The following is a 144,179-nucleotide window of genomic DNA, read 5'->3' as shown; positions in this document are numbered from 1 at the left end:
TGAGTCCCTTATACATACAGGAAGGAAAAAACATTCACAACTTGTAAGTGCTTTTCACTCCCATGAAATTGCTTACTTGACCCCCTCTCCTACTCGTCACAGTGAGCTCTATTACTTCTGACTTCTTTTCTCTTCAGCCTCAGCCTCCAGGCTTCACTTCCTACATTTTTACATCCCACACCTACCAAGCTTTATTAATTCACAAGACTTCTTCCCTACTTGAAATACTATGATTCAGAAGCAATTTTAAAATACACATCCTTTTGATTCTTCTCATTCACAAACTTGAGTCAATTGATAGAGAAAGTTTAGATTATAACAAGGATCACTCGACTTAGTCATATTTACTATGAAAGAAATCATCAAATCATTAACTATCAGTTTTTATCAGACTTTGTAACTGCCAGGTGGTACCACAACATCTAAGATGTGGAAGTCTTCTAGCTTATGTCATATACTTTTCAAACATTGCCAGGGCAAAGCACTTAGGGCAAGGTCATTTCTACCATTCTAGTTCTAAGAGCATGGGATTTCAAGAAGACTTATTATAATCTACAAAGTGAAAAATTTTTAATTTTTAATTATTACATATTTTCATAGATATTAGACACTGCTCCATTATAAACAGCACTGGAAGATCAGATTAGTTGTTTCATACATTACTATCAAATATTTTTCTTGTTTGTGATCATGAATGAGAGTTAAACTCTGATTTAGGAAGTATTAAGACAAAGCTTTTCTGCTAAAAGTCCAGAGTCTAATAGATATATATCATACACTGTACTTTGGAAAGTACTTGTTTTATGAAGAGAAGTTATCTGTCTTTATTTTTTTTTTAATTTTTTTTTCAACGTTTTTTATTTATTTTTGGGACAGAGAGAGACAGAGCATGAACGGGGGAGGGGCAGAGAGAGAGGGAGACACAGAATCGGAAACAGGCTCCAGGCTCCGAGCCATCAGCCCAGAGCCTGACGCGGGGCTCGAACTCACGGACCGCGAGATCGTGACCTGGCTGAAGTCGGACGCTTAACCGACTGCGCCACCCAGGCGCCCCAATATCTGTCTTTAAATGTAAGTACTTGGAATACACTAATTCATTTAATATAAATAAGTAGGTGGACTTTTTTTTTAACTTCAGGTATATAAATTGAATTGAATATCATCCGTGTTTCATGACACACTCTCATCACTGATCCATGCCTAGTTCCTTTTACTTAGTGAAATATTTTTTAAAAATACTACTATACCCATTACTCTTGGAGGCATTTTTCCCCCTTACATAAAAAGCACAGCCTCCCTGTATTTTATTTTTACAATAAATTCATTTTACAATTCTTTTAATTGTAAAGTGTTATTGTAATCATTTTAAATTCTTGTGGTACCTTTGGTAATCTTGTCTCAGTCACCCAGACATTTACAAACAAACTCTACTCATACAAACATGCAGCATGTTTAAAGTTCTGAAGAAACATAATCCATTTAACTATATAGAGTCATATTTTGACAACTTAATTTCTACCCTTTCCAAAAACATGAGAGCAAGCATGAGCGGAATGGGTGACAAAATCCAGTAAGTCACAAACCCCAAGACACTTCTATTCAATTCCTGGTTATAGTTAACCTGGTAGGAAAAACAAATCATCCATCTATCCATCCTGTTTCTATTTCTGTTGTAATAAAAGAGAGGAATAGGTAGGTGGGAATAAAACTATGGATGGTGGCTTTATTTTAGTTTAGAAAAGCCAATCGATATAGGATTATACAATATCCCTAGAGGACTTACCCCAGAGATAACCCAGGGACCTCAACGCATGAGCTCTGTCTGGTTTGAGCTGGACATTCTACCAACTTCCAACTAACTGGTCACCTAAAACCCAACTAGCATTTAGGTCCATAGATATGAATCGGTATTGGCTTGGCTATAGAAGTGTTTTACATTTCAACAGAGCTAACAAGTGAATTAAAACTACATACTTTTTAAGTAATTCTCTACTGAACAGAAACAAAACTGGACTAAGTACAATAACTGATAATGCGAATGAATGTTTAATTTTTCAATTATTTTCTAACTTGTTATGATATAGAAACTTACTTCAGAAAGAAAGCACACTAAATGGAAATTGAAATCTCAGTCATATATAAACGAAATTCATTTTAAATCTTAATTTCTGTGCAAGACATAGAGCCCTAACAAGGAGATCTTAACAGGCATCATCAACTGAAGCTTTCGAGAAGCATAATACAGTATCAAGGCATGATACAGTCTGGGTTCACTAGACCAAAGAAGCAGATTCGACATGTTAGTAATGGCGGCAAATGATTACCACTTCCTTGACACACTCTACCCTACATGAAATGAAATCACACATTTCAGGGGCGCCTGGGTGGCTCAGTCGGTTGGGCGTCCGACTTCGGCTCAGGTCCTGATCTCACGGTCCATGAGTTCGAGCCCTGCATCGGGCTCTGTGCTGACAGCTCAGAGCCTGGAGCCTGTTTCAGATTCTGTGTCTCCCTCTCTCTCTGACCCTCCCCTGTTCATGCTCTGTCTCTCTCTGTCTCACAAATAAATAAACGTTAAAGAAAAAATTTAAAAAAAAAGAAAAGAAATCACACATTTCAGGCCCAAGTAAAGTGGCCTTTATACGCACAGACATCATCGGCAAGTACTTTAAGAATACTGTCTGGTCCCGATGACACAAACAGTCATAAGAGAATTTAAAACGCAAAGAATCTTGTATGTTTTAGACATATGGATTATGTGTACACAAAGGCCAATTAAAGAGACCTCTCCAAACAATCTTCAGAGCAAACAGAAGCTATTTCTTAAGCTTATGATGTATTGCATTACAACACATAGTTTTCAAAGTTTTAGAATTTTCCAGGTAACTACTATAAAGTATACTTTTTAACAATAGCAGATGGAACATATTGTATCCATTTCCAAGCTAAGGCAATTTGGACAAAAAGAAATTAAGGCACATTACACTAAGCCAAGTGAATGAATGACAATACTGTAGCTAACCTAGTCAGACAGAACATTGAAAGAGAATCCAGTTCACTATTTATACACTTGGCTGTGGAGGTGTGGCGGGAAGAGAGTTTCGTTTCAGAAAAATATTTGGTAGTTTTTGTTCAGTCACATTAAAAACATTAGAAAACCACCACTAAAACAAACTGGACTCAAATTCAACACAATAGCCTGTGTTTTTCAACCAGTAATCAACACCAAGATATAGCCTTGGTTACTAAACCCTTTGGTTTACTAAAATCCTGGAAAGAAATCATAATTACCCCATCTGGGAACATGGCCTTTAAGGCATGAGTACTTTAGATAGAACAGTCAATTTCTAATCCCATTTCTCCTACTGATTTTTAAATTCATTGGAAGAGAAAAAAGTAAATAAATGCTTTCACGGATAGATTTCCATCAGGTTGCTTAAGTCAATAAGTTTTAAATCAAGTTATTGAATTTAATAGAAAGTATATAGTAATAGTCTATATCAAAGTTCAACATTTTTAAGTTGATTGTTATTAAGTGTGAGAGTGCCTGGGTGGCTCAGTCGGTTAAGCATCTGACTTCAGGTCAGGTCATGATCTCGCGATTTGTGGGTTTGAGCCCTGCATCGGGCTCTGTGCTGACAGCTCAGAGCCTGGAGCCTGCTTTGGATTCTGTGTTTCCCCCTCTCTCTGACCCTCCCCTGCTTGCTTGCTCTCTCTCTCTCTCTCTCCCTCAAAAATAAACAAACATTAAAAAAAGGTTAAGTGTGGTGGGTTCCAGCTATACAGAAGTGTGCTGGGTTTCAGCAATTCCACTCTGAGGCATTTACATAAGTGATATGAAGACATACCCATACAAAGATTTGTCCAAGAATGTAGCAGCTTCATTTACAATGGCTAAAACTGGAAATAACCCAAATAGCCATCAATAGAAAGAAGCAATAAACCAAAATGGAGTAATTCATAGAATGGAATAAGGCCCAGCAGTAAAAAGAAATAAGCTATTGAACATTCAACAATATGGATGAAACCGATGGAAATTAGACTGAGCTAAAGAAGCCAGACACAAAAGAGTGCCTGCTATATGACTCTGTTTTATGAAGCTCTAGAAAATGCAGAATTGATCTATAAAAATAATTAGAACAGTAGTTGTCTTGGGGTGCCTGGGTGGTGCAGTTAGTTAAGCGTCTGACTCTTGGTTTTGGCTCAGGTCATGATCTCCTGATTCATGGATTTGAGCCCCTCTAGGGCTCTGCACTGAGGGTGTGGAATCTGCTTGGAATTCTCTCCCTCTCCCTCTCTCTCTCCCACTCTCCCCACTCGTATTCTCTAAATAAATAAGCAAACAAACAAAAAAAGAACAGTAATTGTCTCTGGATAAGGGGCAGGGATTGCCTGGGAGGTGGGCAGGAGGGAACTTTCTATGGTGATGTCAAGGTTCTATATCTTCACAGGGGTGATGATGGTTACATGGGCCTATCCATATACCAAAAATACAAAATAGTACAGTTAAGGTATGTACATTTCAATGTATGTACATCCCCCCCCCCAAAAAAAAATCCCACATAGTGGAAATGGGTGGAGGTGTGGGTGAAACAATAACAGCAGAATTCAATCACTGTTAAAGCTAGGAGACAGGTATGGGCTTTTTTTTAATGCTAGTCTGTTTACTTTCTATATATTTAACATTTTCCAAAATAAAAAAAAAGGCTAGAAATATATATCAGTGAAATGTACAATCAAAATTTTATACCATGAAAATATATCTCTCAAGAAGCTTTTTCTGTATGCAGAAGACATTTATAAAAATTCACAGAGGTGCCCTGTGTCTGTGCTTCACGTGGAGAATTTGAAATGGAGCTCATTATTTTCTCCAGCTCACCTCGTCCCCACCCCCAGCATGTCTCCCATCTAATGGACCATCAGAGTGAATATGATATGGTTTCTCAGCTACCACCAGCCCCCAAATTAATTCTCCACTGGTCTCTCAAATATTTATTTCTAACAAATACTGGTGCAGATGGAGAAATTCGAGCGGCTGCATACACTGGAGAAAACAATGGATGTGACAGACCTCGACCTCAGTCTTTATTCTCACTACTCTCTGAAGATGGTGTTTCAGAAGTCAATGAGAAAATGAAAATTCAGGTTTTTTACATCCTGATTATTTCAATCTCATATTCAACTTCTTTAACCTTACTTCCTAATTTCTCAGCAACACAAAGAGACATAAATTTTCAGAATAACAAAATCCAGAGAATACTAATCAAGGACAATGCTTAATTTCTCTATTATGGACTGACAAGGCTCAGTCATATACCAGTCACTAACTATGCCTTATTAGATTTCCAAATGTTGCCTGTAACAAGTTCTATAGTCCCAAGAATCAGAAGCACCAGAGGCAAAGAATAAACTCAAGCTCAATCACAGCTATATAAAGGTATATAAATACCCTCCTAGGTCATAAGAGGATTATAAGTGCACTTGGGTAAAGAATCTTGAGTCCTCTTATTATGTCTTGTCAAGTATTAGTATCAAACAGTTCTCTATGGTCAGAATAAGATAAACACTGAAATTAGCTAAAGATCTAAATTTCATAACCTCTACTTACAAATATTTCTACCTAACATTCCTTTATTTTTACATATCCCCTGCTAAATTCCAGTGAAGAATTTCACAAGGAAATTAAATAGCAAAACACTCAAAAGATCCTTGATGCCAGCATTTTTGTTTATTCATTCATTCATTCATTCATTCATTCATTTAACAAATTTATCTATGCCTGTGGGCAACAGATGCTCTTCCAGGTACTAGAAACGTGTATAATAATTTAATAGCAAACAAAACAAGGTTGATGCCCTCACAGAACTTATGTTCTAGTAAGAGGAGGCAAGCTTATAAGAAGAAGGGTTGAGGGTAATAAGTGCACGGAGAAGGATCAATACAACAGGGCATGCAGATTACTACTTAATATAGCTGGTTAGGAAAGGCTTCTTTGTTACAGCGATGTGCAGCAAACCTGAGGAATGTGAAGTTCCAGAATTCCGGGCAGAGAAAATGGCAAGTGCAAAGGCCCTATCCCAGAGTGGCACTTGGAAAATGAAGAAACAGAGAGCCGGTGTGGCTACAGTGGAGTGAGTGAGGGTCAGAGATGTGAGAGATAGGAGGGGGAGGGGCACCGAGAGGATCTAAGCCTTCCTGGGCCATTTTCAGGGTCTGGGCATCTAGTGTGAAAGAGATGGGAAGCCACTGGAGCACTGTGAGCAGAAAACAGTCCTATTTAATGTTTTTAAAAAGATCAGGAGTTGCGAGAGGAGAACAGGCAGTAGCGGAACAAAGGTTGAAACAGGAAGACCAGTTCGATCCAGAGATCACAACGCGCTCAGAGGAATATTTTAACTCATTTGTTTTTTGGTTGTATTTCGTTATACTCAATATTCCAGTAACTAAAACTGCAATCAACTGGACTGCTCTCGTTTGCCACTGGCTTTGGGGAGTTAGTTTTTGAGGGAAAAGCAAAAGTTAAAAGAGACTACTTTTCAGGCTCTCATTTGACCTACTAGTGATTCCTTTATTTCAATGGACCTAACAATAGGTAAGTAAGACAAAAACTGCTAGTTTGCAAAATAACCTTTTTCAAAAATATTTTCAAAAATATCAGGAAACAGATTTTAATTTGCAGCTACACACAAAAGTTCTCATATTATTGCAGTTTTTCATAACCTTTATCACAACATATATCATAGTAGTCAAAACCCCTTTAACTAATTAATATTCCTGAAATAAATATATAATTTCAATAAATATATCGAAATAAAAATACGTGTCAAACCACGGAGTCCATCAACGCTTTCTCAGAATTCTGTTTTGTGGTTAGTTTGTGAAATGACCCTCATAATGAAGACAAGCTCTCAACTGTGCTTCTACGTCTAATTTCTGTAAGTTTAGCAAACAGCATGTTTAACAGCCTCGCCCAAACCCTGTTGGTGGCACTTTCAGTTATAAAAAGCTAGGTAGGAAAACCATCATACAATGCATACCCTTCAGGACTTCTAGCCACGCTTGAGTGTTATTAATTGGTTTAAGAGGGTGTGAGAAACACAAGCTTTCCTGCACACTTCGGTGATTTCATCCTATGTTCCCAGCACTCTGATAAATTAAATCATCCTGTCTGTCATGAATCGCAGCTGGCATGCCTGAGTATTGCTCTTTGATGATGAGCAAGCAGTACAAAATAAGATGCTGATTCCACTCTTCAAAATCTCATTTTCAGCATTTCATAGGTTACCAAGCAGGATTTTAAAAACAAAAACAAATGTCAAAATACGGTTCACTTTGGTTTTGTGGGAACCTAGGCCCACTTGCCAAAAATATCGATAGCTTTTTTCCTTTCTAAATAGCAGGCAGCATCTACAGCAGGGAAGAGCACTGGGGTGGGGGGTGGGGAGAGGCTATTAAAATGGATAATCCAGCTTTCTGTTTACCCATCGAGCTTTAATGGGGGGAAACCAGCCAGGAACTGAGGGATTGTTAGAGCCACACAAACTAGAGTGCATTTCCTCACCCTCATGAAGAGTGTCAAGAATCTGCCTCCTTAAGTTCCACTAACAAGTAAGGAGATTCCCCTCTCTGGAGGCAGGCTTTGCTGTAATCACATCACTACTGACTTATCGTATCGTTCCACCTCCCCTTTACCCTTTTCCTTCAACTACAAACTCCTATTCCATTTTGTTTTATTTCATCCTAGTATATTGAAGGCATTCTTGCAAACTGACTTAAACCATTCCTGGGCTAAGAAGAGACAGAAATAATAAAATAAATCAAGATTTCTTTCTCCAGATCTAAATTTAAATAAACCAGGCGGGGCGAGATGATGAAAAGCCGTGTGGGTGTCTATTGCAAGATTTTCCCGTCTCTAGGAAAGAAAAGAATAAAGAACAGAATGCTAAATGGATTTGGGAACGGAGTGTGTGTGTGTGTGTGTGTGTGTGTGCGCGCGCGCGCGTGCAGTCATTCTCAGGGCAAAAGGAAGAATTCAGGAAGAAGGAAGAGAAAAGAAAAAAATCAATCGAGGCAGTCATTCACCCCTACCCCCTCCCGACCCCTCCCCACCCTACTGCAGTGCTCTGCGCTTCCCAGAAAGCTCAGCACCCCAAAGGGCAGTTTCCCGAAACCGGAGCACAGCTCGAGTCCTGGACAGACAGTCTGGGGAGATCGGGGAGGTGGGGATGGGTAGGGACAAGCGATTGGAAGTGAGCCGGCCACGGGAGAAGCGAGGAGGCCAGCGACGCCAGCTGAGATCCCCCGCGGCGATGGAAAGGCAGGGCCGGGCTACCGGGACCTACCTGGAACAGTGAGGGTGGAGGATGCCCCCGGCACCTCTGGCCTCTCCTCCTCAGCCTCCTCCCGCTGCCTTTGCTGCTGCTGCTGCTGGATGAGGCTGAGGTCGGATCGGCCGAGCTCGGCTCGAGCGGCCGCGGGGACCAGCCGCGCCTTCAGCAGCACCGCGGCCAGGCCGAGCAGCAGGGTACAAGAGACGCGCCGGCTGAGCCTCGCCATGGCCGAGAGCCAGAGGGCAGCGGCGGCATATTGCGGGGCTCCCGGCGGCGACGGACGCCAGGGCTGCGGGCTCCAGCGGCGCCCGCTCGCTCGCTCCCGCTCGCGCGGTCTGCCTCGCACGCCCTCGCCGGGAGGAGGAGGCCTGGGAGGCGGAGGGGACGGGGGTGGAGGAGGAGGGGAAGTTAGCATCCTCGCGCACGTGATGCGCAGGGCGGGGCGAGCCGGGAGCCGGCGGCCGCGGCTCAGCTGTCACCGGCGGCGGAGCAGCTCGGAGGGCCGGGGCCGCGCGCAGCGCTGGGGTTCGGGGCCGGGCGGCGGCCTCCGAGGGGAAAGGAGCGAGAAGAGCCTTTCTGGGGGCTGGTCGGCCTTCAGATCCTCCAGCCTTACGGAAACACCGGGGAATTTTGCAGAAATGGGAATAAAATTGCCCCCACCTGGACCCGAAGTAGAGGAAAAGGTGGTGTATTGATTACTCTCCTAAAACACTTAACGCAGCACCCACCCATCAATTAGCCAGGATCTGTGGCCATTCGGGCTTTGCCGCATCACAGCCATCATTGGTTATCCAACACTTAAACTACAGTTCTACCAATTTTAACTGAACTTCCTCTTTCTGCTCAAGTGGGAATTTCTTTCTTTATTACAAAATATTCCTGATTACATTTTGTGTGATTGTAGCCTACACTTCTCGCTTACTAAAAAAACATTTATTAAATAAATGCACACTAGGTGCTTACTATGTGTCAGCATTCACTCAGGTGCTTGAAATAAGCAAGATACAGTCTTCCTTGCATTCTAAGGTTCGCTACCTGTTAGGGCAGGGGAAAACACAAGCAAATTATAATCCAAGGTGGTGGTTACCACTGGAGACGGACGTGCAGAAGGCTGCGCTGAGTTTGGAAGAAATTAACTATGTGGTATATGGAAGTCGGCTATGAAACACCAGAGGACCTGGGGTTTTAAGAAGAATAAGAGTTCCATACGTAGATGGGTACAACCAGGAAGTCTTAAAAACAACGGGGCAGAGGCGCCTGGGTGGCTCAGTCTGTTAAGTGTTGGGCTTCGGGTCAGGTCTTGATCTCATGGCTTGTGAGTCTGAGACCCCACCCGGCTCTGTGCTGACAGCTCAGAACCTGGAGCCTGCTTCGGATTCTGTGTCTCCCTCACTCTCTGCCTCTCCCCCGTTCATGCTCTGTCTCTCAAAAATAAATAAACGTTAAAAAAATTTTTTTTAATGGAGCACCATCTACGTGTGTGAAGCCCAGAGATGTGTAATAGTACCATGTGTTTGGAAATTTGAGCAATGATTGTGACAGAGTGGCAGTGTTTTAGATTAAAAAGGAGAGTGAAGATCAGGTCATTAAAAAAAATAATAGCAGACACCTCTATAATATTTACTGTGTCCACGCACTGTTTAAGCATTTCATATGTGCTAACTCCTGTAATAACCCTCCAGATGTACATAAGGACATTGACATACACTGCAAGTGATTAGGAAGTAGTGAAAGAAATTAATCAGGGAAGGGACTTGACACCAGTCTACCTAGCAGGGTCACTTTGGTATCAGTGTGAAAGTAGGATTACTGAAGGATAGATTGAAGGAAAAGAGGCCAGTTCAGAGGTGTTTCCAAAAGCCGGTGAGGAGATGCAGAAGTCTTGTGACACTGGAAGGGAGAGGAAAGGCATGGGAGATTCAGTTCTTAGGGCTAGAATCAACAGAGATAGTTGATTGGGTGGGGAAGGGAGATATGTTCAGTATGACACCCAGATTGTCAGACTGAGGATCTTGAGTGGCTGCTTATGTCATCATCAAGATTGACTGGTAATATAGGCTACAGAATAGATGATAGGCTGTGTGTTCAGCTGTAGTCTCTTTGCATTTGGAGATCTCCTAATATAATACAAATGTTATCTGATCGTGACATCATATCATTTTCCATCATAGTTGATTCAGCTGTTTTGGTTGATTGGATGTCCCTTTCCACCCTCACCATTTTTATGTGTCTTCCTCCTAATGTTTCCAACTTCCTGGAAAAAAAAAAACAAACTCCTTGGTAGTGGAAAATTATTCTTTGCCCAAGGGCATGAAAATAATACCTGTTTAACCACAAAGATAATAATAATAATAATAATAATAGGCATGTTATATATATTATCTCACTGTATCTTTAGAGCAATCCTACGAATTAGTTTTCATTATCCTGTTTATCAAATGGAAACACTGAAGATCAGAGAGGCTACTTACCGTCTTGCTCAAGGCTGTACTAATAATATGTGACTTTGTCTTTCTGCACTTTTTGAAGCTACATGAGCTGTTTAGTGATTTCTAGACAAAAATAAACTATGTGAGCTATGTAAGTTTTGGAAAACAGATGTCAAAGTGAGGTCCCTCACATTAAACACTATTGTTCCATCCCTGCTTTGCCCTGCCTGTGTGAGCAGGAGCTACTGGTGGGGGGCAGGGTGGGGGATGGAATGCAGGGAGCCTTTATCAGCCTCATCAAGCCGTTTTTGTTGCATTTTCTTCCAAGTTACCTCTGCTCCTGGAGAGAGGAAAGGAGAAAATGGAAACGGCTCCAAAAACCTGACTGGCAGATCAGAAGGGAAGGAAGACTGCCAGGATTTCTGTCCTCTGCCTTATGGTGGCCAGATCTTCTTTAATATGTTAAAAGCTGACCTTCCAGAGGCAAAGCCACTGATTTCATGGCCCCAGTAGAGGGTGGACATCAAATCCTTCAATACTGTGGAGTGTTTAAAGAAAAGCTTTGCCTATCAAGATGGTTCTTAGAGGACTTTTTAAATGTTCCAATACTCATATAGTTTATGCCTAATTTCTGCGCAATATACAAAAACCATATTATCTCATGCGATCAGGGCTAGTATTTAGTGAATCAAAAAAAGTTGGTGAAGAGACAAATCAATAGATCTTAAATATGTTTTAAACTGTTTGTTTTATCTTAAAATAAGTAAATGTACATTTATTTACCACTCTTTTGATATAGGGCCAAGATATTTTTTAAGTATCTAACCACAACCTAGGGTTTGAAGTCATAAACCACAATTATAATGAACCTCTATGATTTGCAGTTTGAGTTTAAGTGGAAGGAGCTCTTAAAGACTCCTGACAAGCAAGCTGAGTGCCAATTCGTTCTATTTAATTTTTTCCCAATTTTTTACAATTTTTTCACCTACTTCGTGTTAAACTTTGTTTTCATAGAGAAATACACTTTGCTCAAATTTATATTTCATCCATTCCTTAAAATACATAGCAAAAATAAGTTTCAGAAAAGACATAACTGAATTTTTGGCACACACGCAGAAAGCAAAACCAAGCAGACTTTCCGGAAGGTGAATCCTGCTAACTCCATGTGGGTTACTTGTCAGTCAGTGTGTTTTACAGAGGAATGGAAGCTGCCAACTGATGTAGGAAGTTATTTTCAAGTTCATAATCTAGGATACTGTTCATGCTTGATACAATGGAACTATTAGTGTTAGAAATTCTTCATTTTTATTTAAAAAAAATACTGCCAGAGCCATCAAAAAGCAAATTATACTACCATACATATATTATATAACTTTTCACTGCCTAAGATCTACTGGTACCTCCCAATTGCTCTTAGCATAAAGTCCATAATCCCTAATAGACTTACAAAGCCATTTACAATCTATCCTCTGACTACCTAGGCTCATCTCTGAATATTTGCTACATAAACACACTTTGCTAGGCACATGTGCATACACACACAGACACACACACACGCACACACACACACAGAGCGTGTACAGAGAGAGACAGATAGCACCAGCGAAGAGACAAAGCATTTCTTTTACTCCCCGAAATTAGACTTATTTGAGTTGCCCCTAGACCTTCACATGTTGATTTCTTCTGCCTGGAACTCTAGTCCTTCACATCTTTAATTGGTAAGCTCCCATAGGGCCCAAAAGGTTAGTTTAGATATTCCTTCCTCCAGAATACATTTCCTAACACCCTTAGCTTTGATTAGGTGCCCTCATATGAGCTTTCACATCACCTCATATTTCCCCTTAGAATTCTATTATTTAAAATGGATTGCTCCTAAGAAGAATAGGGTTAGATTCCTGTGAGTCTCTGGTTCACATTTTTATCAACTGATCAATGCATAACTTGTTTTATGTGTGTCTTTGTTTAAAGACACCTTATTTATTACATTTTGTTAGTTCATTAACATTGAGCTCACAGCCAATAATACTATAACTCATGCCTGAAAGAAGTTTTTCTAACACATGTACTTTCTCTGTAAGAAACATCACAGCCTTCTTGGGCTTAGGAACACTAGACAGCACTTCAGCACTGTAATTAAGGGCCATTTTAAACAACAGAATAAATAATGGAAAGTACAAAACTGAAAAAAAAATTGGCACTGAGTAGACCACCAAAAGGACACTTATTATGAGAGCAGAAGGAAGAAGGAAGAGCATCACCTTGCTTGACTTCAGCTGGGAATGTGAATGCTGTGTAACTCAAATTTTTCACTGATCTGCACATTTCCGTGAATAACCATGAAAGTACTGATTTGGGGGCGACAAATACATTTCAGCAAACAGGCAAATTCAGAAATATGGAATCATGAATGAGGAGGAACTACTCCTGTGTGTGTGTAATCTATATAATACATTTCTTTTGGTGTAAGTAAGAAAGATTGGATAAAAGAAATTATAGGGAAGTCAAATGATTCTGAAAAAAAGATGAATGCTATCAAGAATTAAGAAAGAATCTGCCCCTGCAGTCCCAGAATCCAGGCATGCCCTAATGCAAGGCTAGCCCCCTATATACCAGGCCAACACCTTCAGACTCAGCGTCCAGTCTAGCTCCTATGGCCCCAAACTCCAGGCCTGCTCCACTGCCTGAATGGCCCCTATGGCCCCAGTCTCTAGGCCCACCACAGCACTAGACCAGCACCCATGCACCCAGGCTCAAGTGGACTCTGTGTCCAGGACTTCCTCCTCGATTCAGGCACCACGCTTGCCTCCATCAACATCCATCAACATCCAGAAATCAGTTGTGATACACCACAGTAACAAAATGAAGGATAAAAGTTTAATAGTTTAAAAGTTCTCAATAGTTTCAGAAAAAGCATTTGACAAAACTTAACACCCTTTCATGATAAAAAACATTCTCAACAAATCAGGTTGAAGAAATGTACCTCAACATGAAGGCAGATATGACAAGACCACAGCTAACATCATGCTCAATAGTGAAAACTGAGGAGCACCGGGGTGGCTCAGTCAGTGGAGCATCCGACTTCGGCTCAGGTCATGACCTCACAGTTTGTGGGTTTCGAGCTCTGCTTTAGGCTCTGTGCTGACAGCTCAGAGCCTGGAGCCTGCTTCAGATTCTATGTCTCCATCTCTCTCTGCCCCTCCCCAGCTCATGCTCTCGCTCGCGCTCTCTCTCTCTCTCTCTCAAAAGTAAATAAACTTAAAAAAATCTTTTTTAAAAAGAGTGAAAACTGAAAGCTTTTCCTCCAAGATCAGGAAAAAAACAAAGATTCCCACTGTTACCACTTTTAATAAATATAGTACTAGAAGTTCTAGCCAAAGCAAATAGAGAAGAAAAAGAAATAAAAAGCATCGAAGCCATAGAGTAAGAAGTAAAATTGCAGATGACGTGATCTTATATATAGAAAATCCTTAAGACTCCATCAAACCTATTAGGACTATTAACAAATTTAGTAAGGTTGTAGGATACTAAATTAACATACAAAAATCAGTTGCATTTCTATACACTAATAATGCACGATTCAAAAAAGAAATTAAGAAAACAATTCCCTTTACAATAGCATCAAAAACAAAAGCAAACAAAAAAACCTTAGGAATAAATTTAACCAAGGAGGTGAAAGACCTGTACACTGAAAACTGTAAAACACTGATAAATTAAGACACAGAATTAATGAATAGAAATCCCTTGTTCATGAATTGAAAAAATAATATTGTTAAAATGTCCAACTCCCTATAGCCATCTATAATTCAATGCAATACCTATCAAAATTCTAGTGGCATTTTTCACAGAAATAGAAAAAATAAGACAACATAAATAAAAGGCATCCAAATTGGCAAGGAGGAGGTCAAACTTTCACTGTTAGCAGATGACATGCTACTCTATGTGGAAAACCCAAAAGACTCCATCAAAAAATTGTAGAATTGATCCATGATTTCAGTGAAATAGCAGGATATAAATCAATGTACAGAAATCGGTCACATTTCTATACACCAATAATGAAGCAGCAGAAAGAGAAATCAAGGAATCGATCCCATTTACAATTGCACCAAAAACCATGAAATACCTCGGAATAAACCTAAACAAAGAGGTGAAAAATCTATATGCTGAAAACCATAGGAACCTTATGACAAAAATTGAAAACGACACAAAAAAAATGGAAAAAAACAATCCATGTTCATGGATTGAAAGAACAAATATTAAAATGTTGATACCGCCCAAAGCAATCTACATATCCAATGCAACTCCTATCAAAATAACACCAGTATTCTTCACAGAGCTAGAACAAACAATCCTAAAATCTGTATGGAACCAGAAAAGACCCTGAATAGCCAAAGCAATCCTGAAAAGGAAAACCAAAGCTGGAGGCATCACAATTCAAACTTCAAGCTTTATTAAAAGTTATAATCATCAAGACAATATGGTACTGGCACAAAAACAGAAACATAGGTCAATGGAACAGAATAATGAACCCAGAAATGAACCCACATGTATATGGTCAACCTGATCTTTGACAAAGAAGGAAAGAATATCCAATGGAAAAAAGACAGACTCTTTAGCAAATGGTGTTGGGAAAACTGGACAGTGACATGCAGAAGAATGAATCTGGACCCTTTCTTATTCCATACATAAAAATAAACCCAAAATGGATGAAAGACCTAAATATAAGACAAGAAACCATCAACATCCTAGAGGAGAACACAGGCAACAACCTCTTTGACCTTGGCCACAACAACTTCTTACTTGACATGTCTCCGGAGGCAAGGGAAACAAAAGCAAAAATGAACTATTGGGACCTCATCAAGATAAAAAGCTTCTGCTCAGCACCATCATTAGGAGCAGAAAAGAGTGAGACTACATCATTCGTAAAAGCTTCTGCACAACAAAGGAAACAACCAACAGAGACAACCTATGGAAAGGGAGCAAATATTTACAAACCATACATCTTATAAGGAATTTAAGCAACTCAATTGCAAGAAAACAAATAAACCAATTTTAAAATCGGCAAGTAGAATAGAGAGCCCAGGAATAAACCCATGCAAAAACTATTTATGACAAAGAGGCAAGAATATACAATGGGGAAATGACAGTCTCTTCAATAAATGGTGCTGGGAGAACTGAACAGCCACATGCAAAAGGAATGAAACAACTACTATTTTACACCAAATACAAAAAATAACTCAAAATGGATTAAAGGCCTGAGGAGAAGCTGGCTGGCTCAGTAGGCGAAGCATACAACTCCTGACCTCGGGGCTGTGAGTTCAAGCCCCACATTGGGTGTAGAGATTCCTTAAAAATAAAATCTAAAATAAAAAAAAAAAAATGGATTAAAAACATGAGTGGAAGATTTAAGCTATAAACTTTTAGAAGAAAACATAAGCAATAAACTCCTTGACATCCACCTGGACAGTGAGTTTTTATTTTTATTTATTTTTCTCTAGAATTTTTTACTTTTGTATATTTGCCTGATTATTAATTTCCCATAATAGACTCTTAAAGACAGTGAGTTCTTAGATCAGACTCTAAAAGCAAAGGCGACAAAAGCAAAAACAAAGAAGTGCAACTACATCAAATTAAAGAGCATCAGCAAAACAAAGGAAACCATCAGCAAGATGAAAAGGCAAGCCAGCGCATCTGGGCGGCTCAGTCAGTTAAGTGTCCGACTTCAGCTCAGGTCACGATGTCACTGTTTGGTTTGTGGGTTCCAGCCCCGCATGGGGCTCTGGGTTGACAGCTCAGAACCTGGAGCTTGGAGCCTGCTTCAGATTCTCTGTCTCCCTCTCTGTCTCTCTCTCTGCCCCTCCCCTGCTTGTGCTCTGTCTCCTTCTCTCAAAAATAAATAAACATTAAAAAAATTTTTTTTCAAAAAAAAATGAAAAGACAATCCATGGAATGGGAGAACATATTTGTAAATAATATATCTGACAAGAGGTTAATATCCAAAATATATAAAGAACTCACACAACTGGACAATCTGATTAAAAACTGGGCAAAGGACTTTGGTGGGCATCTGATTGGTTCAGTCAGTTAACCATTCAACTTTTGGTTTTGACTAAGGTCATGACCTCATAATTCATGAGATTGAGCCCCAAGTCTGGCTCCGTGCTGAGAGCATGGAACCTATTTGGGATTCTCTCTCCCCCTCTCTCTCTGCCCCTCTCTCTCTCTGCCCCTCTCTGTTCATGCTCCCTTTCTCTCTCTCTAAATAGCTAAGCTTATTTTTTAAATAAACTTTTTTAAAAAATTGGGCACAGGATCTGAAATAGACATTTTTCCAAAGAAGACATGCCAATGGTCAACAGACACATGAAAAGATGCTCAACATCACTCATCATCAGGGAAATGCAAATCAAAACCACAATGAGATACCACCTCACTCACACCTGTTACAATGACCAGAATCCAAAAACAAGAAATAACAAATGTCGATGAAGATGTGGAGAAAAGGGAACACTTGAGTCCTGTGGTGGGAATGTAACTCTCCAGCAAGGAAAACAGTATGGAGGTTCTTCAAATAATAAAAAATATAAATTCCATACAATTTAACAATTCTTCTTCTGGATATTTATCCAAAGAAAATGAGTAAACTAATTTAAAAAGATATCTGTACTCCCATGTTCTTTGAAGCGATTTTTTAAATAGCTAAGATATAAAAACAACATAAGTGTCCTTCAGTGGATGAATGGACAAAGAAAATGTGTTACACAGACACACACACACACACACACACACACACACACTGGAATACTATTTAGCCGCAAAAAAGAATGAAATCTTGCCATTAGTGACAACATGGATGGAATTGAGGGCATTATGCTAAATGAAATAAGTCACACAGAGAAAAAAAATACCTATGATCTCATTTATATGTGAAATTAAACAACAACAATAACAACAAACCAAGCTCAGATACAGAGAATGGATCGGTGGTTTGCCAGAGGCAGGGAGTGGAGGATGGTAGAAATAGGCAAAGGGTGTCAAAAGTTATAAACCTCCAGTTATAAAATAAATAAGATACAATGTGTAGCATGGTAACTAATATGAAATGCTGTATTGTATATTTAAAAGTTGCTGAAGAGACCTTAAAAGTCCTTAAAATATATATATTATGTAAGTAAAATATATATATTTATGTAAGTAAAATATATAATATTTATGTAAATTATATATATATATATATATATATAGTAACTGTGTATGGTGACAGAAGTTAACTAGACTTAGTGTGATGATCATTTTGCAATATATACAAATATCCAATCATTATATTTTACACCTGAAACTAATATAATGTTAAATGTTAATTACACCATAATTAAAAAAATATATTTTTGAATGTTTATTTATTTTTGAGAGAGAGACAGAGAGAGAGAAGGGCAGAGAGGGAGACACAGAATCTGAAGCAGGCTCCAGGCTCTGAAGTGTCAGCACAGATGACTTCTTTGTAGAAATTGACACACTGATTCTAAAATTCATATGAAATTGCATGGGACCGCATATAGCCAAAACAATCTTGAAAAATAAGAACAAAGTAGATGGCCCTCACTGGTATCCCAGCTGGTTACTTCTCTGTAGAAAGCACAGATTTGGCCACAGCTAAGGGTTTGCATAAACTTAATGGGATACTTCTCCAGGAGCCACACTTGCAAAACGTTTTAAACTAAACTATGCCACTTATGGGAAATAACCAGATAATAGCCCTGAGTACTCCCTTTTTTGAGGGGGGAGGGCTGACTCCAGATGTTGATTTTGGCAAGTTGTATGTATATGGTTGACTGTCAACATCTGCCCCTCCTGTTGAGGAGGCAAGGTGGTTTTGGACCAGGCAGGCAGGTGTGACTAAGGGTTTTGGTTTTATGGAATTCACAGATGAACTGGAACAGAAGCAAACCCTGATAGAATGCCAGGGAGCAGTGAGACTGGGGTCTAAACCAGTGCTTTTGAGCATGGCAATGGCTAAAGTGAGCCATATGAAGCCAGTGGAATATAATCAGATGTGTCTTCATAGCTACAGCCAGTGTTACTAGCAGTACCAGAATTACCATGCCTAGTGGAGCTATGACCAGAGAACACAGGCAGCAACAGCTATAGTTACTCCCAATATGGCTACACCCAGAGCACCACACAGACCTATGAAGAAGTTGGAGATAGTGCACTGAATGATCCCTCGCCATAGCTGGATGTGACTAAGGCCAACAAGGAGTTCATGGAGCAGAGGAAGGAGCTGTATGATGCACTAATGAACTGTCACTGGCAACCTCTGTACATGGTGTCTTCAGAGACCCCCCCCCCACGCATGACACAGCCAAGACAAAGGAATAGCCAGAATGAACTATGTGAGGGAGAAGACAGAATATTTTGCTTATTTTTTTTTTCTTCCAAGGTTTTATTTAAGTTCAAGTTAGTTAACATATAGTGTAGTACTGGTTTCAGGAGCAGAATTTAGTGATTCATCACTTATATATAACACCCAGTGCTCATCCCAACAAGTGCCCTTCTTAATGCCCATCACCCATTTTAGCCCCCATCCACCTCCTCTCCAGCAACCCTCAGTTTGTTCTCTGTAGTTATGAGTCTCTCATGGCTTGCCTTCCTCTCTGTTTTTATCTTATTTTAATTTTCCTTCCCTTCCCCTATGTTCATGTCTTGTGTTTCTTAAATTCCACATAGGAGTGAAATCATATGGTATTTGTCTTTCTCTGACTTATTTCATTTAGCATAATGCACTCTAGTTCCATCCACATCACTGTAAAAGGCAAGATTTCATTGTTTTTGATGGCTGAGTTATATATATATATATATATATATATATATATATATATATATGAACATTTGGGCTCTTTCCATAATTTGGCTGTTGTTAATAGTGTGGCTATATACGTTAGGGTGTATATGCCCCTTCAAATCAGTATTTTTGTATCCTTTAGATAAATGCCTACTAGTACAATTGCTGGATCATAGGGTAGTTCTAGTTTCAACTTTCTGAGGAACCTCCATATTGTTTTTCCAGAGTGGCTGTACCAGTTTGCATTTCTATCAACATTGTAAGAGTGTTCCCCTTTCTTCTCATCCTCACCAACATCTGTTGTTTCCTGAGTTGTTAATTTTAGTCATTCTGATGGGTGTGAAATGGTATCTCATTGTGGTTTTGATTTGTATTTCCCTGATATTGAGTGAAGTTGAGCATTTTTTCATATGTCTGTTGGCCTTTTGTATGTTTGCTTTGGAGAAATGTCTGTTTATGCCTTCTGTCCATTTCTTCTTAACTGGATTATTTTTTTGGTGTTGAGTTTGAGAAGTTCTTTATAAATTCTGGATACTAACCCCTTATCTGATATGTCATTTACAAATATCTTCTCCTGTTCCCTAAGGTGTTTTTTAGTTTTGTTGATTGTTTCCTTTGCTGTGCAGAAGCTTTTTATTTTGATGAAGTCCCAATAGTTCATGTTTGCTTGTGTTTACTAGACGTGTCTAGTAAGAAGTTGCTACAGCCAAGGTCGAATAAGTTGTTTCTGTGTTCTCCTCTAGGAATTTTGATGGTTTCCTGTCTCACATTTCAGTGTTTCCTCCATTTTAAGTTTATTTTTGTGTATGTTGTAAAAAAGTGGTTCAGTTTCATTTCTCTGCATGTCGCCATCCAGTTTTCCCAACACCATTTATTGAAGAGACTTTTTTCCATTGGATATTCTTTCCTGCTTTGTCAAAGATTAGTTGTAGATGTGGATTCATTTCTGGGTTTTCCATTCTGTTCCATTATTCTATGTGACTGTTTTTGTGTCAGTACCAAACTGTCTCAATGACTATAGACTTTTAAAATAGTTTGAAGTCTGGAAGACTACAGGTTTGCTGTTCTTTTTCAAGGTTGCTTTGGCTATTCAGGGTCTTTTCTGGTTCCATACAAATTTTAGAATTGTTTGTCCTAGCTCTGTGAAGAATGCTGGTGATATTTTGATAGGGATTGCATTAAACGTGTAGGTTGCTTTGGGTGGTATAGACATTTTAACAATATTTGTTCTTCCAATCCATGAGCATAGAATGTCTTTCCTTTTCTTTGTGTCATCTTCAATTTCCTTCATAAGTGTTCTACAGTTTTCAGAATACAGATCTTTTACTTCTTTGGTTAGGTTTATTCCTAGGTATCTTATGGTTTTTGGTGCAATTATAAATGGGATTAATTCCTTGATTCAGAAAGAATCCTTGGGTACCTGGGTGGCTCAGTCAGTTAAGCATCCGACTCTTGGTTTCAGCTCAGGTCATGATCTCACAGTTCATGAGTTTGAGACCTACATCTGGCTCTATGCTGACAGCACGGAGCCTGCTTGAGATTCTGTTTCTCTCTCTGCTCCTCTCTTGCTCACTTATGCATGTGATCTCTCTCTCTCTCTCTCAAAATAAATAAATAAACTTTTAAAAATTTTTAGTTAAAAAAGACAGAATCCCTTTTAAACAAATTATTGCAAGAACTTTTACTTTTGGAAATACGATTTTTAAGATTTAGTAATCGACTATTTCCTTATATTATGAATATTCCTGCAATACTGCTGTCTTCATTTGACGGTGAACCATTTCATTTGAGTTTTAAAACCAAGGGACCAACTGTTGAAGAGGGCTGAACAAGGTTAACATTTGTATTTCTTTGAACAAAAATCATTTACTCAGGTAGGTCTATCCACACTCCTGGAGATAAGGACAGTTTGGGATTATTAACCAAAGCGGATCATATGATTCAAACAGTTACTAAATCCCAGTTTTAGAGGTCTCCTTAGGTAACATGCATGTAAGTCACTGAGATTATAGTCAGAATATGTAGATTACCTGCTGTAGGTCAAAGAGTGGGCAATTTCATCTATGGAATTTCAGGTAACCCTCTCCACCCACAAGTTTTCCCAAGTCTGGTGGCTAGGTAGAAGAGAATTCATTAGCCATTCTAGCTGGGATGGCCCAATGTGTAGTAGGAAGTGATGGAGCCAGATAAATATAGACCAAAGTCTTAAGATATGGAGTTTGTTAAAAGACCGGGTCCAGATTTTCAAAAGCCTGCATTGTTTTAGGGGCAAACCTGTTGAAGAGCATTACCGGGCCATCTATGTGAAAGCGCTCCAACCTTGACCTTAATTATATAAATTCCATTAAATAGGTACACATTTTTAAAAAAGAGAACCCAGGAAACTAGGACTTTATGGTTTGGAAAATTCTTAACATATCTAGATTGCAAAAGATGCAAAAATTAAGAGATTCACTGTCAAAAGAGTTTGCAGTAAGGAGAACACAGAGATTGTGCAAACTTCTGCTAGTATCTCAGAAAGTTTTCTTTGAAGAGATTAAGCATGTGACTCATTGATCCCCTCAAACATCTCAAAAGTAGCCAAAAATAGAGATAGGATCATTCAGCGAAGATATGTAGAGTAGCATCTGGTATGATGGAGTGAGTCTTCTTGATGTACACAGGAGATCCACAAGGTTCTTGAAAATTTTACATCAGCAGAAGCACTGCCAGATTTGTCTAAAAGGGCTGAAGTTCAGAGTGAAAAAACATATGGGGCCCACAAAGTGTTCCCAGAAGAAATAGGCTGATAACAATACAGTACTCAGCTGCAAACATGTGCTACATTTCATGGTGGTGGTTGGAGGGTGGGGCAGGGGATGGTAAGGACCACTCAGGGTGTTGGGGCCATGAGCCACAGAGAATTATTCACAGACTTTGAAACCAAATGGAGTTTCCCAGCTGGATTTTTAAGTTGCTTGGGACCAGTGACTTCTTGTTTTTCCTTCTACTTTTTTTCTTTTTTGAACCAAAATATCTCTGTTAGATGCTTGTTCCACCATGATATGTTGGAAACAGATAACTTTATTTCCTTAGTTTCACAGGCCCACACATAGGGAGAAATTGTATCCCAGGATGGACCATAACTCAAGCCTCATTCATACCTAATTTAGATGATTTAGATGACAAGATTCCGGACATTCAGGCTAATGAGATTAAGGAGGGATTGGGGACTTTGAGTTGCTGCTGTGCCAGTTTGGCTTTGGGTGACTTTGAGATGGGTTTAATGTATTTTGCATGTGAGACTGAAGTAAATCTTTGAGGCCAGAGGTGGACTGTTGTACACATAATGCAGCACTCCTCCCCACCACCCACGAAAGATGTCCGTGGCCTAATCCTTGGATGCTGTGTATATATTACCCTTCATGGCAGAAGGGCTTCACAGTAATTTAAAGCTAATTTATTGTCTAGGGCATGATAAAGGATTGATGTTCATCCAATGACCAAGATTGCATAGACCAATGAGAGGATACGGAGTGGGTAGGGTGAAGAACTAGATTTGGAAAATTAGAGGTGAGAAGAAGAGACCGTCTCTCCCATGGTGTGCAAACCAGATTCACAGGTCTGTTATTGAACCACTGCTATACTGCATGCAGCTGCTTTACGGTTCTCTTGAGAGACTAGGACTGTCCAATGGGAATAAGGTGAATTTAGTTACTGCTATGTCATGTCTGTTACTAGGAGTCACTGAGTACCTGTGAGATGATTGAGAAAAAAGGTTCATTTTTTGCTAGTAATTTAACACGACTTGGTGGTGAAATGCTTGGCTTTGGTTCAGGGGTAAAGTCAAAATCAAAAAGTCAAAGCCAAAATTGGTATTACTACAAAGTAGGAAATTTGCATATTCTTTAATAAACTCTTCCCTTTCGTTCCCTCACTAAAGTACACTGAGAAGTTCAAACTCATTTACTTGTCTTCTAATTAGGTGATAATATCTCTGAATTTTGAAGGTGTTTGTGTCACTTTTAATCTCAAAAACAACTTTGCACTGTTCAAAGATGAGAAAATTTATAAACCATCAACTTTTTATCTCTCGTGGGAAATTTAACACGTGTCCTACACAAGATCGAGAATAATTTCTATTACCCAGGTGGAGACCATAATTCTCCAAATTAAGTACTAATAATTATATACAGCATTTAGTACTTTTTATGAATAACTTTGTAGTAACTAATTAATATTCTAACTACAAAATTGGCTAAAAAGTAATCCCTAAAGATTCCATTTTGATACCCTAATTTCTGAGAACTGGAACAGAACTTTGAAAGAAATTAGGGTTTTGTTTTGTTTTTTTAGTAACATGAAGGTAAATTACTGAGTAAAGCTCAAGTCCAAAATCTAAATGCTCCTTTTATTAAAACAACACCAATATATATTTGTTACTTTTCAGGAAATAGGGCTGATAAGGGAAGTGAAGCAGGGTGCAAAAGGAAATCGAACCATATAACTCTCTAGGCAATTCAGAACAGTTGAGAAAGTGAATAAAAATATTACTTGGAAAAATATTGGTGTCGCACCAGCTAATGTGCAGGCATCTCAGCCTATTCACTAGATAGTAACAAATCTATTTATAAATGGTGACTAGTAATCTAGGCATTGTGGCACAGCAGAAAGCATAGGGAACTAGGAGTTTGAATATATAAACTGTAGCCCCAATCCTGCCAGTAAAAATTTGGACATGAAATCAACTCTGGGCATCGTTAACAGTACAAAAGGGTGAGGTAAACCCACTCCAACTTGTGATTTTTAGCTGACCATGATGCACATAGTGTTTTTTTGTGATTGTACTGTTTGGGGTTCATTGAGCTTCCAGACTGTAGGTTGCTACATTTCATCAAATTTAGCAGCTTTTTGGTTTCAAGTTAGTCTACCCCATTTGCTCTCCTGACTCCTTTTCTTTTATGCCTAGATTGACTCATGGATCAGGAAGGCTATTTATTTTGTAATCCCTCCTCCCACCCACTGTCCACCTGCAGTGCTTCAGTTTAGATGAATCCTATTCATCTCCAAATTCAAGGAGTCTTTCTTCTCTTTTGTCCACTTTTAATCCCCCTGATTAAAAAATCCCCCTGGGGGCGCCTGGGTGGCTCAGTCGGTTGAGCGGCCGACTTCGGCTCAGGTCACGATCTCGCGGTCCGTGAGTTCAAGCCCCGCATCAGGCTCTGGGCTGATGGCTCAGAGCCTGGAGCCTGCTTCCGATTCTGTGTCTCCCTCTCTCTCTGACCCTCCCCCGTTCATGCTCTGTCTCTCTCTGTCTCAAAAATAAATAAATGTTAAAAAAAAAAAAAAAATTAAAAAAAAAAAAAATCCCCCTGAAATTCTGATTTCAGATATTGCATTTTTTAGTCCTAAGATTTCCACTTGAATCTCTCTTGTTAATTTCCAAATGTATTTTGAAATGCCCATAAACTTTCACGTTTTTCTAGAGTCTTTAACATATTTTTTATAGTTATTTAGTCACGTCTGCTAAACTGTTTGTGGGTCTCTTTCTACCGACCCATTTTTTTTTCCTTCAAACCATGGGTACATTTTCCTTTCTTCTCATTTACACACACATGTGACATTGCAGATAAGACATGGCAGTCTTTATAGGTTATCTTCCTCTCAAAGAAACTGCCTAAATGAGCAAATAACTCACAAGTGAGTCACCTCAAATTTGTGGAAGCTTGATTTTTATGCTTTGTTAGGGTCGGCCATTGGCTTTGCTCTTCCTCCTAGGGCCAATTAATCAATCTTGGGATGTAGTATTTATTCCTAAGGCATAGGAGTTTTCAATGAAAAGAATGGGTGTTTCAAAGCTCCTGTCACTGGGTAAGACATGAACTCCAATCTTGTTTCTCCTACAGCAGACAGAGCTAAAATAACTGTGTAGCTCTTTCAACCTTTTGTTTGTTGTTTCCTTTTGGGCTCCTTGGAGTTTCACTAGAGCAGGGTCAGAGTCAGGGTCGGAAAAGGATTTGAAGTGTGGCTCCTTCTTTTCCTGGATTTCCCCCTGCACCTTTTAGCCATGATGGCAATACCATAATTGCAGGAAATGAGAGGGCCCTTTTCTGCTTGCATTCTATCCACACAACAGAAAGTAACTTCCAGGAAAAAGGTGGTTCCCCACTTTAAGAGTCAAATCCCCTTCACTTTCTGCCAGCATTTGGTAACTTCAGTGTTTTCAAAAAGTTTTTTTTTTTTTTCCTTTTTCCTTTGTTCATCGTTTACCATTGTTATCTGATAAAAGCCACCCTGCCATTATTGGAATTTGAAACCCATTTTAAATGTTCAATGTCTATGATTCTGTGATCTGTAATAGGTGTCTTTTAACATTCAGTTCCTTTTGCTCTTTTGTGTTACTTTTCTTCAAATAAATAGCACTCTTATAGAATTCAGACTTTTAGAGATGTACCTCTTTGACGTCATCTTTTTAGTGCATTATTACTGGCTTATGTGATTAAAAAACAAAACATCACAGAAGGAAAATATAAAGTCCATACACAAAAGTGGCACCATATGCTCAAGTTTATTGAACAGACACAAGTTACACATTGGAAACTAAGCAGAACACTGTACCAGTTTTCACTAACTCAAATCAAGTCAGCAAATGACAAATTTTAGAAGACGCTCATTTTATGTCTCACCCAATGTGGGTGATCATAAGAGAAGCTTAACAAAGAAAATTACATTCTATGTTATTAGATAGCAAGTTAATTTGATATACATAGCTTCCAAGTTACTTTGAGATATTTCAAAGAATTTCAAAACTAGTAGGGAATAGTTCATGCCCAGCTTGAAATAAAATGTAGAATGTACCTTTTAGGGGTAAATAACTTCATTTGTATATCCATAGCAGAATCACTCCTTCCTACTAATCAAAAAATTACTAAGTCTCTATTTAGATTAGGTTCACTAAATTAACAATGACTCTGAAATTATCTAGGTTTGGTTACATTGTTATATTGCACTTGAGATCAATAATTCAAAAATCCAGGACTTGGTACCTCTCCCAAGAAGTTCATTATCTATCAGAAATTACAATGAAATATACGCATATACGCATGCTACATGTCCATAGGTTCATTGTTCAACCTAGCCTACCAACAAGTTAAAAGGGATACTCTCCAAAAACCAGAGCATTAAGTTATTTCATTGGCCATTTTTGATCCTTTATTCAATTTCTGAATTTTACATTTTTTAATTTACCAAACTACCCCATATACACACTACCTAAGAGCACTTACAAAGTGGCATTAAGATCGGCAATGGTCCTACACACATATTCCAAGAATGACTTATTCTTCTCCAAGCCTGGTGTTACACTCTGCAACACAGAAATCTCTATCAACTTACAGATCGTTTGCTTTATAAAAAGCAGCTGAGGAATTACATACTGTACTTTTGCCACTTACATCTCTCTTAGGGTCATCATTAACCATCAAAAATCGTCCACAGTTCTCTTAAGGAAGCCATTATAATAAGTATAGTCTCTTTTCCTAACACTTTAATTTTCTCTTTATATGAAGTATTGATGAGAATTTACTATGAAGTAGTAGTTTCATAACACAGGTAAAATTGTGGCACTAATGTTTTAATTGTTTTACACTTCAGAATTATTAAGAAATGTATCAGAATTATTACCATAATGATTCAGCACAAGAGAAAGGGAAAGGGGAAAAAAGGAAAGGGGAAAAGAAAAAAGGAAAGAATGTCCCCCACGCAAAATGTTTCTCAAAGTATCAGTTCTAAAATAAATGCCTAAATAAGAAATCAACAACAGTATCAATATTTCTCACCAATATGAAATGCTTTAAATATCCTCTACCTCACTCATGTTTTTAAAAACTGATCAGATTATAAAAAATTTACACTCAAGATGGAAATCACAAACATAGCAGTATTTAAAATGCTTGCAAATTAAAACAGCTTTCATAGAACTATTGTTTGACACTTTAACCAAATACATTCACATGCTGCTTTAGGGTAAAAAGAATCCCAACATTTTCCCAAACATTTTCCTCGAAGAGTAAGCTTCCAAATTATACTTCTACCGTATGTTTGTAAAGATATACACTTTCATTTTTTAAAATACTATTGCTTAAAACTACAATTCATAAAGGGAATTTAAAACATCATACTTCCAACAACAACATCCTTCAAGCTCCCATACAAGATTATACCTTGAGAAAGAGGCCATAAAAGGAACAGAATGTGCAAAAGTAAACAGTAACATTTTTTTTTTTTTAAGAGTGAATTTCTATCCAACATATACTTTCAGGGATGACTATTATAAGGTGGGAAAACAGGTAAAGTGAAAGTTGTCACAGACCAACTTAGTGCCTGGTGGCAGACCCTAGGATAAAAATATTTTTTTTCTTAAAAAACTTTAGACTTACTGGCAATAAAAATACTTACTGAATATGACTATGACCTTTTAAGCTACTAATGAAATCTATACTACAAAACCTATTAATTTTGAAATTCATTAAAGCTAAATACAGGGTCTTGTCATGTTCTAACATATATAACTCACGTACCTCTGTTTTATGAATATATTCTGGCTTAGCCACTTGTGTAGGGAATTGAACACGAGATAGGGCAAAGTAAACCTCAATTGTATTTAAAGCATAGAAAAATATTCAATTATTTAAGGGAAATATTTATCATTGCCTAATGAAGACAGCAGTTAAAAACTTATTAAACTCACAATTTCTAAAGCACAACATGATGTAATTGCACAAAAATAGGTAAAATTAAGAGTCATTCCCAGACCTTGAGGAACTGTGAATAAATCACATATTCCTCTAGAAGAAATCATCACCCTAGAGGCATATAAAACTATAACATGCCACCTGTGCAGCTTTTATATAAAAATTCCTAGAAAAGTAATTTATGTTAATAAAACTACAAAAGTTTTAAAAGGCTCCCAATAATTTGAATTGCTTATAAAAGTAACTTTTAGAAGTCATTTCGATAGCGGAGACTGCTTTTACCCGTGATACCTTGCTTACATAAGGTAGTATCCACAGGAGTAGAATCATGCTGTTGCTAAAAGCAAACTAGTAAGCTACTTTAAGAATTTCAACTCCAAGCATTTCTCACGGGGTTGGGAGTTTAGATGCAGGTTCCTGCAAACTGTAAAAATCCCTCATTAATCTCAACCTATTCTTAGTAACAGTTTGGGAAATATAAGGAAAAATACATATATAGGAAGAAAATAAATTAATCCCAACTAAAAATTCTTGCTCTAAAAGCGTACCATTAATAAGTAACTCTACCAGAGAACTACAAACAGAATCTTATAATTTAAATGCTTTCTTTTGTTGTTGTATTGTAAATATCCAGGCATATACATTGGAACACATGTACTTTGGAAAGGATTCCCAACTGCATATGGCTTTAAGCATCATAAGATCAGGGACAATTAAACTATTACACAAAAGAGGCATTTTTGATTATAAACTTTTTAGTACAGATTGGCTTAAAGGATCTGAAATAGAACCTAAACTTCAACAAATTCAAATGTACTGAAATGGACTGTGGAATAAAACAAAAATAAAAATGTAATAGCATCTACCCAACTGTCGTATTAAAATACTATACTTTTGCTATTCCAGGAAAGAATTTTGATGGATCTGCTTTTTTTTTATTAAAGTTTATCATGTAGGTTTAATATTTTAAAATCCAAGTTCATGCAGTTATAAAGTTAGAAGCTTAAAAACTCAACTGTAGTGTAATGTATATTAACATTAAGTTCCTGCACAAAAGATGTGGATCCGAAGGTCCAAATATGGATTGCTTTGAAACAACAAAAACAACAACAAACAAAACCCAACATACAAAATCAGAAACAGTAATTGTAGGAGGTACTATTTTGTATAAAGTGGTAACTCAGGCACTACCTGTCTTATGTACACAGAAGAAGAACTATCACTTGAAATTTTATTATTTAAATACCTAAAAAACACAAGTCAGTGGATGTGCATTAAATGTATGTCTGAACTTAATTATTAGAAAAAGGTTGACAAATATTGCTCTTGTTTTGTGGTTAATACCAACAGGCACCATCAGCAGTACAGTCTTGGAATTTTATTCCTTGTGAAGGAAACTGAAACCTATGATGAAGGTGGTAATTCTCATGGGTCAGGATGTAGCATAACTTAAAAATCACAGTTAAGTTTCTGAGTTTCCTTCACCATTTTCATGAGGTTGAAGCTGTTCCCTTTCTTGCTCTTCCTGAGGTGGCCGGACACGTTTAAAAAAGCCCATCTGTCAGTTGAGGAAAAACTAACATTACTGCCACATCAGTGAAGAATATTACAAGTATTCTGAGTGACTATATTATCACCAAGAAAACTTAAATGGCACATCGTACAACTTCCTTAAGATATGCGGTGCTCCTCTCAACAATAGCCAAATTATGGAAAGAGCCTAAATGTCCATCAACTGATGAATGGATAAAGAAATTGTGGTTTATATACACAATGGAGTACTACGTGGCAATGAGAAAGAATGAAATATGGCTTTTTGTAGCAACATGGATGGAACTTGAGAGTGTTATGCTAAGTGAAATAAGTCATACAGAGAAAGACAGATACCATATGTTTTCACTCTTATGTGGATCCTGAGAAACTTAACAGAAACCCATGGGGGAGGGGAAGGGGAAAAAAAAAAAAAAAGCGGTTAGAGTGGGAGAGAGCCAAAGCATAAGAGACTCTTAAAAACTGAGAACAAACTGAGGGTTGATGGGGAGTGGGAGGGAGGGGAGGGTGGGTGATGGGTATTGAGGAGGGCACCTTTTGGGATGAGCACTGGGTGTTGTATGGAAACCAATTTGACAATAAATTTCATATATTGAAAAAAAAAAAAAAAAGATATGCGGTGCTCCTTATGTATCATTAAAGTTCCTTCTCTATTCTTCCTTCTTTCCCTTCTCCCTTGCCCTTTTCTTCTGCTTCTCCCCGCTCCTGCTCTTCCTAAGTCCATTACTTACCCTGTACATTACAAACACCAAAACAGCCAGCAACAGCAATCCTGCTAACACTGCTAAAATGATCACCCACACAGGCACGGGCATGGGTGCGGGCTGAATGCCCCACGTGATGTTAGTGGTAACCTGGTGGGGGCAAAAAGGTTTTGAGTTTTAAAAATAATTCACCGAATCATTCAACAAATGTCTAAATGCCTACTACATTTTGTTTTAATGATACTCACATTATTTTCTTTTGTTGTATATGATAATTTGTGATTGATTACATATTTGGTATCAATAGCATGCACATACACACATAAAATTCCCAACAACAGGTTAACTTCAGAAGTGATAAAGTGATTTTTAAATAGTTAAATCCATCTTTGATATATTAGTCCCATTTTTAATCCTTAAATTAAAGATCTTTCTAATCTTTAGCCTTCACCTATTATAGTTAATTTCCGACTTTCTAACTTTGTGGGGAAAAATTCCCCAAATTTCCACCCATGAGATTTGTATAAGCTAAGAATCTCTTACACAGGACAAGATGCTAAAGTAAAAGGTCGACCTTTAATGTTCTGGGGTGAGGGAGTAAAATAATATTTAACTAGGTTATAGACCTATCAACCAACTTTTAAATCACCAAAACAGTGAAGGTGCCAATATTTAAAATAAGATAAAAAATATCTATGGCATTGGACTGGGTGCACTTAATTGCATTTCCCCAAATTGATGACTTACTAATGTGGAGTTGAAGATATCCTCAATTGGAAGGTTCTTATAAGGAAACTCAATGACATTAAAAGAAGCAGATGACTTCAGAGAGTATGAATGATTCTGGTTTTCTTTCTGTATGGAAATAACAATGAAATGATTTCCTAGATGGGAGGCCTTTTTCATGTCTTTGAGAAAATGGATAAACTGGCTGAATGCTGCATCTGTCCACTTACATTCATAAAGGTCTCAGTCCACAGCAGGGACTTTACATACAGGATTGCACTCTTTCCTCTGTCTAGTCGTCCAACCTGGCAGACAATCTTCAAGCACTCAGCAATTCCACAGCCCTGCCAAAACAAATTCTTTACTTATAAAAAAATGCCTATCATTTCTTCAGCATATGAAAATTGGACATTTTAGTTGTTTTATGTGAAAGCCAAAGAGATAATCCAGATTCTTTTGCATTATAAGAAAAATGTTTAAAATGCATAGGCTAATAGTGGAGTCTATGAATGCTTTTGCTAAAGGGGTTGGTTTACAGGACACCTGGGTGGCTTCGTCAGTTAAGCGACCAACTCTTGATTTCAGCTCAGGTCATGATCTCATGGTTTGTGAGTCTAAGCCCTGCATCGGTTTCTGCGCTGACAGCATGGAGCCTGCTTGGGATTCTCCCTCTCCCTCTCTGTCTGTTCCTCCCCTGCTCCTTCTCAAAAATAAATAACAAACAAACAAACACAAACAAACAAACAAATACAGGGGTTGGTTTTAATGCAATGTGGCATAAAAGGATAAGACCTACAATATTATTAAAATATATATTTTTTATGGCTAGTATTCAACATCCTTTAGGTAAAACCAGAGCATGATCATTTTAGTAAGACATGAAAATCAGATTAACAATACACCTGTAGAAAAGAAAAAGAAACGGAATGAATCTTGAGCAGCTATTCCACGTTTCTGCTACATTCAGTGTTTTTATCAGTAACTTGAAGGTAGGCAGTCAAAGATAGCAAATATTCACCACCTTCCATGTGCTGGTCAAATTGCATTAGACATGTCACACGCATAGTCACAACGCTACCCAGCAAGTGAACTTGCAGTCTATGACAAGGAATAGCTTCTTTGATCTGAGGAAGGACATCCGTGAAAAGCCTGTAACTCACATCACACTTAATGGGGAAAGAACAAATGCTTTCCCCTTAAGGTGACAAATAAGACAACAATGCCCACTCATTGACACTTTTATGAAAGTTGTTCAGAAGGTTCTAGCCAGTATAATTAAGCAAGAAAACAATCAAATAAAAGGCATCCAAATTGGAAAAAAAGAAGTAAACCTCTCTCTTTTCAAGATGACAGGATCTTGTATACAGAAAACACTAAAGAATCGACAATAAAATGATTATAGCTAATAAACAAGTACAGAAAAAGAACAGAATACAAGATTGACAATTAAGTTGCATTTCTATATACCAGTAATGAAAAATCTTAAAATGAAATGAAGAGAACAATTTTATTCAAAAGACCACCCCGAAAGAATAGAATACACAAAAGTAATTTAACCAGGAAAGTGCAACACTTAAACACTTACAAGTACAAAGTATTTTGAAAGAAATTAAACATTTAACTAAATGGAAAGATATCTCATGTCCAAGAACTGAGAGACTTAATATTATTAACATGGCAATACTCCTATATTGATACAGATCCAATAAAATTGCTATCAAAATTCCAACTACCTTTTCTGTAGAAATCATCAAACTGATCTTAAAATTCATATGAAATTATAGAGGACCCTACATAGCTAAAACAATCTTCAAAAAGAAGAAACTGTTGGAGGGCTCACACTTCCAATTTCAAAACTTACTGAAGAGCTATAATAAACAATTTGGTACCGGCATAAGAATATGTATACAGACCAATATTAAGAGTCGAGAGTATAAAATTTAGAAAACCAAAAAACTTAGGTGTAAATTTTCAGGATGTCAGGTTTGGCAATGGTTTCTTGACTGTGACAGCAAAAGTACAGGTAATAAAAGAAGAAAGACTTGACAAATCTGAACTTCTTCAAATTTGAATACTTTTCACATCACAGGGATACTATCAAGAAAGTGAAAAGACAACTAACAGAACGAGAAAATATGTGCAATAACAGCTCTGAAAAGGGAAGTATCCTGAATATATAACGAACTCTTCATGACCTAACAACAAAGGCAAACAACCCAATTTAAAAATGGGCAAAGGATTTGAATAGACATCTCTCGAAAGAAGATATACAACAGAAAAGATGCTTGACATCATTAGTGATTATTGGGAAGTACAAATAAAACCATGATGAGATACCACTTCACATTGACAAGGATGACCATAAATAAAAAAAATAAAAAAAAAAATTAAGGCAATAGTAAGTGATGGCAAACGTGGAGAAGTTGAAAAATTCATATGTTGCTGGTTGGGAATGTAAAATGGCACAACGACTTTGGAAAAGTTTGGTAGTTTCTGAAAAGTTAAACAGAGTCCCCGTATGACCCAGTAATGGCATCTCTAGATTTACTCCCAAGAGAACTAAAAATATATGTTCACACAAAAATGTGTACAAGAATGTGCACAATGGCACTATTCAAAATAAACAAAAGGTAGAAATAATCTAAATGTTCATCAACTAATGAGGAAACAAACAAAATGCCCTATACCCATAGAACGGAGTATTATTCAGGCATAAAAAATGACTGAAGTATTACTGCATGCTGTACCATGGCGAACCTTAAAAACATTATGCTGAGTCAAAGAAGCCAGACACCAAGGCCACATATTTTATGACTGTCCAGAACAGACAAATCTTTAGACACACAAAGCAGATTAGTGGTTTCCAGAGACTGATAGCAGGGAAGAATACGTAGTGACTGTATAATGGGTACAGTATTTCTTTCTGAAAGTGATGAAAATATTCTGGAATTAGATAATGGTGGTGGTTGCACAATGTTGTGAGTATACCAAAAATCACTCCGTTGCATACTTTAAAATGGTTAAAATGGTGACTTTTATGTAAGTTTTATCATAAAGTTTTTTAATGTCGTTCTGTAGGGAGGATAGAACACACAGGATCAAAAGTAGGGTGGGGGTTAAAAGTAATTTCTATTTCACATGGGTTGGTCAGGGAAGTCTTGTCATAATCTGACATTTAAAGACATAGAAGGAGATGGGGAAATAAGCCACAGGGAAATCTGGACAAGGAGCATTCCAGGAAGATGGGAGAACAATTTTCAAAGCTTGGATGTAGAAACATACTTGGGGATGTCTATTCAATGAAAAGCAAGGTAGCAAAAACAGGAGGTAGAGAATAAGGAGAGGAAATGCAAATAGCAAGGTAGAAGGGCCTACATTTTGTTGGGCCTAAAGGCTTTGCATGCTCAGGCTTCCTCTCTGACTTAGCTGGGAAGGCACTGGAGTAACATGACCTGATCTCCATTTAAAAGGATCACTATGGCTCCTGTGTGGCTAACTGTAGTGGGGGAAAAGGCAGAAATATGGAGTCCAGCTAGAGGTTTGGCAACAGTCCACGTGAGACACAAAGGTGGCCTGGGTGAGGCTGTGGCAGAGGTAAAGTTGCTGAGAAAGGACCAAATTCAGGGTCTTTTGATAACAGATACTGAAAGAATTTGCTGATACCCAGGATGTGAGGTGTCCAGGTTTGGGACAAAGAAGGGAGTTGACACACTGTAGAAAGAGTAGAGTTGGGAAAACATTCTTAGAATTAAGTTTAAGATTCTTACTAAATATTTAAGAGAAATTCCAGTAGGCAGTTAGATAATGGAGCTTGGAGTTCAATGCATAGGATCAGCTTTGAAATGTAAATCAAAGTCATCCAGAGATAGTATTTATAGCCACGAGAGTGAATAACATCTCTCGTATAGCACTATCTGATTCGAACTTCCTACGATGATAGAAATGAGCAGTAATGGACATATCTCTACGTCCCAAAGTAGAGTAAAATGTGGCTGATGTCTATAATATTAGACAGCACAGATCTAATCAATGAATACATGCAGAGCAGACAAGAAATCTGAGGTGTAAGCCCTGGAATACTCTACAGAGGTAAAGGTCTGGAAACAGAGATTAGGAAGTAGCCAGTTGATGTAGGTGAAGTACTAAAAGAGCAGAGTCCTAGAAGAGAATGAGGAGTGTTCCACAAAGGAGGAAGTGATAAATTATGCCAAAAGCCACTGAACAGTTGAGGCAGATGAGAACTAAGAACTATGGAATTTGCTGATGTAAAAGTAACTGGTGTTCGCTATTGAACATAAACACTATACAAGGTTCTCTGCTAGTGGATGGTTTGAAGATCTGTTAAACTTCAAAAATTTAAATGATTAGCCCTTTATAACCTTATAGTCATTATACTGGCTGACTCAACAAAAGTTAATCATAGAGCTAATTATTCTTGTAATATATTTTTGTTGATGCCTCCTGGGTTCTTCTTCCAATATTGCATGAAAGCCTCCAAGATCAGGATGAGGTCAAGAAGGAGGTCAGTTAAAGGAGTAAGCCAGAAAAATAAGCTGGAACATGAAATATTTTTATTAGCAATTTATAAAGATAGATCATTTGAAGAAACTCTGGTGTTAATTTGAATAGGAACATGGAAAGTAAGAGGAGTGAATAGTATAAAAATATATGTAGTTCTTCCAAGCACAGCTGTTGTTATTTTTGAAATGTTCTTTGGCATCAGTTCTATAATCACATATTTTTAAATGTTTAAAGTGCTTGTTGTTGAAATGGCGCTTACCAAAGTGTGAACATCTCCTTCACTGAGGGTGAGATCCCGCTTAGTGATGAGATGGTTCCGGTCACCTTGCCCAGCAATTGTGTCATTCTTTTCAGTTTGTGAACTTGAGATCTAGAGTTACAGAGAAACTGGTGGTACATAATATTGGAAAACATTCTGCACTGACATTTTGGCATAAACTGCTACATGTGATTAAAACATGATGACTAAAAATGTGGCATGACAAATTCACCACTTAATATATGGTGGAAAGTAAGCACAAAGAATAAAGATCAGAGATTCCTTAATATGTGGGAAAACGTTATCTCCACCGAGCAGTGATTTTCTCCCTTGCACAGCTAGAGGGGAAACTGATAAGACACATGGAAACAGCCTGAAATGTCACGGTACATATCTGTGATAAGTGTCAATCATGAGTATATATTTTTTTGTTCTGTTTTCTAGTTAAGAAAAGAGCCAGGGTAAGTAAAATGTTAGATCTTTCTCCAAAGACAAAAATTTCAACAACAAAACACCCCTGACACAATATTGTATGTGGATAAACCACAGTGCAATGGAACCACAGTCAAATTAGGTCACTACATAAACAGATGACTCATTAGGACTTCACAGAGGAATGAATCAATCCTTTCTCATTATACAAATAAACAATTTAATCCTTAGTATACTGGTTATGAGGTAAATTATTTCTGTGGAGTAGGTGTGTGTATTAAAATGGTTGTTTTATTTCATGCATTTCTTTCACAGATTTAGAAAGGAAAGCTTTAAATATCATCATAATAAAGAGTTGCTATTAAGCACATTACCTTAATTCTCAAAGGGTTGATCTCCATATCTGAAGTACAGTTCATAGGTCCATCAATATCGTATTGAAGGATGTATAACAGAGTGTTATTGTTATATTTGTAAGGCCACTGAAGATTTAGCATTGCCTTGCTGAATGAACTTGGACCATTGTTTCTCAGCTAATGGGGAAAAGAAAATGTAAATACTTTGAGCAAAAATCAATTCCATAATCCCCCTCCTACATCAACCTTAGGAATCATTAGTGATAGGATTTGAATAACGGCAGAGTTTCCAGTTATTCTGACGTTACAACATGATCATTCGAGGCAAAGGAGATCAAACTCAACATTTACCTCTAGTGTAGTGCAGTATGTGTCAGAATGAAAATATAAACAAAAGAGGAACGTATGGAAAAGTTTTTGATGAAAGATGGCATAGAAAATCTTGATGATCTGCTACAGGCACTTTCAATTTTTAGGTAGAGCTGCAAACCGTCCATATGCAAATACTCAGCAATGACCTAACGGCTGTTATTCAAGTAGAAAATAATTGGTTTTGGACAACAATTTGTATGAAGTGCATTCTTTAATCACTTGAAGCTACTTGTCTTAAAAAGAGGAACTTCTGAATAGGGAACAAATTCAAATAAATCTCTGGTACATCCTTAAACTATGCAGAGTTTACATAAACACTAAACAAACTTGTTTTGTTTTGTTTTAACAAGTAGCCTATCTGTTCTTCTCTTTAAAGGCTCTCCACCAGGTATCAGTTAAAGTCAACAACCGCAAACCTCATAGATGTGCTGAACAACTGGCCCAACATCTTCTTCAGTCTCCGGGTTCTCCTTATGCTCCCAGTTTGGAATTGGAAGAAAGATATGATCGGGACTTGAGACTCTAAACAATGACCAAAGAAAACCTACCATGAATACCAAAATGATATGGTCAGTTCATTTTCAAAAGTACCCTGTATCCACATGAATAAAATCAGAATCAACAAAATATATATATTTAAAAGGAAGAAAAAGCTGTATGTATGTGAACACGCACATCCACCTACCCATAAACTTCTCTGTATTGAATCTAATGTAACAGGTGTATTGATAAGTCAATCTGCATGCAAGTTCAATACACTTATTTTGTGCCTGCTGTTGCCATGTCTGATTTATTTCCAGAGGGTTACCAAGTAAATATTTGGAGCTTTGGAACAATACAGCTAGGTCCTTCTTTCTACAGAAGCTCCAGCTCTAGTAAAAGTATCATGAAATATGAGTGCTACTCCCCAAAAGAAGTTACTGGGCCTACTAGTTGCTTTTTAAAAGTAACTGCATTTTAAAGCAGTTTAGGGGCACCTGGGTGGCTAAGTCGCTTAAGTGTCTGACTTCAGCTCAGGTCATGATCCCACAGTTTGGGGGTTTGAGCCCCGCATAGGGCTCTGTGCTGAGAGCTCAGAGCCGGGAGCCTTCTTCAGATTCTGTGTCTCTCACTCTCTCTGCCCCTCCCCTGCTGTGCTCTGTCTCTCTCTCTCTCTCAAAAAATAAATAAACATAAAAAAAATTTAAGGCAGTTTAAATCTCGTAAGAATGTGACACTCAACTTGGTAATCATACTGACCCTCTTATCTCAACAGCAGCTAAGACAGCGAGGTCAACCTTGTAAGATACAACTGGGCTTACTTTGTCAAAGAGATTGGAGCTGAAAAAGAAAAAATATAGATATATTTAGGCCTGAACTGAGCATAATTTTCATCTAAGACATACAGGGGCAAACGCAGTGAAACTAAAAATGAACAAATTAAAAGTAAGAAAGAAAAAAACGTACAAAAATAATTTTCATTAGCATTTAATTCCAAAAAGATGATCAAATTTTACTTCTTTTACTTTTGTTTCACAAGCTCAAAACTAACAAAATTATTCTTGTGATAGGAATATTTATTTAAAAAATGGTATAGTCAAGTACTGGAATTTTAGCCAGTTTTATTCCATAACATTTAGAATATCTTACATAACATATTTATGACAAAGAATATTTCCTCAATGGTTAATATGAACTGAAAACAAGTTGTTTTCATACCTTTGGATTTGTAAATCAAATTTCACGGAAGTATCCATCTCTGATTGCTGGTGTACATTGAAACGAAGACCAGCTAGGAGCTGGAGGGGGAGGAAGGGATAGTAACGTTAATCAAAACAATGTCTCATCAGTGAAATTTAAATTCCAATGTCCAAATCAACGAGTTTTTCTAAAATAGGGTTTTTCTGAGCTTATAATAAAACTGAAAGTACTCTAACAAAGATAATTAAATCTGATCTTCTATTAAACCTTTTATTTCATATACATGGGCCAATCCACAAAGGAGCCTATTAAACAATTATTAACATAATTCTATCTCCTCATAATACCTGATATTAACTTCATAAAAATGCCAAAGTAAATATCTGTTGATTCAATGAAAATACACTGATTTGGTGACAGGAAGTTAACAACTGAACTTGTAATGGATCAGGAAGCAAGAAGTGAATTGGTTTTAAAGAGCAAGAAAACCTGGCCACCAAAGGCATGAGGGGCGGGGCCGGACCCAGAATTTCCCCACCTCTCGCACAACTCCATTGCAACCATTATCCTAAGTTTCGCAGGGGAGAAGCTGTTACCTTAAAGAAAACAACGGAGCTAATAAGGTAAGAGAAAGCAGACTTCTTAGGGAATCATTTATCATACATAAAAACAAGACTGGGGGACTTCCATCAAGCTGCCTTTCACCTTACAAAGCCTGACGCTGGCCACCTGAAATAACCTGAACTTATCCACACTGCATGAGCTGTGAGTGAGAAGGCCAGAGAGAGTGAGAACATAGAAAAATAAACACAGAAAGCACAGAAATAAACATAGAAAAATAAGCAAAGAAAAATAAAAAGCATTTCACTTGTTAAACATCATTATATACATGTGGAAAAATGCAACTCAGGGTACTTTGTTCGAGGCGTCTTCCCTAAGAGACCATATATTTAGAAATAATAATGACTTTTAACGTTAAATATTCTTAAAGAAATGTGGAACTTTTATTGAAATATATTTGACATATAACATTGTGTAAATGTAAGGTGTACAACATGTTGACTTGATACATTTATAAACTGTAATATGATTGCCACTGTAGCTATAGTTAGCATCTCTCCATGTCCCATAATTCCCATTCCTACTTTATGGTTATAAGGATCTAGTCTCTTAGCAAGATTGATGATTATAATCCAATATTGGGTTTTTTTTTTTTTTAATGTTTATTTATTTTTGAGAAAGAGAGTGAGTGCACGAGTTGGGGAGGGACAGAGAGAGGGAGACAGAGGACTGGAAGCAAGCTCTGCACTGACAGCAGAGAGCCCCATGCGGGGCTCGAACTCATGAACCTGCAAGATGAAGACCTGAGCCAAAGTTGGACACTTAACTGACTGAGCCACCCAGCATTGTTTATACAATATTGTTTATATTCGCTATGCTGTGCATTAGATCTCTAAGACTTATTTACCACTAGTTGCAAGTCTGTACCCTTATACAACATCTCTCCTGTTAGATGTTGTTTAAGGATAAATATGGAATATGTAGCCCCATATTATCACAGATCTTCAAATTACCAAAGTCTTCGTGCTATTAAAGTAAATCCTATTGAAAAAGTAACATGAAATACATTCCCATTTTCCTTTGATACTAGGAATTCTACAAGACACATTTTTGTTTACTTTTTAAATTTTTTTTTTCAACGTTTTTTATTTATTTTTGGGACAGAGAGAGACAGAGCATGAACGGGGGAGGGGCAGAGAGAGAGGGAGACACAGAATCGGAAACAGGCTCCAGGCTCTGAGCCATCAGCCCAGAGCCCGACGCGGGGCTCGAACTCACGGACCGCGAGATCGTGACCTGGCTGAAGTCGGACGCTTAACCGACTGCGCCACCCAGGCGCCCCTGTTTACTTTTTAGAGCATTTGGGAAGCGACCCATTGAGCGCATCTTTTCAAGCTCCTGGGCTCCCTTCTCTACCACCTCAAGGGGAGCCTGATCCAACACTAAGGGCCTCTTTGATTCTATTCAGTTCAAAGATATAGGCTTCCAAATTCATGAGATAATTCTATCTCATGTAATAATGACAGTCTTAGTATTTGTCAGAGTAGTTCTAAAGATTCGTTAGGTTATGGGGGCGCCTGAGTGGCTCAGTCGGTTAAGCATCTGACTTCAGCTCAAGTCATGATCTGACAGTTCATGAGTTCGAGCCCCGCATCGGGCTCTGGGCTGACAGCTCAGAGCCTGGAGCCTGCTTCAGATTTTGTGTCTCCCTCTGTCTGCCCCTCTGTTGCTTGCACTCTGTCTCTCGCATGGTCTCAAAAATAAATAAACATTAAAAAAAAAAAAAATTAAAGATCCGTTAGGTTAAAATACCAGAGTTACAATTTGAGTCCTTAGTTATTAACCCATGTTCTCATCCGTTTAGCAAACTGAAGGCACTGTAAACACGGCTTACTGACTACAGTGTAGCAGCACAATCCATTATTTTATTATCTTGCTCAAAACCCGACAAAACTCTGCTAATCATTACATTCTAAATCAAAACCCATTTAAAGATATTCTGAAATATTTATTAAAAATGTACTATGAACAAACCCATAGAAAATTTTGCTATTTTCTTTACAGGAAAATAAAATCCATTTAGCTAAATCATCTTACTTGAGTTCCAGCCTTCATTGGGTTTCCAAGGTCACATACCACCTGGCGGGTTTGGTTTTCTGTTTTAAATGCACAGGAAAGTCTAGCTAAGGCCTTTGATAGGTCAAAGAAAAAAAAAAAAAGATTGGAAAGATTATAAATTAGTGACCAAAACAAACAACAAAAAAAGCAGAAGCCATAGACTATGGAGTTCCTAGATGACATCATACAATTGGATAGTTAAGTTTCTTGTTTCAAAAATATATCCATTTGAGCAAATGGGGGGTGGGTATTGTGTACAATTGCCACAGATGCATGTAAAGATGTTTCTGAAGGATCCGTAGAGGATTTAGATACATAACCTTATTATCCCTAGCAAATTATTTGATGATACTTTATCTATCTGACCTTGTTTCAGGCCTTTCGCTAGCAATTCTAAAAATGTCCTATCAGTGCCTTATGCAAAGTACTGGGCTTGAAAGGAATTATGTAAGACAGGCACTCTATTGCCTAGCAATGTAGCCTTAAGTAGAATGGCTAAGCTCGCACTACACTAAATAGGAGAGTAACTTATTAATGTTAATGAGACCTATGAGTGCATTTCGATTTTTAAAGAGGCAGTTTGCTTACTTCACTATTACGGACAACCCCGATGAAATCAGCCTGGGGTGGGATGGAAACGATGAGCTCAGCTTCATAGGCACCTTCTCCTTGATTCTGAGCCTTAACAATCAATGTCAGAGGATTGTCGTCTCCAATATAGATCTTCTTTTGATCACTACAAGTTAATACAAATATAGACAATGAAAAAAGACTGCATGGGGAGAATATGATTGTTCCAAGAAACAAGAGAAACACAAGACAGCACTGACATGTTCAACAGTGTCTCAAGATATTTTAAGACTCTTTCACAGCTCAATAGGAAACTGGAAATAGCACATTGGGTGCAAATCCAATGCTTCTCTCAGTAAAAGAAAGCATTAATGTCACTAGCATATTGCTACCAGTCATATCTGTTACTGAGGTAACTTTGTATCTCTTTGTAGTACTTTTTAATTCCCTGATTTTTTTTCCTTAAAAGCTGAATAAGGGCCACTTGGATGGCTCAGTCAGCTAAGCATCCAATTCTTGATCTCCACCCAGGTCATGATCTCACGGTTCATGAGGTTGAACCCTGTGTTGGGCCTGAGCTGACAGCACAAAGCCTGTCTGGGATTCTCTTCCTCTCTCTCTGCCCCTCCTCAGCTCACTCACACACACTCTCTCAAAATAAATAAACTTTATAAATAAATAAATAAATAAATAAATAAATAAATAAATAAAGCCAAATTAATCACTGTCATGATTCTCACAATATTCTTTAAAATTTTGGGGCGCCTGGGTGGCTCAGTCGGTTAAACGTCCGACTTCGGCTCAGGTCGTGATCTCGCGGTCCGTGAGTTCAAGCCCCGTGTCGGGCTCTGTGCTGAGAGCTCAGAGCCTGGAGCCTGTTTCAGATTCTGTGTCTCCCTCTCTCTGACCCTCCCCTGTTCATGCTCTGTCTCTCCCTGTCTCAAAAATAAATAAATATTAAAAAAAAAATTAAAAAAAAATAAAATTTATATATCATTGGGGTGCCTGGGTGGTTCATTCAGTTGGCCATCCGACTTCTGCTCAGGTCATGATCTCATAGCTTAGGAGTTTGAGCCCCGCATCAGGCTCTGTGCTGACGGCTCAGGGCCTGGAGCTGCTTCAGATTCCGTGTCTCCCTCTCTCTCTGCCCCTCTCCCACTTGCACTCTGTCTCTCTCAAAAATAAACATTAAAAAATTAAAATATAATAATAAAAAAATAAAATGTATATATCATTTAAAATACTAATCAGAGGGGCATCTGGGTGGCTCAGTTAGTTGAGCATCTGACTTCGGCTCAGGTAGATCTCACGGTTCGTGAGTTTGAACCCCGCATCAATTGGGCTCACTGCTGTCAGTGCAGAGCCTCCTCAAATCCTCTGTTCTCCTCTCTCTCTACCCCTCCCCTGCTCACACTCTCACTCTCTTTCTCTCTCTCTCTCAAAAATAAAATAAAACATTTTTTTAATGTTTGTTTACTTTTGAGAGAGATACACAGAGTGCAAGTGGGGGAGGGGCAGAGAGAGGGAGGGAGATACAGAATCTGAAACAGGCTCCAGGCTCTGAGCTGTCAGTATGAACTGAGAGATCATGACCTGAGTTGAAGTCAGATGCTTAACCTACTGAGCCACCCAGGTGCCCCCAAAATAAAATAAAACATTTAGAAACGTAATAATAATTTTTTTTTACTAATAATCAGAATCCTTTAGTTAACAGGGTATTTACAATGAAATATATCTTTAAGAAGATATACTGCTCCCTTGTAACACTTCTCATGCTGAATGGAAATAGATCTGTCAACCAAGGCAAGTAGTGAAAACAGTGCATATCTTTTTAAAGTTCAATACTGATAGTTTTACTATTAAAGAAAATCGTGAATTATCCTTCAACATAACTAGTTCATGTTAAAATATAGAATAGGATATTCTATATTTGGATAGAAGAGTGTGTTCTTCCATTTAAATTTCTTGTTAGGCTCTTTATTGTTTGGAGTAACACTTACCTATCTACAGAAACTTCCAACTTGGGTTTGCAGACATTGTCTTCCCCACAGTCAAGCAAAATATGGGCCTAGAAAAAAGCATTTTATTTTTTCTATGTGAAAAAACACCAATACAGGATACATCTGCAGTGTAGATCAATATACGTGGATGTATGTGAATATACACATACACACATATATTTATATACACTCATCAAGTTATTTGCATAAAAGGTGTCATGGCTGCTTATTTTTAAACAGGTCGGTGTAGGTAGTCAAAAATGAAAAAGAAGAAAAACATTCATAGGATATAATACAATTAGCTGGAACCTTTCAGTTCTATCTCAACTGAAGCTGTTATGGTGTGGGAAGGAAGTGTCGTGTAGAGAGAAAGTAACAGTCAAGAAGTGAGGATTCAAAAAAATGAGAAAGAAATGAAGATTCAGCGTGAACCTGCTGCTACTAGCTAACTTGTGTGATCGTGGGCAAAACAAATTTCCCTTTTAGAACTTCTTGTTGCAGACTATGCCTCTGCCAGCATCCTGGAAATATGGGGGCAGAGTGTCAAAGAATAAGGAGCTACGGGTGCATGGCAGCAATTCTGACAGGCAGATCAAAGGGAACAGAAACTGGACAAAATGAGGCCAGAATATGTGTGGCCACTTGGAAGGAGGTGAAGGAGAAGGGACTAGAAGCACTGAAGCCAATCCAGGAGGGGTGACATAAGCAAACACTGAATTTTCTCCTTTCAGATCTGGCTGTGAGAGTGTGGAGGCTAGAGCGGTACGGAACGGCACGGAACACCCAAAACACAAAAACAGTGGGAAGTAGCAGAAGAGACTGGGTAGAGTGTGAATGAAGGAAATACAAAAACTGTAAAAAGAAGAAAGAGAAAAAGATGAAGCCATTCTTGGTTTGTCTAGTGTTAATATTCAAAGAGCTTCAAGCCCAGGGGCAGACAAAAAGAAGAGAGAAAATGACTTAAAGGGGGAAAATAATGAGAGGCTTCCTCTTCCAAGTCACAAGGGATAAACAGCCACACAGAATAAAATTACATGATACAGATCTTAACTGCCAATTTAATTGGAATGAAACAACAATATACGTGAATTAATTAAATGACACAGACGTAAGCAACTGCTATGCGCTTCAACAAAGGGGAAAAGGGGGAAGGGCTGGGACTATTACAAGAACTTTGTGGTGATTCCATAAGTCATACCAGATACAGTCATTGCCAAACTCGTTTAGGAATAAAAAGTAGATTTTGTAGATAATAACAGTAACTAGTGATATGGTGAGTATTAAGAGACCCAGTCAAAATGATGAGTATGTTAGGTCTGGAATAAGAAATATGTATGAAATGTTAATAATACTGTGGCAAAGGGATATTTGCCTAACTGCTACCATACACTGAAGAGAAAGGATTTAGCTGGCATTGGTGTAACCACAGTATTAAAGCTATTAGAAAAATAAGTTTCAGAAATGGAAAAGCACACAGCAATGCCTTCCATTCATAGAGAACTAAATCTCTCTATATTTAACATCTTGCACAGGGTAAGAACTTAATCTACATTTGCACAAATAAATGGAGGGCAGGAAAAAAAAAAAGCCACTCTTCCTACAGAAAGCACTCTGGTCTCTTAACTGCAAAGGATTAGGCTACAGAAAGGGAAACTCAACAGCTGCCCTGTCCATTACAATAGCCACCAGTGAGCCACATGTGGCCTCTGAGCACTTGAAAGGGGTCTCGGGGGAGCTGAGAATTGATTTTCAAATTTTATTCAATTTTAATTAATTTAAATTTAAATTTAAAAACTGATACTTGATTCCATTACTGGAAAACTGTTAGTATGTTAAAACAACTTGGGTATGTGAATCTACTTCTTCAACTATAAACCATATGAATTCCAAATACAGAAAAAATATTTAGCATCTGAATTGAGATGTGCTATAATCATATAATACATTCTGGATTTTGAAGACAGCAAAAAATAGAATATAAAATATTTCACTAACAATTTTTAAATGGATTATGTGCTGGAATGACAATAACTTGGATATTGTTACGGGCTGATCTGTGTCCCCCCCCCCAAAATTCACATGCTGAAGTCCTGAGTGTGATTTTACCTGGAGATACGGTATTTAAAGAGGTAATTAACGTAAAATGATACCACCAGGGTGGACCCTAATGCAACACAATGTATAAGGAGATTGGGACAAGACACACGCAGAGGGAAGACCGTGTAAAGACTAAAGGAGAAGGTAACCATTTATAAGCTGTTGAGAGAGGCCTCAGAAGAAACCAACCCTGCCAGATACCTTGGTCTCAGACTTTAAGCCTCTAGAACCATCAGAAAATAAATTTCTATTGTTTAAAACAAGCCACCCAATCTGTGGTTTTTCATGACAGCAGTGCTAGCAAACTTTATATTATTAAGTTTAATTTCACCTGTTTTCTACCTTAAGAAAATGTTGCCAACTAACAAATTTAAAACCACAAATGTGGCTCATGTTAGTATTTGTATGGAACAGCAGTACTCTATGGAGAAAGTGTGGTAAAACAAGTCTGTAATATGACCAGTGAAATGAAGGACCCATCTTAGAAAGAAGTAAATAATGGGAACAAAGGATGGATAATTAACATAGAAACAAGATTATATAATAAAGCTAAGCATGCATAGAGAACATGCCTCTCTTGTGTACACAGGCACTGCTGAAACATACGTAGGACGCAAAGGACACAACAATGAAGGAGAGCAGGAAGAGAAGGAAAGGAAGCTAAATATTATTAAAGTTATTATTTCTCTCCAAGGGTTTTCAAAAGTTATCCTACTTACTTAGGTAACTTTAAAACTGGATTGGTATTAAAGAGACTGGTGATCTCAGTAAGCTACTCAAAAGTAATGTTAATGCTAACAATTCTATAATTGTAAAGAGAAAATAATCATAACTCCTATATCAAAACACATAATGTAAAAGGTCAAGTCACAACTTTTTCAAAAAGTATAAAACTGAATGACAGATCCTAAAAGGCTCAGATGTTCATTATTAAATTGTTAATTAACAAAATACTGTATATCCATTAAAAATAAAAAATATACACAATATGAACTAATAAAGAACTACATTTTCAAGTTCTATATTGCTGGTGGCAGAAAGTATATATATACATTATATATGATACAATGTGTACAAAGTAAAAAATATAAATTGTTAAAATATAAAAATAATTGTTAAAATATAATAAAAAATAAATATAAATATATAAAAATTGTTAAATAATAAAGACTTAAAATATATTTTAATTCACTTTATGTTGCCTTACACAGTCTTCTCAAATTACAAATAAAAAAAAAGCATGAGACCTTAGTAACTTAGACAAAGAAGATATAACAACCTAAATTTAGGGTAAAGTATTCTGTGGGAGTAGAACTATTAATCTAACAGTATAAATATGCAATAAAAAAGCAGAAGAAATGGGAAATGCAATATCTGAATACATGGGTTTTACACAGGACTTTCTTAAAAATATTGTAATATAGTTTTTAAGAAATTTTGTTTGATTTGATGAAAAGAATGACTTCCATACTACATATACATATGTGTATACATATGCTATTTTTTACAATTAAAATGTAAATCAGAGAAAACATATATATAAAACTTATTCAGCAAAATACTAAAATAGTATGTAAATACATTGGCACTTTGTTTTCCTTGAACTATTTTACTGTTTTATGAATATGACCCTGTCTTTCTCTGCATATAACTAAGTTCTGAGTGGCTTCAAATATCTCTGACCTGAAAATTCAGATACCTTCTCCTCTGACTCTGACTAGAAACCAACATTTAAAAAGCAGTCCCTTATGATATTTAAAAATATGAAGTGTAAGACTTTAAAAAAATTAAAGTATAAAATTAGTGATAAGTGGAGATAGTACATACGGTACCTGTCGACTAATGTTGGCAGGAGTGAACTGGTTAAGGATAGGTTGCAAGCCTGTCACATCAGCAGCTGTTCTGTAATCCAACCGATACTCCATAAAAACAGTAATCGGAGTGAGTTTGTCTCTAAATTCAGATTCATCCTAGAAACAGAAAAGCTTCCAATCAATGATAACATCAGTCTACGACATCAAAGTATCTGGAAAAATCTGTAAGTGCACAGTACAAAGGCAGCCATGTTCGACCTTGATCCAATTCTACCAAAACTCTGAAAAACTACAATTATATAAGAGTAAGACTAGAATGTCCAAAAAGACTGGTTATTCAGCAAGGACGCTTAATCAATTTTTGTTTATAATACTTGATTCATACAAAAATATACAAGGGCATGTTAATAAAACAGGCACTCCACAGCCAATAGAATTAGAACATTACTAATAATTTTTCTAAGTTTATTTATTTATTTAGAGACAGAGAGGATGAGAAAGGAGGGAGAGAATCCCAGGCAGGCTCCACATGGCCAGTGCAAAGCCCAACACAGGGATCGAATCCACAAACCAGGAGATCGTGACCTGAGCCAAAACGAAGGGTCGCATGCTTAACTGCCTGAGCCACTCAAGGTGCCCCAAATATTACCAATAATTTTTAAGTTACCCATGTACTCCCTTTTCATTTCTTCCCTCGGCCTTTCTTCTCAGAGGTAACCACCATTCTAAATTTTAAGTACACCATTCTCATTTATTTTCAGTAGTTTTACTACACTGTATATGTCCTTAAACAATATGTTCTTCTGTTTGCTTTTCTTTTTTTGTTCACTTAAAAGTGAGGTCATATGCATTTTTCTGTAAATTGCTTTCTTTTTAATAAATTTTTTTAATGTTTTTATTTATTTTTGACAGAGAGAGAGAGACACAGAGAGAGACAGAGCATGATTGGGGGAGGAGCAGAGAGAGAAGGAGACACAGAATTCAAAGCAGGCTCCAGGCTCTGAGCTGTCAGCACAGAGCCCGACACGGGGCTTGAACTCACGAACCGCGAGATCATGACCTGGGCCAAAGTCGGACATTTAACCGACTGAGCCACCCAGGCGCCCCTCTGTAATGTGCTTTCTATTCAACATTCTTGTTAAGGTTTATCCATCCTGTTGCAAGTAGCTGAGGTTAATTTTTACTGTTGAGTAATATTCATCATATGATAATAAAACCATAATGTATTTATCTATTCTCCTATCAAAGGTTATTTGGGTTATTTTTGTTTTTGCTTTTACCAAAAAAACAATGAATATATATAGATATATTTACATGTGTGTGTGTGTGTGTGTGTGTGTGTGTGTATTCTTCTATATAATGGCAAGTAGGAGGCTCAAGTCAGACCCCTGGATTGCAAAAGTCCCAGATGAGTCTGAATTCCTGTGCCAGCGGTATCCACTATTACTGTTCATCCTTCCCCAGACACTCTGGCTCACGTATCTGCACACAAGTCACAAGTCAAATTTTGCCAATGTAGCTTTTTAACTGATTTTTTATTTTTATTTTTTTGGACCGTGGAGATTTATTTTATGTTTTGAGAGTCTAGCAACATTTAAGAAATAGGTTTGTTATAATTTATTCAGTAGCAATGTCGCAGAAAGACCAGTTGAAATATCCAGTTTGTCAGGAACAAAAATCCATTACTCAGGTTTGATACATTAATAAGCTAAACTTCCTCAGGTGTATTCTTCTGTGTTTTCCTTTTGATTTAATACCCAAAAATTCACACAAAGTGAGAATCATTTAGATGAAAAGGAAAAAAATTAGTAAAAAGTAAAAGACGATGAAGGAGAAAAGTATCTCTTACCCGCAGATATGCTATTAGTTCCTCACACTGCATCTGTCCCCCCCTTGAAATAGTCATGTTCTTGGAGTGACCTGGGGACCGGTTATGGAGAAATAGTGCTCGTCGAATTGCTCCTTTTTGCTTGAGTTTATCCAAAAGAAGCTCCACCTGGAAATCTATACAAAGGATTTATAACTAATATAATCGTTATGAACACCTATCTGTCCTAGATAGCTAAAGTTTTCATGTAAACAAAGATATTTATTCCTTAAGAAGCAATTTCCTTGTAATTCACTAAAAATGTGTATACATTGTAGTGAGACTACAACATATTAATCCTGAATATTTGCTAATTAATAATTAATCCAACTATCCCCAAAGTAAAGCCACATATTAATTCATACAATAGATAATGATGGTAGTAAAATAACTATCAGATGCAAGGGGAATTTTTTCTTTTAATTTAGGCCGAGAGGAAGAAGTTCAGAGCACGAAATATATGTGAATTACGACTCCCGCCATTAACACAAGTAGCAGCAATTTCCCACTGACTGCGATTAATATTTACTAATATGCACCCATATTATTCCATTAAACACTATGACAAATAAACAGTTTGAATCACCTGCAACTACTACTTTTAATGAAGCTACCATATCAGACTGTCAGATAAATATGTCCCTCGTGAAGCAGGTGACCTAATATAGTTAACTAGATCAAGAATTCTATTAAAGCAAACATGCAACCAATAGCCTGAAGCACGGTATTAGGGTGACTTCCTTCTAAGATTCAGCTCTTCTTTAAGTAGTTTCTTCAACGTCAAAACCAAGTTTCTAAGTTTCTCTAAATGTTGAACCTCATGTTAACTTTGGGTTAAAACGCAGGGTGATTTTGCTTCCAATTCTGTTCTACCCACCCACACCACTCTCCTTGTGTCTCTCAAACACACTAAGCATGCTCTTGCCTCAGGCCTCTTGAAATTGCCATTTCCTCTGTGCAAAATACCCCTCCAGACATTCCCTACAGGTCTTTAGTCATCTTCCAGGGACCCCACCTTGCCACTCTATGTGAACTTCCATGCACACACACACACCCAGCAAACTCAGTCCTCTTCCTCTGCTTTGCGGTGGCTTCTCAGCACTTGTCACTAACAATGACCAATCTTGGCTACAATTACTTAGCTCTCCTGCCTTGCTCTCTGGACCATATAAACCATATGTTGGAAAGGAAAAGTCAAGTTAGGAATTTGCCGTGTGGGTAAATTGGATGGCCCAAACTTTTTCTCCATCTTCCACTATATCTAAAGCATTTCTGCTGGTTAGATTGCTGGGGGTTTCTCTGAGACATAAAATATGAACTTTTCAGTAGATCATCTATTTATAAACAATGATACCTATTTCCCCTAGAATTCATTTATCTCTCATTGGTAAGTGTTTAACTTTCTGAAGGCCATCTTTACCATTCAATGGGCTATTCTGTTCACAATGTCAACAAATAAATATGTATTTATATCTGAATTAAGAGTCAACAAGGTAATCATGTTGCAATGCTAGGTGCCTTTAAGCATACATATTCAAATAAAGAACAAAGATAACAACTATTTGAGTAACTATTCAAATATCCTGAAACATTTTTAAGTGCTGTATATGCAGAATCATTCTGTAATTTTTCCATAGAATACTTACTAATTTTCGTGGGAAGTGCTCCTTTGCCATCTGCCTTTAAGCAGAACTTGACATTAAAACTGTAGAGAAATAAAAATATATACAAATCCTGTAATCCAGTTTAAACACATTGCTGAGTATCGCCCCCAAATCTCATATTTCTAATGCACAGTTTATATAGTGAAGCCTTTTATATCTTTCTTCATGTCATAATAACATTCTTGAAACATGAAACACAAAATACACAGAATGTCCTAACTCATCCTTCAGTAATTTAAGCACCTTTCCTTTCATGGTATCTTCATTTCAAAAAAAAAAAAAAAAGAATCTCCGAACCTCCTCTCAAGTTTATAGAACCTGTTGATAAATCTAAGTGAGAGAAAGGATGGGCCAGACATAAAATAATCTCATTTTTTTTTTTAAAAGCCCCCACCAAGCTTCCTTTAATTAGAAAGCTCCTCTAGAACAGTGTTCTTCATGATTTCTTAATGGGTCATGAAATCAGTTCAGTGGGTTGTGTCAACCAATATCTTAAAAAAACAAATCAAATAAATAAAACTGACTGAAGGGTAAGATTTCATGGAACTTTTGTTTTAATTACACACATGTATTTACTGGATTATGATGCAAAATGTATTTCATACAATGTGCCATAACCAAAAAGATACAAAAGCTACTGCTCTGGTTAGTATATTCAAAGCTTTACAGTTATTAGCATACTTTTAAATATATTACTAGCAATTTCACAGGGGCAGGCAGGGTGAGTGAAGGGAAGGCCATAAAACTTAAAGCTAAAATCTTGAAAACTTCACTGCCAATCAATATAAGATAAAATGTTACTAAATTTTTAATGCAATCCAATGAAAGAAATAAAATTTTGAAAAATGTTTTCTAATAACTATAATAATTTGAAAACAAAATCAGAATTATTTTTTCATTAGCCTCTTAGAAGTAAAATTTTCCCAGCTTCTAATCATTCCTCACCGCATCTGTAAAAGTTCTTTGATTTTTGAGTAACCAAGGAACTTAAAGAACAGCGTTCCCCAAAGTGAGGTACTCTTGGTGATTTTACTAGTATATGGGCCAAGGTTTTTCTTAATTTTATATTTATTTTGACATGTATGAGAAAGGTACTGGGGTTTCTCCATATTATTTTTAAATATTTTTAAGTAAAACATGAATTGATTTAAAGAAAAAAATTCTTTTAATTATAAATACAGGTAGAATGAAAGTATAGCAAAAATCATACACTAGCAGAAAATAGCGTACAAATAATGAAGACTTGAGAAACACTGGACTAGAGAAGAATTCCGATATTAAACTTACAAAAAATTATATTTTTCTTTAGAAACTAGTTAGGGGACAAGTAGAAGAACAAGAAGAACAAGAAGAATATTATATTGGTAATATACTACTTATAGATTTAATATTATTTAACATTTAATAATATTTCATAATAATAATTAAATAATGTATTTTTCATACAACTATTCACAGATATTAAATCTGGAAAAGATCATCTCCTTTAAAAATAAAAATGTTCATGGGTCTGTTTAGAATCAAATAATGAGTTCTGAGATCTAATTAGCTTTTTCGTCTTTTTGAATATATTCATTGAGCATGCATCATTTTTTTTAATGAAGTTTATAGTAGTTTGTAGCATATTTTTAGAGCCTTCTACATATCTACTCTGGAACAACATTTCTATAATCCAATCTATGAAAAGAGAGTAATACACATAGAAACTGTTCTGCAATATTTCAGCCCCCCCTTCATTTTCAATTGTTTTCATAATGACTGTACCAATAATCACAATAGTAAATATTATTAAACTAATGCCCTTACCAGGAAACTTTGAGATCTGTCCCAGGCAATGGGCAGGTTTTATTGTCTTGATTTAAAATGCTAGGGTACACTTCAAGGCCAGCATTTACAGTTATAACTGGTCTGGCCCTGGTTTAAAAAAAAAAGAAGAAAGAAAGAAAAAGAAAAGAAAGCAAAAAGTTATTTACAATATTAGATTGATCTAAGCATTTTAGGTTTACATTTTTTGTATATATAACGTTTTCTAAAGCATTGTTTATAACAGCAAAAGGAATAAAAACAATCTAAACACAGAATGACAAACTGTCCCTGTTTGCTGAAGACCATCCTGACTTTAGCACTGACAGTCCCACATCCTGGTAAATCCCGCAGTTCCAGGCAAAGCGGGACAAGTGGCCATCCTATCTGAACTCAGTCCACGAAAGCAGAATGGTTAACCACGTTGTGGGGTATCTACCTAACGCAATGCAATACAGTAGGGGAAATGAGTGACATAAATCCATCTGTGTGGATACGAGATGATCTCTATGATATATCCAATATAATTTTTATATGACAGGAAAAAAACCCACCATGTACAAAGGATGCATACGCAAACACATACACATAATTTTTTAATGCACAGAATAATTCTGGTAGGGTATACTCAAACTAGTAACTGGTGTGAAAGGAAGTATGTTATTTTTGTTTATGTCCTTTCTGATTGAGTTTTTACTACATGCATTTTACTATATGTATTACCTTTTAATAGCAATTTTAAAAACTGAAATAATAAATTAAAATAAATAGTTTTCCAAAGTTCAGATGTACAGGTTTAAGCCCTGTATAAAAATATAGTAGGCTCACGACACTGTGCCTACTCAGTCATGATAAATGATTGGGCACACGTGGCCCCAAGAGCCACAATCAAGTTGACCCAACATAAATTCCATTACACAGAACTCAGGTTAGTTATTCTGGCATGTATAAACATAGCCCATAAAAGTGTAAGCATCTTCATCTACTTGGGATGCCAGATGATAGTCTAAAGCATGAGGAGTTGATTAAATATAGAGAATAACTGAGAATATGGATGAAGCTGAGAAATACAGGTTATGTGGATTTATATATATTGCTCTAATAAAAATATTGATTTGGGAAGTCATTACATACTGCCCTGTGGTCACAGAATGCTGTGGCATAAACATCAAGTTAACTTCTTGCCTTTTAGAGGAAAATGTAAACTCATATAAATTTTAAAGAGAGATTTAAAACACAGAAGAACATCTTTGAACATAATTTAAACAACAAAGAGAGAAAATTCTGAATGCGTTTCTAAATAAAAAAATCTACACCTTCTTCTGCTTTGGGATTTCCTTGTATAAATGCTGACTGAGCAAGGCTTGACTAGAAAGAACAAATTTTATCATTACTTCAAGAAAATTAAACTGAAATTCAAACAGTGGTAATATTCCTATATTACAGGATATGGAAACGTGCTCACCTGTATAATACAGCTCTATCTACACCAAAAGCTCCTACAATTAAGTCTTAAAAGAGAGTAGAAAAACATGTAAATAATAATAATAATATTTTTAATTCATATACCATTCTATAAAACTTTCAGTGCATGTGATAAAGATTTAGACATAGTCTCAAAACTATTCTTCATTAAATGGTTGTAAGATAGTATCTCAAAGGCAAAAACATATGAAAACTCTAAATAAGGTATCAAATGGCATACACTCCACATAAAACTAATCTTTCATCCAGGGAGACAAGCATATTTTTAATGGATACTTTGTAAAGATGAGAATCTTTTTAAAGGGTACTTTATAAAAATTAGCAATAATAAGGAAGTGTATATCACCCAAATGCATATACCCCTCAAAGGAAAAAGTTTTATAAGTGCCTGTGGATTTTACAATTTCATTGCAAAGTTTCATTACAAGTCTAAATTTCATTATAAATTTTCCCCTTTGTTACAAAAACAAAACAAAACAAAGCACATTACATATACATAGAATACTTAGAAGGACAGCAGATAGCATTCAAATTAACAAGAACAGAATGCATTAATTTTTATATGCAGCTGGTACAATGGGTTCGTGATTAAGAAAATATGAAATAAGAGCTCTATTTCACAATATATCCAAGGTAAATCTGAGGAAACCCTTTCTAAGCAGACAAGTACATAAGGAACCAGAAAGATGGGTAGATTGGATTACCTAAAAATTAAGAACTTCTTTATGCCCAAAAAGCAAATACGACAAACTGAGATATGTGTGTGTGTGTGTGTGTGTGTGTGTGTGTGTGTGTGTGTTAAGGGGTTACTATCCACAATATTTAAGACACTGTCCTAAGGAAAAAAAAAAAAGAAAGGAAAACAACATCCCAATAGAAACAGAGCAAAAAAAAAAAAAAAGTAAAAAGGGAATTCACAAAAGTAAATACATATAAACAAAAATGCTTACCCTCCCTGATAATTAAAAACTATAAAGTAGAACAAAGTAACATTTCTACCTATCATATAGTTTAATATTATTTTTACAAAAACAACAGATGACCCTCAGTGTAGGCACCCATGTGGGTAAATGATTGCTCATTCTGGTGAATGCTTAAAAAGAGCTGCAAAACCTTCTTTTTGAGGGCATGGGATTATAATTTGATGACATGTATCAACAGATTTTTTTTTTTTAAAGTGCCGTATCTTTGACACAGCAATTATAGAATTTTGTCCTGGGGCGCCTGGTGGCTTGGTCGGTTAAGTGGCCGACTTCGGCTCAGGTCATGATCTCACGGTCAGTGAGTTCAAGCCCCGCGTTGGGCTCTGTGCTGACAGCTCGGAGCCTGGAGCCTGTTTCAGATTCTGTGTCTCCCTCTCTCTGACCCTCCCCCGTTCATGCTCTGTCTCTCTCTGCCTCAAAAATAAATAAACGTTAAAAATTAAAAAAAAATAAAAATAAAAATAAAAAAAATAAATAAAGAGAAAAAAAAAAAAAGAATTTTGTCCTAAGGAAATAATCAGAGGTATGCACCAGAATTATATGCAAGGATATAAATGCCGCAAAATAAACTTAAGTAAGATCTGATACAGACATTTGATAGAATGGGAAAAATATAATTCATATTTAGAAGAATAATTAGCAATATGGGGAAACATTTCTGATACTTTGAGTGAATAAAAAAATATGCTATTAACAGTGCCTAAAGTATAATTCTGTTTTGTTAAAGAACTATATATGAACGCATTGGAAAAATGATTGAAAGATATGCTTTGCTGTATTTTCTAAAAGTTCTATAACAAATATATTGCATTTATAACCAAAAAATCTCCTGAAATAACAGTAACAGACAAGAATCACATTCCTGTCCTATTTCCAAAAGCATTTCAACACACTTGTATATTGGGCTCATACGAACTGTTTCAATAATAAAGGTAAACCAAGTCTTCTGCATTATGTCTCATTTAAAGAATGGACCCATTATGACCAGATCCATTATAATACTCCAAGTATATAACTGCTAGAAAAAGGCCTCTGTTCCTGTTCTGGTTCAAACCAAAAGGCGACCTCAGGCAAATTACCTTTCTCAATCTTTTCTCATCCATAAAAATGGCATAATAACAACCTAAGCTAGCCTATATGCTTCACCAGCCTTACTGGGAGAATTAAATGAGATAATGTATCTTTTAACAATCACAATGATTAGTCAAGTCCATAAAAATGTTAGATGATTAAAAAATACAGGAGACATTTAAAATGCTAGAATGAACATTCAAAGTTTTGTCTGACATTTCATTACAGAGTTCAGGACAACAAAAGAAGAAACTCAGAGTATATGTTTTATATTGGAAGCTCCCAGGAAATACAGCTGTCTTTGTCTCACATCCCCTTCGGTGATGAGAACAGTGCCTTAAAGTACATAGCAGGGGTATGAACAATAACTGAAGTACTGAACTGAAATAACTTATGACGTAAATCAAGAGAGCAGTAACAAACTATTCGCTATTAGGACTGAACAACCTAAGAAATTGTATGTATTTCTAGGAAAGCACCTGGATATCCATTTCTGTCTATATCCGTGGCTCCTTTCATTGAATAGCCAAAGCTTGGTGGCATGCTTCGGGCAGCCCACTTCCCTTCAAGGATTTGAGACGGTACTGCATTCAAGCCTGTTAATCTTCCATTGAAAATATAAACAATTCCTTTTTTATCTTCGCCCCCATAGGGAGCAGCAATGGCAATATCTGTGGGGAGGAAGGAAGGCAGGGGGGAGTTTGGAGAGAAACAAGAAGGAAGAGAAGGAGGAGGAGGAAGGGAGAAGGAAAGGAGAGGAGGAGAACAAGGGCAGAGAGAGGGAAGTCTTAGTGTTACTATTTATATGGCAAAGATCTTAATGCAGTTATCTTCCTTTCAAAAGTTCCCCTTACAGCACTTTGCTTTTAGGGAAGACCTACATTAGTACCTGTTTTTGCCAACTGAAAAAAATCTGAAGAGGATTCGCTTTTACAAAGAAAAGCAAAACTAGCATTCAGCGTTTGTTTTACAATGAACCGTTCTAAGAGTTGCCTGCTCCCCGAGCAGCAGGAGGCGCACCCTGATCTCCTTCCCTGGGAACCACAGCCCACTTCTCAGCATCAAGCTGCCTGTAGTGCTCAATGGTGCCTATGAGCATCTATGCTTTTTCTCAACTTATTCTTTGCATCCATTAGCAAGATGTGTCCTAAGGTATCACAAAACCCTGAGAGTGGTTACTTTTTGGGTCTGGGAAATTGGGGGGGTTTGGAAAAATTTTCCATATACATCACATTAATGATAATTGCTTCTTTGCTTGAATACCACTTCTGCTAATGAAAGTTTTCATGGGAAGGCTCCACTTTCGGACAGCAGGGCGAAACCTGTATTCATACAACCCACTTACCACAATAAATACTGATTCAAAGTTTAGCAGAATACTCTTTATTCCAAAGCAACGATCTAATTCAAGGAGATTCAAGCAAAACTATGTCGAAATGACATTAACTTGGAGCCAGATATTCTGGGTATGACCTTGAACAAATCACTTAACCTTTCTGGACCCCAAAATACTTCATCCTTAAAATGGAAGGGAGGGGACACGTCAAAAGATTCATCTAAGGTTCATTCCAGCTCTCAAAACTCTAATTTAGGTGGGCATGGTTTTTGTTTTTTGAAACTGCAGTCTGGCTCAGAAATTTGAAACTTATGACTTCATCTCCACCTTGCTCAACTTATATTAAGATAACACAAGCAAATAAGAAGTTTGAAATTCTTCCAAAAAAGAAAACAGAGAGAAAAATGGTCACTATAACCTTTTGAAACTCTGAAATACATTACAAATATGCTCACTTCCCTGTCTCTGCTGGTAGCATCTTAGACAAGCCATTCTCATCCTTTCCCTGGAGCCCTAAAGCAGCCTGAGTGGCTCCCACTTCTGTTCTTGCCCCTAAAATCTACTCTCCTCAAAACGGCCAAAGGTTAATATGCCACCTTCGTTCTTAAAATCCTTCATTTCCCAAAGCATTTAAACACTACCTGATTTGTGTAGTCATTCCACCAGTGCTCCCCACCCTCCCCTACCACCCCAGTGCTAGCCCTCACTCACCCTTCCTATCAATCCTGACCTTTTCCTCTGTTCCTTAAACACACCAAGCTAGTACCCATCTTTGGATTTACACTTGCTGCTCCCTGTGCCTTAACAGCTCTTGCTCCAGGGTTTTCAAGCTCTGCTCCTTCTGTTTATCCAAATCATAGATCAAATGTCATCGTATCAGAGAGGTTCTTTTTCCCTGACAACAAAGTCATGCACTCTCCCTTTTCACTGACACTGTCTAGGCACTATCACGTTAACCTGCCTTTTTTTGTTTTAACCCACAGCCTTTATCACTACCTGAATTCCCCCCATTATGTATTTACTTTGTGGGTCTTCCATGAAACATAGGCTTCACAAGAGCAAGGATGTGTCCATCTTGCCTGTGACAGCCACTATGCGCCAGTCATTCCAAACTGCCTCAGTTATACCTTCCCATACACAAACTGCTTCCAGCCTCCGTGATGCTGCATCTCCTGAGACACCAGAGACCTTGATCATTTATCTTTAATGTAAGAGCATTATGCCCAGCATTATCCCAAACACGGTGATGATTGCCTTCTAATGTTTACATAAAAGTTGCCCCTATTGATGCTAAATTCCTTAAGGACATGGATGGGCTCTAATTTATCCTGTCATTTTTAGCACTTGGAATAGGGCATGGTGTGCAGTAAGGACCAACTAAGAACTTGTTATTCTTCAAAAAAACAGTAGTATTTAAATTATATAAGAGTCCTTCTTTTCTCTTTTTTAAGTTTCAAAGGTAGGCATAACTTCTAAATTGACACAGGCATTAAGAACGCATTTATCAAAGCACCCGGGTGGCTCAGTTGGTTGAGCGTCCGACTTTAGCTCAGGTCATGATCTCACGGCTTGTAAGTTCGAGCCCCGTGTTGGGCTCTGTGCTGACAACTCGGAGCCTGAAGCCTGCTTCAGATTCTGTGTCTCCCTCTCTCTCTGCCCCTCCCCACACATGCTCTGTCTCTGTCTCTCAAAAATGATTAAACGTCAAAAAAATTTTTTTAAATATATATTTATCAAAATATAATTTCCCAACAGAAGACAACTCTAGTGTTGAAAAACCATTTAACAAAAATTATCTTTAACTTTTCCAAACTTCTCATTATTTTATATATCCTAATTATCTTCTTGTTTTCTTGGCTGGCATCTGTCCAGTCTGGAAAGCCCTACTTTTTCACACAACTGATTTCTTCCTTTAATCATTTTAGTTGCTCTTTTCTGTGTTTTCTTCCCCTCTTTCTGGAGGAGTATTGACAAAAACTGCACCTTATACATAACGTATACAAAACATAACTTCACTGTTTTGTTTTCAGTGTCCCTCTTAATGATACCTAAGGTTTTCATAGTGGGTGTAGGTAGAAATGGGGGAATATAGGATGAACAGCTTAACAAAGGGTTAATGTCATCAGGCTTACACAAAGAAAAGATCCAGGTTATAACTAACAGTTCATATTATATATATAAAATATAGATACATATAAACTGTAAGTATATATAAATAGTTGCATAAATACAGATCAGATTATTTTCCACTCAAGATACCATCATTCACAAGCCACTATTTGAGGCAATAAGACTCCAGGAGAAACTTGGGGAGAACAAAATCATCCTTTCTGGTATCCATTTCTAGAAGTAAAATCTGTTTGTCAAATCTCTGTAAAACTTCATTATTTTTTATCTGTTGTTTATAATTATTGTATTCACTGGTAACAGTTTGATAAAAATATAGAAAATGGAATGAGCTGTTGGCCAGATCATAATACTGAGGAAACTTCCTTTAAAGTGGCTGGAATACCCTTAAGACAAGGTGATGGCAAACATGCCGGGCTCTCCCCGAAACCCCAGAGACAGCGGCCCTGCTATAGCAAGGCAGAACCTCAAATTTGGCCCTGTGTTTTCTAAGTCGTTTTGCTATCAATAAGTAATAGCTTTCTCTGTTCTACAGTATTCTTTTCAAGTTCTATTTTAAACTTTATACCAGAGTTCCTTTGATTTAAGTTCTCTTGGTAGTACAAATCTTTAGGACTCTATTTTAGGCAGCAAGATGTTTCTGTGAACAGTTCTTACTAACACTGAAAACATCTAGAGCTAAGGTTAGAAATGACACTCCCAGTCATGACACAGAACTACCCATGAGGTAGGAGTAGAGTAGTCTTGAAGCCTAAAAGGTGTTTTCTTTTTCCACCACAACTTGGAAGATATAAAATTCAACTGTATTTTCGAAGTTTTCTCTTTAACTTATAACTTTAAATTTTAAGGGGCATATCCCTATATATGATCGATTATTCAAAAAACCAAAAGTTCAACTTTCTAATCTGAGAGTTTTGTACCAGTATTTCTTTTTTTAAGGGGCGCCTGAGTGACTCAGTCAGTTAAGCGTCCAATTTCAGCTCAGGTCATGATCTCACGGTTTGTGAGTTTGAGCTCCATGTCGGACTCTGGGCTGACAGCTCAGAGGCTGGAGCCCGCTTCAGATTCTGGGTCTCTCTCTGTCTGCCCCTCTGCTGCTTGCACTCTGTCTCTCGCGTTGTCTCAAAAATAAATAAACATTAAAAAAAATTTTTTTTTAAATCTTGATAATTTATAATCTATATTTTACTCTAAGTTAAAAGCCACTTTGATTTTTAAAGATATCTACAGATATTGGAGTGCCTGGATGGCTCAGTTGGTTAAGCAACCAACTCTTGATTTCAGCTCGGGTCATGATCTCACGGTTTGTGAGATAGAGCCTTATTTTGGGCTCGGAGCTGACAGCGTGGAGCCTGCTTGGGATTCTTTCTCCCTCTCCCTCTTCCCCTGTCCCATTCTCACACATGCCCATGTGCACACATGTTCTCTCTCTATATATAAATAAACTTAAAAAAAAATAAAGAAATTATTAAATGGGACTATTATAAAACAATGAGCTTATATTTTTTACTTGCCCTCAAGAAGGGAGTTATAACATCCTTCAGAACTCTCAGAACTTCTCAGATAGCCACAACAAAGTTATGGTTTTAAAAATATTAAAGGCAAATCGTACCTCTAAGGGATGCAATTAGAATCCACATTGCCTTGACAATGTGCCTGGGTGCATTTTTTTACCTTTGTATCCAAATGGACAGTAGAGGGCACTGCTGCTAAGCAGGACAGAGACAACAAATCACCAGCTTACTCTGGGCTCCCTGGGAATGCAAATTTCCTTCAGAATTTAACCATTCCAAAATTCTAATTTGAGGCTGTATGAATAATAACTTATGAGAATAATTTTTTTTAAAGTTTGCTCAGATTTTTAAGGAAGAAGAGCAACTGTCGTTTAACCTGGAGTCACTATCAATCCAGTGCTTCCTTCCAGGAAGGAGGTTTGCTCGTATGAACAACCACAGAGGAAGGTACAAGACTTTTCCAGGTAGACACAGAAAATTATGGACCCACAATTACTGAACTTTGTTGATCTTACCATTGAAGCCATCCTGGTCCAGATCCCCCAAAGGTGCTATGGCACTGCCGAACCTCGCAAAGACCTCAAACCCATTCAGCTTGGTCGTCTGGAAGTCTCCTGAAGGTCTTTGCAGGGACACTGAAACCTGTCCCACCTCTTGGAGTTTGCCATCTGAGCCACGATCCATGAAGAGAGGGGCTCCAATAAACACATCTGCGTAACTAAAAGAGCAGAACCTCTTTCACCAACGCAAGATCAAATTCCACCTGTTAATAAAAAACTCAATTTCCCTCTTTCCACATCTCTCATAACCAAACTGAAGCAAAAAATCATTCCAAATTCAAATCTTCCTTCAACTCTTTTAAGAAACTATGAGTAATTCATAAAAATTACTTTATTCCTTCATATCATAAAAGCTACTGAAAGAAATTATGAACATCATGGAGGTTTTCTCATATTCACGAGAAGCAGATTAGAAAGGGGACAGAGAAACAGAAGAAAAAATGTTTAATTTTGGCAAAGCATTCATAAACATGAGAGGAAAACTGTTTCTGGAAACATCTTTTTAAACTTACTCATCCCCATTAATGTCAGTGGCAGCGACAGAAAATCCAAAATATGCAGCCATCTGGATAACAAAAAGAAAATGAAATGTTTACTTTCATCCAACTAGCTTTGACAGTTAATATTTATTGTATATTTAATCAAACGGAAAAGGTTTTTTTTTTTTTTCTCTCTGCACATAGTTTCAATCTAAATTTCTTCTCTTTTGGGGGCACCTGGGTGGCTCAGTCGGTTAAGCATCTGACTTTGGCTCAGGTCATGACCTCACAGTTTGTGAGTTTGAGCCCAGTGTCAGGCTCTGTGCTGACAGCGTGGAGCCTGGAGCCTGCTTCGGATTCTGTGTCTTCCTCTCTCTGCCCCTCCTCTGCTCATGCGTGCACATGCACGCACTCTCTCTCTCAAAAGTAAACATTAAAATTAAAAAATAAATAATAAATAAATTTCTTCTCTTTTGTTTATTCTACCCTAAGTCTAAGCATAACTAATGCTCCTTCCCAGGCCTAACCTATTATCACCCTTCTTCTCCACTGCCCCAAAAATGTCATACATACACCATCAGAAAGATAGTCACAGACAGAAGTTTTAATTGAGCCCAAGAAGTTATCAGTGGGAGTCTATGCAGTAAAGATAATATATAATAATTATTAATAGATCATAACTGGCTCTCCCTATGTGACCACTGCTACTCTCAAGAAATTACTGTTTAGAAAGATATTGGAATGACTTTGTTCTTGTCTCACATCTCATCTGATTACTTGCCAATAGCTTTGCTTTTGAGTTATACACAGTACAACTAGTTTTGGGTTTATTACAGGATTATGTGAAGGGAGAAAGAATGTCCTTTCCTCCACTACAGAAGACTGCTAGACATCACAGACAGAGCAGACTGGCTGGAAATAAACCTGAAAAGAAAAGTTCTAAACACAGCCCAACATGCAAAGCAAAACTAGGAGAGATGACATTTTAAAGATGAACTAAGGTGAGGAATGAGTCAACAAACCACAGACAGGAAAGTTAGCAAAAGCTTCCAAATTTTGACTGGTGGAGATATCAGGAAGGAATGATATGGGAGATTCCTGCATCATCTATTTTGGGTTGACAGAGTATAAGTGAAGAAAATGAAAGGTGCAGTCTGTACCCAATTGCAAGACCAGAGCATGTGTAATAAAATGTATTGTATTTACAGTGCAATTTAAGAGAATACTATTTTGGGGTCTTAACCTTGCAAGGCGCTTGGCCTGAAAGTGTAAAGAAAGGGCATTTACTTAGACAAGTTTTTTCCTGGGCACTAGGATTAAAATGTTTTCATTTGATTTGTTACTACAACCCCATAAGAAAGTTACCAGTACCCCTATTTTTACAAATGACCCACCAGATTTACAGTGGCATATACCTTGTCCAATGCAGTTAAGACTGAGAATGAAGAGCCCAGGTCTGTCCTAAAGCAAAGCCCATGTTCCTCCCGCCCCACAGCAATAAAGAAAGCATCATGGACTGTGTACGTGATCCAGAGACATACACAGGCATCTGACAGGAGAAGGTGCTTGAGGTCAAGAAGTCAAAACTTCACAAAGGGATAACCACCCCCTGCCACGACTCTAATGGGCTGTCAACTGCGGGCCGTTTGTTCCGTGCTGTGAACCAACACTGACCGCTACACGTGGGATGAGGTTTCTGGGGGCTGAAAGTCTACTTCCTCATCCTATCAATCCTCTTGCAAAGCCCAAAAATCTCTACTTAATAAGAAGTGGGCTTGAATCCCAGATCTGCCACCTGGGATATAATTATTTTTTCTGTAGCTACTGATTTTTCCTTTGCCATTACTAACTGGGCATTGAATTCTCTGAGATATACGAAACAAAATGTTATAAAATGCCTGTACCTGCAGAGAATGTCTAGTGCCTAATAGTACTACTTTTTAACTGAAGAATGTTTTATTTCTTGAACTACAAATGAAGTTTACTGATGACATATATAATATACACATCTGTGCCATGCTTCGTTTTGCATCGAAAAAAAAAAAAAAATGAAAGGGCATAGATCATTCCTTAAAGGAGAATTTAATGTCATCAGCAAAGAAAAAGGAAGTTTTTGTGGTTTTGTGTTTTTGACATGTATGTGTGCAGTTTGTGGATTTCCTTAAAAAACAAGCCATCATGTGCAATTACAAAAGGCTTTGTTTACACAAATTACTCTGGTTGAAACAAAGGTGAATTCTTTAAAGCCTATTTTACATTTACAACATTGAATATTAAACCAATATTCATTACATATTCAATGTAAACCATTATGATACTTACAAGAAAAGTTTTAAGACATTGTTACAAAATGCTGATGTGGGGAAAAAAAAAAAACATTTTAAAAGCATACCTGCTCACCAGTAAAATTGTGTAAGGAGGACATGTTTTTCCCATCATAAATATAAACCTGTGGAGGAAAAACAAAAGCATATGAAATATAGTAAAATATAAGATAACCTAGAGATTTTTTTTTTAGATTCCTTTTAATTTTCCTACCATTCCCAAAGTCCTTGCTGCTCTTGGAACGCCTGAAACAAAGTCTGAAACAAAACAAAACAAAACAAAACAAAACATAATAACTCATATTCAAGACCAATACTGAAAATTGCAGGAGGAAATGGATATCTCAGAAAGCTTTAAGTTCTGTTTTGTTATTTCAGTAGAAAACAACAACAACAAAAATTCTTTAATGGTACTCCATAATAAATGACCATAGTATTTTTTAACAAGATCAAATCCTTACAAAATACAGAAAGATTCTTGAGAACCCTCAAAGAAATGCATGTGTGCCCTCAGGAATTTGTAATCTTATTAAAAAGAGAACAGCTAAGATCAAGTGACCTAAGAACAAAGGAAAGGCAGTGACACCGAAATGTGGTCAAAATCAGGTGAAGTCTGTGATTCATAAATTGAGCTCTGAAGGGAGATGGATGGACAGACAGAGGATGAGGTAACAATCTTATATACAGAGCCCAGAAAGTTACAAGTTATGTCTACAGGAAGAAGGAACTAAGACCCTCCAAGAGGACCAAATCTGCTGAAATGCAAGAAGGAAGGAGCTGAAGAAAAACTGAAACGCCAAGGGCGGGAAAGGAGTGGATGGGGGAAAACACAGGGGCACTCAGCAACTGGCTGGTTCAACTTTCAGCAGCTGCAGAGAAAGTTTAATGTAGACCAACCTTACATCAATGTACTAACATGTCCCCATTTCTGTTACATTCTATAACAATGGTTTGAAAACCCTTTAACTGCTGAGGTTTTTCAATGTCACCTGTTTTGAATGTTTAGTCTATATTTTTTAAGAAGGGGTAAATATAATTCAAGTGCATCATACCATCGATGCCATCACCATTGAAATCTCCAACAGCCACGGAATAACCTGAATAGGAAGAACAAAATGTGAAACTCCATCAAGGCACAGTCACCTACGGCATACTTGCTGAGTAGGCTTCCCTTGAAAATATTTTCAAGAAGGATTGACCCTTGAACAATGGGTTTGAGCTACACAGGTACACTAATACACAGGTTTTTTTCAATAAATATAGTGCAGTACTGTAAATGTATATTCTTTTCCTTATGGTTTTCTTAACATTTTCTTTTCTCTAGCTTACTTTGTTGTAAGAATACAGTATATAATACACATGACATACAAAATATGTCTTAATTCACTATGTCATTACTAAGGCTTCCAGTCAACAGTAGGCTATTAGATTTTGGGGGAGTCAAAAGTTATATGTGGGGCTCCTGAATGGCTCAGTTGGTTAAGCATCTGACTCTTGGTTTCGGCTCAGGTCATGATCTCATGATTTGTGAGATCAAGCTCCACACCAAGCTCTGTGCTGACAACACGGAGCCTGCTTGGGATTCTCTCCTCCCCCGCCCCACGCTCCTCCCTTGCTCGGTCTCACTCTCAAAATAAATAAATACATAAACATTTTTTAAAAAGTTAATGCAGATTTTTGACTGTGCAAGGGATTGGTGCACCTAAGTCATACAGTGTTCAAGGGTCAATACAATTCCTTTAGTTATGCAGTATTTTGTTCTCTAGAGGTAACAGATGCATATGTACATGCTAAATGAATCTAAAGGAAATAGTTAAACCCTAAAACAGTATTTTTCTATTAGAAAAATAAGACGTTAATCAACTTTACAAAGGAGTCAGTTAAAAATGGTAAATTTCTCATAGATACAGAGTAGAGATTGGATGTTAGCAGAGGCAGGGGATAAAAGGTGGGCAAAACGCATGAAGGTGGTCAAAAGGTACAAACGTGCACTTATAAATAAGTCATGTGATATAACCTAGAGGATGGTGACTGTAACTAATACAACTATGTTGTATATTGAAAGAGTAGAATTTAAACGTTCCCATTACAAGAACAACATCTGTAGCTGTGTGTGATAATGAATATTAACTACACTTATTGTGAGCATCATTTCACAGTATATAAAAGTATCAAATCATTATGTTGTATACCTAAAAGTAATATAATATTACAAGTCAACTGTATCTCAATTTTAGAAAAACAGGGTAAATCTGTAATTTATCTTAAAGGAGCAAAAAATAACATATTTTTTTTAATCAGCAAACTACTACTGCTGTCCTAAGTCCTTGGTTTAAAGAGTAAGAGAAACCTAAAGGGAGAAAACAAAACTTAATAAACTTTAAAGACCAAAGTTTAACACAGTGAATAACACAGAGAATAGAAGCTTAGGAGTCAGACTGCCTGGGTTTGAATATTAGAACATCAAGTTACTAAGTGAGTGACTTCAGGCAAGTTATTTTGCCTTTTTTTCTTTACCCACAAAGTGCCTGAATTTCTTTACCTACAAAATAGGGATAATAGCAGTACACTGTCACAGACCTGTTGTAAGGATTAAATAAATTAATACAGATAAAGCATACTTAGAACAATGCCTAGAATACATAAGCATACTTTAAAAGTTATCTATTACTATTAATTGTTGTATAAATAATCACTCTTAAATTTCAACTACTGAAATATAACATAACCTAAGTATTCATTAACAATTTGAACTTATGTTCCTGTTCCTTATATTTAAAAAAAATTCAACATAAAAGATTGTCCTGCTTAAAGCAGCATATGCAAATACAGGGCAAATACACTGCAACTCCATATAATGAATCCATATTTTGGTTTTACTTACCCAAGTAACTGTCATCAAAAATAGCTTGAGCAGTCCGAGTTGCCAACTGGTTATTATACTGGATGCTGTAAACTTTGGGGTCATATTTAGATACAATTTCTGCCACTTGATCCGAAATGAGCTGACCTGAAAAATATATATATAATAACTTTCTAATGGGAATTTATGATGCAGATGATGGATGGCACCAGCACAAGAGTAAATAGCATTCAAGGGGTGCCCAGCTGGCTCAGTCGGTGGAGCATGTGACCCTTGGTCTCAGCATCGTGAGTTTGAGCCCCACACTGGGTGTAGAGATTACTTAAAAATAAATATAAAATCTTTAAAAAAAGAGAGATTGGTATTTCTAATTATTAGCCTTAAATAACTCTCCATAATGCTCAATCTGAAAGTTGATGTTCTGTTCAAGCTAGTTCTTAAAATTAGTCACTGCTAGGAGTGCCTGGGTGGCTCAGTGGGTTAAGCATCCAACTTCAGTTCAGGTCATAATCTCAAGGTCTGAGAGTTCAAGCTCAGCGTCAGGCTCTATGCTGACAGCTCAGAACTCGGAGCCTACTTCAGATTCTGTCTCCCTCTCTCTGCCCCTCCCCCACTCACCCTCTGTCTCTCTCTCAAAAATAAATAAACATTAAAAAAAATTTTTTAAAAAGAGTTTGAAAATCTACTGAAATAATTACCTTTACTGTTATAAGAAGAATGAATCGATTGTTTTTTTTCCACAAATTATTTGGATACCTTTATGAAGAGGCCTGAATGGGTGAGTTCACTTTTCTTCACAACCTTAAGGTAGACAAGAAATCTAAAGCACTACACAAAAATCAGATTGTTCCCGACCCCAAGAAAAGTTGGCTGACTTATCAAAATGCCATCTCCATACATGAAGAACATAATCTCCTCATTTCTGCTGTTTCAGAAAAAAACCTCATAGCCAACATTTATCAGTCTGTTCCAATCTATCCAGTCACAAAGGTTTAGTTTAAAGGTAGGAACACTTTCTGTTTGGGTCAATAATTTATCCTCTGTGCCTAAACAGACCTAACACATAGCAGGAATTCAATAAATATTTCTTGAATCAAAGAACACAGGAAAATTCTATCATCTCTTTTGAGTAAAACATTACAATTTTCTCTATTCGTATAGAGATAATTCTGAGATCTGTGGAAAAATTCATTCTGACATACCTATTAATTCAGGGTAAAACTGGATGATTTTAATCTCATTAGAACAAAATATTCTCTGCCCAGCTACTGAGTCTTTCAGTTACATTTCCTAGACCATTTACTAATAAAACTCAAATCAACATGGTATTGATTGTATCTGTCCTAATTTTTAAATAGGAATGAATACAGACCCTGTATAATACTCAAGGTATCAAAAAAACTCGTCATTTAAACATGTTCACAGCTGTGTCTCTTAAAAAGGCAGAGATAACTATCAGTCCTGACTGAGAATTACAAAATCAGTCTCTGGTTCCCAGGCATCCCAGCAGACACTTCCCTCCCCTCCACCGAATTACATAACTAGCAATGGAGAAGAAAAATAATTCCATGTTTTTTCTCTTACTAGAAAGTATTAATCTCATATGCAATTAGAGTTATTTTTGTGTTCATTTTAAAACTCAAAAACTCTGTTTTTTTTTTTTTTTAATTTTTTTTTTCAACGTTTTTTATTTATTTTTGGGACAGAGAGAGACAGAGCATGAACGGGGGAGGGGCAGAGAGAGAGGGAGACACAGAATCGGAAACAGGCTCCAGGCTCCGAGCCATCAGCCCAGAGCCTGACGCGGGGCTCGAACTCACGGACCGCGAGATCGTGACCTGGCTGAAGTCGGACGCTTAACCGACTGCGCCACCCAGGCGCCCCTCAAAAACTCTGTTTTAATCTCATATGCGATTAGAATTATTTTTGTGTTCACTTTAAACCTCTAAAACTCAATTAGAATCTTCCTAAATCATTTCATTTTTCAATAAATGTATACAGTTCACAGGAATCCAAATTCTTTCATTTAGTGTGTCTCACATGCTGATCCATCTTTCCCCGATTTTTCTCTTTTCTTCATTCCCTCCTTTGTCATCCCTTTCAACTTTTCATTTATTCCTATTTCTCATTCCTTCTTATTGTCTTTCTATCCTATTTTCCCCTTCAGTAAATCTCTTTCTTGAGTTTCCCTTTCTGTGAAACAAAAGCAAGTGTGGGTTTTCCTATGGAAAAGCAAGTAAGGAAAGCACAGTGTAGAATACAGAAGTAAAATTCAGAATTAGAAAGTAACTTGCACATCCATGCAGTCACAGGTTTTTCCAGTTCTTCCAAATACTGATAATGCTTAAATGTCAGAATGCCAAGAAACAAAAGTTCTGACTCTGTGAATAGCATTTGTTAGCAGAAAACAAACGTGAATAAATTAAATATATAATTGTGTGTATATAATCATAAATGAAACATAAAGCAAGTAAGCAAATTTAGGTACCTGTTTTCAAACTTCCAGCAAATAATGATGTTATGCATTTGTTCAAATAGTAATTTTATTGGGCCTCCCAGAATGACTGAAGAATGCAGTGTTTTATCTATGTATTGACACCAGTTTAATTACATTCTTTTGAAACTTCCTAAGACCCACTATTTTAAAAGCTCCCCAAAATGAAGAAGTCATTCATGATGTCAATGAGAAAATAACCATTTAAATATTCTAATGAACAAATTGGAAATACTTTAAAACCATGAGCTTTCAGAATACCACAATTTGCCTGCATAGATCAGTTCCACACACTTCCTAATGTTTACACCATAGACGCTAGAGTACAGAGACAAGAAAGCATGTATCACAAACAATAAAAATAAATTGTTTTAAATTACTTTGTAGATTTACTTTATAATTTACTTTAAAAATATTGTTTACTTTCTACTAAAAATATATATAATATATATTATGTATTATAATATGCCACAAGTTTTCTATATATTATATTATATATAGGATGTTACAGTGCTTTTTTTAAAAAAAATACTGTGAAACAGATAGCAATTACACATTTAAATTGTATTTCTCAATTTCTTTCTTTAAAATAATTCGAAAAATCGTATAGGCACATGGTAAGCCAAGCAAGCATTAAACACAATCATTACTGAGTAATTTAAAAAATATTATCCTAGGGGTGCTTGGGTGGCTCAGTCGACTAAGCATATGACTCTTCACTACTGATTTCTGCTCAGGTCATGATCTCATGGTTAGTGAGATCGAGTCCCATGTAGGGCTCTGCACTGACCATATGGAGCCTGCTTGGGATGTTCTCTCTCCTCTCTCTCTGCCCCTCTCCCTACTCATGCTCGCTCCCTCTCTCTCTCTCTCTCTCTCTCTCCCTCTCTCTCTCAAAATAAATAAATAACTTTTAAAAAATATATCAACCTACCTTGCCAATAAAAGCTACCAGGACCACCAAGAAGTACTCTGTCAGCCTAGATTAAATCAAACAACAAAAAAACACATATTTAAAAATAGGTAGATTTAAAAACTGAAAGCAATGTAATACCCACAAAAGCCATATATATATATGATATTTAATACACATAAAAGCTATATAAACATAAAACAAAATCACAAATCTCAAACTCTAACTCATTTTCAGTAAATTTTCATTGTACTTTTCTAAAATACAATAAAAATGTTTTAAAAGTTATGACTATTAATATATGAAAATATACAAATATATACACACATTGGTTCTATAGATCTGGCTGGTTTGCAACTTGTTAGGAAGTACTACTATAAAATATTTTTGAGTTATAGTAAAACAAAAAGTCATTAATTTTGTATATTACATTTGTGACTATATAGGCAAATTTTCTTTCTAGTAATCATTAAAATTTTTTTGGCTAGAGATGCCTCGGGAAGCTCAGTCAAGTATGTGACACTTGGTTTTGGCTCGGGTCATGATCCCAGGGTTGTGGGATCGAGCACCATGTTGGGCTCTGTGCTGGGGATGGAGCCTGCTTGGGATTCTCAATCTCTCTCTCTCTCTCTTCCTCTGCCCTCCCCTGCTCACTCTCTCTCTCTAAAATAAAATTAAAAAAAATTTTTTTTTAATGCTTTGAGAGCACCTGAGTGGCTCAGTCAGTTAGGCATCTGACTCTTGATTTCGGTTCAGGTCATGATCTCACAGTTCATGAGTTTGAGCCTCGCATCCAGCTCTGTGCTGACAGCGTGGACCCTGCTTGGGATTCTCTCTCTCTCACTCTCTCTCTGCCCCTTCTCTCAAAATAAATAAACTTAAAAAAAATAAAAATAAATAAAAGAAAAAAATTTTAAATTCTTTGGCTAATGAAAAATTCTTTTTAGTGTCTTGCAGATCTAAACAGGAATGAAGTTAGAAGGTAAATTTTTCAGGGTATACAATATATACAGTTTACACTTGACTAGCATTTCTTGTATCTGTAACCAACTATAAGTATCTAATTCAAAATAACTGTATTTAGTGTTTGAGCATAACGTTTTGGACATTTCTTCCCCCCTGCAGACAAAAAACTAATTCTTCCCCTCCAAACATACATATAGTCCTTTCAAGCTTTCAACAGACAATTTTCTGTCCTGGCTATGTAAAAGGTACTTCTAAGTTGTCTGTTGTAAAATGACACCTTTTTTCCAGAAATGAGTTAAAGAAAGTAAATAACTAATTTAGTAGTGAATGGTTGCTATATGAGAGTATTTCTGGGGTTATAGTTGCATAAGCATAGGTACAGAAAACATAGGGACTTTTTAAAATATAACACCTCTTTGAAAACATATCATGGAAGTTTAACCTAATATTATTAATATACTTTACCTCTCTTTGTTTTGCTTCCTCAAATTTTGAATTATGAGGAGTTTCAAATTGAATGACTTAAATCAATTATGTAATAAGGAAAGTTAACTATAATTATAGTCCCAGTCTAGAAAAAAAATTTTTTTAAATAAAGATAAAATATAAATTAAAAAAACAAGAAAATGCTTTACTAATTTTCTGAATTACACGATTGTAGTTTATATCATTTTAATAAATTTATGGCATTTGTTGCTCACACTTTCTAAGAAAGCCATATTAAGGTTTCTAAGGAAGCTCTATTTTTAATTAATATATTTGAGACTTCTATCTCAAATAGAGAAATTAATATTCTCAATTTGATATTCAATATTTTCACATATCTCACCAAAAAATTCCCCACATACACAAAAGAAAATGACATAAGGAAAAGTATTTAAGAAAAATTTCCTTTGAAAACATAAACTGAATTGTTATTTCAGGAAAACAGATAAAAACTGTCAACTCTGGAGAGCATGCTCGCTTAGTTAAAAATACAGAGTCACGCATCTGAGATGTTTCACAATAATTAAGCTGCTTCAGCTTTACTTGGTGCCTGTAGGCACATAATAGATGGCAAGCATGCATGTTTCTGAGCTTTTATGTAACTAAACTCTAATTCTGTAATCAAGCTCCCAGTGACAGCTTTTGTGAATTTCAATCAAAAAGACAAAACTTTAGTACTATATAAATTTATCTAATTAGAAATTTTAATATAAAGTCGTAATAGTTATCTGTCATCTACTGAGATCTTTTAAGTGTCCCCCACTCTCATTTTGATGTCTATTTCAAATAGGCAACGTCCACTAGGGAGAGAATATGAGGCAAAGAATATCAAAATGCATGGGACATTTTTATTAGGTGTTTTCATAGAACAGGTAATAATTATAAAGAAGCTGAAGTATTGAGCAAGTAATTTTTAACAGTGGTTTAGATAATGAGGTAGATCTGAATCTCATTCAATCTTAAATGAGAACTTACTTTGGTAAAATCAATGCTGAATCCTCCTTGACAAAATCCCTGTCCATCAGCATCAATATTTTCTAAAATAAAAAGATTGGAAATATACACAAACCCCAAAACAAACAAATGACATAAAACAAAACATGAGAAAAATCTGTATCACTGTAATCATAAGATAATGTATTGTTGAACTGGGAGTGTTCATTCAATGTGGCATTTAATGAGTTATTATCACACTCTAAAAAAGTTACTATGCATTTTTATCAGCACCATTTTCTCAGATAATGGCAACAGAGAGAGATCAATGTATCTGGAATGGTCACCAGGAAATAGAAACATCACCTAAGATGGTAGGTTTCAAACTTATTTTTAACCATAACCCACAGCAAGACTGTATTTTATACCACAGTCCATATAACCCAACATATATGTTATTGTATGTGTGTATAACAGATACATGAATCAGACCAAATTTCATAAAACTATCACTATTACCATGGACAATATATTCTAATACTTTCTATTTTATTTCATTCCTTTTAAAAAAGAATTACTGGTTATGATCCACTATTCTGATTTCATGAAACAAAGATGAGTTGTGATCTACAAGTAAAATTCCAGTTTGAATTTGAAATTCCAGTTAACACTCTAGAAATTTATTATGAATACCAGTAAAGAGATACATACACTCCTAATACATACTGACTACACATACATTTTACAGCCAACAACAACAACAACAACAACAACAACAACAACAACAAATCTATTAAAAACGTACTTCAGGATTTTGGGAGAGGGCCAGACCCTAACTTAATATTCAGCAAAGAGCAAAATACAAAACTATCTTCACAACATATTTAGAACTGCAGTCTAATGAAAGTGAACATCTTTAAACACGACACTGATTATTTTCCAAATGACAACAGATTCAACAGTTTGACTCTTTTGTAGTTACCCTTTATTTTGTAGTTCTCACAAGGGGACAATTTCTGGACAAGTAGCCAGTTCATTTAGATTAACTCTAATCATGAGTAAAACTGGACCTAGAGCACAGGTAAGGATGAATCTGAAGGCTCTCCCTTGTTTTATTTCGAGGATAACAAGGAACAAAAATACTGCTCTTGAGTTATCAAGCATTTCCTATAGACAATTACAATATGTAAATAATTATGCTTTCATATTACTAAACTTGCCACCCAAACACAGGAACCAAAAATGTCTATTTTCAGTATAACTGAAAGGACAATTTCCAAATATTCCCATCAAAATTTTTGAACCCATTTTAAAACCTGGGAACTGCCCCAAGATTACACACTTAATAACTAAATTTAGAAGTTGTTTTATTAAAGGCCTCAAGAGTGTAATGCTGCCCCAATGTGAATTTTTTTTAACAGGAGGGAATGGGAGAATGTGGGGCTGGGGTTTCCAGTGTCTAGTGAATCATACTGAGGAAGTCTGCTCCGACCTCAAGTTGGCTCTTTATTTCCTTTCTTCAAGTTGTATTTAGGGAACTATTTCAGGCTATTTTTAGAGACATCCCTTTTTGATTATCATACTGTACAGTTATCTCCTTTATTTGGTTTCTCAGAACATCCCAGCAAGAAAACATGACTGTCCTTTAAAATTTTATTAACAGGTACATATTAAACTGAATGTTTATGACAATGTGAAGAATTTTATGTTAACTACAACTATTTCCGTGAAGGCTTTTGTTTTTATTTCTACAGATGAATAATATTTCTCCCATTCATCAAGCCTGACAGCATTATAAATAATATTACTGATTATGACAGTAAGAGCAGTTAATGTTCACAAAGCCCCTTCTGTGAGCCAGGTACTGTATGAAAGCATTTTCCAAGGTATGATTGTTTAAATCCTACAGCAATCCTATGAGAGATACTAGTATTATGCACAGTTTACAGATAAGGAAACTAAGACTTACAGAAACTTAAGTAACTTGACCCCAGTCAACCAGCTAGTAAATAAGAAAGCAAGGATCTGAGCCCAGGTGTGTCCACACCACTAAACTGCACTATCTCAAATCAGCAATGTGCTTGTAATTTCCTGAGTTAACAATCAAGGGGAAAGAAAAGCCAGCTCATTATCATTACTGAGAAAAATCTATGTACACATGTCATCAGAAAGCAGAAGGAACAAAGAAAGGACTCAGTCCGATCACGGAATTAAGAGCATGTAAGTTAAATGATTTGTGGGTCAGGCACTTTTGGAACAGAAAGTCATCTGGCCTATTGTATAAAGCCATTAGGTCACAGATAGTTATGAAAAGCCAAAAGCAAACATAATCAGGAACAAGGAAAATTTTTCACAGACAATGAAGTTTCATGTCCAGCGTGCCCACACAGGTCATGTTGAAAACAAAAGCAAACAAACAACAACCCCCCCACAAACTACCACTACCAAAACAAGCAAAGTTACCAAGAAGTTAGCAACTTAGCCCTTCAAAACTGGCACCCCCATGCAAAATCAATCATTGGTTGAACAATCTATGGAAACACGAAGAAGATACAAAATACAAAAACTCTATCTCTGAAGTCTTTTAACCAAATCAGTGTTTTACTAATAGTGAAAACAAAGGCCCAGAGTGGTTAAGTGTACCACCAATAGCTATCGCCAGGTTGCTGACAAAATGCTAGAATAAACCCAGGTTCTCAGATTCCCACTCCTGAGCATTTCTTCACCTCTCGTCAAGTTGCTCTTTGTAATTTGGGTCTGTACATAGCTTCATATTTCAAAGTTTGAGCCAAAAAACATGTACAGTGATCAATGGATACTGAAAGCCAGATTTATTAGGATGAAAGGCACTCACTTTGATGTTTTAAGGTTATTCTTTTGCTTTTTCTAAGATTTTAGGTTTTATTATTTGATTAACGATCAGCAAACTTTCTGTGAAGGACCATATGGCAAATATTTCAGACTTAGGGGCCAGCCAGTCTCTGTGGCAACTATTTAATTCTCCCTTTATAAACAACATGTAAACAAATGGGTGTGGCTGCTTTCCAATAAAATTTTACTTACAAAAAGAGGCTCACAAGCCAGTTTGCTGACCTGATTTGGATGTTAAATAATTTAGAAAATAAGGGTTAAAATGAGTTTATAATTTTTGTGCCTATATTTACAATTTCTGTGCCTAAACCAAATAAGCAAAAGCATTATGTAACAGATACATCATGCAAATACTGCCTTCATCCTTTAAATACATGTTGAGAAAAAAAAAATGGTCATTATAGAAAAGTCAAAATGAAAAAACAACACTAGCCTAATCTAACAGTATATCCACATGAATGGATCATTTCTAGAATGCTTGCTTTCAGAAGGGTACCAAGTATTTCACATACCCAGAATTATCCAAACCTGTATTCGTGAAAGCACAACGTATTCTTTAAGGAAAAGCTGTGGTTAACCCTGAGGCAATTGAAATGGAAAACATATTCCATTGTTAGTATTTACAAGGGAAGGGCTCGTTTGGAATAAGACAGAACTGGGTTCAAGTCCTCATCAGATCACTCACTACTAAAAGATGTAGGAAAAAATTACTTCCAACAATCTGAATCTCAGTTCCCACATCTATCATGTGAGAATAGGGTGATTTTTACCTTTATGTCCATCACATAAATGGTAAGTTACAAACCTGGCGGGCAAGAGTTAGCTCATTCCTCATAGCTATAAAATTACCTTCTCACAATAGCAACATTTTTGCAATACAGAAATTGCAAACACAAATTTAATCCTCACATTTTCCACATACCAAAAAGACGACAGGACTCTAACCCAAACAGCAACATAAAGGTGGTGATACAGCTGGCGTCAAACACGGAGTATAAACCTGCCAGCCTCCTCTGTGCTGTGATGCGTTGTGCTTTCTGACCAACCCAAATAAACAATGCACTTCTAGGGAGGTACCATTCTTTTGATGTTTACTTCTCACAACATGCAGGGTCAAGTTGGTGGGTGAAGAAGTAAGTGTTAATAAAACCATCTGCAGCTTCTTGGAAGTTCAACTGCTTAAAATTTTAAGGACTGAACAGTTCCTTTGGCCTGGTGTCCCAAGTCACCTAACACAGACGGAAAGAATCTAGCAGTTAACAGTCTTACATGTTAGACTTCTGTTCCTGATTCTCTCTACTAAAGTATCTGGTGACCAATGGAACATAAAAAAAGAAACAGCCTAAAAAGTGCTCTAGATATAAATACCATAAGGCACTTCAGTAAGCTATTTTTACATTTCTTGTAGAAAGAGGATCTGGAGTGGTGGCCACTGACCAAAGACGGGAAGGCAAAAGAACTGGAATCTCCTTTGGAAAAGCACGATCAAAACTGTAAGGACTCAAAATCACCTGTAGTCACCACATGAATTTCATTTGAAATTTCAAATAGTGTGAGACAACAAAGTGAGATCTTTTGGATCATCAAAAGAAGAGTAAGGTTGATAACAGACTGACAAAGAAACTGACTTAAGAGGAGTGCCTGGCTGGCTCAGTTGGTGGAGTGTGTGACTCTTGATTTCAAAGCTGTGAGTTCAAGCCTCATGTTGGGTGTGGAGATTACTTCAAAATAAAATCTTAAAACAAAATTTTTTTAATTAAAAAAATAATAAAAGGAGGCAAATTCAGACTCAGAGTCCTGAGCTCAATGTTTTACCTTCCTATATAAACTCTGGCTGTTTAAGACATATATATGTCTTAAAGACATACATACATACATATATAATATGTGTGTGTGTGTGTGTGTGTGTGTGTATGTATATATTTTAAACATTATACATACATACATATATATATACATATATATGTATATATATATATATATATATTTTTTTTTTTTAAACATTATTAATATAAAGCTCTAGTTCTTAAACTCTGGTATCCATCAAATCGCCTTGAGGAGTTTTCCTAAAAATGCGGGTACACAGGCCTGAGGTAGACCCACTGCATCAGCTTCTTTTGTTTTAGGAAGTCCCGCATCTGTGTTAGAGAAGGTCAATGGAACATCTTTTGACTAACACAACATGTCTACAATTTTTAGACACACACGCGCGCGTGTGCGCACGCACACACACACACTTTTAACAAATTAGGCTTCCCAACCCTCATTTAAAAGTTGGTACGCTTCTTATACATACTTGATCTGCATGGAGCATACTCTACAGTCTTTGCTCCATCCTGAAGAAAGCATGTTCCAACTGGCTCTCTCTCCTGTTTCATTTCAGTCCTCCAGTGGTACAGTGGGGCACAGGCCTGAAATCAAAGGTGGTGGTCCACAACATAAAAATTCCCTGAAAAGATTAGTGTTTCAGACAATCTACACTACCCTGGAATTGAACAACACTTTCTAAGCATTAATAGAAAGTAACCACACCTATCCTATACTATGAATTCCATATCACAACAGTGATAAGTACCTTTTTCACATATTTCATTTTCAAAATGGCAAAATTATTTCATGTAGCACTTTTCTTGATCAGCACTAAGCTGATCGAATCAACATTGTAACTAAATAACATTCTTACACACGTAGACTACACCCCAAATTATAAAGCAAATAATTTATTATTAAGAAAAAAGTAAAAGACTTTGCAGTGCTCATTTGATCTACTTTCCAAATAAATTGTGACCCTTCTGTTTTCAGAGTTATGGATTTTAACGCCATGCACGAGCAGTAGAATAATGTATGCTTTAATAACATAGTAATCTACCAAAATGTAACAGTTTAACTTGCTGGCAAAAAAGTTCAATGAACTTTCTGTAATACTTTTTGAAGCAAAACATTAACACAAATGTTGCAGACTTCAACAGTGGGTTACTCTATGTTTACCCTGAAAAAAGTGAAAGGAGATGATTGTTGCTACTTCTTTATATGTACTTGATGTTTCGTGTACAAGGACTATTTGCACCTGCTTACTTCTGCTTCTTTGCTTTGTGCCTAGAATGACCCACTCTCAACCCCATCCTTGACCTCCAATTAGACACATCCTGTAGAGTTCCTTTGAAATTTCAGCTCCTAAATAAATTCTTCCCTAATGCCCCACCATCATATTTTAAAAAACAGCAATAAATACTATGCAGGTAATTACAACAGGGAAGGGTTTTCTGGGGAAAAGAAATGAAAGCTGAAGTCAGAATGACAAGGAGCTAGCCAAGTGAAAATCAACAAGGAGAGCATAAAACAGGGACAGGGAACAAACACACTAAGGTACTAACTGCAGTGACCTGGCACATGGAAGGGATGAAGATTAGTGTGGCTAAAGCCTGCAAGACGGAGTGAGATGATGCCAAAGAGACAAGAGCCAGTGACCTGGTTGTGGGGACGCTTATAAGCCAGGATAAGCAGGGATTTGAACTCTATCAGTGATGGAAAACCACCTGACGGTTTTAATTAAGAAGATGAAATGCTCTGGTTCACTCTGGGCCTCCTCTGGAAAAAGGATTGCAGAGGAGGAACCGCAGAGGATGGACTACAGGAGAGGAAGCAGAAAGAGGAGATGCGCCACTGCAGGAACCCAGGGAGGTTACAATAGTGGCTGGGTACAGGGTGGAAACAGTGCAGGTGATGATTTCTAGATGGATGTGGGATACATTCTGGAGGCAGAACTGATAGGGCTTGCTGGTGGAGGGGATAGAGAGTCATGGCTGTAAACAGGCTGGGGAAGTTTTATATGGAGAGCATTAACTTTGTGTTTTTTCCTTTCTGATGAAGGGTAACAAGAGTTCTATTTTGGCTATGTTCATTTTGAGTAACACAGGAGATATCCAAATGGAAATGCCATATAGCTAGTTCAGAAACACTTTGAAAATCCAGGGAGAATTAAGAAATAGAGATATAGCTTTAGGGATTATGACATATAGACTGTATTTACAGCCATGGGACAGGATAGGAACAGCCAGGTAAAAGGTGTAGTTAGAGAAGATGGTGGCCCAGAACCCAGCCTAGGACACTCAACACTTAGAAACTGAGCAGAAGAGGAGCTGCTCAAAAAGACAGTGAGGATCAGGCAGGGAGATGGGAGAAAACCAAGAAAGTACAGTGTTCCAGAAGCCAAGGGAAGAAAAGCAGTTCAAAAAGAATGGGCTAACTGACCTCGTTGAATGGTGCTGAGTGGCAAGAAACATTCAACAAGTACCAGTGATTTCAGTGACCTGAAAGCCAAGGGTGACTTTAGCCATGCCTACCTGAGCTTGACTGTGGTTGGGAAAAGAACAGGCAGTGAAGAAGTAGAGGGGATAACTGAAGAAAACACTGAAAAAGTTTCTGAAAAGAGGAGCAAGGAATGTGGCATAGCAGGGGAAAGAGGCAAAGGGAAGGCTGCTGTGTTTTTAAAAAGAGGTATTAGTGCGTGTGATTAATCACAGGCACACTCATCCTGAACCCGGCTGGACAGAAACACCCTGAGGGGAAGGATCAACAAGAGTGGAAAAGGTAACAAGGCAGGAATGAAGGTGGAAAGTATCAGAAAACAAGTCTGTGAAGGGCAGGACAGAGAAGATCTTTGATAGGACGGCCTTTGATCAGGGCTATCTTATCTCATCTTGTCCTGTACACCTGAGCGCACTGAGTTTTACTACTAGCTTTCAAGCAGAAACTTTTCTGTGTTTCCACATAAATTGACAAAACTCACCTACAAGTAAATATCCAAAAGACTTACCAAAATTTTATCCTGTTTTGATCTCACAGATGCTCCAAACCACTGGTGGGACTTAAACTCCAATGGATCATCCTTGGCATAATCTCTGTTGCCTAAGAAAAAAATATATTCTTAGTATAACAGAGTTTATTTCAATCCAGACACACAAAGAGTATGCCTTTGATTAACCAAATTTGATTAATCAAATGCCACATTAGCTATTTATCTCGTGTACTTGATGAATATCAGGAACTTTCAACTAACCAAAGAAATAAAATACAGGATGACTAGAAGTGTCCCAGGGTTGTTATTAACCCCCATTAACTGTAATGCAGATGTGAAAAGGTAATACTAAGTAAAGTTTCCCAGTGGCTAAATTATAAGATAACTATTAAACACTTATAATTACCTACTGTGCTCCTGAAAGTTCTATGATATAAATATATTTATGAAAGCAAAAGGCCTTTGTAAAACACGAGTAGTAAAAGACTAAAGTAAAAGACAAAGATAGCGCAAGTGGCATTATAACACAGGAGTTAGAATCTAGGAGACATGATCTGGCTGGTGGGAAAAAGAATCAGATTTGGTACACTACATGCAAATATTTATTTTCAGTTTACACTTTTGAGAAAATGATTCCCAATGTACTAGCCACCCACGTAAAGTATTGCAAATTAAAAAGAAAGAAAGAAAGAAAGAAAGAAAGAAAGAAAGAAAGAAAGAAAGAAAGAAAAGAAAAGAGAAAGAAAAGAAAAGAAAAGGAAAGGAAAGGGAAGAAAAGAAAAATCCTTTCCATGAGGGGTGCCTGGGTAGCTCAGTCAGTTAAACGTCTGACTCTTGATTTTGGCTCAGGTCATGATCTCACTGTCCACAACATTGAGTCCCACATCCAGCTCCATGCTGACAGCACAGAGCCTGCTTGGGATTCTCTCTCTACCTCTCTCTCTGCCTCTCCCTGCTCACACTCTCTTTCACATGCACATCTCTCTCTCTCTCTCTCTCTCTCTCTCTCGGTCTCTCTCTCAAAAATAAATAAATAAACATTAAAAAAAATCATTTCCATGGAAAAGCTCTTAAATTGATCAAGGAAAGAATTATGGAAACATATCCATAAAGCATTTGGGGAAGGAGAGACTATTTTTCTTGAGAGACTAAAGTCTAGTATGTTCCTCTTAAAATCTATTTATAATAATCATTCTTTACAAACATATATTTCAAGAACTATACTGGACAAAATATAGCAGACAAGGATCAATTTTAAGACTGCCAGCCAATATGTAAATAGTCATCACAAGGTTCATGTTAAATCTATTTCCTAAATCTCACTCATCTAAGGTAGTACTTATGGTTATTCAGTTCCATTCTGGAGACTTAAAACCAACTGAAGATTGAGATTAACCTTGAGATTAATTGAGAATTTCAATAATTCTAGATGTAACACAGACAAGGTAAAGGATATAATACTGTTCACTATACTATTCTTCTTTTTCATTATTTTAAAAAAGTTTTCTTTAATGTGTGAATCTCCAAAGGCCTCTTTCTGTACTCTCAATACAGCTGATTTTTGTCAGTGGTCACAAAAACACATTTTTATAAGTAGGGGGAAGGAGAAATGGAACTTAGCCAGTATATGCCCTTCACCATGAAAACCAAAGTTTCCCAACAGTATGGTTGGCTTGCCTCTGAAGCCTGTGTTCACCAAGCCATCATCACTGGGAACACTACATCTCAGTGACACACAGGTCACTAATCAGTCCATGGACTCACTTACATTTCCCATCCTCCCACAGTTACGTTAAAGCCACATAACTAGTTCTTGCCACGAAGCTAAGAGCAAAAGTGGCAGATGTTGCTTCCTGTTCAAGTAAAAGTGGATATGAGCTCACTAATCACTAAGCAAATGCAAATCAAAACCACAATAAGATATCATCTCACACCAGTTAGGATGGCAATTATCCAAACAAAACAAAACAAAACCCCTAAGATAACAAATGTTGGTAAGGATGTGGAGAAAAGGGAATCCCTGTACACTGTGGGTAGAAATGTAATTGATACAGCCATTAAACACTATGGAGGTTACTCAAGAAATTAAATGTGGAACCACTGCATGACCCAGGAATCCAACTTCTGGGTATATATCCAAAGGAATGAAATTATTATCCTCTAAGGGGTATCTGCACTCCCATGTTCACTGCAGCATTACTCATAATAGTCAAGACATGAAAGCAACCTAAATATCTATTGAAAGATGAATAAAAAAAGGGGCGCCTGGGTGCCTCAGTCGGTTGAGCGTGACTTCGGCTCAGGTCATGATCTCGCGTTCTGTGAGTTCGAGCCCCACATTGGACTCTGTGCTGACAGCTCAGAGCCTGGAGCCTACTTCGGATTCTGTGTCTCCCTCTCTCTCTGCCCCTCCCCGGCTCGTGATCTGTCTCTCTCCCTCTCTCTCTGTCAAAAATAAATAAACATTAAAAAAAAAAACTTAAAAAAAAAAAAGATGAATAAAAAAGAAAATGTGGCATATTCATACAATAGATTATTCAGCCACAAAAAAGAAGATCCTGCCAGTTGAGACAACATGGATGGATCTAGAGACTTAGGCTAAGTAAAATAAGTTAAGACACAGAAAGACAAATACTTCATTATATCACTTATTTGTGCAATCTAAAATAATCAACTCATTAAAAAACAAAACAAAAAAAAATAGATATGAATACTTTGTGTTTTCTCTCTCTCATCCATAAGTCTATAATAGATGGTGGAATCACATGGTACAAAAAACTTCAGCCAAAGGTGTTTTTTTTTTTTATTTTTTTATTTTTTTTTAAGTTTATTTATTTTTGAGACAGAGAGAGACAGAGCATGAACGGGGGAGGGTCAGAGAGAGAGGGAGACACAGAATCGGAAGCAGGCTCCAGGCTCTGAGCCATCAGCCCAGAGCCCGACGCGGGGCTCGAACTCACGGGCCGCAAGATCGTGGCCTGAGCCGAAGTCGGACGCTTAACCGACTGAGCCACCCAGGCGCCCTCAGCCAAAGGTTTTAAAATGTAAGAACAGCCAAATTCCCCATACTCAATGATGACATGAGCAAGAAATAGTCTTCTTTTTAAGTGAGTGAGATGTGGGATTTTGTTTATAAAGCATGTTGTTACTGAAGTATATAGCCTAGCACAGCTTGAGTAATATACATTCTGCTATTTCCAAAAGGGCCTGACCAAAAACTACAAAGCTTAGCCGCTAGGCAGACTGGGTTCACCTGATAATTTTTCAAGGATTTAAACCATAAAATGTATGGTTACAAGTTACTTAATATAAACTTTTTATTCCACTGCAAGCTACCTGTTCTCTTACTGTGCTGCAGACTCTATTCTATTCCTTTCTACAAAGGAAATTAAGTTATTTTCCTCCTTATATTAATGAAGCAGGAGAAATACACTACAACTGTGAAAGAAACAGCTGGTGCTCAGAAAGATTCACTTCCACTCACTGTCCCTTGAGGCCACAGATAAACTCAGGTAATCTTAGCCTAAGGGAATTGAGTTTATGAGCTAATAATGCATGTGAACTGAAAAGTGCAACATGCTCAGAACTGCTACTTCCTGCTTCTGCTTTCAGGTAAGACAAAGCCTTTTCAGCAAGACCCTAAACTATGTCCAACTAGAACCAAAGCTTTTCTTTTTTTATATATTTTGTTAATGTTTATTTATTTTATTTTATTTTTTAAAATTTTTTTAATGTTTATTTATTTTTGAGACAGAAAGACACAGAGCATGAATGGGGGAGGGGCAGAGAGAGAGGGAGACACAGAATCGGAAGCAGGCTCCAGGCTCTGAGCCATCAGCCCAGAGCCTGACGTGGGGCTCGAACTCACAAACCGTGAGATCGTGACCTGAGTTGAAGTCGGACGCTCAACCGACTGAGCCACCCAGGCGCCCCATGTTAATGTTTATTTTTGAGAGAGAGAGAGAGAGAGAGAGAGAGAGAAAGAGAGAGAGCACTTGAGCAGGGGAGAGGCAGAGAGAGAAGAAGACACAGAATCCAAAGCAGGCTCCAGGCTCTGAGCTGTCAGCACAGAGCCAGACACAGGGCTCAAACCCATGAAGTGGGAGATCATGACCTGAGCTAAAGTTGGATGCTTAACCAACTGAGCTACGCAGGCACCCCGCAAAGCTTTCCTTTATTAGAGGAAATCTTAGGCTGTACCACATCAGAAAGATTCAAATTAAGGCTCCATATAATTTCTCATAATCTTTAAAACTGACATTTACAAAAAAAAAAACGATGCAGAACCAAAATCATGATATTCTTAATGCAATTTTTCCTGCCTACAAGACCTAATACAGATTCCTCAAAAATGTCAATGTCATAAAAAACAAAATAGTAGGGAAGATTCAATATTAAAAGAGAACAATGAGGGGCTAATTGCTAAATTAACTGATGAACCCTCCAGAAAATGGTGTGTAATATATATACTGATTATTTAGTTAGTTGGTAATCATGATCCTGAGATCAAGACCTATGCTGAGATCAAGAACCAGATGCTTAATCAACTGAACCACCCAGGGACCCCTAAGATATATTTATTTTTTATGTAAGAGTTCCCTTCCCCTCAGCCCCCAGTCTCTTGAACAAGTCACATTCATTCCCATTTGCAAGCCTTTGTTACCATGGCCCCCTAACCTTAAAAACTTTTATTCCTTTCACTATTGATTCAAACCCTTCAGTTGTGGGGCTCCTGCGTGGCTCAGTGGTTGAGCGTCCAACTTCAGCTTAGGTCATGATCTCACGGTTCATGAGTTCAAGCCCTATATCGGGCTCTGTGCTGACAGCTCCGAGCCTGGAACCTGCTTTGGATTCTGTGTCTCCCTCTCTCTCTCTGCCCTTCCCCGCTAGTAGTGCTCTCTCTGTCAAACACAAATAAACATTAAAAATTTAAAATTTAAAATTAAAAAAAAAAAAAAAAACCTTCAGTTGTAGCTGTCCATTCATGATGCTAAGGGATGATGAAACAGGGAGTCTGACCCTAAGGAAATACCTAACAAGGAGACAATCATAGGAACAAGCCCTTATGGTAGAACAATGGCACAGGAATGTGTGAAATGTTACGGGAAGAGGGTGGCAAAGTACAAGGAAGAGAAAGCTTTCTGGGCCAAGGGAAAATCTTGTGGCCAGAGATTAAAGAGTGGATATACTTGGATTTTTTACAAAACTGTGAGTTGTTGGCTATGACCAGAAAGAAGGATCAGGAGGGGAGTGGTTATCAAGAGCTTTGCTGCCATGCTAAGAACGGGCTGCATGGGGTTTTTGAATTGCCCTCTATGCCCAGCAATTGTTCTTTAACTGTATTCCTGAAGGCTGAAGAGAAGTTTCCTCTTTATATAGTATTATCCAGTTTTCCATTGAAAAACTGTCACCATGATTCCTTTTTTTCTGAAGAAATAGACTCTTCTCCAAATCTGCATGTGGTAGCAACATGGTAGGATACTGCTCTGCGCTAACACCATGTGCTTCTCATTCGCTACCACGTTTTATTTATTTTAAACAATCAAAAACATTCACTGCTATAATGATTAGGATACCTGCCTTTGCAGTTAAATAGGTTTAGCTTAAGCTAGAAAAGGTCATGAAACAGAATTACAAATTTTACAATTTTCTGTTTTGTTTTCATCATCACATATTGTGGAGCACAAAAATCCATAGCTTTCTCCATTTGGCAAGCTATTTCCCCCAAAAGTTTTTAATGAGAGTGAAGGACCACCAATCAAATGTGAAAAAAACATCAGGCAATGCGGCTTTTTTTGATAACACAAAATGCATTTGAAACACCTGGAGCTTTACTAAAACTTTGGTACGGCCAAAAACCAAACAGCCATGTCTTAAGTAACATATGATTAAATGTGTTTTCAATTATATTACCAAACAAAAGGAGTAAAATATATTTGGTTATAATGCATTGGCATACATCGGTATCCAAAACTTAGGCAAGAGTCCTCAAGGAAACATGTATTACCCGTTGCTTTAAGTGTCTTGAGTTTCAACAGGGTCACAACCTCAGATTACCCAATTTTTGAGAAGTTTCCTAAATAGGAAGTTTTCCTTTATCAATCTTAACTCTTTTCCCAGAGACCAAGTCTTAAAATGCTTGACTCAGGCAGAAGTTTTGCTCAGAGGAAGTGTGAACAAAGAAGGGGTGAGGAGAAAAAAAAGAAAAGTGTGCTCTCTGAACTGACAAGGAGTTCATTCATAATCTGGCTAAAACTGGCAGCTATTCTGGGGCCTCAGTGAAGTAAACATTTTGAGTCACAGCCCTGAAGTCACCATTTCAAGTGATGCTGGAACATCACAGGCTGCTTGGCCCATGCCACCAACCTCAGAAGGGAAATTAGACCCAGAGAACTACAGATACTGCAGTGATGAAAGAAATGTCTCCTCAGGCAACAGTCAAGAAAGCACAAAGATTTCTACCCATAGTTCTGTGAAATACCTTGGAAGACTAGCTTGCTCTCCCAAGTAAATCAAAGGGGAAAAGAGTGTCTCACACATAGTGAAAATGAGAAGAAACCACCCTGAATTAAAAAAAAGTGGCATGAAACTAACTCTCTATTAGTCACTTTCAAAAATACACAGGGGAAAATGTTGCAGAGAAACTTGACATTATTTAGCAAGTAAATCAGTAGAGGCCTGAAAATTTAATATCTTTTTGTGCCAGCTTTTAAATCTGTCAATGGCATTTTATTAGACTCCCGTGATTGAAGACTTGAGGACAGAGCATATTGAGCAGAGCAAACTTTAGACTCTGTCCCCTGCTTAATGGTCAGCTCTTCTCATTTCCTCTCATTCCCTCAGGGTGTTTCAGAAGACACTGTCAACATTCAGCTTGCTCTGGAGGGGATGCTTTTTTAAGACAAAGTTACTTTATCACCCTAGAGTCAATTTTGTTTTTTGTTTCTTCCTTTCACACCTAAAGAATACCCTTTGGAGCAACAAGATTATGTCATCTTTTGTGAAAAGGCCAAAGTGAAAAAGAAAGCCAAAGCATAAGAAAAGCAAGGCAATAAACCTCTATTTGGAAGTTACTTCTGTTTTTAATCATTTGGTTCCTATTTATAATTATAGGACTCTATGAATAATGAAATTATTTAGGTCCCTCAGAGAGCTTATTCTTTGCTCAAGAAAAGTGACTATGAACACAATGTAACATATAGCATCATGATACCTATAGTTAATAATACTGTAGTGTACAGAAGTGCTAATCCATAGGGGCACATGTACGCCAATATTTACAGCAGCACTATCAACAATAGCCAAATTATGGAAAGAGCCAAAATGTCCATCAACTGATGAATAGATAAAGAAGATGTGGTTTATATATACAATGGAATACTACTTGGCAATGAGAAAGAATGAGATCTGGTCATTTGCGGCAACGTGGATGGAACTGGAGGGTATTATGCTGAGTGAAATAAGTCAGCAGAGAAACACAGATATCATATGTTTTCACTCATATGTGGATCTTGAGAAACTTAACAGAAGACCATGGAGGAAGGGAAGGGGAAAAAAATAGTTTTAAACAGAGAGGGAGGGAGGCAAAACCGTTAACAGGCTCCTAAATACAGAGAACAAACTGAGGGTTGATGAGGGGCGGGGAGAGGGGAAAATGGGTGATGGGCACTGAGGAGGGCACTTGTTGGGATGAGCACTGGGTGTTGTATGTAAGCGGCAAATCATGGGAATCTACTCCCAAAGCTAGGAGCACATTGTATACACTGTATGTTAGCTAACTTACATTAAAATAATAAATAAATAAATAAATAAAAATAAAAATAAAAATAAAAATAAAAATAATACTGTATTGTGTATTTTAAAGTTACTCAGAGAGTAGATCTTAAAAGCTCTCAGAATAAGAAAAAAAGGTTCTGTAACTATGTATGGTGACAGATGTTAATTAATCCTATTGCAGTGATCATTTTGCAATATATACATTATGTTGCATATATCATTATATTGTATACCTGAAACTAGTATATCAATTATACTTCAATAAAAACAAAATGAAACAGTGCCACCCCACTGTCATCCTTTAATAAAATAGACAATTTACAGGCTTCTTTAAGCAGCTTTTTACCTCAACCATCACTTTTTGCTCAGTTGTACTTCATGCAACAAATTTGCCTCAAAGAAAACTCTGCCAATATTGTTTGCTTATTTATGTGAAAATCAACAGGCCGGAGGAAATCTCTTTGATCATTCATTTAAAGAAATAGATCATGTACCTCTTATGTATACATGCAAGGAATATAGCAGTAAATGAGACAGATAAGGTCCCTGCTTTCAAGGAGAGACATAATAAACAAATAATTATATAAGATACTTCCAGAAAGTCACAAAAGCTATAAAAGAAATCTGAGAGAAAACAATGAAGAGGTGGTCAGACAGTGCTGGTATTTGTAACCTAATGCTATTGTAAAATAATGTACTGATTTGGAACTGCAAATATTAAGATACGATTAACACCTCTGAAATCTGAGTGTGTATTATAGCCAATGGTGACTTAAAATGAGCAGCGTGTTTTAATAATACATATAGCACCGTTTAACATCAATGGCACTATTACATTTATAGTCAACTGATTTTTTTAAAGGTGCCAAGGAAATTCAATGGGAAAGAAATAGTATTTTTCAACAAATGGTGCTGGGACAATTGGATAGCCTTATATAGGCAAAAAGATTCATGAGGAACCCTATCTTAAACCTTACCAAAGCAAAACAAACACAAATAGATCACAGACTTAAAGTAAGAGAGCTAAACCTATAAAATGCTATAAGAAAACAGGAATAAACCTTCAAATTTACATAAGGCAAGATCTAGAAAACCAAAGTCCAAGAGATAAAAGGTTGATAAATTAGACTTAACAAAATTTTAAACTTTTGACCTTCAAAAAATATCATACAGAAAAGTGAAAAGACAACCCACAGAATGAGAAAATATCAACAAAGCCTATTTTCAAAAGGAGACTTGTATCCACAATGAACACTCATACACACACACACACACACACACACACACACACACACACAAACCCCTTTTCCTTGCAACTAAAGGTTTTTTTTTAAACCCAGTTAAAAATAGACAGGGAACCTGAATAGATATTTCTCCAAAGGAGATAAACAGATGCCCAACAAGTACCTGAAAAGATGTTCTACATCATTAGCTGTCAGGTCAACACAAATCAAAATCACAATGAAATGCCACTTTCATACTCACTAGGATGGCTGGAATTAAAAAAAGATAAAATAACACGTCCATACGGATGTGGAGAAACTGGAATCCTCACACACTGCTAGCAGGAATGTAAAATTGGTGTGGTCAATTTTTGAAATAGTTTGGCAGTTTCTTGAAAAGTTAAACACAGAGTTACTATATGACCTAACAATTCCACTCATAGGTATTCATCCAAGAGAAACAAAAACATATGCCCAAAGACTCGTACGTGAATGTTCATAGCAGCATTGTTTACAGGAACCAAAAAGTAGAAACAACCCAAATGTACATTTACTGGTGACAGTTTAAACAAGGAAGGGATCAAGGAATGCTTCTGGGCAATAGAACAGGAAAGGAGCATTTACACATGTGGATGAACCGCCAGACGCAAAAGACCACATAGTGTATCATTCTATTTATATGAAATATCCAGAGAAGGGATATATACAGACACAGAAAGTAGATTTGTGACTACTTAGGGTTAGGGGTGCAAATGCGAGAGTGGCTGATAATGAACATGAGGTGTTTCTTTTCAAGGTGAGATACATGCTCTGGAATTACATTGTTATCTGTAAAACTATATAGTAAAATTCATTGAATTGTACACTTAAAAATGGTACACAGGTGAATTTTATGGTAAATTATATCTCAATAAAGCTGTTTTAAAAAGCAATGACGGGGGCACCTGGGTGGCTCAGTTGGTTAAGCATCCGGCTTCGGCTCAGGTCATGATCTCACAGTTTGTGAGTTCGAGCCCTGCATCAGGCTCTGTGCTGACAGCTTAGAGCCTGGAGCCTGCTTCGAATTCTGTGTCTCCTTCTCTCTCTGCTCCTACCCCATTCATGCTCTGTCTCTCTCTCTCTCTCCTTCAAAAATAAATAAAAACATTTAAAAAAAATTTTTTTAAAAAGCAAATGACAAACTTGTCAAGTGCAAAGACAGCTGCAACACTAAGCAAAAATGTATATATAATAAAGACCTCTTTTCAAAATGGACAGAAATAAACAGATGCATTAGTCGGGTAACAGATCAAGAATAACAACAGGGGAGACGGGGTGGTTCAGTCAGTTGAGCTACAGACCTTGGCTTAGGTCATGATCTCATGGTGGATTTGAGCACCACATCAGGCTGTGCTGACAGCTCACAGCCTGGAGCCTGCTTTGGATGCTGTATCTCCTTCTCTTTGCTCTTCCCCGACTCATACTCTCTCTCTCACAAAAATAAAAAAAAAAAACATTAAAAAAATTATTTAAAAAAAGAGTAAGAACAGATAATACAAAAAAAAAATACAAAGAGCTAATAAACATGAGGAAAGACTTAACCTCACTAGAAATCAGAAATATAAATTAAAACAAATGTTTCACCTGTGGGACTAAGAAAGCCTAGGAATGTCTGGTTCAGGGATAGGTTGTTATCATTTTTTTCCTACTTAGCAAATATGTATCAGAAGTATGTTAAAAAACACATTTATTTCATTGGCTTCTAAGTCTCATTTCTAAAAATCCTAAATAAAAATACCAACAAGCCTTAATAAGCATGTTTGCTTTGTTAACAATAGTTTTCAAAAGCAGCAAAATGTCCAATAGTAGACTGACCAAGTTATAATTTTATGTATTTGTGTACACACACACACACACACACACACACAAAGTATATACATAGGCCACAAGATACATACACAAACATGCTATACACACACATACAAATATATCTTATGGACACTAGTTTCCTGGGTGGTTGGGATTTTTTTACCTCTTGATGTTTTCTTAATTATTCAATCAATGAATATGAATTATTTGTATGTTTCAAAGGTGACGAAAAAGTAGTGTGGATATATATCCACTAATCTTCACATATAAAGCTTTAGTTATGAGCTTCTACATCCCCTCTTAATCGACTTTATTATGGTCACACTTTCATCTCCCACACATTAAAGCAGTTTTAGCTCACAAAATTCAAGAAAATTTAGTAAACTGAATAAACCTTACTATTCTTATTCCTCTATTCTGTTTTAGAGTCAAACTATAGAGCAGAATATTGCAAAATATAATTCATCAAAAAAAATAAAAATAAAAATTCTAGAAATTACTGAAGACCAAAATGGAGGTTAATGATTTGACTTAGTAACAAAATACAGTTTCTTTTTTTTTTTTAATGCTTATTTATTTTTGAGAGAGAGAGAGAAAGAGACAGAGTGCGAGTGGAGGAGGGCAGAGAGAGAGGGAGACACAGAATCCAAAGCAGGCTCCAGGCGTCGATCTGTCAGCACAGAGCCTGACATGGGGCTCGAACTCAAGAACTGCAAAATCATGACCTGAGTCAAAGTCAGGTGCTTAACCAACTGAGCTACCCAGGTGTCCCTACAGTTTCTTAATTTAAGAAATTCTGATAGATAATATGTAGCAGTTATATATTAGTATTAATGGAAGGGTGATTTGCTTTATAAACTTCAAAATGTCTTTAAAAGTCTCTAGAAGCATAATTGTATTGACTCAAAACACGAGAGAATAATCCCTAACCTCAAAGTGTTTGGAGTTACAGACAACTGAAAAACTAATTATTTGTGAACATAAAAATAAGTTCTGAAATCACAATCTATGAACATGAGAAACTGTTACTAATTCTAACACAGAGGTGTCGAGAAACATCTTTTGTATAAAATTAAATGTAATTGTTTTCCAAAAGCAAACAAGAAGAGAGTTAAAAGTAGAGCCAGAAGAAAACATGATGAAGCTTGTTTCTCTGGGGTTGGTATTTATTTATTTACTGAGTTATGACTACCACAAGGAACAAAGAATCAAAATCTCCTTCTCCTTCCATGAGTAATTCTGATGGCTCTGCTGGAGCCAGCACAAAGAATACAGGCCCTTTGAAAACATCCATTGCTTTATCAATGCTGGTTTGTTTTTTCCTAGAGATGAGAAGGAATGATCCTGAAAGCATTTAACAGTTTTAAACACCAAGTCTTTACTGAAGATTTAAAAAAAAAAAAAAAAAAAAAGCCGAGTCAAGTTAAGTCTTAAAATAATGAGTCAGGTCAAAGCGAGCCAGGGAAAAGATGGATTTTAAGGGACCCTATGAATCTACTTTTGGTGAAACACTTAAAGTGTTACTAACTGCATGAGTATTAGTTGACTAGTAATAAAAGAATTAGATTAATTGATTTTTAGGTTGCCTCCCAGCTCTCCCATTAATGGAATTCTGCACCAAGGGATGACAGGTTATACCAAGAGAAACAGTTTCATTCACGAAACACAAATTCCTGGGGGTGTCTGGCTGGTTCAGTGGGCACAGCATGCGACCCTTAATATTGGGGTCATGAGTTCAAGGCCCACGTTGGGCCTAGAGCCTACTTTGAAAAAAAAAATTCCTTAGATTTATTTTGTATTAACAAGGGTAGGGACTCTATTTTTCTTTGTGTTTTTAACTTCCTAATCTGTAGTCCTGTCACAACTGTAGAAAGACCTAGACGCAACACTGAAAGAAAATGTACAAAGTCAAACTTAAGCTGTTTTTGAGACGGCCTGATTATTTTTATTGCAATGAATGCGAAATTGAATGGCACAGAGGCCAGAGAGCAGCTGAAAGTTTTCTATTTGCTATTAAATACAAAGTGTAGTAATAACATCTAGAAAATATTCCACAGCGTTTTCTTTACCAGAGAACCAGCAAGGCCAGTTTGTGGGTTTGCCCACAGCCTACAGCCAGGCCCTTCTGGGAATAAGTGCTGAGTGTTCCAGCAAACTGTTTTGGGTAGACAGGGGAGTAACCTGACTTGTGACCTTCTCTAGGACAGATACTGTTAATGAGAGGTGACACTCATTCACTGAATTTGGAACACAAATGTAGAAGCTTCTCCTGTTTTTAAGAGACATGTTTAACAATCATGCAGGGAAGCCGTATTTCTAAACAGAGACTTTGGCCAGGTTTTCCTGTCAGTGCTGATCATCAGTGCAATCTTTTCGGAAAAGACTCATCACTGAGGAAACGGGGCAGTAGTCAGTCTGTTCATAACATCCGCTTCATAGAAAAGGAAAGCAAGAAGAGGATTTTCCCAAATGTCACCATAACAGGTTAAAATGCAAACCCAGATATAACCCACTTAAGAATATCTACAATTATCTTTATTTCTTTCATTTTCCATAATTACTCACTTCCCCACAACTGTTGTCTGGGCACGATATAAACAACCTTTTCTTTACTTGTATACCTCTTCTTTCTTTAAAATACCTTCAGGCATCTCACTTGCTCTCCATGACAACCCTTAGGGGTAGGTATTACCCCCGGCAAACTTACGTCACTTGCCCAAGGTCATATCTAATGAGTGTCAGAGCCAGACCCTGGGCTTACCTCTTCTAAGTCAAATTTGCATTCCTTATACCCACAGAGCCAACGCAAAAAAGGATAAGAGGGAACAAGACCTACTTATGTAAGCATGCCCCTTGCCCCAAAGTAGCTTGCAGTGTAACCAGTATCAAACAACAAAATATATAAAAGGGCACTGTGGTAACAGAATAATGCTCCCATGCCCAAAGATGTCCGTGTCCTAATCCCCAGAACTTTACATGTGAACGTGTCCTTGCATGGCAAAAGGGACTTTGCAGATGTGATTAGATTAAGGAACTCGGAAGTGGAAGATTACCCTGGATTATTTTAGCAGGCCCAATGTAATCACAAGAGGAGGCAGAAGAGTCAGTGTCAGATGATGTAGCCTGAGAAAGACCAGATTAGCCACTGCTGGCATTTACGATGGAGGAAGGAACCACAAACCAAGGATGCAGGAGGCCTCTAGAAGCTAGAAAGGTACCAAAACAGATTCTTCCCTAGAGCCTCTAGAAGGAACGCAGCACTGATAAAAACACCGATTTAACGCAAATCCCATTTGGACATCTGACCTCCAGAACTAAAGATAATAAAATTGTGCTATTTTAAGCCACCAAGTTTAATGTAAGTTGTTACGACAACAAGAAATCAATTCAGGCATGAAGACAAAATAGAGAAAACAGACCACATCTATCCTGCTACATGAATATTCTTGATGTTGTTTTGCATCTCAATATAATACATTTTAGAATATTTTTACTTCTAAAATATATTAAAGTATACGTTAATTTTTTCTTAGTTTTCCACATCCCTATTCAGATAAATTAACTGTGTTTTCTACGTTATCAGTCATCTTCATACCCTAAATGACCTTTTGTTTCGTTAATTCCACAATGGTTCAAAGTTCATACTATTCTGTCAAATAGGGAAAAATCAGTTTCAGCCATTATGCAGACCTTGGTTAAAACCTACTAATGATGTGCAGTCACTAGATCAAAGGGTTTAAAAAATTCAAGAGGGCAGGGCGCCTGGGCGGCTTAGTTGGTTGAGCATCTGACTCTTGATTTTAGCTCAGACCCAGGGTTGGGGGATGGAGCCCCACATTGATCTTAAACCCTGCTTAAGATTCGCTCTCTCTCTCTCCCTCTATCCCTCTCCCCCGCTTGTGTTCTGTCTCAAAAAAACAAACAAAAAAATTAGTTTAAAAAAATCCAATTGTACTATTTCAATCACTACACAAGTATGTAAAATATTTGAAAGACACTAGGCTTTCCCTTTTACATTCTAGCTTTGGCTCCATTTACATATGAAGTCAAGAAAACCAGCAGGAAAAAGAAAAATAAAAAGTCACACAAAAAAATACAACTAGAAATGAAATAAAGGTTATGTTTAAAGTTAACAACAACAACAAAAAGATGAGAAGCACAAGTCAGTAGCTTGAAAGTCCTCAACAACATATGTGAGAGCAAAACTTCACAAATCTAAGAAATAAGAAATTTTAGACTGAGGTTTCCTTTTGTTCCTGCAGGCTCTGTAATGCATAAATATCATTCAAAAATCAATTAAGCTTGCCACCTTGCACTGAGTTTTCTACTAAATTAAACTTTTAATCACAGAACCCTCCATTTTCCCTTATTGTTTGAAAGGCATATGTATAATATTTTGAAGATATTCAGGGCAATATTCATCATTTCATATAACATAAAATTCTACTGAAAATAATGACTAGTAAAATTGCTGAAAGTGTTATTTTCTAGGTAACGTTCATGTCAAGTGTACTTAGTTGGGCAAGGAACCAAGGTCTACCCACTGAGATCTAGATCTTTTCATTTTTAATACAGTGTTCTACGTGTGTTAGGCTTTACAGTCAATGGATTTGGGTTGACTGCTAGGGTATTTTTTTAAAGTTTTTGTATTTATTTTGAGAGAGAGAGGGAGCGAGGGGGAGGGACAGAGAGCATGGGAGAGAGAGAATCCCAAGCACGTTCCACACAGTGTGGAGCCCAATGCAGTGCTTGAACTCAAGAACCATGAGATCATGACCTGAACCAAAATCAGATGTTTAACTGACTGAGACACCCAGGTGCCCCTAGAGTGTCTTCATTTAGATGTCTCCTCAGCTTACTTCCACTTTCATTTCTCATCATGCCCTCAATGCCCTCACACTACACATAGAAACTTTATACTCACATACAGATTCCACGTATGTGGGTCACACAGAATTACTTTTCATTCATAAACATCTTTTACTAATCTATGCACATACTGTTTCCTCTACTTGGAACCCTCTTCTATATGTAGTGAATTCCATTTCCTTTTTCATTAGCTAGATCATATGTCACCAAGTGACCTGGGAAGCCTTCCTCAAAGGCACCAGGCAGAGTTCGATACTTCCCAGTTATGCCTTCTTTATTTCGGTATAAATGTATTTGTGTCTACCACTCAGAATTCAAATAAAATAAATGTAGATTGGTCTTCCAAAAATATTTTTGAAATCTTCCCTCCTCTCCACCTACCCAAAATCATGCCCTGGAGTAGGAAGGAAAGCACACTAAGCATATTTATCTTTTTGTTTAAGAGCTTCTTTAGTTTCTTTAAGTGCTATGCTGTCTTTAAGACAAAATCCAGACTTCCTTCCTTAGCTACTACTATGTGTCTTAATGTATGTGACCAGCTACAGTGAAATCACCTTCCAACAAATTTATACACTGTCTAAGCATCCAGTTACATCTTTGGTAAACACTGAAAATAAAATTAGCCCATAAATTATTTATCACTCAGTAATAGATACACCATGTATTCTTTAATTTATTTATTTTTTAATTTACATCCAAGTTAGTTTGAATATAGTGCAACAGTGATTTCGGAAGTAGATTCCTTAATGCCCCTTACCCATTTAGCCCCTCCCCCTCCCACAACCCCTCCAACCACCCTCTGTTTGCTCTCCATATTTAAGAGTCTCTTAGATTTCTGTCCCCCTCCCTGTTTTTATATTATTTCTGCTTTCCTTCCCTTATATCCATTTGTTTTGTATCTTAAAGTCCTCATATGAGTGAAGTCATATGATATTTGTCTTTCTCTGACTAATTTCACTTAGCATAATACCCTCTAGTTCCATCCATGTAGTTGTAAATGGCAAGATTTCATTCTTTTGATTGCCGAGTAATATGTACACACACACACACACACACACACACACACACATACCACATCTTCTTTATCCATTCATCCATTGATGGACATTTGGGCTCTTTCCATACTTTGGCTATTGTTGATAGTGCTGCTACAAACATTGGGGTGTATGTGCTCCTTCAAAACAGCATACTGGTATCCCTTAGATAAATACCTAGTAGTGCAATTGCTGGTTTGTAGGGTAGTTCTATTTTTAATTTTTTGAGGAACCTCCATACTGTTTTCCAGAGTGGCTGCACCAGTTTGCATTCCCACCAGCAGTGCAAAAGAGATCCTCTTTCTCCACATCCTCGCCAACATCTGTTGTTGCCTGAGTTGTTACTGTTAGCCATTCTGACAGGTGTGAGATGGTATTGATTTGCATTTCCCTGATGATGAATGATGTTGAACATTTTTTCATGTGTCAGCTGGCCATTTGGATGTCTTCTTTGGAGAAGTGTCTATTCACGTCTTTTGCCCATTTCTTCACTGGATGATTTGTTTTTTGGGTGTTGAGTTTTGTAAGTTCTTTATAGATTTTGGATACTAACCTTTTATCTGATATGTCATTTGCAAGTATCTTCTCCCATTCTGTCGGTTGCCTTTTAGTTTTGCTGATTGTTTCCTTCACTGTGTAGAAGCTTTTCATCTTGATGAGATCCCAACAGTTCATTTTTGCTTTTGTCTCCTTGCCTCCGAAGAGGTGTTGAGTAAGAAGTTGCTGTGGCCAACGTCAAAGAGGTTTCTGCCTGCTTTCTCCTCAAGGATTTTCATGGCTCCCTGTCTCACGTTTAGGTCTTTCATCCATTTTGAGTTTAGTTTTGTGAAGATACACTATTTATTCTTAAACGATGTTTTCTTTCTATTACCTTATTTTCCAACCAAAAAGAAAAAAAGGCACCCTCTTGCTTCTATACTTTTTCTTCTTTTGAAGGACGCTAAGTTTTGTTTCCTGACACAAGCTTATAATCTATCTTTTCTTAGTTGTGTGAGAGAAGCCAGGCTTTTCCTGACTTTCACAGGCAGGAGACATAGACTCAGGCCTTCAGTTACTACCACAAAAGCTTTGAATCTCTAGCAAGTGATGCATAGAGACAGGGATGTGTAAGAAATTATTCTCCTGCTGCTGTTCCATGCTCAGCAACAGTGATTCCAGCAGCAGTAAAACACAGGACCAATGGTTCCTCTGCTAGCTTCTGTGGCCCATTTTTTAGAAAACTAGTGAGTTATCAATATCCTTCTAATAACTTCCTGTTCAGCTAAATTTAGCCAAAGTCAATTTTTATTGCTTTTCACAAAGAACCCAAACCTATATGCAAAATACACACACATGCATTCTACCATATATACCTGTATCTATATACCCTACCTCTCCATACACTACTAGCATACAATGGTGAGCAGAAATAAATTTGTTCCCTGCTTTGAAGAGCTTAGTCTAGCCAGGAAAACAAACACATCATAACATAACCAGGAAAAAAAATCAATGTAAATTTTAGCTCAATGAAGAAAAAGAGCTTCAGTTAGGGCACTAAGACTGTATAGCAGAACCTGATGGAACAGAGGAGGAGGGAAATTGGTAAAGGCTGTTCACAATATACTATTTAACACCAAGCATTTCTAGATCGGCAAAAAGCACCCTATTGTGGAGCTGGCTGAGGTCTGTTCTTTTTACAGGAAGGGCTAAAAGTCACTATTGTTTTCTTAAACAGTCCATGAAACAAAGGAGCCTAAAATACTTCATGCAGTTAGTTACCAATGTCAAACGTTGTGGCAAAAATCATCAGGGAGCCTTCTCAAGGCTCAACTGAAGTTTCAGACTCACAAAACTGCCAAAGGCCACACATAGCACCAGTCTATTTAGAGGATATAGGACAGAAGCAGACATCCCTCCCTGATCAGAGTGCTTACGTGACTTTCCCCGTGCAGTAGTGCATACATACGGATATTTAGAGCTCTTCTCTTCGCCTCACTAGGTAACAGCTCACACAGGAAGAAACAAGATATGGTGGGCAGAGAGGACCTACCCCAGCTTCAAAGCTTCATGCCCCAAAGGAATGGTACCTCTTATACTTCACAGCCATTGCTTCACAGCCATTGCTTTCAGAATTCCCACAAAGGACTGCCATTTATAAATCATTGTACTCAGGGAACCCTAGAGCTGCGTACAGCATCCCTATCATGTATTTTCAGTCTATTTACAATTTCTCCCAGTCTAAATGCAGTTACTGACCCAGGACCATTTTTAGCATAAGCAATGATATCTAGTCACTTAACCACTCAGGATCCAGTAAAATAGAACAAAAAGACAAGATCAAATTGGCATGCAGATAGGAAAGGGTTTCAGTAACCATTTTCCAACAGCCAACTACTGATAACATTCAATGTCACTGTCCCTGTATGTATTAATTCAGTTAGGCTGCATTATGCTGTAATAACAAGCGTCCCTAAAATCCATTAGTTAAAAATAACAAAGAATTATTTTGTACATGTACATCATAGATTAGTAAAGCGTCTATGCTTCACGTCTTCCTCACTCAGTGACCCAGGCTGATGGAGGCTCTATCATTTAAACTATCACTACTTACTATGGCATCTGGTAAGAGGAGAGGAAGAATAACTGCTAATCCTTCTACTCACAATTGATACACTTCTACTCATGTTTAATTGGCTAGAAAAAAGTCACATGGGCATATTTAAATTCAAGGTTTTGCCACAGTTTTAGAAACACGATACTGATGGACAGTCGTGATATCTACCACATCATATAAACCAGATATAATTAAAAAAAATGATTTTATGAATTTTATTTCCAAAGTATTAGAATCAGCATGGAGCCCTTTTAAGCATTAAAGTCTCTTCTGCACCCAGAAACACAATAAAGTAGCAGATAAACTACCTAATTTAAATTCTTCATGATCACCCCAGCAATGTATTACAGAATGTAGAAAGGTAGGTAATTTTCCCAACTAACATTGGAAAAATGACAAAGCTGGACAAGCTTGTCTGACTCCAAGGCCTATTTCCTTTTCAAGACATCACAATGTACAGCAAATATAAAGTCAGTGAAGAAAGAAGAGTCACAGGGCAAACTGTACCACAGCATTAAGAAGGTTAGGAACAATAAGGGGACATGAGAGTTCCAGTCAAAGAGCAGAGACTTTAAAATAAGGAAGGAATGGTCAGTGGAGCAAACTGTAAAAAGTCCAATAAGATGAGGGGTCCAAAGTGTCCACTGAAGCAGGTGGCTACTAACGATTTCAGTTAGAGCCACTGCTGAGTTGCCAGACTGAAGTGACTAAACATGGAAAGTGATGAAGTGGATTCAATTATCCTGGATGTGAAGAGACAGAGAAAGGAAAATGAGAGGAGATAATGTTCAAGGGGAAGCTGTTTTGATTAGGTTTTCAGGTAGAAACAATTTAAACATGTTTGAAAGTCAGGGAAAGGAAAAGTCAGAGGAAGGGAAGGGAACAGAAGGGAGAAAAGAGAAGGAAAGAAAAGAAAAGGAAATGAAAGAAAAGGAAAGGAAAAAAGAAAAAAATAGGGGCGCCCGGGTGGCTAGGTCGGTTACGCATCTGATTCTTAGGCTCAGGTCATGATCTCACAGTTCAGGTTCATGAGATTAAGCCCTGCATTGGGGTCTGTGTTGACAGCAAGGACCCTCCTTGGGATTCTTTCTCTCTCTCTCTGTCCCTCCCCAGCTCGTACTTTCTCCCTCATTCTCTCTCTCAAGTAAATATTAAAAAATAAAAAGAGAAAGAGAGAGAGAATGAAAGAAAAGGGCAAATGCAGAGCAGGGACAGAGAGAAATGAAAGAACAGGCAGTGTCCATGAGAAAGCAGAGGGAGTAAGTGGTAACAATACAAAGCAGCTTGTATTTACTGAGCCACCGCAATGTGCCAGTCCCTGTACTAAGCACATTACATGTCTGAACTCACACACACATTAACTCATTCAGCTGAACACATACCCAGGAGCAAGTCTGATGAGGACAATGCATCGGGCAGCTGGCAGTAACAGACAGTGCAAGTTAAATAGCTGTAAATGCAGAACCAGGGTTTGAGCCCAGGTAGTTCGCCTCCACAAACCACACTAATATGCTCGGCTATTGTCTCCCTTGACATGCGACTGAGATGAGGGAAAGATAGACAGAAAAGCCACTACCTCCCTTGAGATGCTGAAAAAGATAAAAAAGATATTTGTGGTGCAGAGATGTTTATATGTTTGGGCTTGGATGGAATGAGCTCCTCAGGAGAGGTGTAAGGCAAGTTTGGGGGATGCTTAAACGTAAGCATTTCTTCCACAGTCAAGACACAGTATGACAGTGTCTTTCTAGATACATGTTATTCTGACTAGCTTATTGCAATCTATATTATCGTCTTTTCTTAAAAAACAAAACAAAACAAAACAAAACCTATTTGGACAAAAATTCTAATTGTAAAAAATGAAGTCTTAATTTATATATTCCTTTTATGAGGGAAGTCTCAGAAGTTATACAACATGATTACAAAAATATCATCAGGAAAAAAGAGAACAGACCAAAAAATACTTATCTGTACACCTATAACTAAAACTTTATTTCTTCACTATAGGAAAGGCTCTTATGATCCATTCATTCACTCACCTATTCAATTTGCTGAGCACCAACTTGTACTAGGCACCAGGCATTGCTGTAGGCCCTAGGGCTACAGCAGTGAACAAAACAGATTAAAACACACACACACGCAACTGTTCTCATAGAACATACAAACTAATTGAAAGAAGGAGACATTAACTACCTTACATAAATACCTTATGTAGCAATGTGAGCATTCCAGGGAAAAATAAAGCAGAAAAGAGGACAGAGCACAAAGTGGGAAAGGGGCAATTGCAATTTTAAATAAATGGTCAGGGAATGACTGAGAAGATGGTATTTGAGCTATTCTTGAAGGTAGGGGTGGAGGGGGCACCCAATGGACATTTGAGAAAACAATGTTCCAGGCAGAGAGAAGAGCCCAAGCAAGGGTGAGGTGGAAATGTGTCTTTTGTTTATGAGCCACTGCAAAGAGACCCAATGAGGCTGGAAAAGAATGGAGAGGAGAATAGCAGAAGATGAAGTTAAAGATAAAAATAGTGGACTGAAACTCAGGGACCTCTCGGCTACTATAAGACAGATGGTAAGGTATTAGTGGAATCTGAACAGGAGTGTTATAATCGGAATGTTTTAAAAGAATCACTCTGGCTGCTGTAGAGAACAGTCTGGGAGTATCCAGGGCAGAAGTGGGGAAAACAGTGACACATACCAGCTCTCTTCCAACTGCTCCTCCAGGTTTCCTATCCACCCTGCTCTTGGCCCAGGATGTTGACCAGGATGAACTCACGGACTGCCGTGTCCCCTGGCTCCCATGTGGATTCCACCAGTGGGGAGCACACACAGGATCAAAGGGAGGGAAGAGAGTGAGTCAGGGTGGTTTTTTTCCCCTGCTCCTCCCTTCCAGTTACTCTGGACTGGCTACTGCCCTTGGACAAAAGCCACAGCTCCTGTCCTGTGGCTTTCTCCACCTAATCCTCTGAATTCTAGTACCCACTCCCTTCCCGATCTACCTTCAGGCCAAGGGGTCCAATTGTAATGAGACCTTGCACAGTACTCTTTTAAAATAGTTCTTTTACTAAAAGCTCCTCAAACTATCCCAATTTAAGCATACCATCTCTTTCCTGGCAGTACCCTTGCTAACTCAGGAGTCCAGGGCAACAGTGCAGGTGGGAGACAATGGTGGCTTAGACCAGGATGTTAGCAGCAGAATGACAAGAATCAGTTAGATTTTGATTTTCTCATAGATGTAATGTCACGCATAACTCCAGATTTTGGCATAAGCAACTAAAAGGATAGAATGCCATCAACTGAAATTCATTTCTTAAAATCACAAATCAATAGAAAATATAAGTAAATATAGTAAATAGTGGTGCACAAGAAAAGGAATGCTATGGCTTACAAACAAATGCAAAGATGATTAATCTTACCATTAAAGGAATGTAAATTAACATAATCATATAAAATATACATAAATAGATACATAATATGGATAGGATAATTACAATATAAAGTTGACAAAGATAAATGTATGATGATAAATGGTGTTGTCATGGATGTCAGAAAAGGAGGAATTGTAAAATTCTTCCCATTGTAAAATCGGGGGAATGTAAACCTCTGTGAAGAATAATTTGCCACACCTATCAAAACTTCAAATGTACATATTTAAAAATGCTCTGCTAGGACTTTATCCTACACACATACTCACACATTTGCATAAATACATACATATAAGATTTTTCACTACTGCAGTGTTTATAATTACAAAAGATTAGAAACAATCTAAATGTCCAGCAACAGGAAATACAAGTTAAATAAATTAGGCTATATACACTAAAGAATAAATACCATCAGGGGCGCCTGGGTGGCGCAGTCGGTTAAGCATCCGACTTCAGCCAGGTCACGATCTCACGGTCCGTGAGTTCGAGCCCCGCGTCAGGCTCTGGGCTGATGGCTCGGAGCCTGGAGCCTGTTTCCGATTCTGTGTCTCCCTCTCTCTCTGCCCCTCCCCCGTTCATGCTCTGTCTCTCTCTGTCCCAAAAATAAAATAAAAAACGTTGAAAAAAAAATTAAAAAAAAAAAAAAGAATAAATACCATCAGTATTTTGCAAAGAACAAGATAAACTCTTGCTTATATATACATATGGAAAGGAAAACTCTACAAAAGATTTATATTGTTGGGAGGGGTGGGGAGGAGTCAAGTGCTTAACAGAAATATTGAGTATATTCTTATTTGTGAGTCTTTTAAGGATATACACATATGTGGGAGTAAGAAAATTCTAAAGCGATCAAAGAAATTGTTTAGAACAACTGCCTCTAAGCAGGTTGATGTGAGAGACTCCTTTTTTTCATTGTATACCCTTTTTGGACTGTTTGAAATTTTTTTTGTACCAAGTGCATATATTAATTTGTTAATAAACAGAACAGTATATAAAGCTAAATTTAAAAAAAAGCAATAAATAATCTTGTGTTCCATAAAAACCTATGGTGTTGAGTACAGAAATATATCTGAAAAGTACAACCTATCAAAACTAAAGTATGGTTTCATTTTATTATTTTCTTATTTTGCTAGAAGATATAAATGCCCTGACCCGTATTATTTTGAATCACTGGTGTTTCTCCATTTGTAGTCAAATAGAGCCTATTGACATACTGTTGGGGTTTTCCAAATGTCAGCCATATATGGAAAATACAACAGGGCTTAATGTAGATGATTTCAAATGGAAAAAAACAAATATGTGACCTGATTTCTATTAAGAGTTAACTTAATGACAGACACTCATTTTGGCACTGACCAGAATGCCAAATGGAACAGCCTACACCATGATTCCTGTTTCACTAATATTATAATTCCCAGAACTAATATATTTTAGAACTAGCAGGAAACAACAATATGGAAAAAAAATTAGTTGTCTTTAGGCTTATCTTAAAATATTCTCTCAAAGCCAGAAAATCAAAATTGTTAAAAAAAATTTTGTAAAACTATTTTACCAAAAGAATGCCACATTATTTCTTTGAAGATTCTCTAAGTTTGCACAAATGTAGACAAATATACCAACACAAATGTGTACAGGATTCTATATATTTTATTTCATTGATGTAAATGTAAAACTCAACTTTTTTCTTCCCATCTTCCTCATGCTATTTTTCTCCTTTCCACCACAGTCTTGTCTGACACAGAAATTTGTCCCTATAGAGAAGATTTTAATGTTATCCAAACCATAATGCATAATTTATCCAAGAAATTTTGGGTAAGAATTTTTTTTTTTTAAGTCAACCAAATCTACTTGAATACAAAAATTCCTCAACTGGTTTTGGTAGCACCACTCAAGGTTTTAGATTATTTCATGATTAGGGACTTGATGTATAATTGTCAATAAGTCGCACTTCAATTTTGCTGACAAAGAAAAAGACAAAAAGCCTTGTTCCTTCTTCTCAGAAGAGACAGAAAAACACTTTAATATACTTCCCCAGATTTCTGCAAATTCACACAGTTTGAAACTGAAGACATCCAAAGCAGTGAAAATACAATGTATTTTTAAGACTTTTATACATATATGACAAAATTGTAGGAAAAATGTTAAGTCTTTTGTCTTCATGTAACCTTCCTAGGGATCTGAAGTGCTTATATAAATTGTTTTATTAAGTTGTTACATTTAAGCTAAAGTAAGTTCTTTTAAAAATTAAATGATACTAAATAAATATCTAATGGGGGGAATGAAGGGGTTTCGGGACAGCACCCACACCCCCCCGCCATGTGCCATTTTGGCATATGGATTATTTTGAGCTGAAGGTACTTGAGATCCTGTGGACTCAAGAGACTTTTGTCGCTCCCTTAACCACACAGATGAAGCTAAATTGAGTATTTTTCTCAGAATACGGGTTATTAACAGAGACAAACTTTATCTGAGTGACCCATCTGTATGCCAGGGCAAACATCTAATTATCAAACATCTGCTTCTCTTATTATCACTCCATGAAATGCATTTCTTTCCTCTGAAATCCCAGACCCCTAACCCCTTTCTCCTTAGTTCAGGATGACATATTATACCTCATTCTGCCTGTCTTCAGAATTTCCATGTCTATATGGATTCCCCATGCATACATGCACCTATTAATTTTGATTTTCTACTGTTAATCTGTCTCCTGTCAACTTGATTCTTAGCCCAGCTAGAAGGGCCTTTAATGGAAACAGAAATTCTTGCTCCCCAACAGGAGGGAAGGGAAGAGAGGGTAAAGGAAAAGGGGCCACTGTTGCAATATTTACCTGTGGCATCGAATTCGATTGGCTGGCACCCGCGGTGAGAAGACCAGTCACACTTGAGGACTTGCCCTCCTTCCACAATCCCAGGCTGGGTAGTGTTTGCTTTGGGTGCTCCCACCAGAAGAAACATCCTGATAAAATACAAAAGGGAAGATAAGATTTTAAATGGCACAAAGCATAAACAGTAACCTATGATTTAGAAAGAACAATCATTCTCTTGCTATTATACACAATTATTTTTAACCATTCACTGAGGGCATAATCTATCTTCTATATTCATTTGATGCTCTTACATACATACATTATTCAATACAGTTTATCCATGCTAATAACATCTTATAAGGCAACTTCAGAGTGACATGTCATTTAAAAATCTGTGCTGGTCAAACTGTACACTTTAAACATATACAGTTTATTATATATCAACTGCATCTCAAAAAAGCTGTTAAAAATGTGTGCTGGCTAGAATCTGGGACAGATGTTTTGATTTAGGGTTTTTTGAATGGTTTTTTGTGTGTGGTCTGCCATAGACTTTCTATATCCTGAACGCTAAGCAAAAATGAATAAATAAATAATTCTAAAGTATTGTAATTCTACATACTATCATTTTTTTCTTTTTGAAAACATATCTTGTTTTGGAACTACTGTACTTCAGTAATTTTTTTTTAATGACTAATAAATTTATCTTTTCAGAGGATTAATCTAGTCAATCCTGGCCAAAGAATAGGATCGCTATTCAATTTCTTATCAGGATAAAATAAGCAGGAGACAAAATAATACAGAGTCCAGTTTTTAAGCAAAAGAGACCTTTTCATTAGTTTTTTCTATTCATTCAGAAAAAGAAACAGCTTGAGTGTCTTGTCTACATAGAGCACAGTGCTGGGCACTGGGGACAACACCATGAATAAAACAACCTTGTTTCCTGCTCTCAGTGGTGTTTACATTCCCTTTGGGAAGAAATAGAGAACCTGACCAAGAAAATCAGTCATGCTTACAAATGCTGTGAAGGAAAAACTTCTTTACATAAAGGAAAGTAATCTTGAAGGAATGGAGGGGAAAGACTTACTTTACATAAGGAGAAGTCAAAGGAAGTTTTCCGTAAAGAAGGAAGAGGAAAGACCTCATTTAGATAAAGTAGCAAGGAAACTTATTTTTAAATAAACCGAGATGTACAGGATTAGATGGTCACCAAGGAGTGTTTGTGTGTTGGGGTGGGGGGGAGGGGTTGGGGGGGAAGGCAAGGTGAGAAAGGTGGGATAAGGGTGTGGCATGAAGAAGTAGATGGGAGCACCCCGGGCAGGGGGACAAAGACCCTCAGCAAGAAAAAGATCAGTGTTGGAGAGTTTCAAGAAAAAGGTGTGGCCGAGGCAAAAGAGCAAGCTAAGAGTGACACATGATAAAGGTGGGGAGCTTGGCAAGAACTAAATCAAGCAGGGCTGTTCAACTAATGTAATACTCTTGGATTTTATCATAAGGTCCATGTGAAGCCTTTGCATTTTTTTTAAGCAAAAGAATGACACGATCTAATAGAGAAAACTATATTTGGTGCCTTCTGGGGAAAGGATTAAGGAGGGAGGGGAACAAAATGGAACAAGGAAAGTAAGAGACTTTCAGCAGGGAAGGGAGGAGATAATAGTGACCTAGATTGGGAAGGCGGGTGGAGAAGGAGATGGGTGGGCAGACTTTGGAAATAATCTGGAATAGAATGAACAGAAATAGCTGGTGGCTGTAATATGGGGGAAAGGGAAGATTAAAAAATGTCACCCAGGTTTCATTCTGGAGTGCATGGATGGGACAATTTACTGCACAAAAAGAAAAAAGGCTGAAGAGTAAGGAAGCAGAAGGCAGATTAAATATTTACAGGAAAACCAAGAATTCAGTTCTCAATGTTACTCTGAAGTATCTGTTAGACACCAATTGGTAGTCCGGAGCTCTGAGGAGAGTTTTGCTTCAGAGATCATGTATTGAGAATGTCAACTTAGAGTAGATGGGTTCATGCCGGGAAGCTTCAGAAAGAAGAGAGGCAAACAGTGAGCTCTGGGGAGCAAGAGCCTTTAGGAGTCAGGTAAAGAAAGAGGATATAGTAAAAGAGAATGAAAAGAAACTGATTGAAGTATAAAAGAAAACAGGATATAGTTATACACGGAAGGCCCTCAATAAATGCTACCACCATTATTATTTCACTTCCTCATTAAACATTTAGTCACTTAAATTGTAGCATAGAAAATACTTCACTGCCTTTCCTTTTTTTTTAAAGTTATGAACAAAGCTACATTTTAATATGAAATGTGCTCATTTTAACTTTTACTTATCAATTTCAATTTCATTTCTTCCCGGTGGTATCTGCTAAATCATACTTAGACTCATCAAGAGCTGGCTGCATGACTGACTGGCTGGTTTACAGGAATCCTGCTTTCTGATATTCATCTTAAAACTCCATACTCGGGGCGCCTGGGTGGCTCAGTCGGTTAAGCGTCCGACTTCAGCTCAGGTCACGATCTCGGGGTCGTGAGTTCGAGCCCCGCGTCGGGCTCTGGGCTGATGGCTCAGAGCCTGGAGCCTGCTTCGGATTCTGTGTCTCCCTCTCTCTCTGCCCCTCCCCCGTTCATGCTCTGTCTCTCTCTGTCTCAAAAATAAATAAAAACGTTAAAAAAAAAATTAAAAAAAAACAAAAAACTCCATACTCAATAAAAAAAAAAACAACACTCCATACTCAAAATAAAGGCAAAACTCCCAACCGAACCACACCCTGTTTAATAAAGCTTTATGCAGTCATATTTGGCATCAGTAAAACATCAATGCTGGCTCCTTCTCATCACAACCAACTTAGTTTTCACTCAGCAGGAAAAAAAAAAAAGGCTATGAGTAGGAGAGGCCGTACCCCCATGAATAAGAGGGCACTCAATGTCATCCAGACTCCTTTACTGCAGGGGAGCTGGTTAATAGCTAAAATATTTATGTAAATAAATATAATTTTATATTATAAATATAAAGAATTTTCCATTTCAAAAGGTCAAAAATTTGGCCATACACATCATAAAACTTCCCCTATTCATCTGGATTAAATGCTTTTTTTTTAATTTTCTTTCAATGTTTATTTATTTTGAGAGAGAGAGAGAGAGCATGAGCGGGGCAGAGGCAGGAGAGAGGGAATCCCAAGCAGGCTCCACACTGTCAGCACAGAGCCCCACGCGGGGCTCCATCTCATGTGCCCAAACTGTGAGACCATGATCTGAGCTGAATTCAAGTGTCAGACACTTAACCGACTAAGCCACCCAGGTGCCCCTGGATGCAATGAGTTTTGAGTGCGTGATAGGGAAAAGAACATTTCAGACAAGTATACTTTTCAGGGTCTACACCTGAAAAGGCTGGGGTCAAGTCCTGCAATAGTCCTAATAACCATAATACAATCACAGGTATACATATGATTTCAGTGCTGGGTAACAGCCAGGTTCCAGATGAGGACCAAGGAGGTGGTTCTCAGAATTTGCCTAGAAATTTCCAAGAAAAACTCATTTCCTGACCATCATCACATTGCACATTATAGAATCTTTTATAATTATTTTTAATCAAAGCTATTCTTCCTACCTTATAATAAATTGCTTCCTTGAGGGGTACCTGGGTAACTCAGTCGGTTAAGTGTCCGACTTCAGCTCAGGTCATGATCTCAGTTAGAGCCCCTCATCCGGCTCTGTGCTGACAGATTGTGTGTCTCCCTCTCTCTCTCTGCCCCTCCCCCAGCTCACACACTCCCTGTCTCTCTCTTTCTCTCTGTCTCTCTCTCTCTTTCTCTCTCAAAGGTAAATAAATATTAAAAATAATAAAAATAAATAAATAAATTGCTTTCTTGAAAGTAGGAGACTCTAATTTATCTTTGGGCCTGGCACATAACAAGCACTCAAGAAAAGTTTTTTTAATTGACAGGTAGGTAGCAAGTAAATTCGATAGTTACAGGTTTCAATCTTAAGAAAGCCCTATGTAAATAGCCATTTCCACTACCACCAAAAATCATCCTCTATTAAACATCCAATTATTTAAATTACCCTTACAACAATTTCTTTACATACATATTTCTTCTTAATTTTGGATTTCAGACACTTTCTTTACTTGGGCACTATGAGAGAGGGCTGGAAAGTTACCCGCAGTAAGGGACTTCAGCAAAGACACAAAAAAGGACGTGGTAGGAGGGTTCTGAAAGAAAACTGCACTCCACTGGCAGCACAAAGTTCGCATTCCTTGGATAAGACCATGAACATGGCTGCTGCTTTTCATCCGGCCATTTGAACGTTGTAGGCATGAAATGATGGGTAATTAGATGTACTAACATGGGTGTTCGTTAGGTTTTCCTAAGCATACTTTCATGTGCAGTCTTGCACATTGGTGAAATGCCACAGAAATGGTAGAATAATATAAAAGGAATGTGTGAGCACTGTTAATTTCTAAATGCTAGGTTAATGGGGGAGAAAAAAAAGCTGAGGAATAAAAGTACTTTGTCCAAAGTGTCAACATGATATTTACTTTTAAAGAATATTACAGAAAGTTTTTAAAAAAGAAAAATGGGGAGATGGAGACAGTAAACTGCCTTAGACAAATGTTAAGTCCTAAGAAGGAGCTATATAAAGAGAAATTAAATATTTATAGAGAATAAAAAGTAAAGGATGATAAAAGATGATATTTGAGAAAATTAAGGAATATAAAAGCAACACAGACAGAAAACAAAAACAAAAACAAAAACAGACAGAAAACAGAAAACAAAAGCCCCATTGATGTATTAGGAAGATGAATTTTACATCACGTATTTTTTTACTAGAATAACAAAATAGCCTGCTAATGAAATGCTTTATAAGAATTAAGTAATTATTGAAGTTCATCTAAGAATGTCTAACTAATGTCTGTAACAGCTTAATTAGGGTAAGAGAAGTGACAGAGCTGAAAAAATTTGGCAATATAAACAGCACTGTCTAATAAGCAGTTTGATACTATAGGTTACAATTACCCGATATAAATCAACTGAGAAAGTCACTTGTTCAATATTTGAGCCTCAGCTTCCTGTATAACAATGCCCACTGTGATTACTTCTAAAAAGATTTCTGAATGTGGACAGTAGACAAAAACAAACTTAGAAAATCTGAAGGCATCATAAAAATATAAGATGATGGCCCCAGAATTAAAAACAATTAATAAACTATTCTCTGTAATAAAGTAGAAAAAAGCTATTTTCAAAAAGGCTTTCCTTTCCTCAGTTTCCTCAAAGGATCATTAATTAACTTAAATGCAAGACCTCAAGAGGAAAAAAAAGGAAGAAGGGTACAAAGTAGGGGACTTGCAACACTTCCTGACAAGAGTGGGGAGCTGGGGAAGACACTTGGGGTTAGCTGGAGCTGACAGAGATTTCGCTGATTAGCAGTGAAAATCTGAAGCTGACCAACTCCGTTTCACATGCCTGCCGCCTTCTGCTGGCAGACTCCATCTCCTCCCAAAAGTTTACCCAAGAACAGAATCAGGATCCTTATCCTCACTATTCTGGTCAAATGACTCAAGACATGTCCATCATTATGGTTTACATACACGGGCAGACTATTAATCAACATCATGCCACAAGAAATTCTGAAAGATAAAGAGCAGAGTGTGTTGGTGGGGGAGGAGGGGTAGAAGAAACAGGGAGTGAGGAGAAAGTGCAGGAGAAGGGGGGTGGGGGAAGACAGGATGGAAAACAAAAAAGGGGGAGGAGAGGTACAGGAGGAGTGGGGAGGAGAAAAAAAGAATAGATGGGGAGGGAGAAGGAAGAGGAAGAGAGAGGGAGACAAGAGGATCAGAGAAACCAACCAGGAGGATGCCTTTCGGATGCACTTCCTATCCAAAGTGGACTTTAAGGGCAGTTGCTTCAGGGAATGTGACCTTCACTACCAAGGAGAGGCAACCAGCCAAACAATGACAAGTACATTTTTTAAACCCTCCAAATGAACTAAGTTATTTGGCTGTTTCAGCACTGACTTCTCCAAGATAAAGCATGTCTAATATATCTGGCTGACTCCGGGCTGACCAGTGAATGAGCCTTCATCAAAAGCAACTTTCGAAAAATTACCACACCCGTATATAGAAAAAAATGTGTATAAAATAGCATGAATGTTTTTTCAGAGAGGTAATTCCAGTCTCAGATTTACTTTTGATTTAAAAAAAAGTGCTGCAGGGTCAATATTTATATGACATGAAACAAGCACAGTAACTGTAAATTCTAGACATTTTCTCTTTTCTTTTATAATGTCCTATAAACCCCGGGGGGCTTAATCAGGAGTAATCAACACAGAGCTTGCCTTTTAAATTATAAGGGTATAGTCTATATATGTATATTATTTATGACAAGAATAAACAACCAATATAACCAGAGCCACACAAAGTTCACAAAAATGAGCTGGCATCACTATGAGAAGGGTTATGAACATGGTTACAACGCTGAGGTGAGAAACTGTGCGTCAACATTGAAAAGTACGTGCAAGTTGTGTCAGGAAAAGGGGCTTCATCCAGGTTAAGCAGTCTGGACTTTCTCTCTGGCCATGGACGTACTGTTGAGGAAATTTTAGTAGAGTACCAGATCAAAAAGATGCTTCAGAAAGATAAAACTATTAGAAACATGTAAGATCTAAGAGCCAAAGGATGGGGAGAGGGATGAGGATCTGAGTGCCACAGACCACCCTTCTGACTAAGCTGAAATCAAGGAAGCTGAAGTCAGGTGCAGAGCAGAGATGAATGCAAGAAATATTAACAAGGAAGAATTTCTAGGACCTTCTGTCTGGTGACTAATCACTGACTAATATTAGGGGACTACAGTAGGAGAGACAAAGAAAAATAGAAAATGAGAGGGAGGAATATGAAATTATTTCCAGGGCAACAGAGAAAATGATGGCACCATTATTAGACACAAAGGTACAACTGACATCACCACTTGGTGAAAATGAGTGGAGGTAAGATGGGCTGGTCAAGGAGGAAAGATCCACAGGCTGTGGGATTATGAAGTTGAAGCTCTATTTTTAAATCCAAGATGCTGCCAGGGCAGCAGTTTTATTTTAAAAGTTTTCCAGGTGCTGCAAACAGGAAGTCAGAATTGAGAACTACTGAATGTGCTGTAGGACCTTCTGCGACCAGGGCAAACTCACCCACACCTCTTCTTGGGGTCACAGGAACATGAAGCAACTGTAAACAAGGCTTCATTAGTAAATAACGGGGGGCGGGGGGGGGGCAAGAATTCCAATCCAGTGTTGCTCATTATAGCATTATGTAAAAATAAATATATATGTAAAATGAGAACTATATACCTTATATTTGAAGAATAAATAAGAAAATTGTCCAGTTACTTTCTTCTTAAAAATTTAAAATTTGTGGGACACCTAGGTGGCTCAGTTGGTTATGCGTCTGACTTCAGCTCAGGTCATGATCTCAGGGTCCCTGGGTTCGAGCTCCACATGAGGCTCTCTGCTGTCAGTGCACAGCCACCTTCAGATCCTCTGTCTCCCTCTCTCTGGTCCTCCCCCACTAGCACTTTCTCTCAAAAATAAGTCAACTTAAAACAAATGTTTTTTTAATTTGAATCCTAAAATTAAATGGACTTTAATTTCATACCCTGTCTTTTGATCCCAACTTGCCCCCAACCTCACACCAATCCACTCTAACAAATAAAGACTGAAAACTTTTCTGGCCTCAGTGTCCTCATCTGTAGCAATGAGTTTATCTGCTTCCCTACTTCCCCTGGTGCTTTGTGCTATAGAGTGAAGTGAGATACCATAAGTAATAGTGCTTTGTGAGTTATAAAATAGGCTAATCAACACAAGATATCATTATCCTAATTAAACCTAAGGTGCAATTTTCAATTTCTCCAATTATTCCCCCAAGAAAAATGTGACTTTACTTCATGGCCTGTATATGATCTTTAAATTTTACATAAGTTTGGCAATATAGTCACTGTAAATTAATGTATATAGGGGAAAAAAATGCAGAATGCTGACTTATTATTTTTCACAATTTTAAATCACAATTTTTGTGACCTTTCACTTTAAACCTAGGACTCATGATTGAAGGGATTTCTTGAGGAGTCACCTTAATATTTGTCCTTAGTATTTTTCCTTTTCTTTAATAGTGACTCATTAGTTTTCACAACAATATGGAAATTAACTCAGTAACAATTTTTTATAACAACAAAAATGAAACATAAAATAATTCTACAGCTTGCTGGGAGTATTTAGATACCAAAAGAAACTGAAGCAACGGAAAGAGACTTCATTACTGTTGCTTCCTCGTTGATCGAGGGATTCTTCTTTTAGGAGAAAGGAGTCTTTAATAAACACTTTGTTATTTGTGGATTTTTTTTTATTTTAGAAGTTTATAATCACACCAAATAACAACAACAATAAGTGCAGCTGTTAATATAAATCACATCCTCATGTACCTTGGATCCAATGCTTGTTAAATTTAAAAGTATCTTTTACAAAATTAAGCATAATTTTACACTAAGCTTTGTTAAATCTGAAAAGCTAAGAAGAAGCCTTTGTTTGTATGTGTTTTTTTTTTTTTGATCTCAAAATTGATGTCTGTTTACGGTAGACTACATCTAGAACTCACTAGTCTATCAGTAACAAAGTCACTGATGAAGATTTCAAAATATTATACGGAATCAAAGCAAGTTCAATTTTACCTTACCATTGAAGGCCCACATGAGAGGTCATGCAACCTGTGTATTCATAATATATTCAATAACTACAATGATTAGTCAAAGATTAGCCATCCAGGCTGGCAATCAAAGATGGTAAATCTCTCATGACAACAGTTCGATATTACTGCATTTTCCATAGTAACAACACTTAAAGTTTATCATCTTTACACTGCTAAACTCAGAGGGTTTCAACTTATACCATTTACAAAACATTCCATCAGCTCTGAAGTATTTAAGCGCTAACTCTTGCTAATTTAAGTACCTACTCTTGTCAAAAGACAATATATTTTCTCAAAACTACTAGAATTTCTGCACCAATTAAAGCTAAAAGAGCACCTCTGATGACAACTAAAATCTGTACTATCAAGGCATACCCTTGAAGCTATCTGGAAACAAAAGAACTTTCAAATAACAGATAAGGCTGGCAGAATGATTAAATCAAATGAGGAGGGAGTAAATGTTGCCCAAACTTAGTGATCATTTTTTTATCATTTTGGAAAATCTGTGCTTAGGTCTGGATAGATAGAAAGCGCTGAAACAGAAGACAACAAACAAAACTGAGTTCGCCACATAAAACAATGCCTAGTTTCCACTAATTGCTTCCATACTATTTATTGCTGCAAGGTCGTCACCTTTGATGAATCAACACTCAGACAATCATCAACACCTTTGATCATCAACGCTCAGACAGTATGAATAAATCATTGAAAAATATTTAGATCACCCTCAAATTAGGCACACACGAGTTGGAAAAATGGTCCTATCAAAGTACTGGCCATCAAAATTATTCCCCTTCTACCGCTTCAAAAATAGTACCTTCAATACAGAAAAAAGAGAAGGGAAAAAATGTTAGAATTTCCAAGAGCCCTAAGAATAGTCTTCCTTCTTGAAAACAGGACTTAAACGTCAGAAGGCATCCAGTGAACACCTATCAAATCAGCATTTCTAACGCTAATATGGGGGTGAGGTGGTGAGAACGATGATGTCAGGTTCGGTCAAGTCAGAGACAACTTTGAATCCAATAGTGACATTAACTCTGTTACAAATCCTGACGGCCTTTGCAACGCGAAAACGTTAGCAGTTTGAAAACATAACTGAATTCTTAAATGCTGCAGTATTCAAATGACCCGCAGTGAATGAAAAGTCAGCAAACACCCTTGTTCTTTGTGAACAATGACCTAAATAATGAATCACTATAAAAAGAACACATGACACATTCAGTTCGTCTGTTCGCCCTCAAATGTGCAAAGGTCTGACAGTATCAGAGATAAGACACAATGAGTTTACTACGACGGTATGGTCATTTTAGTCATCAGAATGTCTGGAAAAGGAGCGAACGAGAAACGGAATCAGCCCGCGAGGCGGAAAGTGTGGGGGAGGGCTTTTTAAGTCTGCGAAGCAGGCTACGGGGAAGGCGAACTGGTACCGGAGAAAAAAGAAGTTCGGGAATGAGCCTGACCTAGCCCGAGACGCTAGCAGGGGCGGCGCGGAGTCCGGCGGGACCAGCCTTTGTTGCTTTCCCACTTGCCCCGAATTTGAAGCGCACGTCTGCTTCAAAGCTGTCCGTCCGGGGAGAGGCGAGGGGGGCACTGAGAGGAGGCGGTGGGTGCCGCGGGGGTTCGCCTCCCCAGACCGTCCATCCGCCCAGAACCTAAACCCCCGGTGGGGGTGGGGGGACGGACAGTCTCCCCCGGGGAACGCAGGGTGGGCGCGCGCGGTGGGGGAGGGGGCTGACTCCCCTTCCAAGTGCGGCCACTTACGAAGACGCGCTGGGCACGAAGAAATCCACCGCGAAGCCGAAGTAACTTCCTTCGGGGCCGGAGTACTCGGCAGGACTGTCCACGTCGAGGTTGAAGGCGCCGCAAAGAGGCAGCAGGAATCCGGGAAGAAGGAGCAGGAGGCGGCGCGGGCGAAGGCGCAGCCGCCGCCGCGGCGGAGAAGCCATCGCCGGAGCGCGCGCGGGGCGCCGAGGCCGGAGCCGCGGCCACCCCTCCCGGAGCGCACGGTGCCCGCGGCCCGCCGCCGCCTGCGCGCGCCGAAACTGGCCGGCCGCTCGCTTCGCGGCGAGTCCCCGACAGCGCCCGGGGAGGCGGGAGGGCTGAGCCACCGAGCGGCCGCCCGGGAAGTGGGGCGCAGGGCGCGCGGGGCGGGGACAGCGGCGCCGGCGGCCCCCGACCTCCCTCCCGCTCGGCCGCCCCGCGCCTGGGCTCCCGCTCGGGACTGCGCGGGTGAGCGCCGCACCCCCCGCCTGAGTGCTGCCGCGGGCGGTGGAAGGAGGTAGAGAAGGGGGAGGAGCCGGCCCGGGAGGCCTGGCAGCGGCGCTGGAGGAAGTGAAGGAGGAGGAGAGCCGTCCTCCGACTGGAGAGAGCCGGGTGCACTTCCGTGCGCGCGGTCGCCTCCCGTCCCGAGAGCGAGGTGCCAATGCCGAAGCCCCAGTCCCTCAGAGCCCCGGGCCGCGGCAGCGCTGTTGGACGAGGGCCTCGGACCCAGCTCCAGGGGGACAGTGGTGCACGTAGGGATGGCCAAGGGTCCCAACCCGCCCGCGTCCAGGGGCACCCCACGCTCCCGGGTCCCGCCGGGAACTCCTGTGCTACTTTTGTTTAAAAATGAGGACAGCTTTATCCGCCTCTCGGTTTCTACTCCTAAAACCCTGGCAGGCTCTCACAAACGAAACTCTGTAATTAATGGTCGTTTTCCTCCCCCACTCTATCCCACACACACACTGAACTTAATTATAAACTTTCAGAATGCTAGCACAGCCCCTTCCAGGAGTCGTGTTAAAGCTGAACTTGAAGGATTGGCAGGGCAAAGAATTGGCAGTAATCGTTTCAAATCAAGTCAGACTAGTAGAAACCTTATTCCTAGTTTATTAGCTGAAGTTGGGTGATTGCGAATAACTAACGCATTGATTTAGGACGCGTGAGTAGAAATAGAATTTTAGAGTTGGAAGAAGGAATATACACCATTGAAGTAAGGCCTCTGTGAACCTGTTGCTGTTAGGGTTTCCACGGCCTCCAGGCTCCTGACAGTTCCCCGGACTTACTTGAGAACTGGAACCTTGACCTCTTTATATTCTGTAGTCTTACCACCTGGCCAGGCAGATAGTGAGAAATCGTTAAAATGTTGGAGATGAAATGATGAGTAAACTTTGTCCAGAGAGGGGACTTTCCTATATTGTGTATCATGTGTGAAGGAATTTGGTGAACAAGACTGAGAGTATAAATGCACTGCATAGACCTTAAAAACCTACAAGTACTGGAACAGTAATTTTGGATTGTTTTCCCAAAGTAGGTATTAAAACTGAATCACAATGCACACTAATTTCCTAGCTTTTAATTAATCTTGTGAAGGAGCATGTATTTAAGTGGAAATGAAATGTCTAATTTGAATTTTTAGTACTTAGTTGCATTATATATTTTGATTCTTAAATTTGACTCCAAGATATGTCCCCAAACCTTGGCCATCTTTCACACACCATGGCCCAGCACTTGTCTGAAGGAAATTACCTCGTGAGGCAGGTGATCCTGGACAAATATGTAGAAATACAAACGTTATCTTTCCCCTCACTCTGTTCCAGATGCACTGAAGAGGCAAAAACTCGAAGGGTCTTTTATTCCTTAAAAGCCTGATAACCAATCCCTTTGGAAATCTGTCCAGCCAGGAATAGCAGAAGATTATGGAGATTTAAACTCTAGCTGAAATCAGTAAGCCTTCCCACTCCCCAACTTCTGATCCAGGACAGAGATCCAGTAGGCCAGAGGAGGGAAGAACACCAGGAAAAGGAAGAATACAAAGCAATGGCAACACGTATGTGCCCACCGAAATTGAGTGAACTCAGGTCCCCATTTCTGTTAGGAGACCGTGAACCAAACTAACCCAGTATCTTAAGGCACTCTTGAATAATAAATGCAGGCATCTTTGTAACAGAGTTATCATGCTTGAGCAGTCACCTACCCAACACCTTGCAAATTCAGGGAGTTTATTATAGTACGTATCAATTCAGCCAGCACTTATTCGGAATCCACAGTGTACCAAGGCATTGTGTCCATGGGAGAGGGAGAAGCATATTTTATTCTATGGAAGAAAAGCTGTGCCTCTCACCCAGTCCAATGATGCTACTCTTCACATCGTAACAATTTCCCCACTTAAAAGAGCTGGATAATAATATATCTACATTAAGTACAATCACTTTCTTACAGAGGAAATAAAATATTAGATAGTAAAAGGAATTTTGACTTTGAATTTTACCCTCTGCCAAGGCTGTCCTTTAATTAGAATCTTGATTCCATTGGTTTCTATAAATTCAAATGCCTGAGTTCAATTGCTCAGTTCGCCCAGTACTAGTTAATGACCCTGGTCAAATTACTTCAACCATTCTGTGCCTCGATTTTCTTATCTATAAAATGGGAAGGATGATAACACCTACTTCTAGAATTGAACAGTACCTGTTGCCATCAATACTTTTACTACTGTTAGTTTAGTACAGTGGTAATAGTAAATTTGTATGACATGAAATTTGTATTATACTCTCTTAGTTCTAGTACCTATCCAACAATTCCTTCAATAACCACAATCAAACTAGAACTCCACTTGGCTTTGTCTCTGCACACACAAAAGCACAGTCCAGTTACTCCAAAATAATTTAAGAAAAATTTCAAATTTTTATCTCTCAATATCAAGGTGGATTCAGTTCATAACCCATGGAAGCCCTTCTGCAACCCCCTTCTTCTACTCTCCATTTCTCTAGAGACTTTAATCCACTAAACTCAACCCTACAATGTTGCTGTTGCTTTTTTTGTCTGACTCTCTCCTGCCTCTCCTCTCCCAAGTATTAACGAGGGAGATTTACTTGGCCTCTCAGGCTTCATCCCCACTCCCAACCCCAGTGCTGTCTTTTCCTATCTGAAAATATATGAAAAGATGCCAAGCCAGCACCCGGTGCTCCTTGGGTGGCTGGGAAGGCAACAAAAGTAGAAAACTTACCTCCTTTTTAGGTTTGCTTCCTAATCTACCCCTACAATGTTAGGATTATTCAAGTCTCTGCCTTGGTTCACTGCACTTCTTGTTCTACACATCCCCTGCATGATCTTATTCATCACCACATTCTTGCCACGCCCCACCTCCCAAAGTGGCTTTAGCCATATTAAATTAATTACTTACAGTTTCTACAGAATGACATCTTGGTTCACAGGGCTCTGTCTTCCTAGAAAACACTAGCCTTTCTCTTCGACCACTTCCCCCAGTCTTCTTCCTTCTGCCACATGCAAACATACACAAGGTCCTCTATCTAGCTATTTCCTACCCTTCTTTCAAAATGTGTATCAGGCATCATTTACATCCTCCATGAAGCCTTCTATAAAGAACCATGCCTTCTTGTTTTTGTATCCTTTGTGCTCACCACTGAGCTCAACAATGGAATTAATTCTACTCCCCAGAGACTTACTAATAACTAACAATTTTATTAAGCTTACTCATTATGTGCTAGACTCTGTGTGGAGCATTTTGATGTGTATTAAGTCATTTAGTAATCATAAAATCCTATCAGATAGATTCTATTAGTAGCCCAAATTTAAAGGTGAAGAAACTGATTCTCTAGGAGATTGAATAATTTTTCCAAGGTCACATATCCCTGTGGGTAAGGAAGGAAGCTAGTAATGATCTCCAAGGCCTTCCCCATTCCTGAGAACCTGAGGCTTCAGTGACCTCCCCGGGCTAACTAGGATGGTTGTTCATAACACCCATGAAATGAACCCATCTGGTCTTGCTCAAATACTTTCCCCCTACACTAGGCAGAATAAAGATGCTTACTGAGGATAAACTGGCTCGTATCCACGAACACTGAAAATGAAAAGGGGAAATGTGTCTTGTCCTCATCTATACGTCTAACCCTCATCGTAAAATTTTCATAACAGCAGGAACTCAATCATTTGTTGCCTTTAGATCAGACACTCCTTCCATATAATAGGAAAAGTTAGTTACAAACTTAAGGTTCAGATAAATGCTGGGGAAAATGTGGAAATATCTTAGTTCCCTTGTTAAAAGAACAAGACAAAGATAACTAGTCTTTCGAAGTTTCAAAAACAAATATGCAACTCTCCTGACTTGTTTTTGTTTTTGTCTTTAAACGGGTTTAACTTATATACATTACTGTTAAATTGAAATATTTGCTATGAAGGTAGTTCCTTTTGATTTTTCCCCTGAGGACTGAATATGTTGATAAGCCAAAGAAAATATATACTGTCTTTTCTCTCTAGCTTGATGCATAGATAATATTTCACCATCTAAATATCTCTTTTCTCTCCAACACGCTTTCAGTTTACTCATTTCACCTGGTTTTTAAATGTTCATCTTTTCTCTTTAATACCAATGGACTTAATGGTCCAAACGGAAATAACCATATTGATTACTTTTGTATAAAAATCCTAAGAACGTAACATGTATACATGTAAATATTGAAACTTAATAATGATATCACTACATAACTTCAAGGGTGAAGAGAAAGTGAGTGGATTAAGAAATTATATATAAAACATATTGCTTCCATTAAGTCAAACTTAGATTTTAAATATCGAGCCATATTTCCTCCTGGAGATGTACGATTATTGAGCACCTTCCTTGTGGTCCTATTGCCACGAGTCCTTTTTTAAACAGTCTTTCAGGGTTTGGATAACCCATGATAGAAGATATCCTAGAAAACTGAGATTCAAAGACCAAATTAGAAATCACAACACAGAGTAACTTTAATAGCCATGAATAGAAAAAACAAGCACTTGGAATTCTGTGCCTCAAGGGAGCAGAGAGCACAGTGGGCAGGTAAAAGTGTCTGTGTGGTCTCCTCACGTCTGCAAATCTGCTGTGCTCACCACTTCCTCTGTTCCTGAGGTTCGCTTTCTTTCTTTTCTTTCTTTCTTTCTTTCTTTCTTTCTTTCTTTCTTTCTTTCTTTCTTTCTTTCTTTCTCTCTTTCTCTCTTTCTTTCTCTCTCTTTCTTTCCTTCTTTCTTTCTTTCTTTCCTTCTTTCTTCTTTCTTTCTTCATTTCCTTTTCAATATGTAATATCTTCTTTCACCTGGTCTCCCACCCCAATTCCACCCAAACTTTAGCATTCAGTTCAAGACTCCTCTTTTCCAGAAAATGTTACATAGTTTCAGTTTCTCCCTTCTCTTTAAAATGACTTGTGTTTCCAAGTCTAATCCACTCACAACTCAACATTTAATTGTTGTATTTATTTCCTGGAGTTTTTGACAGTATTTGAATAAAATTTTATTTAATATTAATTCTTGGTATTCCCAGGCATCTCAGGATTTTTTTCCTAGTGAAATTATCAGTTCCTTATAAATAGGAGCTATGTTTTCTAATTTATATATTCTCCCATAGCATTGAATACAGTGCTGAATTTATATTTCAAAAAATCACTAATAACTTATTGAAGAATGGGGTGCTTGGGTGGCTTAGTCAGTTAAGTGTCCGACTCTTGGTTTGGGCTCCGGTCATGATCTCACAGTTTTCTCAGTTTGAGCATCATCAGGCTCTGCGCTGGCAGCACGGAGCTGCTTGGGATTATTTCTCTCTCCTTCTCTCTCCTTCTCTCTCTGCCCCACCCCAGCTCACTCTGTCACTGTGTCTCTCTAAATAAATAAACTCATGAGAGAAGCAAACATGTTGATCTCGAGGCCCCCAGCTTTATTGAGTCATAACTGACAAAACTGTAGTGAACATGTTGCTCTTACTCTTAATTAGATGTTCAGTGCCCAGCACAGTTCTTACTGAATATCAAGAAACTAAGAAGTATTTGCTGAAGGATAAATGGATGAATGTATGAATAAAAAAGCAATTGTTACTTTTATAAATTGAACACATGAAGTCAGTAACTCAAAAAACATTCTTACATAAATGAATGAATGAATATATATTTTTCAAGAAGTAGAAAAGCCCAAGAATATCTAGTAAATTCATTTTATAACTAGCAAAGAAATAGGATCAAACTACTCACTTTATCTAGAATAGTGTTTCTAAGTTTTGTAGCTGTTTTTCATTCCTGGTTGTAATTTGGGATTAGGTTTTGGGAATGAAGGAGATAAAAATTAATCACAAATGGCAAGAAATGTCCTGTGCATTCCTGGAGTTCTCTGCATCTCATTGTGAAAAACCACTCTGCTCTCAAGATAGGCATTTTTTTGTTTTAAGTTATTTATTTAAGTAAGCTCTACACCCGACGTGGGGCTTGAACTCACAACCCTGCGATCAAGAGTTGCATGTTCTTCCAACTGAGCCAGCCAGGTGCCCCTAGGTATCCGTTACTTCAAGGACATGTCTGGTAGTTTTCAGAATTTCCCTTCAAATAACCAACATGTTGTAAAAATGTAAAAGGGAAATCGTGTATATTATTTTATTTAAAGTAATTAAAAATTACAGCATCCTCTTACACTGCAACTACTTAAGAGGATTTAATTTGTTTTAAAGGCTTGGAGTGTTGATGTGTGCCAAGACATAGACCACATTTCTCAGTACAGCACTTATCATACAAAAAAAAAAAAATCCATGTTTGAAAGAGGGTAATGCTGTCCAAATTACTGTTCTATCACTGAAAATTCAAATTAGAGGCTTAGGTAAAGAAAGCAAAGTGTTTGTGGTATGTACAGAATTAGCAAACATTTTTAAAAATAATCCATTGAAAAAAATGGAATTTCAAAAGAACACTATGTTTTATTTATATCATGAGTCATAAAAGGAAGCACGGTATAATTTAAAATGTCCCTGGCGCTTGATAAATGATTGCTAATACTTTCCTCCTACTAATCATTTTGTATAAATGTAGCCTTGCTGTAACTGGAGACTATAACCCAAACTTCTAATTCCTTTTTCCTTCAGATTATGATAAACATAAAGTCATAATCAGAAGATCTTTAAGAACTATAATCTGCAATGTTTTACATATATTTATTTTTTCCCTGGAGAAAATGGCAAGAAAATGTGTAATTAATGACAAAACACACCATTTTTATATTGTACATGTATGTATATTATATGTGTATAGTTCTTGAAATCTTTCCCTTAGATACATGCTTTAATCCTACTATTGTTTAGTAATATGCCATCTATATTATTATTGAAATTTTTTTAGTCAATAAAAATAAACTCCATATTTCAAAAATACATAGCTAGACATGTCTACAGAACACAATTTTTCAGGAGAAATTTTAATATCAAGAACATAAGAAGGTGATATTATTGTAGCTATATAATACTATTATACTGTGCTACTATATAATACCTTATAGTATTATATACCAGTGAATGGTATTGAAGTTATATAACTTAGTGTACATTACATATGTATTCACTTTTTCATGCCCTATCATATAAAAAGAGCTATGTAAACCTACTTTTAACACAAATAAAACATAAATTTATTCACATGACTATTGAATTGTTTTTCTTTCCACTCACTCCTCCTAAACTGGTCTTATTAAAGAATATGTTACTCATTCATTTATTCATTGGATATTTATTATTAAGTGTCCTTTATATGCCCAACACTGCAATTAGAGCTTGAATTACCAAGACAAATCAGATATGATCCCTGCCAGGAGCTTAAAGTTTAATTAGACAAATACGTAAGTAAATAGTGCTCATTTACATTTATTAAGGGACATATTTTACTATTACCAAGTGCTCTATTAAAATGCTATATATGGATTATGCCTCTTCATAAAATACAATTACTGCATGTGGGTAATTTTAACCCATTTTACAGATGAGAACAATAAGTGTGGTACTGTTAAGATACGTCCCCTTTGGGGGGTGCCTGGCTGGTTCAGTTGGTAGAGCATGTGACTCTTGATCTCAGGATCATGAGTTCAAACCCCATGTTATGTATGAAGCCTACTTTTAAGAAAATGTTTAAAGTATTCTCCCTTCAAGATGTGGAGCTAAATCCCTCACCTCTTGAGCTTGGACTGGATTTCATGAATGACTTTTAATGAATAGAAGAAGTGACTGTGCAATTTTGTTGACGAGGACATAAAAGGCACAGGGCTTCCTTTTGCTCTATCACATGGGAAGCCAGATGCCATCTGGTAAGAACATACAAGGTGCCCAGGGAGAGGCCCAAATGACAAAAACCTGAGGTCTCCTTCTAACAGCCACCTGAGTGAGTGGATTCTTCAAAGTGGATTCTTCTTCCCACTCTGGCCTTCAGATGATTGCAACTCTTGCCAACATTTAAACTCAAGAGAGAGTCTGAGCTAGAAACCATCCCTTTAAGCTGCTCTTTAACTACTAATGCACTGAAACTGTGACATAATAAACATTTGTTGCTTTGAGCCAATACATTCTGGGGATAATTTGTTATTGAGTAACAGATAACTAACACAATGAGTTTAGAGAAGTTATGTCATTTTTCATTAGGGTCACAGAGCTAGAAAGTGTTAGAGATTTTTACACACAGTCTATATAGCTAAAGTGACCATATAATTTATCGTCCAATTGGGGCACTGTAGCGAGTAACAGGGATGTGGATAATAATTATACTGATACAACAGTATATGCAGGAACCATCTAGGGGAAACGGGCATAGGATCACTCTAATTACACCCTGCTTTTTATTGTTGCACTACTCTGTCTCCTATATAAGTAAGTGTATACAACGTGACTAGTCCAACACTGGAAATAAAAGTACAAGGAAAGGATAATCCATCTGCTCTCACAGAGACTGCTAGCTACCTACCCGATATTTATTGTCCCCTTCTTGTTTGGTAATAAAATCCTTATATTGTGTGGTGGCAATAATATGTCTAGATGGAAAACAAAAACAAAAACCCCTGCATTTCCCAGCTCCCTTACAGATGACGAGAAGGTGTTGGTAGAAATTGTCAGGTAGAGCTACCAGCCTCTTAGAAGAGGGCTAGTTTAACTATCAGGAGCCCTTTTTCCTCAGCAATGTCTCTACAGCTGATGGCTGGGACACAGATGTGATGGTTAGAGCTGAAGCAGCCTCTGTGAGAACATAAAGAAGCATACTTGGCAAAAGAGGGCACGGTCTAAGAATTACAGAGCAGAAAGTCTGGGTTTCTGAAAACCATGGACCTATCATTCTGGTCTTGGATAATAAACATGCAGATTATATTCTATCAGAAGAAAATATACCTCTTTGTTTAATCAGCTATTGCTAGAATTTTCAGTTACACCTTGACTACCCTAATCCTAACTGGTATACCCACCTTAATTCCTCAAACAATAGCTTTAAATTTTTAGTACCAAACATTTATATTTTTACCCTATTTTAATAGAAATTATTCTAGATATATTGACCACTCTTCCTACTTTTTCAAGTAGCTAGAACAGAAGCATTGTATGACAGTTTTCTTAATGACATAAAGTTCTTATTTACAGAAAGCAGAATCAGTTCACTTTTTAGTGTCTAATAGAGTTTAATTTGCTCTATGGAAGCTGTTTCAGTTGTTGGTGTTAAAGAAACAAATATGAGTTAAGTTCTTATGAGCCATACTCTTTTAGATCAGCTGGTGCCTTCATCGATTTTGTTCCTTTTAAATGATTCATTTGGGGGGTTTTCTAAACTCTCCACTCTTACTTCCTCTAAAAGCTTGAACACTAATTAAGGATTTCCACCTTTCAGTCATTATGGAAATGTGCCAGGGGATTTTCATGAAATGTTAAATATTTGGATTTAATAGAAAATGATTACATTCATAAAGGTGTTAGATACAGAGCTCTTAATCACATAATTGCATTAGGTCTAGCTCATAGGAACATAAAATAATTAAATAAAAGGCTTGGTTCATGTTCAGCATTTTTGTGAAGCTTAAAGGTATTTCTACAGTTAGTTTTCTTTTTCTTTTGAGTTTTAAAAAGATAATTACTATTATGGGATGTTTACACTAATGCTACTCTTTAGGCATAAGTGAGATTCCTTAAGAAACCAAGTTAACTTTTTTACTCTAATTATTTCAAATTAGTTAATCTATTTCAGTTTAGAATACACTTATCATTAACAATATTTTTAAACAGTTATTGTAATAATGTGCTTCCTATAGAGAATAAATCATTTCATACATCTAAAAAATCTAGGATAAGGATATAGAAGAAAACTTCAAGAACCATCTAACAATTATGTCTGACCCAAAACATAATGGTGAATGACATTTATTAAAAGTAATTTAGGGGCACCTGGGTGGCTCAGTCAGTTGAGCTTCCGACTTCGGCTCAGGTCATGATCTCATGGTCTGTGAGTTCGAGCCCTTCGTCAGGCTGTTTGTTGACAGCTCGGAGCCTGGAGCCTTCTTTGGATTCTGTGTCTCCCTCTCTCTTTGACCCTCCCCCATTCATGCTCTGTCTCACTCTGTCTCAAAAATAAACCTTAAAAAAAAAAAAGTAATTTAAACTGGGGCTCCTGGGAAGCTCAGTCAGTTAAGAATCCAACTCTTGATTTTGGCTCATGTCATGATCTCACAGTTCATGAGTTCAAGCCCCATGTTGGGCTCTGCGCTGAGAGTGGGGAGCCTGCTTGGGATTCTCTGTCTCCCCCACCCCTCTCTCAAAATAAATAAACTTTTTTAAAAAAGGAATTTAAACTAAGGCTGAATGATAGAGATGATTTGATAGAGATATGATAGATCCATGTTGTCTAATAGAACTTTCTGCAACAATGGAAATATTCTGTATCTATACTGTCTCAAATACTTGTATCAGCCACATGTGGCTATGGAGCACTTGAAATGTGGCTAGTGTGACTCAGAAATTAAATTTCAAATTCTACTTAATTTTAATTGCCATGTGTGGCTAGTGGCTAGATGGTATTCATACAGAGACGAAAGAATGAGATTTGCTGGGATTCTACAGTCTTTCCCAACTTCATATTACATTACCACAGCTACAAAAATGAGTGGTTAAACTTTATTTTCCCATGTTCTCTATTCTGCACATTTTCCCTGTTTCTAATACCTATAATTAAATCACTCATTAATTTAGTCATCACAGAACCACAATGTGTCAAGCACAGTAAAAAATCAAAATCTGTTCTGGCGTTAACATTTCTAACCTTTCTGATTTTCCCTCTTCCTGCCTTCATTAGCCCTTCCTCTCTGGGACAGATTTCTCATCTTCAACTGTGATAACTAGGTAGCAGGCTGTGAAGACCATACCCAAATACTGGAACTTTCAGGTTCACCAGAGATCTCTCTGCTTGGGTAGAGCAAAGCCATAGCAATTGATGGGCTCCTGCAGGAGCACTAAGGGTTCTGAGTCAGATTCCAGTTGCTTTTAAAGTAAATAATATGATTTAGTTGCACATCTGAGATGTGCTTCTGGTGGGTTGGAATTCCCGCTCCTGCCAGCAACCTTCCTGATGATTCTCAGGATTCTCAAAAGGGCTTCAGCCTACATGGAGCTCTCCATCTCACTTGCACCTCATTTCTGCACCTGGTCTGTTCACTCAACACTGCACGTACCCTAGCTCAACCCAACATGGAACATGGTCCCTTTTACATAGAATCTACAAAGCAACCTAAATGCAAGGTAGTCACATGTAACAGAATTCTGCAGAAAGTCTGAGAGCAGTGGTGGATACGGTATGTTGCAGGTGAATATTAGACCTGTTCTTTTTTTTTTTTTTTAAGTTTGTTTGTTTATTTTGAGAGAGACACAGAGAGAGAGAGAATGAGTGAGAGAGAGGCAGAGAGAGGGAGAGACAGAATCCAAAGCAGACTCCATGCTGTCAACACAGAGCTTGACTTAGGGCTTGGTCTCACAAACCGTGGGATCACGACCTGAGCAAAACCAAGAGTCAGATGCTTAACTGAGCCACCCAGGTGCTCCAATTGACCTGCTCTTTAAAGCCCTCCACAGGGGCGCCTGGGTGGCTCAGTCGGTTAAGCGTCCAACTTCGGCTCAGGTCGTGATCTCACAGTCCGTGAGTTCGAGCCCCACGTCGGGATCTGTACTGACAGTTCAGAGCCTGGAGCCTGTTTCGGATTCTGTGTCTCCCTCTCTCTCTGCCCCTCCCCTATTCATGCTCTGTCTCTCTCTGTCTCAAAAATAAATAAACGTTAAAAAAATAAATAAATAAATAAAATAAATAAATAAAGCCCTCCCCATTCCTTCTGTGGGAACCTCCCCTGCTTATGACTCCTTCTCAGACTCCTAACTGCCCATCGCGTCGCATCCACCTCCAGCAGACACTCTTGTCTCTTATCCTCACTCTCAAGCCCCCATTTCTCCTCTCTGGGCTGAGACTGTGTCTGAATCTCTCTAACTTTTATAACCTGAGCAATTCAGGCTTCTCTTTGTTTTGCCCTCAAAACCTTGGGACTTACATTGTCAGATTCCATTTTTCAAATAACAAACTAAGTAAAATGTATCTTCTTATCCTAAAAAACATTCTGGTTCCAAATTTTGAAATAAAATTGTCTGTTTTTCATATAACTATATATGCTATATAACTACATATTACTCTAAAGTAGTTTCAGAGAAGGCTTGTTATAAAATTAATAAAGTGTTATGGGGACTGGAAGGCAGAACAGGCATTTATTTATGTTTCTATTTTAGTATAGCCACAACCAATATGGATTACATAAGATTTTGTAAACATGTCTGAGAATCTTACAACCTACTTACAATATTGTCTTCAATAGGAAATATTTCATGAGCACTAGAAAATGGCATGACAGATACTTGAAAAACAAATCATGAAAATGAATTATTTTTTTTCTTAGAGTTGACTTACAGAAGCAAGTGGGCAATAATAATTATTTTGACAAAACTATGCCGTGTCACCTATAACACCTTTCAACAATGCATAAGATAGGTCCATGTATACTTTCACTAAGTGAAAACACTTACTGAGTCGGTACTACGGGTAAGATACCATGGCACTGTGGCAGATCCTACAGGGCTTTCAAGAATGGAGCGTTTGTTAGGACTCTTTCAAAAGCAAATGACAATAACCCAACTCACATTATCGTAACTAAAAAGAGAATTTCCTGGTTTCACATAACCAGGAAACTCGGGCTGGTTCTGGCTTCAAACACAGCCCAATACCCAAGGAATACAGTTCCCACCCTCATCCTCATTTTCCTGTCTTTTCCAGCTCTGTTTCCTTCTCTGGTTTAGTCTCACCCTCTCCTACTGCTTCAGATTCCTCAGTTGAACAGGGAAGATAGTCATCTACAATCTCAGGTTATTTGTCATAGTTTGGCAATTCCATCCTAGCTGAAAAATCTGTCTTCCTCTCAAATCAATATATCAATTCCAGGCAATGATTCTTACTGGCTCTATTTATAATAATTGCTTACCGTTGAACCAATTACTATGTTCAGAGGAGTGAGATATTTTGATTGGTCATACCTCAGTCAGGTGATCACTCCTGTGGCACATTACTGTAGTAAATAGGATGCTCTTAACCATTCAGGATGGAGTAAAGATGAAGCCAGACATGCAAACATAATATATGCCCACTGTGAATTAATAAGTAACATGCCTTGTCCTCAAGGACTTTTTCTTATATAAATCTTAGTAGTTATGGAGGACAAAAAATGCCCCATATGTGCCCAAAATTTCTAATTTCAGTATAAACCAGTTGTCTCCATTATAAAACATTTAAATATCCCCAGCATCCTTCTTACTATTATGTAAATCTGGTTTTATTAATTTTAAACTAAGTGTGAAAACTATTTGATCATTAGCATAATATTTTTGTGGTTGAAATGCTATGTTGGCTTAGAACTTTTTCTGAATGATAAATTTATCTTTAAATATTGTGAAAACTATGTCAAATCTAATAAGTCATTTCCTCAGTTAACTCTGGTTTTGTGGCTATAATGGTTTGAAAATTGTTCCTTGGTTTAACCATACTTTGGTTGCTACCATATTTAGAGACAATTTATTTTAGGGTTGACAGAAAAAGCTATTATTTTTATAGGAATTTTATTGGGTAGAAAGTATAATTTGTGTTATTTTCTACTCATGCTGTCATGGCATATAGAAAGAATTTTAAAAACCTGATGTTTGCATCATATATTTTTACTAAATGTGTCTCACATGCAATTGAGTGAAATACAAGCTTTTGTTGCCCTAAGCCACTTAGATTTTTGAGTTAATTTTATACTCTAATATAATCCTAAGTAATCCTGACAAATATAGATGTGTTCAGTGGTAAGTTATCATAATTTATAAATGAAAAGATTCTCACCATAATTCTGTAAATATTGTAACTTTTCCCTTATTGCATTATGTACAGTTTATATTCTAGGCAAAAACACACATACATTTGAATGATTCCCCTAACAGGGAATTATTTCCACCTTTTTCCCCAGAGAAGGGGAAAAAATCATAATTGGGGGAGTGTCAGAGATTCTTCAATGCCAACTATCTGTGCATACCGATGGTTTTTTTTCTTACTCTATTTCAGCAACTAAACTTCCACAAACAGCTCCTGAAAAGGAAGGTTTCTGGGTAGAAGTTATACTACTACACGAGAAATCAGGGTTTTTATAAGTTATTTCACTTTCACTGTGGCAAAGAGAATTGACCTCCCCAAACTACTTGGGGAGAGGCAACTATTGAGAGTTTTCTGGGTTCTCATCTCCTCCTGAGAGCAAACAGGAACCACGAGAAGACTAAGTTTAACTTGTCATCTGCCACTGGGAAGCGGCCATCTCTGCTTCTAAAATACCACTTTATCTTTCTCTTAAGTAACACTTCCTTCATGCTTTAACTCCCTCTCGTTCAAATGTCTCTTGGCAATGAATGGAACCTTTTCTTCCAATGGCATATTAGCAGAATTCACATAAATAAAACAGACAAAAGCAGGACCCAGACACTTCAAGTAAGTATCACCACACAGCACAGCCAAGAGCCATGGTGTTACATTCTCAAACTGGATTAGTTATGACGCCCCAGCACGGGGATAGGAGCAAGGTGGACACATGAGTAAAAGCCCGAGTCATTTCTTTCTAGCAGATTCCCCTTAATCTTTCTATCATGACTTCAGGATATTCACCTGCAGTTCATATTGCTCTCCACTCAGCTAAACCTTCCCGGGGAATCTGCCTTCCCTGTTGGCCCTTCTCCTTTCATGATGTTCAAGACAATCCACACACTCTTTTTCTGCTTCTGCCTCAACTCTGCCACATTTCTTATACCTGACCTCTTACTTCAAGACTCTAGCCATATCATGTTTCTAAATTTTTGTTTCCCCAGGAGGACGGTTACTGTTACTTCATTCAACCCCCTCCCCAGTGAACCCATATTAGAGGAAGAGGAGGAATAGGGACCTGGGATCTGCTTTATTTATTTTTTTAAATAATTTTTTAAGTTTATTTATTTTGAGAGAGAGAGATAGAGAGAGCACAAGTGGGGAAGGGGCAGAGAGAGAGGGAGAGAGCGAGAGAGACAGAGAGAGAGAGAGAGAGAGAGACAGGATCCCAAGAAGGCTCAGTGCTGCCAGCACAGAGCCCGATGGGGGGGCTCAAACTCATGAACAGCAAGATCATGACCTGAGCTGAAACTAAGAGTCAGATCCTAAACTGATTGAGCCACCCAGGTGCCCCAGACCTGCTTTTCTAAAACAAACAAACAAACAAACAAACAAACAAACAAACAAACAAACAAACAATTTCCTCTGGGGAGTTTTAGTTACCTATTGCTAAATAACAGTCCTCCCCCCACCCCTAAATCGAGTGACTTAAAGCGATCTATTATTTCTCATGATTCTATGTGGGTTGACTAGCCGTTTCTCCTGGTCTCACTCAGGCAGCACCACTCTGGTGGACGCACAGCTGGAATGGAAGGTCCCAAATGGTCTCACTCACATATTTGACCATTAGCGCTGGCTGTCAGCTCTCAGTGGGGTGCCTCAGTTCTCCTTTCTGTGACTTCTCACCTTCCATTTGACCCCTGAAACTAAGAGCAGCTTCCTTACATGGCATTCTCAAGGCAATGTTCCACAAAGGTGGAAGCTGCAAGTTCTCCTGAGGCCTAGGCTTTCCTGGCACAACATCATTTCTGCCACATTCTATTGATCAATAGCAAGTTACAAGGACAGACCAGGTCCAAAGTATGTGAAATAGACTGCATTTCTGGATAGTCAGTGGCAAAGCCTTTGTGGCTGTATTCCCCAACACACCATAGAGCATTTCTAAGTATATATTAGGTACTTAATACTTTTAGACTTCATCATCATGTCTGCAGGGATTGAAGTGGTTATGAATCTCCTGGAATATGGGATTTGTGGGCTTTTATTTTTTCATGCCCAACGTGGGGCTTGAACTCATGACCCCAAGACCAAGAGCTGCATGTTCTACCAACTAAGCCAGCCAAGCGTCCCTTGTGGGCTTTGCTTTTAAATGGAAGTTTCTGCCTGTATTTACTAGAAACAAGCTAATTTATTTTCAGGTCCTGAAAACAGGATTGCCAGTATCATGATTTTTTAAATAAAAGGGCCTGACCTCAGCAGACAAGATGTAGAAGCTCAGAAAAAGAGTTGGTATCTATCTACACTTCCATTTTCAACCTACTCAAAATCAACTATGGAATTATTTAAGGAAAGTCATTAATATACAAAATTGCAAATTTTTCGCAACTATTTTACTCAGATTTTTCTCTCTTTTTTAAGTTTTTAAATTTATTTTTAAGAAAGAGAGCGAGTGTGAGCAGGGGAGGAGAAGAGAGAGAGGGACACAGAATCCCAAGCAGACTCCACACTGTCAGCACAGAGCCCAAAGTGGGACTGGAACTCACAAACCATGGGATCATGATCTGAACCAAAATCGGACACTTAATCGACTGAACCACCCAGACACCCCCAGATTTTTCTGATAAAATTTTCCAAGTTAAAAAAGTTCAGAATTGGCTAATGTAAATTTATTTTCCTCTTTTACCATAGCTTTATGCTTTAGTGATTTTGATAAAATGGTGAAACCGTAGGACAGAGTAAAGGATTGAAGCCAGCCTGAGAAGCGAGGTAGAAAGTTTAAGATTAAACAAACATTCTAGGAGAAAGGACTGAGAGATCAGATTGCTTGTTGTTGCAAAGCCTGCTGTGAGTCAGTGACAAAGGGAGGGTGGCCGTCCAATCTGCACCCACATCTCTGCTAAAAAATGTACTACTTTATTGCAAACTACATGCAGTATTGAGAAAATGGATCTAAAATGTATTTTTGGAAAGTGGCCTCTGAGGAACTTAAATAGCAGTAATTCTTAAGAAAAATGCCTCTGCGTGCAATGTGGAACAAACCGTGAAAACATCTTTTAGTCGACTAATAGAAAACATGTGATTATAAGCCCTTGTGTTTGCCTGCAGCCTAAGGTTATAGCATTTTATATATTGTATTATATCTAACATTTGCTTTGGAATTTTCTTTCTTTTGGTTTAGACTGAAGGAAAAGTTTACCAAGGTTTATGTCTTCCTGAGTCAGCAAGTAAATTTCCCATTACTCTCCCAGTTGGGTGAGTCACCAGCCTGGTTTAGGAAAGTCACAGAGGCCTGGCTGTCTGTGCCGGATGAGAAACTTTACAGTCAATCAGTCTAGACAGATTAGGGGACAGCCACTTGGCCATTTATGGTATCATTTCCTCTTTTTTGCTGGGACAGCCTAGAGAGCAAAGAGACACTCCTGGGAATATAACCAGGGTTACTAGATTTCACAAATAAAAGTACAGGATGCCTGGTTAAATTTGGATTTCAGACAAACAATGAACTATTTTTAGCATACATATGCTCCATGCAATATTTCTGACACTCTTTTACTTAAAAAAACAATCGCCGCTTATCTGAAATTCCCATTTAACTAGGCATCCTATATTCTATCTGGTACCCCTGAATATAAGGATCTTACTTCATATCATCCACCATTTATTACTCTGTGGAATGTCACAGAGGTGGAAGTCTGTTTCCTGAATTTCAGAGAACAAAAGTTGAGCTATTTTTTCTTTCATCTTTTATTAATCATGTAATTACAGTCCAACATCAGAGAAAGACAAACTCATCAAAGACAAGAATTCTGTAGAGCAGTGATTCCCAGACTTTAATTGTACACATGTGATGCATTGGGTTCTCGGCAAAACTGACACTCTAATAAGCACCCTGGGGTGGGGCCCGAGATTCTGCTTTTCTAACAAGCTCCCGGATGATAGCGATGCTGCTGGACCGTGGACCACCATTTTCAGTAACAAGGTTAGTGTTTCTCAATCTTGGTTGCATATTAGAATCACCTGGGGAGCTCTGAAGACTCTTGATGCCCAAACTGCAACCCATCCAAATTAAATCCAAATTGCTAGAGGGGGGAGCCGGGTGTCAGCACTGTAAAAAGCTCCTCAGTTGCTTCCAGTGTACAATTAATGTGGAGAACTGCTGTCTTTGAGGAATCCACTTTGTGCTGGTTAATGTTTGCTATCACTTGGCTGGGAAGCAAAGCCTTTCAAAAAAATTGGCAGGGCAGTCATTCCACATGAACTGCAATCTTGAGAGCTTGAAATGGGGAGAATTGCCACCACTGTCTTTTCAATGTGTCCACTTCCAGTTATACTTTCTAAGCAATTGAGGACAGCAATAGATTTTATTATTTTAACTGTTAGATCACTAAATATTGTCCAAATTTGGAAACTTTATGTCTGTAACACACATTTTCCCGTGAGTCTCAAATAATTTATTTCTCTTAACGTTTCTAATAGAAACCAAGCCACCACCTCAGAGTGAGTCTGGCTTGGAAAACACTGGAATGTATCATCTGTTACTCTTTGTGAAGCTTGGCTAGAGTCAAGGAATGTGACTTATGGAAGACATTCAAATCTTTAAGGTCTTATTGGTTTTCACATAAAGATATGTCAACAAAAATAAAAGTGTGTCTCCAAAGCTACTGGTAAAAATATAGCATGTTTATAACACATGTTCACACAAAACAAGTGCTAACATAAAGTTAGCTGTGGAAAAGCTCGACAAAAGCCCTCTTAGCCAAATACGTTCCTCCTTTTTCTTCTAGTTTTGTCACTTTAGTGTCATCCATTTTAGTGCCATCTCCCCTTAAATCACAATCTTTTCTGTAGTATTGTTTAGCTCAAAGAATGCTTTCTGGGTTTCCTGTACTTTGCACTCGTGTGTTATCTTACAGATTTATTTTCTTCTTTTCAAACTTTATCTTGTTTTTTGCTTTGTTTTGTTTTTGTCCGTGTCATTCATCATGCATTCTCTTCTCATGCTCGTGCCTAGCCTCCATCACTTCCTTGCTCAATTCCCTACCTTGTGTCCAAACATTCTAGAATCGATGACTAGACTTTTCACTCACCAACTTCCCTCACCAGCTCCGGGAGTTACCATACCCTGGGAAACAACCCTAAGAAGCTCACACATGCCCCGGACCCTGGGTGGCCCCAGCAGCAGGTTGAAAGGCTGCCAACATGAACAGTTGGCTCAGAAGAGGCACAACAAGACCATTAGGGGGTGGATGGCAAATTGTTCTGCAAACATTTAACTGTGGCTTCTCTCCTTGGTGTGCCCTTTCAGAGAACTTTTGCCCAGGGGAGAGCAGAGTGGAAAGTAGCACTTAGGCAACAGAAGTTTCCCACTTCTGCAGGAGGAAGTTAACCTGATCCATCCTGCATACAAAGTAGTCACCTAGAAATGTGTTTGTTCTAAATAATGGTAGTTTACTCTTCCTGTCATGAGAGGCTTAAAACTTAGCCCACAGTATAGCAGTGTACAATAAAATAAAACAGTAACTAAGCTAATATTTATGAAGCATTATGTGTTTTGATATGTATTAGACCTTTAAATCTTTGTAACAACACCAATTACTATGGCTACTCTGAATTTTTTTAAATTTTTTTATGTTTATTTATTTTTGAGGGTGGAGGGAAGGAGAGAGAGAGAGCACACGTGTCAGTAGGGAAGGGGCAGAGAGAAAGGGGGACAGAGGATCCAAAGTGGGCACTGTGCTGTCAGTGCAGACAACTCGGGGCTTGAACTCATGAACCGTGAGATCATGACCTGAGCCAAAGTCAGACACTTAACCAACTGAGCCGCAGGTGCCCCAGTTACTGTGATTTTAAAGATGAAAAAACTGAAGGGCTGCCTGACTGGCTCAGTTAGTAGAGCACGTGACTCTTGATCTCAGGGTTGTGAATTCAAGTCCCTGGCTGGGCGTGGAGCCTACTTTAAATACATAAATAGATATGGAACCACAAAAGACCCTGAATAGCCAAAGCATCTTGAAAAAGAAAAGCAAAGTGGGAGGCATCACAATTCTAGACTTCAAGTTCTATTACAAAGCTGTAGTGATCAAGACAGTAAGGCACAAAAACAGACACAGATCAATGCAACAGAAGAAAAAACCCAGAAATGAATCCAAACTATATGGCCAAATAATCTCTGACAAAACAGGAAAGAATATCAGTGGAGAAAAGACAGTCTTTTCAACAAATGGTATTGGGAAAACTGGACAGCAACATGCAAAAGAATGAAACTGGACCACTTTCTTATACCATACACAAAAACAAACTCAAAATGGATGAAAGACCTAAATGTGAGACAGGAAACCATTAAAATCCTGAAGGAGAACGCAGGCAGTAACCTCTTTGACACTGGCCACAGCAACTTCTTACTAGATATGTCTTCTGAGGCAAGGGAAAGAAAAATAAAAATGAACTATTCTTTATTAGAGAAGAAAACAATCAACAAAACTAAAAGGTGATATTTGCAAATGACATGTCTGATAAAGGGTTAGTATATTTATCCAAAATACATGAAGAACTAACAGAACTCAACACCCAAAACCCAAAATGATCCAGTTAAAAATGGGCAAAAGACACCCAGATGGCTAACAGACACATGAAAAAATACTCAACATAACTGAACATCAAAGAGATACAAATCAGGAGCACCTGGGTGGCTCAGTCAGTTGAGGGGCTGACTCTTGGTTTCATCTCAGGTCAGGATCTCACGGTTTGTGAATTCAGGCCCCAAGTCCAGCTCTGCACTGATGGCACGGAGCCTGCTTTGGATTCTCTGTCTCCCTCTCTCTCTGACTCTCTCTGTCTCTCCAAAAATAAATACACAAACTTTTTTTTTAAAAAAGTTAAAAATTGGAACTACCCTATGATCCAGCAAAATTGCACTCCTAGGTGTTTACCCAAAGGATACAAAAATACTGATTCGTAGGGATACATACACCCCGATGTTCATAGCAGCATTATCAACAATAGCCAAATTATGGAAAGAGCCCAAATATTCATCAACTGACAAATGGATTAAGAAGATTGGCATAGGGGTGCCTGGGTGGCTCAGTCGGTTAAGCGTCCGACTTCGGCTCAGGTCATGATCTCACAGTTCGTGAGTTCGAGCCCCGTGTCGGGCTCTGTGCTGACAGCTCAGAGCCTGGAGCCTGCTTCACATTCTGTGTCTCTGCCCCTTCCCTGCTCATGCTGTGTCTCTCTCTGTCTCAAAAATAAATAAACATTAACAACAACAACAAAAAGATTGGCATACACACACACACACACATACACAGATTAGTCATCAGAAGGAATGGAATCTTGTCATTTGCAGCAACATGGATGGAGTTAGAGCGTATGATACTAAGCGAAGTAAGTTAGTCAGAGAAAGACAAATACCATATGATTTCACTCATATGTGTAATTTAAGAAACAAAACAAATGAACATAGAAAAGAAAAACAAAAGAGAAGAAAACCAAGAAACAGACTCTTAACTATAGAGAACAAACTGATGGTTCCAGGAGGGAAGATGGGCAGGGGGATGGGTTAAACAGGTGATGGATATTAAGGATGAGCACTGGTGCTGTATGTGAGTGATGAATCACTAAATTCCACACCTGAAATTAATATTGCACTGTATGTTAGCTATCTGGAATTTAAATTAGGACTTGGAGGAAGAAAAAAAAGAGGCTCATGGTGGGGGGGGAGGTGGAGGCAATAAATAGAAGGAAGGAAGGAGGGAAGAAGGGAAAGAAGGAAGGAAGGAGGGGAGAAGGAACTGAAGCTTAGACAATGATGACTTTCCCCACAGTCACACAGATAATTTGTAGTGTACCCACGATGTGAATCCAAAAAAATCAAGTTATTGGTGAAACCCCAAGTATAGTTTAGCTACCATGCGTATGTCCAAGCCTTCAGCTATGCTATACCACCTCTTTCAGTTCTTGCAGGAAATAACAGGATCCTAAAGGACTTTAAATATTTATGGTAGTAAATGCATTAACTGTAGTAGTTTTCTCCAAACTGAACCAGTGGTTAAAGAGGTTACTAGAAGTGTTAAAGAAGTGAATCACAGTAATAATTTTCTTCCCTTTTCAATTTTCTTTTAGTTTTTCTGATTATAACAAAAATGAAATCTCAGATTGGTGCTAACGTGTATTAACATCCCCACTCACATTTGCTGATCTTCCTTTTTAACAAAGAAGGGCAGGCCTTGGAGTAGGGATATTTAGCAGACAATACTATCTACTGAAAAGTTAGTAACATTGTTTTATATTCATTCTAAGGTTACCTTCAATCTATGGCAAATGATTCTATTTTGTTTTGTTTATGGCAGGAATGTATATGCTCTTAAAACTTAAATACCTTTTTTTAAAAAAGTACATCATAGAGTAGATATGCAAATGTGTGAAAAATCACACCATTGGTACTTCAATGGCTGAAGTCTGGAATATCTAAACAAAATAAGAAAAAAAAATACACAAATACATTCTGCAGTCTTATTTCCACTAGCTACATGAAAATGTTTGTTAATTCCTAGACTTAAAGAAGACAGAATGTTAACTGCCTTTGAATTCCCCTAATCTCTAGACTTTAGGGTTGGCTCTAAACTACAAAAAAAAAAAAAAAAAAAAATCAATTATTCTTCATTCCCTACTACGTGGCGTTGGAGTAGGAAAAGAGCTTTTGACTCACTTTCAGAGGCTACAGGTTGGATCCAAGCTCTGCCACTAACCTTAGGTAGGTCCTCATACCTTCTTTGAAATCAGTTTCTCCATCAAGAAATAAAGGCCCAAATTGAATTGTTTCTTCTAACCTTTTAATCTGCGACGCTGCAAGTCAAGGAGTTTTCAGTGCTCCGCACACTGTGAAAATCAAGGGAAACCTCACTAAAGTGAGGTGAGAAGGGGAGCTATTCTACCCAACTGTCAATTACAGTTAGAATTGTCAGTTGCAGACTCGTGGACAGGGAAGAATCACCAATTACACCCAAACAGGCAAATGTATACATTGAATCTTCTACAAGAAATCCACCAGTTCAGCAATTCAGATAACAAGAAACCACCAACCGACTTTCATTCACAAAAACCCCTCCCAACTTCTTCCTTCTCCCTAACAATCCTCTCCTTTGTGTGTTGGGCTTGCTTATGGTTTTGCCATAGCTTTCAAGTCCCAAACTGCCATTCTATACTATTCCCAAATAAAACCTTTTTTTTTTTTTTGCTGGTAAAATAACTGTTTTATTTTTAAGGTTAACAGTTTCAAAATGCTTATCTAGATGGATCTTTGTGTAGGTCTGCACAAATAACTTATGTTTATTGAGAGGATATAAACAAATTAATGCTTTATTTTGTCAAGGCTCGGTTTTTGTCAAAAGTCACTAAACTTAAAGATTCATTTGGGGGTATGAGGAGCGTACTCTTACGGGTCAGCTGCCTGTTACAACCCATATTATTCTGGGAGGAAGGGAGGCTTTCACTTCCTTTACACGGTTCAAAGAAAGTAGCCTAAATTCCAAGAATGCCAGCAGCACTTACCAGACACTGCACTTTTCCCTGTGTTTATTCTTACGTGGGGCACAAAGTACAATTAATTACCACTGGTCACTGGAATAGAACGTAATTATGGCCTGAAAGGATGACCAAGCTGCCTCTTTCAGAATGACTAACTGCAGAGAGACACTTGTCCAGAGCTGCTCATCTACGTGATCAGCTCAGCGAGTTGTTGACCATGTTCTGGATGCTATGGCCCAATTTTAGTCAGTGCCCGTAAACCTGCAAGGTTCGGGTTGCCTGATAAAAACTAAAATCAAATTATATATTGAAAATACAAAAAGGCAGAAACCCAAGACCGGTCCTTGTTGGCTGTATGAGATCATAAACCCCAAGTTGTACAATGCAGATTTTAATAAACACCTTTTCAAAGGTTATAGCATAGTTGGAAGAGAAGAGACACAATCTACTCCATAATCAGGCATTCGTTAGAAAGAGGGATACGTTATGTTTATTTCATTCCAGTTTACCACCTGGCATCAACCACATAATTCTCCCATTCTGCTCTTTTTTATGTCCACAACATCTTGAGCACTTTATGCATGAGATGGCTCTCATAAGACAAAATGGAAAGTGTGGAAAGAACAGAGTGAGACTTAACTGCATTGAGATCGTGGGAATGCAGAGATAAACACCTGCAAAATAATGACTTTCCCATTAACAATAACCATTACAGTTCCTGCATTGGAGTCCATAATAATGTATTTGTAAATACATTATTGAAAATAATAATGTATTTGTAAAATGTCCCATACAACAAACCTCCTAAGAAAAGTTTTATATAAAAAAATCTAGCTCTGTGGTGCCTGGGTGACTCAGTCGGTTGAGCGTGGAGCCTGCTTGGAAATCTCCCTTTGCCAATCTCTCTCTAACCCTTCCTCCCTCGCGGTCTCTCTCACTCTCTCTCAAAATAAATAAATAAACATTAAAAAAAAAAAACCTAGCGGGGTGTCTGGGTGGCTCAGTCGGTTAAGCATCCGACTTTGGCTCAGGTCATGATCTCGCAGTTCATGATGGGTTTGAGCCCTGCATCGGGATCTGCCCCTCCTCTCTCCCCGCCCCCCTCTGTCTCTCACAAAAATAAATAAACATTAAAGCATTAAAAAAAAATATCTAGCCCCATGACCTGGATATGACACAGGGTAACAGTGTTTCTGTAGTTTTGGTTATTGCCAGAACTCTAGAGCAATCAACCTGAGCAAACTCTCAGTTGACATTGTTCAGTTTGGAGTAAACATCAGTAAATTTCCAGTTTGTCAGGATTGGTGGAATAGTTGGGGAGGAGAAAAGAGCTAACTGGAGCAGAATCCGAATTTTTCAAAACATTATATACCCACATCTCTTTTATTTATCACCTCCACTGGGCACTCTCACCTGGACTCCTCCCCTGCTCATTCAAACAACCATATATAACAAATCACAAGCAGCTTAGAAACTTGAAAAGATGTGAGTTTTGTCATTTATGGTTAAAGCAACTGATGGGTCTCTTCACAATGTGATTTATAAAAATCTTCCCACGGTTCTCACCAATCTCAAAAGCTTTTTTTGTTGTAACTTGTTAAATCCCTATAGAGAAGCAAGGGTTTAGTTTTGTTTTGCCTCAAGTCCTTGCATGTGATTTTTGGTAATAAGTTTACTCTAAAGAGATTTTGCCTTCAGACTGAGGTTTTCCTATGGAATTCAATAGCTTCTATTTTGCCCTGTAGGAAACTAGGGTGGCCTGATGTTTGGAACATGGTGTGGGACCTGTAAAGCTATGTTTTGAGCTCCAGTTCTGCCACATTTTAGCTGAGTGACCTCAGGCAAGTTACTTAACCTTTCAGTGACTTTTTCTTTTCCAGTTGTTCTATCTGGTCCTTTTCCAAATCCACCTGTCCTTTTTTTGTCTGTTTACTTATTTTCAAGAAACTTATTTCATAGCCTGTTTCTTTTTTTTTTTTTTAATTTTTAAAGATTTTTTTAAGTTTATTTATTTATTTTTAGAGAGAGGGAGCAGAAGTGAGAGAGAGAGGGGAGGAGAGAGAGAAGATCCCAAGCAAGCTCTGCACTCTAAGCACAGAGCCCAGTGCAGGGCTCTAACCTATGAACCACAAGATCACGGATCGGAGCGGAAAGGAAGAGTCGGACGTTTAACCAACTGAGCCACCCAGGCGCTTGGTAGCCTATTTCTTATTATTCTGTTTTCCCAGGTTCATGGAGGTGCTAATCTCCCTAATTACAGTATCTGCTGACTCTCATTCATGACAAATCATTTTTTTATGTATCCTAGAATTCATCAGGGATGGTTTTTGCTATGGAAACTTCCTGTGGCTTTTCTTATGGATATGTTCCTCATAATGCTGTTTCATTTGTTTCTACCAGACATCACTGACCTCCCTGGCCCAGAACCGAATTGTTTGGACAGAGATAAGTGTCCTTTTGGGGGCTCCCATACAAGTTTTTTCTCGTTCTCCTTCCAAGGATGAGAGACCTTTGCAGGTCTTG

At 37.7% G+C, this 144,179-nt stretch overlaps 1 protein-coding gene and 1 pseudogene across 3 annotated transcripts; one reads left to right on the top strand and one right to left on the bottom strand.

Annotated features, from left to right (window-relative positions):
* The first annotated feature begins 18,348 nt into the window (after positions 1-18,348).
* Positions 18,349-22,899, top strand: LOC102963288 (annotated as a pseudogene).
* A 3,227-nt stretch (positions 22,900-26,126) lies between these two features.
* Positions 26,127-141,048, bottom strand: ITGAV (integrin subunit alpha V). 3 transcript variants are annotated; one of them, XM_042994874.1, is made up of 30 exons: positions 140,879-141,048; positions 107,221-107,348; positions 81,647-81,738; positions 79,127-79,241; positions 74,002-74,063; positions 71,596-71,641; positions 68,189-68,314; positions 66,357-66,401; positions 65,519-65,562; positions 65,373-65,429; positions 63,014-63,066; positions 62,457-62,659; positions 57,444-57,635; positions 54,891-54,936; positions 53,429-53,536; positions 51,605-51,663; positions 49,941-50,095; positions 48,110-48,247; positions 44,181-44,248; positions 42,199-42,346; positions 41,590-41,682; positions 38,950-39,029; positions 38,491-38,571; positions 37,668-37,773; positions 36,898-37,056; positions 36,092-36,202; positions 31,542-31,655; positions 31,333-31,440; positions 30,613-30,735; positions 26,127-29,888 (listed from the first exon to the last, which is right to left on the bottom strand). In XM_042994874.1, exons 1-30 carry the CDS (start codon positions 140,893-140,895, stop codon positions 29,793-29,795), a joined length of 2,973 nt encoding a protein of 990 aa, XP_042850808.1. In that variant the 5' UTR covers positions 140,896-141,048; the 3' UTR covers positions 26,127-29,792. The 3 variants fall into 3 exon arrangements, with proteins under 3 accessions (XP_042850808.1, XP_007083930.2, XP_042850809.1); XM_007083868.3 differs by lacking the exon at positions 140,879-141,048 and adding an exon at positions 117,682-117,881; XM_042994875.1 differs by lacking the exons at positions 74,002-74,063; positions 81,647-81,738; positions 107,221-107,348; positions 140,879-141,048 and having other exon boundaries at positions 79,127-79,228.
* Positions 141,049-144,179: the final 3,131 nt, after the last annotated feature.

The sequence above is a fragment of the Panthera tigris genome, chromosome C1, assembly GCF_018350195.1.
Source record: "Panthera tigris isolate Pti1 chromosome C1, P.tigris_Pti1_mat1.1, whole genome shotgun sequence".
NCBI classification, from domain to species: domain Eukaryota; kingdom Metazoa; phylum Chordata; class Mammalia; order Carnivora; family Felidae; genus Panthera; species Panthera tigris.
The sequence above is the reverse complement of the archived record's forward strand: the minus strand, read 5'-3'. Positions and strand labels throughout refer to the sequence as shown.

Bases quoted from the DNA above. Each gene is read 5' to 3' on its own strand.
- ITGAV (XM_007083868.3), bottom strand. From the start codon at position 117,866: ATGGCTTCTCCGCCGCGGCGGCGGCTGCGCCTTCGCCCGCGCCGCCTC. The intron at 53,537-54,890 runs GTGAGCACGTTT...TTTTTAAACCAG, and splicing joins GATAGAGCTGTATTATACAG to GGCCAGACCAGTTATAACTG. The intron at 29,889-30,612 runs GTAAGTAATGGA...CTCAACTGACAG, and splicing joins TGGTGTTTGTAATGTACAGG to ATGGGCTTTTTTAAACGTGT.